This window comes from Lacerta agilis, chromosome 13 (assembly GCF_009819535.1).
Source record: "Lacerta agilis isolate rLacAgi1 chromosome 13, rLacAgi1.pri, whole genome shotgun sequence".
NCBI lineage: Eukaryota > Metazoa > Chordata > Lepidosauria > Squamata > Lacertidae > Lacerta > Lacerta agilis.
In genome coordinates this window covers 7,263,303-7,407,481 of record NC_046324.1, presented here as the reverse complement: position 1 = coordinate 7,407,481, position 144,179 = coordinate 7,263,303, and the positions used below count along the sequence as shown (strand labels likewise).

At 44.3% G+C, this 144,179-nt stretch overlaps 2 protein-coding genes across 3 annotated transcripts; one reads left to right on the top strand and one right to left on the bottom strand.

Annotated features, from left to right (window-relative positions):
• The first annotated feature begins 76,239 nt into the window (after positions 1–76,239).
• Positions 76,240–93,376, top strand: ADPGK (ADP dependent glucokinase). 2 transcript variants are annotated; one of them, XM_033166619.1, is made up of 8 exons: positions 76,240–76,374; positions 77,338–77,684; positions 78,543–78,768; positions 80,652–80,714; positions 82,399–82,519; positions 89,802–89,998; positions 90,381–90,479; positions 91,918–93,376. In XM_033166619.1, exons 2-8 carry the CDS (start codon positions 77,467–77,469, stop codon positions 92,464–92,466), a joined length of 1,473 nt encoding a protein of 490 aa, XP_033022510.1. In that variant the 5' UTR covers positions 76,240–76,374; positions 77,338–77,466; the 3' UTR covers positions 92,467–93,376. The 2 variants fall into 2 exon arrangements, with proteins under 2 accessions (XP_033022510.1, XP_033022509.1); XM_033166618.1 differs by having other exon boundaries at positions 91,915–93,376.
• A 5,604-nt stretch (positions 93,377–98,980) lies between these two features.
• Positions 98,981–137,955, bottom strand: BBS4 (Bardet-Biedl syndrome 4). Its single transcript, XM_033166865.1, has 16 exons — positions 137,834–137,955; positions 131,878–131,929; positions 122,236–122,315; positions 120,210–120,273; positions 116,781–116,892; positions 115,677–115,749; positions 113,710–113,763; positions 108,730–108,857; positions 107,443–107,497; positions 106,534–106,602; positions 105,967–106,119; positions 104,860–105,031; positions 103,775–103,844; positions 101,771–101,909; positions 100,481–100,682; positions 98,981–99,756 (listed from the first exon to the last, which is right to left on the bottom strand). The coding sequence occupies exons 1-16, from the start codon at positions 137,855–137,857 to the stop codon at positions 99,644–99,646; spliced, it is 1,560 nt and encodes a 519-aa protein (XP_033022756.1). The 5' UTR covers positions 137,858–137,955; the 3' UTR covers positions 98,981–99,643.
• Between the last annotated feature and the right edge of the window lie 6,224 nt (positions 137,956–144,179).

Sequence of the window (144,179 nt, the reverse complement as noted above, 5' to 3'; positions counted from 1 at the left end):
ACTAATTCCCAGACTGTCCGCGGGCCAGATTGAGAAGGCGATTGGGCCTTAGGTTGCCTACCCCTGCTCTAACCACTACACCACACTGACTCAGCCTAAGCCAGCCTAATTTCTGCTGCCTTCCTGTAGCTTACTTAATTTCCCTACCAATATCTACAGTTACTGATATCTGACACTATTATGGAAGACGCCGCATTCATACATCCAGATAGGGATACTGCAGTATATGAGGAAATCTGGATCTTGAGCTTGAGATCTCTGCATTGCATCACCTTCGTTGCTCTCAGGAATTAAATCTCAGGAATACCTGTTGCGCTTCATAAATTGAGCACAGCCTCAGTCTGAAACCTCAGGGGGGGGGGGGTGAAGGGCGTTCCCACTCTCCCTTGCATATGTAGCCCGACAGCTCAATAGCTTTGCATGAGGATTAATTCATTCCCCCTGTTTTATTCTGGCAATCCTGTAACCCGAGAAACAGCGAGGCCTTCCTACCTCTGGCCAAGAAGAAATCCAATTAAGCAGCCCTTCTTGATCTTTGATGAAACCAAGAACAGCACGTAGAAATTCATTCCGTCATTTGAGCTACGGATACCTCATTTTGTCTGGCTAAAGAGACCGTACTTTAAACACTTCCACTGCATCATTACATCGCTTGCCTGATCGGTCATAATGCTCATAGGAAAATAGGAAACTGTCTCATGCTGAGCCAGACCATTCATACATCTTTGGCCTCTCCAGGTGCTGTTGGGCTCCAACTCCCATCAGCCTCAGCAAACACAGCCACTGGATTATGTGGCTGCAGTCCAACAAGGTCCGATGGCCTGGAGGTTCCCCATCCCAGGTCTATGCTGACTAGCTTTCCAGGGTTTCACGCAGGAATCCTTCCAGTCCTACCTGGAGATGCCGGGGATCAAACCTAGGACTTTCTGCATCCAAAACAAATGCTCTACCACTGAGGTGCTCCTGGAGGCAGTTCCATGCACCATTTTTAATGATGATGGTTTTATGTAAGTTTTTGTAATCAGGTTGGGGGTTTTAAGCTACATTTCATACATAATCTTATTTTTTTACACTGCCTGGAGCATTTTTCTTTTGATCAAGCCATTTATCATTCATTAAAAAATCCATTCATCCATCAGCCCCATTCTGCAAGTCCAGTGGTCAAGGTGTAGTCCAGCAACATCTGGAGCTCCACAGGTTCTTCACCCCGCCCTAAACGTTGAATGGAGGCTCCATTCCTACACACACTTACCTGGGAGTAAGCTCCATTGAACTCAACTCGGCAGAGCTGACTTCTGAGTCAATACGTCTCAAAATGACCTGTTGCAAATTGCAGCTCTAAAATCTGCTTTCAGTGCCAAACTTGCATTGTCTACACTGACTGGCAGGGTTTGTTGTTGTTGTTGTTGTTGTTGTTGTTGTTGTTGTTGTTTGGCATTCCATTAAGAGGTCTCTCCTAGCCCTACCCGGAGATGCCAGGAAGCTTTTGCATGCAAAGCATGCAACCTGCCATTCAGCTTTGGCCCTTCACATCAATTCTATAGCTCCCCACACACAAGCTGGGTCTTCAGCAGGGTCAACAGCATCCAGGAGGAAAAGAACAGGTTTGGAGCATTTTCGGGTGGAGTGGGCATGGCCAGAATAGCTCATGTTTCCAGCTCATGGCTCCAGCCTTCTTATGGATCCTTGACACAACCAAATGCATCAGTTCCACCAGGACACATTCGCTGGCACAGAATTAAACGCCAACATTGTGCTAATCCCTCGGTGGCCAGGTGAGGTCATTATTCTAGTAAGAGGGTAAGGATAGCTCATGGGAAGAGCTGGAGACCGTATTTCCCCTCCTTGTGTGTGAAGCTCCGGAGCGTGGGAAACATGAGGCACGTTCGTCATCTAACAGATCAACATTCGTCACTCGGAATGGATCGCGCTCTCCTGCCAGATTGCCTGCCTGCAATTATTTAAGTTAAATATTATGTTTCACTAACTGAAATATATATAATTAATAAACATTTCCCTCTCTTTTTTCCCTTTCTCTTTAGATTAATTCTTGCTGCAAAGATCTAATTGCAGAAATAAATCTCAGCTTCACCCTATATCAACGCACAAGAGAGAAGTCAGCGGGAGCATGCATGTGTGTACAAGGCTCTGCATGCACGTTTCTATGATGGGAAGTAGAATTTTCATATAGGAATTATATTTTCCTCTAGGCTGAAGCTAGAGTCTGTAAGAACCCCTGGCTGTTAAGCATCTTGATTGGATCTGTACTTAGAAGTAGGCATGGACAAATCTGTCACTTTTAGTTTCTCCCAGTTTCTCTCTCCCTCCCCCCACCCCAAATCTTAATGCCAGCATTCTGCATTTGCACATCAGTTTGCAATTATAAATAAACAAAATTATGAAAATTCATCAGAATTTTAATGCAAATTTCTCCTAAAATTCGCACTTTGGGAACGCAGTTTTTCCTAATATACATTTTTTTTAAAAAAAAACCTGTTTCCCCTCATATAGTAAATTTCTGTGTTATTCTATATTTTTATGCACACTCTATCCAAGTACTAAGTGCGTTTTTGCAAAATTCAAAGAAGTGCAAATTTTGAAGGATGGCTGTGTTTTGGTTCTTACTGGTTCAGAAATTGCAGATTGTGCTGTTTCTGCTTTGAATGTGAACTGAATAGAATTTATCCCCCACCCCTCCTTAGAAGACCCATCGGAATCAGCTTAAGTCATGTTGATTTCAATAGGTCTACTCTAAGCATGACTACGTCTGGATCTAATCCCTTGTAACCTGGGTATAACCAGGGAAAGGTCTGTTTCCTGCTACACAATTTATGATTTTGGTGCATTTCTCTTGGAGGTCACTTTTGCAATGTCAATTGCACGGGGCTCCCAGGCTGCAGCTAGGATGGATGACTGGCTAAAGCCACATCATACATTTAAAGTACATTTAGTGCTCATGGCTTCGCCCAGAGAAGCCTGTAATGCACTCCCCTCACAACTACAATTCCCAGTTTCCATCTGTTTTTAGTCCACTGCGATTTGAACTTTTTGAAAGTCTTACTGTTGTTCATTTTTCTTGGTGATATTTTTATTCTTTGCTTTATTGTTTTTGCAAACAACTTTGAGGTGGGCGTTGTTGTTGTTTTTCTGTCAAGTGAATTAAGTTGGAGTTCTTATTGCAAAATACACTGAAATAAATGTTACTAAGAACTCTGGCCACAAGTTTCAACAACAAAGATACGTTTACTCGTGAGTAAATTCAAATATAGTATCAATCCTGTTAAGAATTACAGTCTTAAATAAAGATAATGGTTTCAGATTGAAAAGTCTCTTGAAAGTCTTTTAGAGGTTGATGCGAGTCAGATGTATGATGAGACAACTGGAGACCAGGACAGGGCCCCGTTTCGGCGTAGACGCCTTCCTCAGCTCATTTTTTTGAAAGAAGTTAAAAAATATATAATTTCTATTTCTTTGATTCTTGAGTAAATGTGGCGTCTTAGAGAAAGTTTTCCTGTGTTTTTTATGCATTTATTTCAGTGTTTCACTGTCAAGTGGCATATACATTTTATGAAATAAATAAATGCACAAAGTGTTGTCCCACACTTAACAGTCCATTTTCCCATCACCTCCCTCATCTCAAAAGACCAATCTGTGGGGGAAGTGAGTTTGCTGTGCAGGGACACACACTCACAACCAACTGCAATTGTGCGACCTAAATTTGCCAACCTGTGACTGAATCCCACCCCAAAAGAGTGACAGAGTGAGCACCTTTAATGTGGCCAGGGAAGAGAATTTCTGGGTGGCAATCTTGCCACCTTAGATTTATACACACTGGTATGTCAAGATGTTAGCAGACCGCCAGCTCTTCTGAATCTGATTCATGAGTACTTTCCATCTTCCCATTTGACTTGTGTGAGATTATTCCTGCACACAGTCATACTGAAATATGGGAAGGGGGCCATTCTCTGCACTGTGGAATAAATCTTCCATCAGGGCTGAGTTGTTGGTGATGATTATGTAGATAGCTAAGCATAGTTGCTCATCTAAACTTCTGCACTTGGCAAAGCCCATGCATACAAAAAGTTCTGTCCCTTTCAAATGCACGGAAGCAGGGCTGTGTGTGCATGGAAGTTTCTGTTCTGAGAAGTCAAAGTTTTCGTGGAGGCCTTAGAAGCATAGATCTTTAACAGTTCTTCAAAGCAAGAAGGCCGTGGATTCTTTCCAAGAAGAAAACAGTTGAATCATCCTGTCTTGTATAACTTGAGATCATTTGCATGCAGACAATCTTATAAGATCTACAACCTCTTCAACTTTATGAGTACATATAAATATACTTATGTAGAAGGTGTGTGGGCTTAATCGTGCCGGCACTTCTTCTGATCCAGCAATTTCAACGCTGGCCAGAGACCAGATCGCAAATCGAACTCCCTGGAGTATCAAGCGGAGAGGGTTCCTTTCTCCAGCTCCATCAGTAGGACTTCATATATGCCAGGGGTGGCCAACTTCCAAGAGACTGCGATCTACTCACAGAGTTAAAAACTGGCAGTGATCTACCCCCTTTGGGGGGGTTCAGGTCAAAGTTGTTGAGCTTTTTTTTAGGAAGGAAAGCCCTGTTTTGGTGGTTCAGGTCATTTTAGGGGTGCAGGGCAAAGACATTGAGGGTTTTTTTTTAGGGGAGCCAAAGTTTTTTAGCTTCTTTGGGGGGAGCCACTGATCTACCGGTGATCTACCACAGACGTCCAGTGATCTACCGGTATATCACAATCTACCTGTTGGACATGCCTGATATATGCTAAACATTTATCTTCTGTCTCTACTTACCAGGGACAGTGCCTATAACTGCATTATCTGTGACAAACCAGTCTCTATTTTGTGCTTATTTTGCTTTTAAGGACATCTTAATATTCTTAGACTTGCAGATTCCCAGATTTGCCATTCTTTGGGGTTCTGTTAAGGGGCTGAGGAAGCGATGGTGCAGTTAGCTAAGTTTAGACTCCAGATATGATGGCGTTAAACCCCACCTCTTTCAGTCGTAATGTGTGCATTCCTTCACTTACTTTGCAAGGTGGGAAGCTAGCCACACTGCTTTGGGGGTCCCTTTCCACTTATTTTGATTAGTGGGGCCATAGAATTCTGCTCCAGAGTCCTGTCCTGATGGTGCCACTGTCTTAAAAATTAAACATCTGAGTGACAAGCAGGCATCTCAGGATATCACACTGCGTGCGCATGGACACTAAGGCATTGTGTAGCATGCCCATTATTCCACCCACTATGGCTGGCGAGGCATATTTTAAACTTGGTGACAACAATTAAATGTGCAGGAGCCCTGCATCGCGCCATCCAACACTGATTTTCTAACCATTATTCATTTAAAGCATCTTTACAAGATCAACTTACAAGAATCCTGATTCCACACCCTTTGCCATTCCAATGACCTTGCTGCCCGCCCTGCCCAAGGTAGCATCTGATTGGCTGAGCTCACTGGCACTCTTGCTTTGGGTAAATGGTTTAATTCAAAATGGCAGAAGTATCTAGTTTAGTAGGTAGAGCAGGCAGAAGTCTCTCCCCGGCATCTCCAGGTAGGTTTAGGAAAAATGCCTGTCTGAAACCCTGAGAGCTACTGCCAGTTAGTGTAGACAATATTGAGTGAGATGGACCAATGGTCTGACTCTGTATAAGGCAGCTTCCTATGTACCAGCCCATCACTTCACTTCCTTGCATGCTATAGATTACCACAACCTCTCTGCCTTCATATGGGGGTCCCTAACGGGTGGCGCTGTGGTCTAAACTACTGAGCCTAGGGCTTGCTGATCGGAAGGTCAGCGGTTTGAATCCCCATGATGGGGTGAGCTCCCATTGTTTGGTCCCTGCTCCTGCCCACCTAGCAGTTCGAAAGCACGTCAAAGTGCAAGTAGATAAATAGGTACTGCTCCGGTGGGAAGGTAAACGGGGTTTCCGTGCGCTGCTCTGGTTCACCAGAAGTGGCTTTGTCATGCTGACCACATGACCCGGAAAAACTGTCTGCGGACAAACACTGGCTCCCTCAACCAGTAAAGCGAGATGAACGCTGCAACCCCATAGTCACCTCTGACTGGACTTAACTGTCAGGTGTCCCTTTACCTTTAAAGGTAAAGGGACCCCTGACCATTAGGTCCAGTTGTGTCTGACTCTGGAGTTGCGGTGCTCATCTCACATTACTGGCCGAGGGAGCCAGTGTACAGCTTCTGAGTCATGTGGCCAGCATGACTAAGCCACTTCTGGCAAACCAGAACAGCGCACAGAAATGCCATTTACCTTCCCGCCGGAGCGGTCCCTATTTATCTACTTGCACTTTGACATGCTTTCAAACTGCTAGGGGGCAGGAGCAGGGACCGAACAATGGGAGCTCACCCCATCTCGGGGATTCGAACCACCGACCTTCTGATCAGCAAGCCCTGGGCTCTGTGGTTTACCTTTACCTTTTAACAATTCTACTGGCTGAAAGCTGAAGAGCAGCATCTCACAACTGTAAAGAGGCATCCCTCCCTCCCCAGTCTCTACCGCAAAGTTGAAGCAGAGACAGTGGCTTACCTGGGATACATACCAGAAAAGCAGGGTGCACATCTCGTAAATGGAGGCAGTGAGGGGTGTCATATAGACTTGGGGGGAGTTTGCCTCCCTGCTGCCCTGCAGAGAAGCATGAGATGTAATTCACCCGGCCTGTCAGTGTGACGGCACTAAAACCACACATTAAAAAATAACAACAGCCACCACCAGGTTTATGGCCTCATGCAAATCGGCTACAAATATGCAAATCATCTCATTAGCAATTTGCATAAAACATTCTTGCAGCAGGAATGGAATATGTCTAATCTCCCCCCTCCCTACTCCCTACTTTTCTTTCCAAAGATGACAATACTACACTAAACAAGGAGCAATTTTTGACTGTGTAGGGTATAAATCATAGGGGAACAACTGGACCCATGCGCTCTCATGCTCCCTCTCTCCCTCTTTCCCACTGCTAATAACAATACATCTGTGAGCATCTGCTCACGTATTGCTTTAGACGACACTGAATACAGCAACTCATCGTCTCATTGAGGCAGATTCCAGGGTTAGCAGCAGCGTCCATGTGTCGTGGACATAAGAAGCCAAGATTCAGATCCCCAGTCAGGCTACATCTGCACCATGTATTTAAAGCACCAACATTTTAAGTGTCTTAGCTCCCTCCAGAGAGTCCTGGGAATTCTAGTTTGTTAAGGGCGTTGAGAGTTTCTGGGAGAGCCCCATTCCCTTCACAGCACTACATTTCCCAGAGTGGATTAACAACCGATCCCTGTCGCTCTGTGACAGTGAATTCCACAAGTTCATGGTGTCAGTTACAGGTGGGTAGCCGTGCTGGTCTGCCATAGTCGAAACAAAACAGAAAATTCTTTCCAGTAGCACCTTAGAGACCAACTGAGTTTGTTCTTGGTATGAGCTTTCATGTGCATGCACACTTCTTCAGATACACTGAAACAGAAGTCACCAGATCCTTAAATATAGTGAGGGAGTGGGGAGGGGTATTACTCAGAGGGTGGTGGGAATGGGTGATCAGCTGATAGGTGTGGAAAACCTGTTGATGACTCTTAACGGCTGCAATTAGTCTTGCCTTTCCCTGCACTCCCCACTCCCTCACTATATTTAAGGATCTGGTGACTTCTGTATCTGAAGAAGTGTGCATGCACACGAAAGCTCATACCAAGAACAAATTTTTGTTTCAAGTTCATGGTGTGAAGAAGTGGCTTCTTTTCTCTGTCTCAAATACAAGGTACGGCCACTCTGTCCCTCTGGGCAGGGTTTGTCCTACAGGCTCTGGCTGAGTCAGTGTGGCAGTTTCTCCTATGTGAGCTGAAACATAAAATTTCATGAATGACTGGCCTAGTTCACACAGCATCCTGTGATTAGTTATCTCCCCCATCACACACACTTATTTCATCAAGGCTTTTGCAATATAGGTCTAAAAAGATGTTTATCTGCCACTGTCTCATAGCTACTATTCCTTTTTGGTTGACACTCAGGGGCAAACCTGGGTTTGCTCTACGTGATGTGTGAAATTACGTAGAGCAAACCCAGGTTTGGCCCTGAGTTTTCCCAGTAGTAATGTATGGAAGTGAGAGCTGGACCATAAAGAAGACTGATCGCCGAAGAATTGATGCTTTTGAATTATGGTGCTGGAGGAGACTCTTGAGAGTCCCATGGACTGCAAAAAGATCAAACTTATCCATCCTTAAAGAAATCAGCCCTGAATGCTCATTGGAAGGGCAGGTCCTGAAGCTGAGGCTCCAGTACTTTGGCCACCTCATGAGAAGAGAAGACTCCCTAGAAAAAGACCCTGATGTTGGGAAAAATGGAGGACACAAGGAAAAGGGGATGACAGAGGATGAGATGGTTGGACAGTGTTCTCGAAGCATGAGTTTGGCCAAACTGTGGGAGGCAGTGGAGGACAGGGGTGCCTGGCATGCTCTGGTCCATGGGGTCACAAAGAGTCGGACATGACTGAACGACTGAACAACAACAACAATGTGTGAAATGTGCCTCAAACCACATAAGCATTGGTGCCGGAGGATGAGACGGGACTAATTTCCTAGAATGGTTAAAAATTCAGGACAGGTGTCAGGGAACTGGGCAGAGGAGGAATGGTGGAGACCGCTTCCCCAGCCTGACCCTTCCAGGTAGGAGAAAGAGGAAGACAGGATAGATTGGCAACAGGGGGTTGAGGGAGGTCACAGCTCAGAGGCAGACGAGGGGGAAAGCTGGGAAATCATGGGAGAGCCAGAGTAACACCCAGATGACACATTGTCCTTAGAAAGTATTCCAGACCCTCCACCTCCCAGAACCAGGCAAGCCTTAAAAGTAGGAGAGCAAAGAGCTCAAAGACAGAGGGCACGTAGCAGCACCTGTCGAAGAGACAAATGAGGAAGAGGGAGAGACAGGGGTGGAGATTCACTCGGGACAACGCCATTATCCAAGAGGCTGGGTTCTAGAGCCTCTCTTTGTAAAGATTGAAATTAAAAAAGGACGGTAAGAAACTTTTCCTTGTCTTTATACTTTCCTGGGCAACCAGCAGGGAGCTGCTGACAGCATCCTGACAACAGTTGAAAAGAAAGGCTTGCTCATTGTTAAAACTATGAAATTTGCTGCCCTAAGGTGTAGTGGTGCTCGCCAACTTAGCTTTGAAAGGGGATTCATGGAGGATATGGCTATTTGTCAAGAGGGTATCCCAAGTGGTGTGCATCTGAATACCAGTTGTTGGGATTCATAGTTGGGGGAAACGCTCTTGCATTCATGTCCTGATGGTGGGCTTTCCAGAGGCATCTTGTTGGCCACTGGGGGAGCAGAATACAGGACTAGATGAGCCTTTAGTCAGACGCAGAGAGGTTCTTGTGTTTTTGTGTTCCTTCTCCTAATTTCTTCTGAGTTTGTCTGAATGGTGGCTTAGCAAACTTCCCCTAGAATGAAAACAAAATAAAAAATAAAAAAATCCTCCAATAGCACCTTATCGAGACCAACTAAGTTTGTTCTTGGTATGAGCTTTCTTGTGCATGCACACTTCTTCAGATATTCTTCTCCATTTCCAAATCTTGTGGAATAAGGGCATTTGTGTCCGTGATTCTTATTTGTTTGTTTTTTAACAGACTTGTGTGAAGGTCACATGTTAAATCAGTGGCAGGAAACCCAGAATGGATTTCCTGATTTTTTGCAGGCATTGCTATAATGTAACATGAAGGCGTGTTATAAGGACCCAGCTTTTTCTGGAATTTGTTTTGCAACCCAAAAAAATTCACATTAGGCTTGCATTGGTTTCCAGCCACACCACAATATTTCTCTTACAAAATGCCTTCCAGAGGCAGGCATGAGGAAAGGTCAAAACATTGCAACATACTGTATGCACATACCTTCAGTCTCACACACAACCACTGCCAGGGAGTCAGTTGCAACTCTGAGCAATTTTAGTACCCAATTTGTGATCATTTGTGCATCCAGTTCACATTCATTCAAGACGAAAGGGCACTAATGGTACAATGTGGGCAAGCCCTTAACTTCATGGCATCTAACTCGGCCATGAAGTTGTTTCTTCTTTTGTTCAACCCAATGAAATTGCTAGCCGTCACTACACAATGCATCAAGGAGTTCCACTGATCATTTGTGTACCATGCAAGAAAAACCTACTTTGGTTTTATACTTGTTTGTTGTGAATGACATGTTAGTGTGTGTTCATGTGGTGGAACTCTGGCTGTTCTTACAGCTGATACCCTTAAGAAATAACCATAAATATTTGTTATTCCATTAAATTGTTTTACCCGGAAAAATATTCTTGGCCATTTCCAAATCTTATGGAATAAGGGCATTTGTGTGGTGATTCTTATTTGTTTGTTTTTTAACAGACTTGTGTGAAGGTCACATGTTAAATCAGTGGCAGGAAACCTCTGGCTCATGCATCTAAATAGGCCTCTCCCTCTCACACAACTGGGCCCACGAGGCTATTTTGGCCAAGCTATGCACAGGACGTCGGGTGTGGCAGAGCATGTAAAAATCAGACTGGATCAAAAGGGAGTTTGTATACACTGCAAAGCTAGATGAGTACTGCTTTGCAAGCTCTGGCAATGCTAGGTGGACTCCAGGACATATATTGATTTTTTTTTTTGCAAAAAGTATTTTTCCTAATGTTTATAATATTAATAATGCACTTTTGGATGTTATTTCCACTAATATAGGCATGCTTTTGCACAACTCACCTTAGTATATGCGGTTTTGTACACGTTACTTAGTTGGAGAAATGCACTGTGAAATTAGGAGAAGTGTGAATTTCTAAGGGTGGCCGTGTTTCGGTTTGTGGGTTGTTTCAGGAAGCGTGTATTTAGGTAGCTTCACTTTTAAATGTGAACTGAACAGGACCGGTGCTAGGGTTTCTTGCGCCCTAGGTGAACCACCTTCTGGCGCCCCGCCCCCTGCCAAAGCCTGCTTTAGCGGGAGGTGGGGGGGTGGAGAGGCAAGCAGCAGTTTCTCCACTGTAGCGGAGAGCTGCTGATCGCCTGTCCTGCCGCCCGCCCCCCGCCAAAGCCTGCTTTAGTGAGAGGTGGGGGGGTGGAGAGGCAAGCAGCAGTTTCTCCGCTGTAGCAGAGAAGCTGCTGCTCGCCCGTCCCGCCCCCCCGCCAAAGCCTGCTTTAGCGGGAGCCGGGGTGGTGGTGTAGGGGGCAAGCAGCACCTCTCCGCTACAGCGGAGAAGCTGCTGCTAGCCCGTCCCGCCCAAGCCTGGCCAGCGCCCCTCCATTTTGGCACCCTAGGCAATTGCCTAGTTCACTTAAATGGATGCGCCGGCCCTGGAACTGAATCCATTTTCTTCCCCATCCCTACAGGGGCTTTTTTCAACTGCAACTCCCCGGAACTCAGTTCCGGCACCTCTCACTGCCATTATAAGAGTACAAGCAAGGTGTTCATGTTGAGTTCCAGCACCTCTTTTTCTAGAAAAATAGCACGCCCTCTCCTTCACCCCACAGCTCTGTCTTCCTTTACCTCCTCCCCACTCCATGCTGGTCTGATCTTTTCTTGCTAAGTTAGCACCAGCAAGTCAGCTGAGCTTTTTGAAACTCTGTATTGATCTCACTTTGATGCCCTCCAATAAAACACATTGACAGAAACTATTTGTGCCGGCCGAGACCTGTATGTTACAGCAAACCTCCATGGCATGTATAAAGAGAGGTTAAGCAGTCTGCCCGTAAACTCACAAGATTAGCTCTTTCAGTTAAGCACACCGGCTTCATTCAATCCACCGCCATGATTAGGATCGGAAGCGATTTCCTGTCTCTCCCGCTTGTGGCGTTTATAGTAATAGATCAGCTTTCAAGAAAGATGGCAGAGGAAACGAGAGCAGGAAAGAGAGCAGCAGGTTCTCAGTTAGCTGCCCTCCTGTTTCGTGCTGGGCATTGTTGGTTGTGCAGTGGCAAGAGGTTCCCCAAAACTGCCACTGGCGTTTGCTGTTGGTTGTATTTCTCACTTTTACAAATTGGATCCTGAAAATGCTGTAACGATTCTTCCAGGGTTTTTTGCAAAAACTTTGCCAAATGGCCTCCAGGCCTCAGCCAAGCTCAGAGTTTTGTCCCAGGCAGACTGCGGTCCAAGGGGCTAGAGGCAGATGGTGGGATAAAATATGGGGTGATGGTCGGGTTCTGCATCAAGCAGAGAAGGAGGGTAAAGTGAGGTGGAATGCAAGTGTTTGTGCAATTTAGGGATGGGAAGATCTGCTAATTTCAATCCTCTCAGTTGCTCTTTTTTCCAGTCTCAAATTCAGTTCTCTGTCTCTGCAGCAATTTGCTAGGTGCCTGGTTGTTTTTTTAAAAAAAATCCTCATGAAAATTCATCAGCATTTTAGTGCAGACTTCTAATGAACACATAATATACATATTTCTGCAAGCAATTTTTTGTAATACGATGCTTTTTGGTAAGTTATTTTTACTAATATATTTTTTTATTCCCACATTTCCATAATATATGGATTTTTGGGTGGGAAACTGCATCACAAAGAATACCTGTGTCTCAGTTCACATTATTGTTTCGGATAAAGCGAATAGCGTAGATTCACCTTTAAATGTGAACTGAATAAAATTGCTCCCCCATCCTTAAACCCTACTCAGAAACAACTTACCGTACATCTACTCATAGGGCATCGTGAGAACTCACTTCACTCCCAACTGCAAAGTGGCAAAAAGTGGAGCGAGTCGATCAATTGCAGAATGAGTTCCACTTGTGGTGAAATCACCAACCATTTCACCACAGGAACAACTCGGCTGACTTTTGCCATACCAATGTACTTATTTATTACATTTATAAACATCTTTCCACCCAAGAACTCAAGGTGGCATACAGAATTCTCCACCTCCCCATTTTATCCTCACAACAAGCCTGTGGAGTCGGTTAGGCTGACAGACTGTGACTGCCTCAAGGTCAACCAATGAGCTTCATGGCTGACCGGGGATTTGAACCCTGTTTCCCAGGTCCTAGTTTCTTGAATAGCAGTATTAAAGCCCAAGCTACGCATTATGTGGAGACATGGAGACTTGGCAATTCACCTCTCCCTCTTTTTGGGGGGGGGGGGGAACGATGACCCGATTGGCATAGCATCATTGTGTTCGAGTTTCCTGACCTGCCAAAGGTAACAAAACAGAAAAGAGAAATTGCTACAGAGCCTAGGGCTTGCTGATCAGAAGGTCAGCGGTTCGAATCCCCACAACGGGGTGAGCTCCTGTTGCTCGGTGCCTGCTCCTGCCAACCTAGCAGTTCAAAAGCACGTCAAACTGCAAGTAGATAAATAGGTACCGCTCCGGCGGGAAGGTAAACGGCGTTTCCGTACGCTGCTCTGGTTCGCCAGAAGCAGCTTAGTTATGCTGGCCGGTGACCTGGAAGCTGTATGCCGGCTCCCTCGGCCAGTAACGTGAGATGAGTGCTACAACCCCAGAGTCAGACACGACTGGACCTAATGGTCAGGGTCCCTTTACCTTTACCTTACAGGACAGGTGTAGGTTGGTAGAACCCACAAATCACCCCTTAATCTGAAGCCTGAGCCTAATTCAGAAGACAGCTGGGCTTCCCTAACTTTGGGGTCCTTTTGCCTTTCCCCAACACAATTATTTGCTTTGCACACTTCCTAAGCTTTGTGATTCTCCAATACAGCACATATGAATGAAGCTATTCAGGAAAATGAATGAAGCTGGAGCCCCCTTGCATATCCATTTTAGCCAGCAGGAGCAAAATGAAAAGCTTGTTCCATGCAGATATTGAACCTTGTGAAACTACAGCAAAGTTGCTGCGTGTATTTGTTGACAGAGCTCGGCTTAAAAAGGTAAAGGTAAAGGGACCCCTGACAGTTAAGTCCAGTCACGAATGACTCTAGGGTTGGGGTGCTCAATGCCGACCTGAGAAAAGCTGGGTCCTGCATGTCCCAGTGGCGACATTCAGTTACCCTGTCGTGGGTCAATGCGGGTGAATTCAGCAGGGGCTTACTGTTGTGTATTGATTCAAGAAGAAGAAGAAGAAGAAGAGTTTGGATTTGATATCCCGCTTTATCACTACCCGAAGGAGTCTCAAAGCGGCTAACATTCTCCTTTCCCTTCCTCCCCCACAACAAACACTCTGTGAGGTGAGTGGGGCTGAGAGACTTCAAAGAAGTGTGACTAGCCCAAGGTCACCCAGCAGCTGCATGTGGAAGAGTGGAGGCACGAACCTGGTTCACCAGATTACGGGACTACCATTCTTAACCACTACACCACGCTGGCTTCAAGGGTTATCATATCTGTATTGTTTGTATTCACATTAGGGGAAAGTAACTGCCTTCCTGTTTCAGAAGGAACAGCTACTATTGGTTCATTGGCTGCATTTGGATCTTCAGTCTTATTGGTTCCCACCAAAAGACAGCTTTGTGATTGGTTGAGATTGTTCCCTCCAAAATGTATCCTTTCTAGCCAGTCTACTGTCCCTATAAATGTAGCTTCCCTCTCCTCAGTTCCCCAGTCTTGTTTACTTTAATAAAGAGTGTTACATGAAGAAGCTGTCTCCTGCCTGCTATGTCAGAGAGCTGAAGTCACTTGCTGAATCACTATCCCCACGCTACAACACTTACTACAATCAAGTGGTACAAAATAAAGATATAAAATAAATAAGCAGCCAAGAGGGGGAGGGGAGAGTTGGCGGGATCCCTGTGCAGAAGGAATTCCACAGCTTAGGGGCTGCCGCAGAGATTATCCTCTGTCAGACCACCACCCCCTCCAACTTCTAAGGGTACTGGAACTAGAAACATAGAATTGTAGAGTTGGAAGGGAGCTTGAGAGTCATCTAGACTAACCCCTTGCAATGCAGCAATTTCAACATGCTGTCTCCCATCCAATTTGAAACCATACCAGCCCCTGCTTAGCATTTCAAATGTCCTAGCAGTTTTGTTTTGTTTTTTATTGCTGCTCCACTAGGAGGGCTCACTCAGTTGATCTTCACCCTCAAGAAGATCTGCATGGAAGGAGGTGGCCTTTTGGGAATCTTGGAATGATTTCTATAAGGAGCACGCGGGAGAGGGCTGTCCCATAGACCCCACCCAAAAACTACTGATCCCAAGCATCATCATAAATTTGTCAGGCGACCAGGCCTGTTAGTGACGCTTATTTATTTAATTGAGCCTCCCCTGCTCCTCCCATGCTCGGGGGGTGGGGGTTGTGGTGTGGGGGGGAGAGGTTACAAGCCAATAAAGCACAATGGCAACATAACCCGTCGGAAAGGTCGCCTAGTTCAGTACGCACAAGGGCTGCGACTTCCTGTGCTCTAGAGCTGGGAGTGGCGAACCCCCTGCCGGCTGCGCCCACCCTATGTGCGTCAGTTGCAAAGCTCCCCACTGCTCATGGCCAGATGACCCCCCAGTGGAAGGAAATTTCTGGGGCTTATCGAGACAAACACAAAGGGCTTCTCGGGAAATCCAATCCAGAGCTGGCGGATGGGCATCGTACTTTGACAGGACGGTCACACTGCTGTACAACATGTGGAGGAGGAAATGCTTTTATGCTCACCCCCCCCACCTCCCATTTTCAAATTACGATGTAAGCATTCATCAAAACAGAGCTGTTTCCCTGGGGCTGGGCATCCACCGTTTCCTTCTCTTCTGTGCTTCCTTCTGTTTTTCCGGAAGGCTGTTCTGGTCAAGGATAGCACAAAACAGGTACAGGGGAAGAAAAGGGAGTGAAGGAGGCAGCTCCCTCCGCAGCCCCATGGTCCCTCTCCATCTGCCTCACCTGAATCGGCAGCAGTGTTATTGCCAGAGGGTGGTACATCTCAATGCACCCGCGGCATCTGCCCCTTCTTTGGAGCTACATAATCACTGGAAAGAAGTGTGTATGCAGGCAGAATAGTATTTGGGTCCTGCCACATCTGCAGTGCATTTCATGATGCAACAAGACCCAGCTCGCTTCTGCATCACCTGCTCGTTGAACGTTCACCCTGGTTTGTTCGCACCAAGTCTGTGGGGCGGGTAGACAACATTGCCTCAAGCAGTTGTAATCCTACCTTTTCCCATCGCATCGCCCCGTCACTTTTCTTATTGCAAGAAATCCAACCGGGGCACAAAGCAGGCTGGATGCACAAGGGTGCCAACACCACTTCAGTAGGGTGGCCTGAATTTGCCAGTATGTGAGTGAATCTCAGGGGACATGAGTGGCGCTGTGGTCTAAACCACTGAGCCTAGGGCTTTCCGATCGGAAGGTTGGCGGTTCGAATCCCCGCGACAGGGTGAACTCCCGTTGCTCAGTCCCAGTTCCTGCCAACCTAGCAGTTCGAAAGCACGTGAAAGTGCAAGTAGATAAATAGGTACCGCTCCGGCGGGCAGGTAAACAGCATTTCCATGAGCTGCTCTGGTTCGCCAGAAGCGGCTTAGTCATGCTGGCCACATGACCCAGATGCTGTCTGCGGACAAACGCCGGCTCCCTTGGCCTATACCCCAGAGCCGTCCACGACTGGACCTAACGGTCAGGGGTACCTTTACCTTTACCTGAGTGAATCTCACCCGGAAAGATAATGGTTTGTAGACCTTTGTAGGCTTCAAATGCAAGGAATTGTATTGCAAGGCAACAGGGGTGCAAACTTGATTAAAATACTTGAGGTGGGGAGCAAGTAAGCCCAGCCCCACAAAATCCATCACATGACATGGAGCACATACGCCATTGGAATGGCTATGCCCATCAACTTGGGGTGGGGGCCTCCCTCAAATATTTCACGGAGTGGCACTGAAGGAACCTCAGCTCCTAGGAGTTGGCTCCTATGCTAGGCGAGATCGTACAATCAGCTCTTGACCAGCACTCTTTCTGGCTACATTTCATGGTATCGCTCACTTGATCCACTTGAAACTACTACGCCCCAAAGTGGGACTTGATACTGAGTATCTAGGTATAGGTATGGATCCAGCTGCAAGTGTTTTTTCCTCTGGAGAAGTGCAAATGTTGGTTGGCTGTGCTTCAGTAAGTGTGAATTGGGTTAAGTCCACCTTTAAATGTGAACTTAATCAAATTTCTCCACTTTCACTTACCTGGATGACAGAGTAGGAAGGCACACAGGTAACTTGATCACACAGTCTTCCTTGGTATAGTGAGGGATGTGCTTCTATTTAAATTGCAGTCACTATTTGTAAATTTTCCCTGATGCATATAAATTAGCACATGCAAATATTATGCCAGTCTGTGCCATCTATTGCCTGATTTGGGCATGGGAAGCAATGCATATGTATCTGCCTAAGACAATGCGCTCCCTCTCTCAGTGGGCAATGTAGCAGTGAAGGAGGTTTTACTCATTTTTATTTAAACAAAATATATACCCCTTAACTACAATAATCTCAAAGTGGTTTTAAAGGTAAAGGTAAAGGGACCCCTGACCATTAGGTCCAGTCGCGGACGACTCTGGGGTTGTGGCGCTCATCTCGCTTTATTGGCCGAGGGAGCCGGCGTACAGCTTCTGGGTCATGTGGCCAGCAAAAAAGAAAGAAAACATCAGTTAATACTAAAATCAAACTTCATTTAAAATACCTGCTAGAATTTTTTTTAAAAAGTATTCAGTAGGCACTGGAAGTTCAGTAGGTAGGGGGATTGTCTGGCATCAACTGGAAAGGACTTTCATAAAATTGAGCCTGCAATACTACACACATAGCGGGTGGTTTGTGTCTAAATGGTGCTGGTTGCTTCCAACTCTACAGCTCTATGATTCTACTATTTCCATAAGCATGAAAGGGCAGGAGATTCAGAGCCCAGTGCAAAAGATCCACAGTTCAGGCCCCCTTGCCCATGCCTTAACAATGTCATTGTCAGGATGCTGTCAGTGGCTCCCGGATGGCTGCCAGAGGAAGACAAGGAAAAGTTTCTTGCCCTCCGTTTTTATTTCTGTCTTTACAGATAGAGACCATAGAACCCAGCCTCTTGGATAATGGTGTTGTCCCGAGTGAATCTCCACCTCCCTTCTCTCCCACTTCCTCATTCATCATTCTCACTGTCTCATCTACGGGTGCTGCTATGTGCCCTCTGCCTTTGAGCTCTTTGCTCTCCTTCTTTTAAGGCTTGCCAGGTTCTGGAAGGTGGAGGGTCTGGAATGCTTTCTAATGACAACGTGTCAGCTGGGTGTTGTCCCAGCTTTCCCATGATTTCCCAGCTTTCCCCATCATCTGCCTCTGAGCTGCTACCTCCCTCAAACCCCTGTTGTAAATTTATCCTGTCTTTCTCTTCCTCCTCCCTGGAAGGGTTAGGATGGGGAGGCGGTCTCCACCATTGCTCCCCTGCCCAGTCTTTGACAGTCATTGGCTATGCGGGCTGGGCCAGTTAATAACCTGTTCTGGTTTCCTAAGATGGATCATGGACTGCCCCAGCTCAGTGTGATTATCTGTAGATAATGACCTACTGGTGTGCATGTAGATATGAAAGAAAGCATCAGTTTCCATTCCAACCCATGTCCATCATCTGCAGCAGTGTTTCTGTTCCACTGCAGTTTGGCTTAGATTTTTTTTAAAAAAATGAGAGGAATTCAACATCATACTACTCTGTTTGTTTCACCAACACAAGCACTACAGTGTGGCAAATTAAACAATCACTCCTGTCTCCCCACACCACTCACATGCTGTTCTAGGGGTTCCCTATCGTCCCCCCATGAGCCAATAGGTGGGGTGGGGTGGGGTGGAGAAGGCAGGGAAGTCATGTTGTGTTAGAGGGACTCACTGTCTTGGCTCCCGCTGCACCAGCTCCCTGGACCTACCTTATTCATCTCACTGTCTACTGTGGCAGAAAATGTATGTAATTGATTATGCAATTAATTGCGTTATTTTTATGTCATTCCATGCTATTCATCGTGATGCAAATGAAACATAATGCAAATGAGGCGGGAAGCTATCCATTACATACCATTTGCAGACTGAAAGAACAACAGCAGAGAATACCGAGAGCATCTGCTGGATTGACTTCCGTTCCAGACAGGAGACAAGTAAGCACACATTGGTGATTTCCACTCCCATTTCCATTTCCGTTGGAATTCTCCAGCAGCTCTGCTTGTATACATACACACACTCTTTGTGCCCTCCAAAATGAGTGTAAGTGAGGAGGCTGAGAAATGTGAAATTTTCAGAAGCAGGGTTAAAAAACAACAACAATAACCCAACATTTCAGGACCCAGGCTGAAGAAGGATATCTAATTGAACACGGAAATAATAATAATAATAATAATAATAATAATAATAATAATAATTTATTTATACCCCACCCATCTGGCTGGGTTTCCCCAGCCACTCTGGGCAGCTTCCAACAGAATATTAAAATACAATAGTCTATTAAACATTAAAAGCTTCCCTAAACAAGAGTGACTCATAATGGGCTGCATCCTGACACACCACTTGGGGTGACACCTGTCAGTGCTTTTTACTGATCTTCCTTATCATTATTTTTTTTAAGCACTTGGCTAGTTGCCAGTCCAAACACTGGGGGGGAAACAGGCAATCGGAGACATGCCCACACCACCTCCAAAAGTGACATTTTACTGATTTTTCTCTCCCCAAATTACTATATTTTAAAAGTCTAATTCCTTGTTTGTTTGTTTGTTGTTTGTAAAAAAAAAAAAAAACAACTTTTAATATGAGGAGTGGGAACCTAGTGCTCTCTTGCTGGGCTAGAACACCCATGGGCATGTAGGGCTGGACAGCATGGGAAGGTAGCCTATCTAGGAGGAGCAAAACTCTGATCCTAAATCTCTGCTCCCTTGTGAGATGCCCTTGGGAGACGATAAGGCTGAGCAAACCCTATACAAATCTGGAGTGGAGTCCCTAAGGTGGTTGCATGGTGCCTTGTGCAACTCCTTCCAGCAAATCCTGCAGCCAAACTGGTGCCAAACATAGAATCATAGAATCATAGAGTTGGAAAGAGACCACAAGGGCCATCCAGTCCGACCCCCTGCCAAGCAGGAAACACCATCAAAGCATTCCTGACAGATGGCTGTCAAGACCTCCAAAGAAGGAGACTCCACCACACAAACGTATTGCTCTGCTTTCCTTTGGACCACATCAGGGAGTCCAAGAGTGGGGAATATTTGGCCCTCTAGATGTTCCTGAACTCCCATCATCCTTGGCCATGTGCCACGCTGGCTAGAGATGAAATCCACAACATTTGGAGAGCCAAAGTTTCCCCTTTCCCCGTCATAAAAAAGCAGCATTAGTGGGGAAATCATTGGAGCTGCAGGACCGGGAAAAGAGATGGGGGAGACATTGGATCCGTTTGCATTTAAAGGTAAACCTACCTAACTGGTACTTTCCAAAGCAACTGAAGAACCAAAATGCCATCCTCTGAATTTTGTAGTGCAGTTTTCCAGCCAAGCAGTGTATAAAATTGTATACAATATGCAAGGATACAGTGTGCATAAACAGGCATACATTAGTGTAAATAAAATGTAAAAATGAACTTTATTAGGGGAAATTGCTTTGCAAATGTGTATAGTAGGATAGGTAAAGGTAAAGGGGCCCCTGACCATTAGGTCCAGTAGTGTCCGACTCTGGGGTTGCGGCGCTCATCTCGCATTAATGGCCGAGGGAGCCGCCGTACAGCTTCCGTGTCATGTGGCCAGCATGACTAAGCCGCTTCTGGAGAACCAGAGCAGTGCACAGAAACGCCATTTACCTTCCTGCCGGAGCGGTACCTATTTATCTACTTGCACTTTGACATGCTTTCAAACTGCTAGGTGGGCAGGAGCTGGGACCAAACAACGGGAGCTCACCCCGTCATGGGGATTCGAACTGCCGACCTTCTGATCAGCAAGCCCTAGGCTCTGTGGTTTAACCCACAGCGCCACCTGCGTCCCTGTATAGTAGGATAATAGCATGCAAAAAAGAGGTGTGCATTATTGGGAGAAATTCACACTAAATGGCTGGTGTAAATGATGCTGTAAATGATGAATTTTCATGCAGATCTTTTTGTTTTTATTGCAGTGATACAGACACGTGGAATTGAAGGTTGGGAAAATGAAAAACTGAGAGAAACCAAAATTGACAGACTTGGGCTACCCCAATTCAATTCTCTGCACCTGTTTCAGCAGTTTTGCTCCTTCCTGCTACCTTCTGGGACGCCATAAATCCTTGCCTACTTTGCAATTAGGACACCAGTGCCAGCCTTGCTTGAGCTGTGCTACATCATGCAGTTTCTGCTTCTGCTGAATAATGTTTATGTCTAAATCCAAATTGGAAAGATTTGTCAGCTCAGACTTCTTGGTATCTCTGTACGCATCTGAACACGAGGATTTAGATGAGAATTTCGCCGAGCCTCTATCTTTTTATCAGACTGGAACCAAACCTCAGGGATGAATCTGGATCCTGACATCACCAAGCTCAGATGAATCTTGCTGACAGCAAGAAGCCATTTGCTCCTGCAAGAGACGCCACCCATCAGCCTTGAGATTCGTTCAAAAGTGAGAGGGAGTTGAGGATAGGAGCAGGATAGGGAGGTACATGATGGTTAGGAAACACATGGTCCATACTTTGAGGAGGGCAGGGCAAATGTGCAACAGAGGGTGTAACTTCATATTTCAACCTCTGCTTTGGAAAAAAAAAAATCAGCAATAGCCCTGCTAACTAGAGCTGCAACAACAGGTTAGATTAATTTAAACGCTCTCAATAGATGAAGAGGGTGCTCCAGTTATCAGTTGAGAGATTTTCACAAGTTTGCTAGAATGGGGTTGGTTTCTTGCAGAACAACTGCTGTGGTTATGAGTGTTACTGTCGAGTTCTTGCTAGGGGCGTCTTGTTCCTCCAAACCATGTTGTCTAATAGTCTGTATCACTGCCAGGTTTAATAAGTCTAATGAGTGCTGGCTGGATAAGCTTACTCCCTGCAGTGCAGGCTGAGACTTGCTCTCTAGCCTAAAGACTTCTGAGCCAGTTTTTCTAGCAGGAACAGGAGGAAAGAATTTACACGGCTCATGTTGAGCCTTTTTCAACTTCTCTCCCTGCCCAGTTGTTCCACGTGCTCCTCGTAAATTCAGTAAACTGATTTAAACAATGAAGCAGTCTCTAAGAAGTTCCATATATGGTATAAAATGTAGGTTCTAGCTCCCCTTTGGTACAACATTTGTTCTAGACCAGGGATGGGGAAGCTGTGTGTTCCTCCAGATGTTATTGGACTCCAACTCCCATCAGCCCTAGCCAGCACAGACAATGCTCAGGGATGATGGGAGTTTGAGTCCAGTAACATCTGGAGGTACCATATTGGTTATCCATGGATTTGAGAGCAGCTTGGTTGCAGAGGAGGAATATATTCATATATATATTTTAAAAAATCAAATAGATTACTGTTCCAGTGTGCTGATACTGCTATTTAATTTTTGTATAGTCTGTTGTATATTTATCCACCCTGAGTGTTCCACGAGTAGAAGAGTGAGCTACAAATAAGCTAATAATAACTCTAATAGTGTTAATATTAGAGCCTTCAGCCTTCAGTGAACTGAATTTAAAACAAAGTGGGGGTGTTGTGTTTTGGGAGAAAATCTTGCTCATTAAAAAAAAGTGGTATTTAAGCACTCCTAAAGTGTATGTGGTGCATCTGGAAGCTAAAAATTTAACATTAAATATAAAATTAAAGCTTTGGGGGGCGTGTCACAAAACCCAGGGATGAGTTGGCCGGGAGAGAGAAATTTTATGTAATCATGCAAGAAGTGTGCATGCACACGAAAGCTCATACCAAGAACAAACTTAGTTGGTCTCTAAGGTGCTACTGGAAAGAATTTTTTTTTTATTTTGTTTTGACTCTGCCCACGGTTAGACCTGTCTTTGCCCACCATCAGATACAGCTCCAAACTGACTGTTCCCATTGGTCACTTGCCCTTCAAAGGAAAAAAAATCTCCCCCACCTGTGCACTAAGGTCTTTGCCAGTGCTGCTGCTACACTTCCTTTAGAGGGTGATGGCGGTCGTTGAACCTTGCACCTTGGATCAAGGCAGATGGGGTTGGGGAGCTTCTGAGCTGTGTTTTAGCAGCCCTCGATCTGAACGGCGCATCTGATAATGGCCAGTGCACAGGGGACAATTAAGAGAGTGCCGAGAGGAGCAGCAACAGTGAGCTTCACAGGATCTGACATTTATATGTGCACAGGAGTGGCATCTGCGCTGACATTCAATACGATGAGAATCATAACCGGCTATCGATCCTTTCTGCTTCGGGGCCTGAGCAGCCTGCCAGCTGGGTTAAGGCAGGAAATTTCCCCTGTAGGTTAGGATTCTACAATTAGGTGCATTATTGGAACTTTTATGCCTCTGCTATTTCCTGCACTGGCTGGCTGCTGGAGACAGAATTCTGGGCTAGATGGAATGTGGGTCTGCTAAGCCCAGCTGGTTTTATGTTCTAATTCAAAATTTATAACTCTCTGCAGAAAGCTCCACACAGCAAATATCTTTTGCTGCCCTTCTGATAGAGCAAGACGAGAGCGGAGCTAACCGCTCAGCAAATGCCTAGGAAGTAGCCTAGACATGGAGAGCCTGTGGCCCTCCAGATGTTGTTGGGACTCCAACACACATCTGCATTGGGAAAAGGCTGCCACTTAGTGATAGAACATCAGCAATCCCTTCTTGAAACCCTTGAGAGTTTCTGCCAGTCAGTATCAATGGTACAGAGCTATTATTATTATTATTATTATTATTATTATTATTATTATTATTATTATCATTTAGTATTAAGAAAGAAAGAAAGAAAGAAAGAAAGAAAGAAAGAAAGAAAGAAAGAAAGAAAGAAAGGTGTTCTAAATGTTTTAGATGACTTTCCATTGCTTTAAATATGTTTTCATTTCATTTTAAATTGTATTGCATTGACATTTTTGATGTTTGCTGCCCTGGGCTCTTTTAGGTGGGAAAGAAATTTAATACAAAAAATATATACAAGTGTTCCTTTTTCAGCTCTAAGTTTTTTTTGAGGGGGGGGGCTTATGTGCTTGTGCCAGGTGCAGGCTAAAGTCTTGCAATTGTACCTATTGGCCAAGGCATTCAGGCATACCCACCATGGCAAACAGCCACTGCTAGGGCTGTCTTAAGCATATGCAGCACTGGGGTCCAAAGATCTGCCCAGTGCCCCCCCCCGGTTGCCCAGTCCCAGGGGTGCAGAAGGGTGGAGCCGGCCGGCTTCCTCAGCGTCTCGCTGGCTCGGTCGCCCCCGAACTCGCTGCGCAGAACTTCCCGCAGCCGAAGAGCCCACCGTGGCACTCCGACTGACGGGCGGGCTCTTCCCCAGATTCAACTCTTGGGCGCCCCTAAGATCCTGGCGCCTGGGTGTCCAGCACCCCTGGTGCCTATGGATAAGACGGCCCTGACCACTGCTGCCCACGCTCCTTTTTTGCTTTCTGCTCTCTTTCAAGACACTGCTCTTCTTCAGACCAAATCACAGAGAAGATATACAACCATTGCTTCGGCTGACAAGCCAATCGATGCACCTCATGCAAAATCATGCTTTCTTCCACTAATAAATATTGATCCTCGCCCCCCCTCTTTTTGCACCATGCAACTCTGCAATAAAGAGCAGGTTAAGCAGCTGCCGGACTTAACTGTCCCCATCGTCCTCTGCTTGCTTCCTGGCTGGCCTCGTTTATTTGTTTCCATCCCATTTATGAATCGCTTCCGATAAAGGGTCTCAGACCAATTTCGTAATGAACAGCATTTTGTCCCAGGATACGTGAGACTGGGCTTATTAGATGGATGGTGCTCACAGTTCAGATGATGTAGATCCAAATACTGTAGAAAAATTCAGAAAAGATGGACCCCAGCTGCACTCAACCATTAAACATGCAAACTTATACAAATCATTTGGCCCATCTAGTTGGGTATTGTCTACCCCTGTGGTTCTCAAAGGGAGCAGTGGGCCACTCTGGTGTGGCAGGAAAGGATGGCAAGTTCGGCAGCAAGAGTCAAGGACAACCAAAGAAACATTTAAACATCTCAGTGTGGTATAGTATAGTATCATATTTTTTAAAAAATTACTTGCAGAATATGGATAAATAGTAATTGGGTTCCATGTTATAAATCAAACACTGTTAGGCCTTATTTCTTTTTGTTTTAGCGTGTTCTCCTTCATGGAGAGCACGTGTTGCGGTGGGGGCTAACAAGTCACCCCTCTGCTGCTGGGCGGGTTAGTTTGGATGGCCACTACTGCAATTGGGCTCTGGCTGTCGTTGGGGAGATTCATATGTTGCAACTTGTTGATGGACAGCCCAGAGCCTATAAATGACCCTGCACTCAGCGTCGGAGCCCTCCTGGCTTCGTGCATCGGATCGCCCGCCCTCCCGCCCTGTTATTAGGCCTCTGCATTGACCTTGCTATGCCTGTCATGGGGTCGTCTGCGTTGAGCAGGGGCCTGGTAGGAATTTTTGCCACTTGGCTGATTGGCTGTTGCCATTTGGTTTTTCGCCTACTGCGTAGCAATTAGTCACAACTTGTAAGGTTGGCGGTTAGGCATTGGTTATAAATTGGTTTAGGAGGGGCAGAGTTGGCTGTGGTTGCCCCTCCTATGCTGCGAAGGGGCAGGTTGGCTGTGGTTGCCCCTTCAAAGCTGCTGCTGCGAGGGGAATTCCGTTACAGGAATCCAGGGGCTCACCATGCTTGTCCGTTTCCCCCTGGTCGGGGGACAGGGCCCACACAAGAGCCGCTGGGAGCATTTGGGGAGAACGGGCGCACATTCTCTCCCCAAAGTGTTTTCCCCTATACTGACTCCACAGGCGGGTGGATGTCAGTTCTGTCCCCAGAGGGACAGATAGTCTTAACCAATGCCTAAGCAACCACTCACTTAATTTGTATTCAATAAAGTTGTGGCCAAATTAATGCCAAAAACCTAAAACTTATATCTGGTGTGAAGTGTGTTTTACTTGAGGGGTGGTTTGGGGACCTCGACACGCAACCAATGTATTTCTTATCAATAAAAAATTTGGTGTAGTGCGAGCAAATTTTTATTCTGAAAGGTGCGGCCCAGAGAAAAAAGCTTGGTCTTCCCTCACTGGCAATGTTTCTGTAGGTTTTCAATCTGGAGGCAGTTCCAGCCCTACCTGGAGATGCAGGTGAGAGAGACACCAGCAGCAGCTACTAAGGTGGTCTGGGCATGCTGACGCCTATGGGGTTGCCACCAGTAGCTACAGTAGATTAGGGTTGCCTTAAATCCATAATGTCCTGGATATAGGCAGTATTCAGACCTCGTAAGCAGCGTCTGTGCAAAAATCACTGGAACGTCCAGTAAAATCTGGGCATATGGCAGTCCATGTCGATAGTGTAGATTTCGGAAAATTTCATTAAAAAGAGCTCAAAAACTCATTAAAAAAAACCAGATTTAGCATAGAGAGATGGAGCCCATTTTACAGTTAGGAGGTGGCCAGCCAGGCACAGGCGTGATTCAAGCTGCTCAGTTTATAGCTTCCACTTTAAAATATTGTTTATACAGTACTTAATCCTTTCCAGCAGTAAAATGGAGCTTCTTCCCAAATCAGTGGATGGCATTCAACCAAATTCTACTCAGTGGAAATTGATGAGCCTAACTTAGTTATGCCTATTGACTTGCATGGGTCTACTCTGAGCAGGACTAGCACTGAATACCGCCTGATGTGTTCTGCATCAGGGCTGCAGCAACTCCCCACTGTATTGCCATAGTCATGGCAGCGCTGTGAGTTTAAAAGTGAGTTTAAAATGCAAAACTGTGCTTGTTTAGGATCTTTCTTTATTAACCAAACTGTTTTTCGTTTGTTTGGGGGCAAGCATATCAGGAATGCAGAGGCACGTTGTAAAGTATGGGGTGGAGGGAGAAGAGAAGAGAATTGTGAAATATGTGCTTTGCAACTGAAACAGGACACATAGATGTCTAACCCCTGTCCCACCCCCACCCAAGAAGACCATTTAGTCCTGGGTCTAAGATTTCCAACTGCACCAGTGTGCAAAAACAGCTGTGATTAATTAAAAGGTGGTTTCTGTGCTGCTGAGATCACCCTTCCAAACCACCCAGCTCACTTTCTGTTTGGGCTCCAGTTGGCTTTCGTTCTGTATGGAAAGAGCTAAACCAAACCCAACAAGATTAGTTTAGATTTACACTGAATGCGTCATAGGCAGAACTCATATCTCTGCTCTTCCACGGTGGGAACAGTGCCTCTTATGGGGATGCTTAGTCATTCTCAGAAGTTGCTCTGAGTCCGTCTCGGAGGGTCATTTAGAGACAGGAAAGCCTTGGTTAACCCCAGCGACATTGTAGTGACACGATAGGTCTATGGCCATATGAGAGTCCTCGTTGTCGAGCAGGGGAAACTGGAATCCCTGCTGAAGACCACACAGAATTAATGATTTGGGGGGAGCAAAAAGCCCAAGCCAAATTGTAAGTTAGGTAGCTCCGTATACTGAGGAGTTTGGGTCGAAGCGATTTTGTCTGTTTCTTCTGGCAGCCTAGTCTGGGACAATTTATGCAGAGAAATATTCTTATGGGGCTTCTGCGGGGTGGGGGGTTGGGGGGGTTGGCTTTCAAGCTGTTTCTTGGGAAGGTTTCTGGCTCCGAGGAAAGAAAGATGAATTTCACACTAGTCTCTGATTGGCACTTGGCAACTTGTCCTTCTCAGATGCCTGGGGATTTAGAGAGTCAAAACCACACATCTAAGGACTGTTTGTGTTTCAGGGAAGTCGGGTGTCTTGGCACTGAAACCAGGTTTTTCTGCTTACATCTCTGGCTGGAGTCATTGTTCCATAGTTCAAGAAGAGATTTTAGGGATAGATAAATCTGTGAATTTTGATTTTTCTCAGCTTCTCATTTTTGCTATCCTAAATTCGGTTCTCCACATTTCTACAGCGATTTGTGATATAATCTCTATCTATCTATATCTTATATGTGAGATATCTATATATCTGTACATATCCTTGTGCAAATTCATCAGTGTTTCTGTATAAATCTCTCTCAATAAACATTTTTTGTATGTAGTGTTGACTGATATACACATGTTTACAGTTGGTTTTACCTAATATAATGCGTTATTGCATGCAATTTTCACTATGTGATTTTATGCTCACTTCCCCCTAGAATATGCATCTATGTAAACATTGTTTGGCTGGAGAAGTGTATTGCAAAATGGCACAAGTACAAATTTTGAAGGACTTGCTTTTCTGTTCACGTATTGATTTGAAAAGTGCAAATTAGGTAGTTTCTCATTAAAATGCAAACATAATCAAATTTCCCTAGGAGACATTCTTTTCTTGACAGCAAAAGAAATGCATGTTGCTATTTGACCTTTGTTGTTGTTGTTCTTTTAAATATATCTTAGTTATCAATCAAATATCCCATTGCCTTCATATCCTGTTCTTCAGCTTTCAAATAGCATCTGGTTGGCCACTGTGAGAAAAAGGATGATGGAATGAAAACTGTTCCAGACAACCTGTATATTCAGCATTCATCCTGATTAGCTCACACAAAAATTAGGTAGCGGTTAGATTTTGTCCAGTCTCTATTGAGCATTCATTCTGATTTGATTATGGGGTGTTTACATGTCTGCCAGTTAATCATTTGATCACCCCACACTTTTCAATGCATTCCAAGCTGCAAAAAAGTAACTGTCTCTATTCCTTCCTTCCTTGATCTGTTGTACTAGGATGATAGTTCTTTAATCCATTGTAAGTGTACAAGTTGAAAGTTCCAGTATGCACTTAAATCCCTCAAACAGGATACGGACAGTCTAGAGGCTTCTTGACATGCAACTTTGGCCTGATCCAGCAGAGCTCTTCATGCACCCAATCGACTCATTCTCATGACGGATACTGCCACAAGTCCCATGGAGACATCCTGAAGATGGTGGCAGAGGAATAATAGAATCATAGAATTGTAGAGTTGGAAGGGATCATGAGGGTCATCTAGTCCACCCCCTGCAGTGCAGTAGTCGCAACACACGGCCCCCCATCCGATTTCAAACAATACCAGATCCTGCTTAGCTTTGCAAATGTGCTAGCAGTTTTATTGCTGCATCACTAGGAGGCCTACAAAGAATGCAAGGCATTTGGAAACCAGGGGGAATTGATCTGGGTGAGGGCCACAGTGGATGACCATGGGCAAAGTCTTTGTGATATTGGGGAGGGGGTTTCATAGAATCATAAAATTGTAGAGTGGGAATGTGCCCCCTAGGGTCATCTACTCGAACCACCTGCGATACAGGAATCTCAACTAAAACATCCAGGAGAAATGGCCATCCAACCTCTGATTAAAAACCTGCAAGGAGAGTCCACAACTTCCTGAGAGAGTCTTTTCCGCTATTGAACAGCTCTTACTATCAGAAAGTTCCTCCTGGTGTTTAGTCGGAATCTCCTTTCTTGTAACTTGAATCCACTGGTTTGAGAACCACCCTCTGGAGCAGGAGAAAACAAGCTTGCTCCATCTTCCATGTGCCAACCCTTTCGATATGTGAAGATGGCTATCATACATCCTCTCAGTCTTCCCTTTTCCAGGCTAAACATGCCCACAGAAGGGCTGCGGTGAGTTGGCTGTGGTCCTTCCAGAGGCTTCAGTACCTGCTAGCAAGTCAGCTGGAGATCATTCTCCTGCCAAGAAGGAACCTTTCCCCACAGGAGAGGTGCCAGGGGAGAAATCTGATAGCGAGATGGCTTCAGCATCTCCACCTCTTTTGCCACGGACATGGAGATACCATTGTGAGCAGACCTTATCGGTTCAACATATTTGAAGGAGTCCCAATTTCCTTGCCCAGTCCCAAGATTTGACCTCTGGCCATGCCAACAGTCATCCCCTCCTTGCACTTCATAAGCAGGATGCAGGAAGTGCATTGCTTGTTGGGTCCATGTATTAGCAATACCTAGACATGTGCCTTCATGGATCACTGCCTTGTCGTGGCGAAGGGGCTTGAATTACTCAGGCAAGCTATGGACAGGTCAAGATGGACAGGTCATAGCGGAGAGTTTGGACCAAACGTGATCCACCTGGAGAAGGAACTGGCAAGCCGCTCCAGTATCCCTGCCAAGAAAACTCCATGGACAAAGACAACAGGCATATAAAAGATATGACGCTGGAAGATGAGCCCCTCAGGTCGGAACCTGGAATGTAAGAACCATGAACCTTGGTAAGCTGGATGTGGTAAAAAATGAGATGGCAAGAATAAACATTGACATCCTAGGCATCAGTGAACTAAAATGGACAGGAATGGGCGAATTCAGTTCGGATGACTATCATATCTACTACTGTGGGCAGGAATCCCGTAAAAGAAATGGAGTGGCCCTCATAGTCAACAAAAGAGTGGCGAAAGCTGTACTGGGATGCAACTTCAAAAATGATAGAATGATCTCGATACGAATCCAAGGCAGTCCTTTTAACATCACAGTAATCCAAGTTTATGCACCAACTACCAGTGCTGAAGAAACCGAAATTGATCAATTCTATGAAGACTTACAACACCTTATAGAAATGACACCAAAGAAGGATGTTCTTCTCATTATAGGGGATTGGAATGCTAAAGTAGGAAGTCAAGAGATAAAAGGAACAACTGGCAAGTTTGGCCTTGGAGATCAAAATGAAGCAGGGCAAAGGCTAATAGAGTTCTGTCAAGAGAACAAGCTGGTCATCACAAACACTCTTTTCCAACAACACAAGAGACGACTCTACACATGGACATCACCAGATGGGCAACATCGAAATCAGATTGATTATATTCTCTGCAGCCAAAGATGGAGAAGCTCTATACACTCAGCAAAAACAAGACCTGGAGCTGACTGCGGCTCAGATCATCAGCTTCTTATAGCAAAATTCCAGCTTAAACTGAAGAAAGTAGGAAAAACCACTGGGCCAGTAAGATTCAATCTAAATCAAATTCCTTATGAATACACAGTTGAAGTGAAGAACAGGTTCAAGGATTTAGATTTGGTGGATAGAGTACCTGAAGAACTGTGGATGGAGGCTCGTAACATTATACAGGAGACAGCAACGAAAACCATCCCAATGAAAAAGAAATGCAAGAAAGCAAAGTGGCTGACCAATGAGGCCTTACAAATAGCGGGGGAGAGAAGACAAGCAAAATGCGAAGGAGATCGTGAAAGATACAGGAAATTGAATGCAGATTTCCAAAGAATAGCAAGGAGAGACAAGAGGGCCTTTCTAAACGAGCAATGCAAAGAAATAGAGGAAAATAACAGAATGGGAAAAATCAGAGATTTATTCAAGAAAATTGGAGATATGAAAGGAACATTTCGTACAAAGATTACCACAATTAAGGACAAAAGTGGAAAGGACCTAACAGAAGCAGAAGACATCAAGAAGAGCTGGCAAGAATACACAGAGGAATTATACCAGAAAGATATGGAGGTCTCATACACCCCAGGAAATGTGGTTGCTGACCTTGAGCCAGACATCCTGGAGAGTGAAGTCAAATGGGCCTTAGAAAGCCTTGCTAACAACAAGGCCAGTGGAAGTGATGATATTCCAGCTGAACTATTTAAAATTTTAAAAGAGGATGCTGTTAAGGTGCTGCACTCAATATGCCAGCAAGTTTGGAAAACTCAGCAGTGGCCAGAGGATTGGAGAAGATCAGTCTACATCCCAATCCCAAAGAAGGGCAGTGCCAAAGAATGCTCCAACTACCGCACAATTGCACTCATTTCACACGCTAGCAAGGTTATGCTTAAAATTCTACAAGGCAGGCTTAAGCAGTATGTGGACCGAGAACTCCCAGAAGTGCAAGCTGGATTTCGAAGGGGCAGAGGAACCAGAGACCAAATTGCAAACATGCGCTGGATTATGGAGAAAGCCAGAGAGTTCCAGAAAAACATCTACTTCTGCTTCATTGATTATGCAAAAGCATTTGACTGTGTCGACCACAGCAAACTATGGCAAGTTCTTAAAGAAATGGGAGTGCCGGATCACCTCATTTGCCTCCTGAGAAATCTCTATGTGGGACAAGAAGCTACAGTTAGAACTGGATATGGAACAACTGATTGGTTCAAAATTGGGAAAGGAGTACGACAAGGCTGTATATTGTCTCCCTGCTTATTTAACTTATATGCAGAATACATCATGCGAAAGGCTGGACTGGATGAATCCCCAACCGGAATTAAGATTGCCGGAAAAAATATCAACAACCTCAGATATGCTGATGATACAACCTTGATGGCAGAAAGTGAGGAAGAATTAAAGAGCCTTTTAATGAGGGTGGAAGAGGAGAGCGCAAAATATGGTCTGAAGCTCAACATCAAAAAAACTAAGATCATGGCCACTGGTCCCATCACCTCCTGGCAAATAGAAGGGGAAGAAATGGAGGCAGTGAGAGATTTCACTTTCTTGGGTTCCATGATCACTGCAGATGGTGACAGCAGTCACGAAATCAGAAGACGCCTGCTTCTTGGGAGAAAAGCAATGACAAACCTAGACAGCATCTTAAAAAGCAAAGACATCACCTTGCCGACAAAGGTCCGTATAGTTAAAGCTATGGTTTTCCCAGTAGTAATGTACGGAAGTGAGAGCTGGACCATAAAGAAGGCTGATCGCCGTAGAATTGATGCTTTTGAATTATGGTGCTGGAGGAGACTCTTGAGAGTCCCGTGGACTGCAAGAAGATCAAACCTATCCATTCTCAAAGAAATCAGCCCTGAGTACTCACTAGAAGGACAGATCCTGAAGTTGAGGCTCCAGTACTTTGGCCACCTCATGAGAAGAGAAGACTCCCTAGAAAAGACCCTGATGTTGGGAAAGATGGAGGGCACAAGGAGAAGGGGACGACAGAGGATGAGATGGTTGGACAGTGTTCTTGAAGCTACTAACATGAGTTTGGCTAAACTGCGAGAGGCAGTGAAGGATAGGCGTGCCTGGCGTACTCTGGTCCATGGGGTCACGAAGAGTCGGACACGACTGAACGACTGAACAACAGACATGTGCCACAGAGCTGTGCTGGGCTTTAATACTTTGTAACCCTATGTTTGGGCATTGCACTGAGTTTCTAAATAAGCAATCTGGTAATGGGGATCGTTTCAGTTCCTAGTCTGATGCGGAGAACCAGGGCAGATACAACCCAGTGATTCTTCAGAAATAACATTTCCCATGGCAGTGGAAATGAAAGCAATGAGTTTGATTTCTCCCTGTTCCCTTCCCCTCGGATGCCCTAATTCAGATGAGACTTCCTGGCTTCTTAAAACTAAAATTTCTCCATGACCTCCAAACTGAGGATCTGTGGCTTACAAACCAGACTTGCAAACTAGGATCAAACCCTGGCCTGGGGACTTGGTATCTGAATTCAGGTAGTGAATAGACTGCAGAGGAGGGGATCCCAGGACTGCTTTAATCAATGGTGTGTATTAACTTATCACTTGTCAAAATACTTTTGTCATGCTTAATTCCAATAAATTCTGAAGATGATGTCAAGAGACTAAAACACTCAGGCAGAAGTGGTGGTCCGAATGTGCCAAAGATGTCAAAGCTTGCAATCTTGCAAGAACTGCAGTCACAACCATTTGGAAAGGTCCATCCAATATTAGTATTTCTACGTGATTTAGATGTCTCAGGAATCACTTGGTCATTGAAAAATCCACTAATAAAATAAAGAACGGGGCAGGCCAAGAAATGAAGTACTACACACTACCTGGTTCCTTTTTATAGATTACATATATCACTCACCGTTAGAGACTCAACATAAAATATTTTTAAATCTTCTGTAGGCCTGCAACACAAGGCCTGGTGGCAATGGAAAAACTAACATTTATTTCAGTTATGTCTGCAGTGAAACAGTCAGCCCTTGGAATCTGTGTTTGACTGCCCCATATGGTGAACCACTGAACTGCAGGTAGCAGGCCTCTTGGCGGGTAACCTTCTGGATTGACTCTGCCTATGGTTGGCTATTGGATCTTTCTGTGCAGGCAGGAATATAAAAGGGCTTTTCAGTTCCAGCTTTGCATTGCTTGTTAGCACTGCTGTGGTCTCTGTATTTGCAGTTGTTCTTCCAGCCCTGACTCACGGTTGGTTAATTCAGCCCATTTCCTGGTTTGGCTTCAGGTCCCGATTTCCTCTTTGGTCCTTGCTCCCGTCCAGCAGCTGTGCGTGTGACCTTGATGTGATCTCCTAATCCAATGACTCTCCCAGATTAGCCACTGATTTATACAGCTTCTTCCTGTCCCAAGCCCTTTACATGGAACAGGCTTAACCCAATGTGTGAGCCTCCTTCTGACTCCAGTGCTAGGCCGGGTTGCACCATGATCCAAGTAGTGGTGACAGCCTGCGCAGAGTCCCAGATGCATCTGAGTGCAACCTCTCACTCTCTCCAGCCACGCCAGCTGGAGATATATGTAAGGCAGCCTGGAGTTTCCATGGACTGGGAGGCTGTTGAGGTTGGCTGGCAGACAATGTCCTAAACAAGACATGCCATTTATAAATCCCTTGTAAATTGTTTACCTAGGTCAGAGGGGTTGATAGAACCGAAGCAGATGGGACTTTCCCCTTAGATGCCCCCCCCCCCGTTTGAATTTTTGGTCGATGGTCAAAAAGGAAACTCAAAACAGAACAGGCAGGAGCAGTGGGGCTTAGAGGTGTCACCGTCTTCACTCTGCACATCCTGCAGCCATCCTCTTCTTTATTTTTAGCAATAGTCTACAAATGCTTTTGCACTTGCAGTAGCCAACCAGATATGCATGGAAAGCCCAAAAGCAGGACGCAATGACACTCTACCCAGCTTTGATTCCTAGCAACTGGCAATCAGGGCCACACTGCCTATTGACAAAGGAAGTAGAACAGTATGGCTCCCATCGCATCTCTGACCATTGGCCATCCCAGCAAGGGTTGATGGGATCTGGACTCCCCAAACATCCTGAAAGAAGAAGAAGAAGAAGAAGAGTTTGGATTTGATATCCCGCTTTTCACTACCCGAAGGAGTCTCAAAGCGGCTAACATTCTCCTTTCCCTTCCTCCCCCACAACAAACACTCTGTGAGGTGAGTGGGGCTGAGAGACTTCAAAGAAGTGTGACTAGCCCAAGGTCACCCAGCAGCTGCATGTGGAGGAGCGGAGACGCGAACCCGGTTCCCCAGATAACGAGTCTACCGCTCTTAACCACTACACCACACTGGCTCTCACACCACACTGGCTCTCACCACACTGAAAGCACCATGTTGGCTACCCATGAAGAAGACAAAGCTAAAGATTCCAACAAGGCTTTGGGCCCTGAGATTTGTTGGACCTCATTCACACATACCAATCTGCTCAACCATTCTGGGTGTCATCAGAAGGTCCCTTCTGGGTGCCTCTGCCTTCTGAAATATGCTGGTGGCAACTGGAGACAGAGGGTTCTTAATGGTAGCACCCTTCCTCTGGAGTATCACATGCAGCTAGCCAGGCCCTTCCGGGGGGGGGCGCTTGAAGCTCTTGTTTGGTTCACCATCTCCTCTTCTCCTGTGGCCATAGGGGAGGTGACGCATCTCCAGTGTGAGGTCAGGAATGTCTGGATCCAATGGTTCTTCAGTAGTAGACATAGAGGGACCCCTCAATGGGATTTATTTCTGAGTACACATGCAGTTATTTACACTGCAAATCAGCTAAGAGCAGCCTCCCGCCAACCTGGTCTCCTCCATATTTTTGGACTACAATTTTGATGGCCAATAAGCAAGGGTGATGGGAGTTGTAGTCTAACAGCATCTGACGAGCACCAGGTTAGGGAATGCAGTTTGAGGTTGTGCTTCCTACAGAAAGATCTCAGGTTGCACCAAAGTCTGTTGAGTAAAAAAAACCAATGGTCAGCTTCTTTTTCAAAATCTAAATGCTGGCACTTATTCAGGGCTGTCTCAAGCAGCAATTGGAATGTATTCCGTACTTGTGGCTTCCTCTATGGCTGGCTAAAGCTGAAATCAGACCAAGCATCCCAAAAGGGTTGGTTGACTTGAAAGCAGAGCATTGTTCAGTGTCTAAAGTTTTCTTTTCCTTTTTTTCCATCCTGAAGGATGATCTAATCCAGAACCCTACAATGTAGCAGTGTCCTCTATAAGAGCCTTCTCCAATTGGGTGCCTTCTAGATGCTCCGGACTACAACTCTCATCAATGGTCCCAGCCAGCACAACTGTGGGGATAACCAACTTCTGGGATAACCAGTAATCCTGGAGAGCCTGCTCCCACTGGTTATGATGGGTCCGCTGGTTATGAGGTTTTACTGAAGGTCATGAGATGTTTTCTGGAGTTCTGAAGGTTGTTACGAAGGTTTCTGAAGGTTCCGAAGAGGAAAGGATAGGCAGCGAAAAGAATAGCAAAAGGTGCGGCCCAAAGTAGGAAAGCGGACAAATAAAAATAAGAAATAAAGAGACTGCAGTCAATGGTTGGGGTGCGCTCTCCCAACTACTCTCTGTGCGCGTTCTTTCCTTAGTTTCTCTTTCGTTTCTCTCTGTGCTTGTCTCGCATTACTTGTTCTCTCTCTTGTGTTTCCAAGCGCACTCGTCGTCGCTAACAGAGAGCAGGGGCCATTTATTGATAAACTGAACAGCGTCATAGTATTTGCATAAACCAATCATAACATTGCATTAATCTGTGTTTCCGGGCGGGAAACAGCTTTCGGCCGTTACTGAGAATCTTCCTGGCACGCTTTCTAGCAAGCGCGGAGGGATCCAGGCAGCAGTTACCAGCCGGATCTCATTTCTTCTGTGCATTAGCGCGGAAGGTTTTTGTGAAGCGGCAAAGTGCGGGAAGTCCCAAAAACGTATTCCCACACACAACCAGCCTTTCTGGGGCTGATGGGAGTAACAGTCCAAAGCATTGGGAGGGCACCAAGTCAGAAAAGAATGCTCTGTCCTCAAATGCCCCTAATTAATAGATTTCCGCATTTGAATATTTCACAGGCTACTTTCACACCAGCTCATCCAAGAAGTATATGCCATTTTTTTAATAAAAAAAAATATAGACTCTTTGAATAACCAATTGCAAAAACAAGGAATGTTCTGAATACCAACAGAAGATCCAGTGGTTATCAGGACTGTTGGGATCTCTCACACTGAAGAAGCAAATCCCGACCCTGGAAGAAACCACTGGTAGATTTGCCCCCGATATGGGGAAATAAGAATGTGGCAGAGAAGCTTGTTTGAGGAAATGCTGCCAAGAGGTGGAAAAAAAAGGTCTCACTGCAGAGGGATGAGGCAAATTCCACGAAGGAGATGATCCTCAAGAGGAAAGATTAATCATTATTGGCAGCTAAGAATGCATACAGCTAACAAAAGCCAATAGTACTTTTTATTACAGTCCAACTGCAGCAGAGCAAGCAACGTCAGCTAAGAATCGTTAAACCTCTTGCAAGAATAAATTCTCTCTGGGCTGGATCATAAAGTGGGGAGAGAGGGGAGCCTAAAATTCTCTTAAGCCAGGGACAATATCTAATGAAAGAAATCCCCTTCACACACACGAACATATGCCAGCAACCTCCACAGACCCAATAACATAAAATAAAATGGCTCCAATTATTAACAGGAGAGATTAGGTTTCAGCATGGAAAATATTTGCTCAGGCAAAAGCTAGCTCATTCATTATCAGCTGCAAGTCATTTTAAAGTTTTGTATTATAATTGGACAGAGTAATGGCATTTGCTGCCTATACAAATATGGATTTGAGGATCCAGTTTGCCTATGATTCCAGTACAGGAGAAGATGATGGAGATTGAGATAGAGAGAGAGAGAGAGAGAGAGAGAGAGACAGCAGAAACTCTTCATATTGCTAGCTCTAGGTAGTCTTGGTACTCCTGTATTCAGCCAGTAATAGCTGGGCATGGGGCACACATTTCCTGGCAATATAGAATCAGTGAAGGTAAAGTCACGGACTTCTTATTGAAGCAGGTCATTCAATAAACAGAAATGTCCAGCTGACAACCAGCCATTTTGTGCCACTTCTACAGTAGGAAGATTGCTATTCCCCTCCCCCCCAATGCTGAAGAGAACCATTTCTAAAATGGGTGTGGGAGATTTATATCACACAGGCTGTGTTTTTAGATGGATGGAGATGATGTGATAGACCTGCTGCTACTACATTTGCATTCTGGGCCTGGCAACAGCCAAAGGCATCTTTGAGTAGCTGCTAAGAACGAAATGCCCTGACAGAGGCCACGGCTGTGGGAACTGGTTCTGGAGTGGGTCTGTAAATATTGTTCCAGGGCACTGGGTCCTTAGCAGCTACTACCATCACTGCCGCCACCATGTGAGCCCACTTAGGAGAAAGGGCTGTGACTCAGTGGCTAGCTGTCTGTCTTGCACACAGAAGGTCCCTGGGTCAATCTCTAGCATGTCCAGGGAGGGCTGGGAATGTCAGCTGTCTGAAATTATGGAGGACCACTACCAGATGGTGTATCCAATACTTCTCACGAGCTCCATGGAGATGCTATGGAGGGGACAGTCAGATCCTAAGAAGGAGTGGGATGAGCTCAAGGAGCTGGACAACCCAAGAGAGGGGTCTAGTGGGTTGGGGAAAGTGTCTGCAAAAATTGAATAAGTGTCTGGGCCAAGGGAGGGAGACAGTAACCTGAAGACTAGAGAAGTGAACCCGGGAGAGGGACTTAACAGTTTAGCAGAGGAGCATTTCACCCCTGTGATATCGGACACCTCCTACTCAGACAACTCTTATTATGGAGCTGTCTCCAGCACCTTCTCCTGTCAGTATGGAGTCACTTATTTTGAGGGAGGTGACTGAGAGTAAATTGGAGGCTGAGTTGGCACGGACGCCACTTCCATCTCCTAGGACATGGAGATGCCAGTGTTGGCACAAATGGACCTTGCAAGCCCTACCTACTCTGAAGAGTGCCTCTTTGCTTGCCCATTCTTGGGATTCCAACTGCTTGCCATGTTAAGTGCTATGCCCAACCCCATTCTCCAAATAAAAGGGCAGGCTCCTTGTTGGGTCAATGTCTCAGCTTGCATATAGCCATGTGTCTAATCCTCTAGCACACCAGCTGTGTCTTGTAACTTGTGCCTTGCCTAAGTACTGCTCTGATTCATGCAAGTAAGCTAGCCTTGCCCTGTCTTTAAAAGCTTGGTGGGTAGGCATGCCCACACATTGGGACAACTCATTTGATTCCATACAATTCTGAACTCCTAGGCTTCTTTATTCTGGCTCACCTAACCTCTCCTCTCCTGTCCACTAGCCTGAGAGTAGCAGCTACTATGACTCATTAACTGTTGCTGAGCCTGTAGCTTTGATGTGTTGCCAAAAAAAGTCTTCCCTACTTTCAAGTAAGTGCCTCTGTTGTTGTGATCCAGGTGTGAGCCAGGACAGCAGGGGTGATTATAGAGAATCCAGAAGTGGGAGATGAATCCAGCTGTCCATACTAGACCTGATGTACAGCTGGATTCATCTCCCACTTCTGGATTCTCTATAATCACCCCTGCTGTCCTGGCTCACACCCGCATCTGAATGAATGAGCCATTCCATTCAATTCACATTTAGGGACAAACCCATGTAATCTGCACTTTCAAAAACAACGTGTTGACCGAAACACAGCCGTCCCTCAGAATTTGGACTTCTCTGAATTTTGCAATGTGGGTTTCCCAGACAGGTCATGTGTACAAAAATGCATAGATTGGGGTAAAGTGTGCGTAGAAACACACACAATGTACCCAAACATGTTATATTACGAGGAAATTGCTTATAAATATTGTGTGCGTTTTATCACTAAAACACTGATGAATTTCCATGAATGCCTTCTTTTTTTAAAAAAAAAAAAAAGCAAAAACTGATGTGGAAAGCTGCTAAAATGAGAAATGGAGAGAAACAAAAATTGACAGATTCACCGCTCCCCCCCCCCCGAGTCTTACCATTTCCCTGTTATGTCTTCCTGGCAGCTCATTCTCTTGCCGCTCTCACTGGTTGGGCATGTGCTTGAGCCACTGGAGGGATCCTCCTCTGATTTTGGCTCTGGGTACTGACTGATCTCAACCATTACAGCTCTTTGTGGATAAGGGCTATGGCAAGGGTGGAGGGAAATAACAGGCAATGGGCATGCAAACAATGAGGAAAGGGGGTAGGGCTAGGAGATACCCTGCGGAGGCCAGCGGAAGAAGGAGAGCTGGTTCTATTTTATGAAGGATTCTATTAATCGAAGCATAGCTTTGCCCTAATTCCTATTACTTTATCAGATTGTGGCATGTCGGCAGGACTTTTCCTTGGGCATCCATTATCCGCTGGCTCACTTGCTCTCTACCTCTGTGCTCGTGAGATACCCTCATATTTTCTTGTCAAATATGACAAGCAATTCGTTTGGGGCGGGATGTGCGATCTAAAGCTCCTCCAGTCTGAGGCCTCCATTTCCTCTGATTGCTGCTCTCATCTGAGGTGAAGGAGCCAGATTCAGGGTAAATCAATAAACAACCTTTAACGGGGACAGAGAGAGAGAGAAGAAACATTCAAACAAAGAGGACTCTGTTTGGCGCTTCCGAGCAGCGGGATGTTCTGATGCAGAGTTTACAAAGCCAGTTTCCTTTGGAGAAAAGGGCAGCGGAGACTTAGGTTGAAATCCTAAGGGCACACTTTCCTGGGAGAAAGCCCCGCTGAGCACAGTGGGATTTACTTTCCGAACAGACATGACTGGGATTTGGCTCTTAGGGCACTGCTATAATCCTCGGTTCCTCTAATTGTGAGTTCAGGTGTCAAGTTCCGGCAGCAATGGAGTCAAAACGGGTCGGTTTCTGACAAATGAGAGGGAGATAGCAGCATCGTTTGCAGAAGTATAAATAATCAATAAAAAACACCCTGCAAACCCAATTATTCAGGGGGGGGGGGTGAAACCCAAAGGGGATTGTGAATAATTCCAAAATAATCTCCCCAAATGGGGTGAATAATAAGTAAAATGGTGGTCCAGTATAAGAATCAAGCAGGGGTGGGGAACGTTTTTCAGCCTGTGTGCTGCTTGTCCTTCCGGGCTAAAAAGTAAAGGGATAAAAAAAAAAAAACCCCGCCAGGAAATAGCTTATTGTTGTTATACAAATCCAGGCTGTGTACAGTTCTGGTAACCGCATCAGAAAGATATTGTAGAGCTGGAAAGGGTCGGCAAAGGGCAGCTAATAAGATCAAGGGGGTGGAGAAATTCCCCTATGAGGAAAAGTTACAACATTTGGGGGGTTTGGGTTTAGAGAAAAAGATGAGTTGGGGGGGGACGTGATAGAGGCATTTAAATTATGCATGGTGGAGAAAGCAGATAGGAAGATTTCTCTCTCTCTCTCTCTCTCGTAATACAAGAACAGTAGAACATGGGATCATTCAGTGAAGCTGGATGGTAGGAGATTCAGAACAGACAAAAGGAAATTCTTCTTTACAAAATGCAGCATTCATGTATGGACCCCGCTATTTTAAACAAAATTATGGAGAGGGAAAGTTTATCAACAGTGTCGATGCCTTGTTTGAACCAATAATATTATTTCCTTATCAAGTGCCTAATATTTTTGAAGTGTTGCACAGAGCTTAAAGCAACAACAGGGTCCTTATCTGCAGGCTTACAACTGATAAATTCAGAAGAGGAAAGGGAGCAGGCAGGGAAAAGGAAAACAAGCAAATTCATGCACTAGTCCTTCATAGCTCTATAAATTATGGAACATCTTCACTTGGGGGTCTCCAGCATGGCATCCAGTACCTCCTCTGGACCCCCCAAAAGGCATCAAAAATCCACAGTGCACAATAAATGATTTGCTCTTTTTGCTCAGTTCCTCTTTGCACCGGCTGATTGTTTACACTGTTTTCCACAACAAACCCACATTTCACTGGCCTCAAGAATGAGGCACCCAGCCTCCCATTCATTCTGAAAAGAGGAGAGGAGAAAAGAGCTTCTCTCTGTAGGCAAATGCGGAGGTAACTGAGGTAAGTGCCTTTTTCCCATTGATGGGGGAGTTTATGGGGAGAGTGCAGAAGGCCCACACCATTTTGTGGACCCATCTCTTTTTTTGTTCTCTTTTAGATGTAGCAGCTGTTGTGTATTAAGTAAGATATTCTGTCAGCCGGGTAGAGTACTGTCATTGGTCAATTTAAAGAGTACAATCACAATCCACAGCCTGATTGGGTCCCGCCGGAAAGTTTGAATGTTATTGGTTCCCGCTTAAATGTATCTTTTCCCTCTGTCCCAATGTGTCTATAAATAGAGCTTTCCCTACCCCCTATTCCCCAGTCTTGTCCAATCCTTATAATAAAGAGCTGTTCACTAAGAAGTGTTACTGGACTTATTGCTAGCTACCAGAACCCACGACACAACAGCAGCCATTTTGTGCTGTGCCACAGCCCACAGCGGCCATTTTGTGGGTGGTGTCCATGGCTGACCCACTTTCTTAGTTCATGAGATTTATCTAGCCCTTTCTGACTTTTTTAAATAATAATTTTTATTACTTATCAATTACAGTCCAATAACAGCCTCATTATAACAATGCCAAATTATAATACAATTGCTAATACCAATCGTTCAAATACCAAATTATATAATTGCGCCCCCCCCCCCACATGCTAGAATTGATGGTTTGGTGGTTTTCTTTATTTCTGCGTTCCAAAATCTTATTAATTTAAATTACTTTCCGGTGAAAATAGTAATCCCTTATGCAACAATTGCAATATTAATAACTTGTATTTGTGTTGACACATTAAATTATTTATAAAACTACAAGTGAGGAACTCAAACTATATCCTTGTTCTTCTTGTGTGGCAATTATTCTGTCCGTGATGTTTCTTCCTGTCCTTGTAAAATGTTATGTCTATCTTTTCCCGGTTGTTGCTGTTCTCCATCATGCCTTGGGCAGAGCTAATATCCCATTAATGTTTCAGAAATTTCTCCATAGCCCTTTCTGACTTTTGTTGCCTGGTCAAACCTTTTGGAATTATCGCAGGCATGATTATTAAAATGCCACATACCTTTATTTTTGGATCTTTTTTATGCACCTGACTTTGTTTTACTGGTTTACATGTTTTCATTTGATTTTCCGGGGGGGGGGGTTTTTGTTGTTTTGGGGGGGTTGTTTTTGTTTTTTGTTAGCCAGCCTGACAGATGTGAATGTACTGGAAGAGCAGGACAGACACCCCCATAAACTATTATGATTGCCCATCCCAAACCAACAGTTATAGACATATTTTATGATCAGATGGAATATAGGCACATAGGAATCAACCTGGCTTACACTGAATCAGTCCATCTACCTCAGTATTGCATACACTGACTGGCAGTGACTCTCTGGAGTTTCAGGCAAGGTCCTGGAGATGCCAGGGACCCTTCCGTAATAGAATGACTGCTGAGGTTGCAATCATAAACACACTTATTAGGAAGTCACTCTACTGGAAACAGTGGGCTTACTTCCATGCAAAGATGCATAGGATTGTACTGGACAGGAGACAGAAGAGGAGCAAAATGTCAGCAGGCCTCAGCCCATATCCCTGAGTATCAGATGCTGGCAGGGGTGGGGTGGGAGAACAACAAAGTAGAGCTATTGCCTTCATCTCTTGCAAGTAGAGGGCTTCCCAGAGGCATCTCGTTGGCCACTGAACCAGATGGACCTTTGGTCCGATCCAGTATAGCTCTTCCTCTGTTCTTACAATAGCTCAACTTGGCTTATCCACAGTTGGGTTCCGAGCTCATTTTAATTCAGCTCTATACTCAGGCTGTTAATGCACACAAGCCCGATATTCAATCTGAGATGAATGCCTTCTCAAGAACCAGATGCTCTCCTGGCTTTAAAAGTCCTCCCCCCTCTGTGCCCCCAAAGAGGCTGCTTTGGTATGCTCCAAGCAGACAAAGGTCTGATAGACTCTTTCAGAGGTTTTGTGGACTGTTGGCTAAATACTTCATTAAGGAATTGTTGAAACACAGACTATTTATCCTGTGGGGCTGTTCTGCACTCAGGGATCAATGCAGCCCATTGAGTTGAAGAGCTAAAATTTCCTGTCGAAAGCTTGGCTAGTTTTTGCTCACAGAGACATTTTGGCAGCGAAACGCTTGCTGTGAATATTTGTTCTTCAGACCATCAAAGAAGCAACAGTGACTTGCAGGCTGGCATTTCAAGGCACGTTGCACCAGCAAGTGGAGCTCTTGGGGTCTGCTATGATACTACTCTGGCACTTCAGGCAGATAAGCTAACACATATGTTTATATCTGGAATACTAGGGTCAATTGACAGAAGATATGCTTCCCACACAGAGAAAGTCCACTCTATGTGTTGGCAATCTCAAGGCTAGATTACTGCGACACACTCTATGTGGGGCTTCCCTTGGGCATGGGCCGAAAGCTTCAGCTGGCACAGAATCCAATGGCCAACAACATGCGACACCATTGTTAAAACACATGCACTGGCAGTCCATCCCCTATTGAGCCAGGTTCAAGGTCCCTGAAATAATTTACAATGCCCTGAACAACTTGAGTTCAGGATATTTTAGGTACCACTGAGCCTCTTGCGCTTGCCAATCAAAAGGTCGACGGTTCAAATCCCTGCAACGGGGTGAGCTCCTGTTGCTCTGTCCCAGCTCCTGCCAACCTAGCAGTTCAAAAGCATGCCAGAGCAAGCAGATAAATAGTGTTCCGTTGTGCCAGAAGCGGTTTAGTCATTCTGGCCACATGACTCAGAAAGCTGTCTGTGGACAAATGCCAGCTCCCTCGGCCTGAAACGAGATGAACGCCGCAACCCCATAGTCCACTGGCAGAGGAAGGGGCGGTGGGGGGCGGTCCGCCCTGTGTGTCATCCCTGAGGGGGGTGACATCGCCATGCCACTCCCCTGGGATGCTCGTGATATATCCACGCCCCCCGGGTGCAAAGTATGTGCACTGCTCCAGGGGCCTGAGCTGCTAGCTCCGCCACTTCCATAGTCGCCTTTGACTAGACTTAACCATCCAAGGGTCCTTTACCTTTACCTAGGTACCAATCAAATCCTTATATCGCAGCTTGGATTGACAGCTGTGGGAATACGTTTTCGGGTGCTCCTGCACCTTGCCGCAGTACGGTAACCTTCCGCGCTATACACGGAAGGCAAGGAGATCAGGCAAAGGTTTGTTGCCTAGATCCCTCCGCGCTTGAGGCAAAGCGCGCCAAAGAAGCCTTTAGTAACGGTCGGAAAGAAGTTTCCCGCCCGGAAACTCATCCAAATACTATGTTGTGATTGGTTAATGATGATGTTATGACATTGTTCAGTTTACTAATAAATAGCCCCTGCTCTCTGTAGCGGTGTGTAGCGTGCGCGAGACAAGCCAAGAGAGAACAACCATGCGAGACAAGCTAAGAGAGGGAAAGCGAAAGAGAAACCAAGCCGCACAGAGCAGTAGTTGGGAAAGCGCAGCTCCGCCATTGACTGCATCTCTTATTTCTTTTATTTCTAAATTGGTCGCTTAGTTTTGGCCGCATCTTTTTGCTCTGCCTATCCTTTCCTCTCCAGAATCTCCGGAACCTTCAGAAACCTTCAGAAACCTTCGGAACTCCAAACAACAATCTCACGACCTTCAGTTTCATAACCAGCGGACCCATTCACGGCCAGTGGGAGGAGGCACTCCGGGAATTACTGGCTGTCCCAGATGTTGGTTATCCCCACAGACAGACTTATCCTCCATGAGTTTGTCTAACCCTCTTTTAAAGTCACCCTAGTTAGCGACTCTCTCTGTATCTTGTGGGAGTGAAATCCACAGCTGAACAAGGTGCTAGGTTTGTTGTGCTGCGAGGAACGTGCCATTGGGACGCACATTGCTTGAACATCTGTGCAACCTCTAGGAGAAGCTCTCCAAAGAGAGGACATCCATTGAAAACACAAAAAAAAAAATACTGCAGGTCAACAAAGTTCATTTACTATTTATTTATTTATTTATTTATTTATTTATTTATTTATTTATTTATTTATTTATTTACAAGTTACATACCACTTGATTGTAGAGGGGTGGAAATAACCTCAAATGTGTTTACAAGAAGATTACAACATTAAAATAATCAGTAAAAATTGTTTTTTTCAAAAACTGTTTAAAGCATTCAGAAAATATAAAAGACTTCTGGGAAAAGATTTATAATGAGATGAAAAAAGTGTTAAAAGACACTTTTATAAAGAAACCAGGAGCCTTTTAATTGGGAATAATAGGGGAAGAAATTCCCAAGAAGGACATTACTTTTCTGCATGCCACAACAGCTGCGAGGTTATTACTAGCCAAGAATTGGAAGACTCAAGATATTCCTACTATAGATGAATGGCAAATGAAGATGATGGACTTTACGGAACTTGCCGAACTGACTGGAAGACTCCACGATCGGGATGAAGAGACGGTGGAAGAAGATTGGAAGAAATTTAAATTATATTTGAATAAGTATTGTTGCATTTAATATACCTTAGGGAAGTTGTTATTTGCTTTCAGTGTAGATCTAGATCTTGGGTTAAGTTTTTTCTTTAAAATATTTAAGGATTAGAATTAAGCTAAGCTTGTATTCTTTTTTTTGCTAGAAACTGTCAAAGATGATTAGAAATGAAATTCAGATGGGGGGACCGGGGGAAGTCACCCTATGATGTTAAGAAAAAGGTATGATTGGATAAGAGATATTTGTGTTTTGTATGTTGTTTTGTATGTTTGTTTGTTTCCCTTATAAAATGAATAAAAAGATTTAAAAATAAAATAAAGCATTCAGAAAATAATTAATATCAATGATAAACTGAAACCCAGATTAAAACGCACATCTTAAAATATTGCAAAGCTCCTGTGCTCCATTTAAGGCTTGCACCCTGGACAAGGCACAGTGACCCATTGCTCTCTCTCCAAGTGACCACGATATGCAGCAGTATTTTGTAAGTATTGTCTCTCTGTCACCAGCTGCCTACAGCCAGGCTAATACATGTGATACAAAATGAGGGGCAGGGGGACAGGCGAAGGCGAACAATCAAAACTGGGCACTAGTTCTTTGTAAGTTACAGTCTGTCTGTGTTGACAAGGAAGTCCACCTTCTTTGGGGTACTGAACATCTAATTTAGCTCAGTACCTGGGTTGTCTAGTATCATAAAGTGAGTAGGCTATTTGCTTAAAGCAGATTGTGTGTGTGTGTGTGTGTGTGTGTGTGTGTACATTTTGCAGTGAGTTGTAAATTATTCTGATGATTTGGTTCTTATTAGAAGGCAGACACAAAGGGAGCTTGCCGATTGGCTCTCAGTGATGTCATACTATGAGCTACACTCTCCCCATCCCTCTCTTCCTTTTAAGTGCATGTGGATATATATTATCTTTCTTTTTTTCCGTCATCAGATAAGTGAGTGCTCCCCCAGCATTACCTTTCAGCACTCACATCTGGGACGGGATTTGCCTCCTTGCCCACCCCCAACCCCCCTGGAGTGGCTTTTTGTTCGTTTCTTTTGCGAGAACATGAGATTGGCAATATTCATTTTGCGGTGTCTTCTTCCGTGGTCCTCTGTTTTCAACAGGACAGCAATGTAGAGAGACCTATAATTTTAGGGCCATGTACAACCTAGAATAAGCTGCCACCAGACACTGATTGGAGAGGGAATTGGTTTTGATCTTTGCAAAGCTGTCTAAGTTACAGCTTGGCGTGGATGTGAGCAGTGGTACAGTTAGGTAATTTTAGACTCTAGACTTAATGGCCTTACTGAGCAGGCAGGGGGTGGGGGAGGGAGGGGACCTTCTTTAGAGAGTCAAGTGTATTTGTTGTTGTTCAGTCGTTCAAATGTGGCAAGCAAGCCTTGCTGTGTTTAGGGGTCCTCCTGCTCATTGGGGCCCTGGATTTTTGTCCTGAATTACTACCCCGATGGTACCACAAAATGAGAGATCTAATTAGGGATGGAATGATTTGTCAGTTTTGGTTTCTCCCCATTTCTCATTTTTCTAACCTCAAATTCAGTTCTCTGAAATTTTGCAGCAATTTGAGAATTACTTAGTTGTTTGTTATTAAAAACCTCATGAAAATTCACCAGCATCTTAGGGATGTGGATTTCTCCTAATGAATACGGGTTTTCTGTATGCACTTTTAAAAAATTTATTTACTGTATATTCTGGCGTATAAGACTACTTTTTAATCCAGGAAAATCTTCTCAAAAGTCGGGTGCCGTCTTATACGCCGGGTGGAGAATCTGCAGTCGAGTATATCTCAAACTCTATATTTTAACTGGAAAAGTTGGGGGTCGTCTTATATGCCCAGTCGTCTTATACACCGGAAAATACGGTAATCATTTTTTTTTATACAAACATCAACTGCAAAAGACACATACAACAAAAACCATAATAACAATAATAACACAATTTGACAATTCAGATTTGAATAAACTGGTATACCTATGACTACACCTTTTTAAACAATATTTTCCCACCTCTCTCTCCTCCCCCTACTTCCCACCACTATCTGCCTTATTGCTTAAATATTCGTTCCACATTTCGTCATATTTATCCATTCTTATTTTGCATCGACATGCAATTCGTTCGTATGTAGCTAATCTGTCCGTAATCAATCCATGTGCTCAATGGAATCTTTTTGCGGCTCTTCCAATTCATCAAAACAAGTTTGTTTGTTTTTTTGCTTCTAATATAGCACGGTACATCCATTTTTTTTGACCCCTTGAAATCTCCCACGTTTCTGGAATATAATTTAGAATTTAATTCAGTTGCCCTAAATAACATTTTCTTTTTATTGCTCTTGCTATAAATATCCTCACCTCGCACCAAAATAATCTTATCATCAGGCAGTTAATCAACATATGTACTAAGTTCGCATATTTACTCCCACATCTCCAGCAGTTGTCTGCACTTGTTATTTTCTTCTGGTATAGTTTTGCTGGAGTCCAGTTTGTATGCAGTTTTGACCAGTCTACACATTTTTGCAAGCAACTTTCCCTAATACAATGCATTCTTATATGTCTGTTTCTCAGACACTCAACATTGCAAGGTTTTGATTTAGAAATCCAGAATGGGCTAACTCAGAGGGTGAGTCTGTGTGCAGGTGAATCTCATGATCCTGAGACAGCCATTCCAGACTCCAGATGGGGGAATCCTATGCTCAAATGCTTCTCAAAAATCATGTATTCTTATATATTCATTCTTATTTGTGCATCCACAGTAGTGACCAGAGGAGAAATGACCGCTTGGAAGAGCGCAGAGAGATGAAAGGCTATGGTGCACCTGTAGCAGCAAAACCAGACACCTTCATCTGCCCCAGCTGCAGCAAAACATGTCTCTCTTGTATCAGTCTCTAAAGCCACAGCAGGCACTCTCCAAAGGCTTGACTTTAGCCCAAAGGTGCATTCCTCCATTGTCTTCCGAGAGAGACGGATGCCAACTACGAAAAACATTCTTATGCACTTTTGTTTGATTGAAGAACTGCATCACAAAATTTAGAGAAGTGCAACTTCTGAAGGATAGCCGTGTTTCAGCTGGCGCATAGTTTCGGAAAGAGAAAATTAGTAGAATCGTCTTGAAATGCAAACGGAATCAAATTTCTCCCCATCCTTCATTCGGACATATATAATTCAGATCTCTCTGTTGTGGAGACACTGAGATAGACAAGAGAGGAGTCATGAAATAATTCAGCTGAGAATTGCTATCCTGGGTTAGGTTTACACATGTCCTTTTAATCTTCTCAGAAACGGTACCTGGTAAGAGTACCATTTCGTATGTTGATAGAATTCTCCGACATCCCTAGTCTGAGCAAATCATCAGTCGGTGTATAGCATTGCCACAGATGCCTAAAGCCTTTCCTCTTTCCCTTGAACAGCTGCTTTTTGCAGCCCTGTCACTTGCCTGCCTGTAATGAGTAATGTCACCTGCCTCTGGCCCTTTAGAGTATTGGCTGTAGACTTTGGATCTTGGCCTCTTGCCTTGGTGGAACTGTGTTACTTACCTCTGACCTCTTTTGGCTGCTGCCCCCGGAACCTGAGCTGGGCCTGCTGTTGACAGTGCTAGCTGTCTCCTTTTCCCCAGACTAACAGTCTGTACCGCTGCAGAACCTTAGACCTACCTGTTTGAATGCCTGACCCCCACGGGGCCCTGAGAGAGAGGAAGCACACTGTCAGTTCCGCCTTTTTCAAAGTCCAGGTAGACACATCTGCACCATACATTTAAAGCCCACAGCTTTCCCTGAAGAATCCGGGAAATTTAGTTTACCCCTCACAGAGCTCCAATTCCCAGCACCCTTAACAAGCAACAATTCCTGTGATTCTTTGGAGGAAGCTATGTACTTTAAAAGAGGGACGCGGGTGGCGCTGTGGTCTAAACCACTGAGCCTAGGGCTTGCCGATCAGAAGGTCGGCGGTTCGAATCCCGGCGATGGGGTAAGCTCCCGTTGTTTGGTCCCAGCTCCTGCCCACCTAGCAGTTTGAAAGCACGTCAAGTGCAAGTAGATAAATAGGTACCACTCTGGCGGGAAGGTAAACGGCATTTCCATGCGCTGCTCTGGTTCGCCAGAAGTGGCTTAGTCATGCTGGCCACATGACCTGGAAGCTGTCTGCGGACAAACGCCGGCTCCCTCGGCCTATAGAGCAAGATGAGCGCCGCAACCCCAGAGTTGTCTGTGACTGGACCTAATGGTTAGGCATCCCTTTATCTTTTACCTTTATGTACTTTAAAAGTGTACAGTAGATGTGACCTACTTCCTTTTCCTACATATTTTGAAGGAATTGAGGATTTCATCCTGACACCTCCCTGCAGTTAGGTAAGGGACTGACAAAGGAATATATACATAAGAAGGAAAACAGCTTCTTTTGCTGACTTCCTAAATGGAGTCTGAGCAGCCATGCTAAGCGAGACAAGATTTCCCTGTGCCCTGCACTGTCACAGTGTCAGGACCTTCTTGGTGGTGGCTCCCTATTTGTGGAAATCCCTCTTTGGAAGAGGAATGCCCTCCGTCTCCGCCATTATGAACATTCAGGAGAAATTTATAAACATCCCTTGGTTCGCCCAAGCGTTTGATAGCTGGAAGATATGGTTTCTGGCAGTTTGTGAGGACAGGTGATAGCTTTTAAACTGTTTTTAGACCTTCTTGCCAGGTTTGTTTCGTTTGCTTCTTTATCGTTTGCCACCCTGGGCTAGTTTGGGAGGAAGGCTGGTACTGAAAGGCCGGTACTAGAAGGCTGGTACTAAAGTGTAAACACTTTAGTTCACCTTTAGCTCTCCTTGCCTTAGCTGTGCCAGGAACGCTATTCTCCTACCCTCCGTCCCTCCCTTTTCGCCCAGAGCTGTCTGGCAGTCTCTGGAGCAAGAGAATCTGGGCTTTGAGTTAACCCAGACAGCTGGGGTGTCTCTCATCAAGGACACGGCAGACTCGTTTGTCCTACGCCGGCATGAGGCAGACACAGCGATCATTAGGAAGATGGAGCAGCCTATGCACATTCCCTCGCTGGCCTGCATTAGAGAATCCAGGCATCTGGCCTGTCAGAAAAGGCAAAAGGTGGTGAGAGATCTGCCATTCTCAGTCTCCAGCTTGTGATTTCTGACAAGGGTGTATGTGTGTCTGTTTCTGGCAGCAACCTAGCAACAGGTTGGGGTGTGTGTGTGTTTGTGTGTGTGTGTGTGTGCGCGTGTGTGTGTGTGTGTGCGCGTGTGTGTGTGCATGCACCCAATTTGCTCTCCTTGATCTCCCCACAAAACAAGAATCAATCCTTTTAGCCATTGGTGCAAACGAAAGGCAGCAGGGCTCAGGAAGTCCGTGTTAAAAAGGAGCTAGCTCTAGTTCAATGAGCCTCGGCATTTTTTCCCCCAGCATTCAGAATTATATAAGCTGCTGCGCTGGTGTCTAAAATATACTTATGAATGCAAAGAGAGCATCTACACTCTCACACAGTGGAATGTGAATTGTTTAATTGATTTTCCCCAACTATTACCTAACTAGTACCGGTACCTTTGAGCTTAAGTGACTAAAGAGTGAAAAGGAAAAAAAATGCCTCATAAAAAATACACGAGCTAGTTCAAAGTTCTGCCCCAAAATTAACTTAATTCAAGTTCAGTTTATGGGAAGTACTTTCATGTGTAGTTTTGAGCTACTGATGAGGTGAACTTTGTTAAACAAAACTAGCTCATTCTAAGCACTGAAGGGGCAGGTTTCCCCCTTGTGCCCTATTCACATTATTTAGAACAGGAATGGGCAAACTTTTTTTCCTTGTTGAGGTTTGCATTCCCTCTGACACAATCTCTTGAGTGCTGAATGCCAGTTGTGGGCAAGGCGAAAGCCAAAACTGAACCGGCCACTTCCTTTCTGTTCGCTGAATTTTTCATGAAAATGCATTGAAAACGAGGAACCTCTGGCCTGGGAGCCAAACGTAACCCTCTCTATATGGCCCTGGAACTCTCCCCAGGCCACAGGGAGTGAGACACAGCTGTGAAGTCTTTGGAGGCCTCATCCAAGAAATGAGGAAGAACATCCTTGAAGGCCTCATCGAAACGAAATAGAATGCAAATGTGTTCGCAGGGTAGGGACATAAACAGTTATGCATCATTTGCAGGTTGAAAGCAACGGCCGCTCATACTGATCTTATTTACTGGATTGATTGCCATCCTGGACATGGGATGAATTTTGAATTCTCTGACATCCCTACTTGGGACAAGCAAGAAGCACTTGTTGCCCTTCCAGAAGCACAACCCACAGCATATTCCTGGATGCAAGGGTCTCGGGTTCGGGCCCTTGTGTGATTGCTTCATCCTCTGCCCAATACGCAGTGATCCATCACAAAGCTTCTGAAGGTAGTTTGTGATATATAGCACAGTTGAGTTGACAGTACTGTGGAACTGGAAACTACTGAAGAAGAAGAAGAGTTTGGATTTGATATCCCACTTTATCACTACCCTAAGGAGTCTCCAAGCGGCTAACAATCTCCTTTCCCTTCTTCCCCCACAACAAACAGTCTGTGAGGTGAGTGGGGCTGAGAGACTTCAGAGAAGTGTGACTAGCCCAAGGTCACCTAGCAGCTGCACATGGAGGAGTGGGGAAGCGAACCTGGTTCACCAGATTACGAGTCCACTGCTCTTAACCACTACACCACACTGGCTCTCACAGTGAATACTGAAACATTCATACGGCCACAGCAGTACATACCAAATGGTCCATGGATCCGATTAACAAGCATCCTCAAATGCCATTTGGGTTGTGTGAACTGGTCATGAGAGAGGAAGCTTAGATCCATTGATGCTTGAATTTCCTTCGCTTGTTTGTGGGTAAGAGTAGGTATGAAGCAAAATCTATTTGAAGCCAATTTAGCAGAAATGAGAAATGAAGATGGGGGCGGGGGGCGGGGAGCCGCCACAGCACACGGGTGATGTCTTTGGGAACAATTTGTAAAAGTCTCTTTACACCTCTTAATTCGTGGCATAACCCGCATGTTCCTTTGGCTTTGCAGATGCCAGATACAGAGCGGGACACACTAGCGACAGAATCTGGCCCTGTATCGTTATTGCTTTCTTGAGATGCAAGTTCCTCTGTCATTAGATTCTTAATTAATTTGTTTTTGATGTGTCAATCATCTTCCCCTCCTCACTTGAAGGCATTATTGGATTATAATACATAGTAGAGGCTGTTTGGAGGGTGATATGAATCAATTTCCCAGGAGCGGGATTGGGCTTAATTAATCATGGCTGTCAAATGAGCGCATTGATCCCATGTTTAGAGGGCCTGGGTTGGGTGGAGACGAGGCTTAGAGAAAGGTATTAATTTAAGGCATTGGGGCGTGTGTGTGTGTGTGTCCAAATCTGTGCTGGAGGAATATTTTGCGATTCTAGTTGACACTGCAAGTATGGAAGGATGGAAGGGAAGAAATGAAATAAAGGAAGCTAATTGGGCTCCGTGTGTGCCTGCAAGTGTGCGAGCGCATGTGTGATTGCTTTGTCTGAATAATCATTTCCCAAGCAACTGTACAACAGAGCAGCAGATGAGAAGCAAACTGCCTAAAGATCTTACCAGAAAGGCTCTTTGTGTGTGTCAAGCAAATAGGATTCTAATTCGTGGCCCTTACACCCTCGGGTTATTAGGGGAAGCAGGAGGGAGAATATGGCTCTGACCGTCAAGCAAAAACGTGGCCAAGTTTATGAAAGCGGGATATGCCAGAAGCAAAGCCAATGAGCAGTGTAGCATTGGGGACAATGAAAGGTGTCCTTGCATTAAACTCTCTCTCTTTTTCCTGGCTGCTCGCTGCTTCTCCCCTTCCCCCACCTCCTTTGCAAGTGTGGCCTGGCAGGAATCCAGCTGGAAGGGGGGGGGAGAGAAGAAAAAGAAAGGAAGGAAAAGAAAGTCTGTCATCTGAAATGGTGGGGGATGATGAGAGGGGCTTGGCAAGCTCATTCGGAGATAGCAGCGTGCCAGTCCTCGCCGCGGGGAGGCGAGAAGGTGCCTACCCCAGCCGAGAGGGCATGGAAGGGGCAGGCCTTTCGCTCGCAATCTTTCGTGCGCAAGGCGGCTTGCCCACTGCTTCCTGCCCACGGGGTGCCCTGTAATCTCTCGAGGCAGACCTGCTGTTGCACACACTCTCATCATTGGCGCAGCAGGTGCAGCGAGATGGGCGTGGGAGGCGGTGGCAGCCGTCCAGCAGGGGGTTAATAAAAGGCCCCGTGCCAAATTCACACACACACACACACATGCACACACACATGCACACAAACCTGTGACAGTCGCCATAAGCTGCACTTTCCCTCCAACTCACAGAAAGGAAATACCATACTGTATGGCATGTGTGCTCTGCATCCAGGAATGGTACAAGGCAACGAGAAGGAAGGGGGAGGAGACCGGAGGATGTTGTGGGTAGGGTGGGGAATTCACAGCAACTCAGACATTTCCACTTGACGACTTGCCGTCGGAGGCGGCGAACCACCTCCATTGAAAAGTGCTGCATCCCAGTTGGATGCTCTACCTAGCAGTTCGAAAGCACGCCAGTGCAGGTAGATAAATAGGTACCGCTGCGGCAGGAAGGTAAACAGCATTTCCGTGCGCTCTGGTTTCCATTACAGTGTCCCGTTGTGCCAGAAGCAGTTTAGTCCTGCTGGCCACATGACCCAGAAAGCTGTCTGTGGACAAACACCAGCTCCCTTGGCCTGAAAGAGAGATGAGCAACTTTGACTGGACTTAACAGCCCAGGGGTCCTTTACCTTTTTACCCCATAGTATTTGATGGGCAATGGCTTGTTCGCAAGTGGAGGCGGTTGATGTATCCTTGCAAACTGGCCTGTTTTGAATTTGCTTCCATTGAAACTCAGGACAGACAAGTGGAAGTTCTTCCTGCGACATGCATGGGGTTCGCTGTCACAAGATGGGGTGAAAGTCCGTCATGTAGATGGGTTTAATTGGGGATGGAGGGGGAGGGATTGGATAGCTTTCTCATAGGACATACACTGAGATCACGTTTAAAGCACATGCCTCTCCTCGTCAAAGAATCCCGGGAACTCTGGGAACTGTATTTTATTATGGGTGCTGGGAACTGGAGGTTTGTGAGTGGTGGAACTACACTTCCCAAGATTCTTTGTGCCAAGTCATGTGCTTTAAATGTGTGTTCATTCTGCTTTCAATGTATGGTGTGGATTTGCCTATGGACTACTAACTATTATTATGTGAAATCTCCATGTTCAGAAGCAGTGAGATTCCGAATACAAGTTTCTGGGAGGAGAGGGGGAAGGGAGAAGGCTGTTGCCTCAATTCTCCGTTGCGGGATGCTTAGAGTCATCTGTATGGCCACTCAATGCTGGACTAGACAGACCTATTGTCTGATCCTGCAGGTACATCCTACCTTACAGTCTTATTTATTATTTAATGGTCTTTAAATAGGCCCAGAAGACCTACTTTTCCACTAAGACCCTTTGATGTGAAATTTAAGCTGGGATCATAAACCTGGCTGTGCTGAGGTCTGCAGAATTTGTAGTGCTGTTATTATATTGTGTGTATTTCATGCTAGCTTATAGGGTTAGCATTTTGTAAATGTATATTTTAGATTGTTTTATGCTGTGTTGGCTTTGTATTTTTATTTATGCCATAAGGTGCTTGGGGGAGCACATACCCCCAAATAAATAAATTGTATAAATGCATTTATTATTTGCTTGTTATTTATTTAAAATACTTCTGTGCAGTCTTTCAGGAAGCTTGCAAAATGGGAATTAATGGCACACTACAATTTTTAAAATGTGAATGCAGTAATCTAAGGAGAGGAGAGGATCCCATTCTCTACCACATTAGCTATGAACGGGGAAGGAATGGTCTGTCCTTTGCAGTTCTCTCCATTTCTCATTTTTTTCCATCTTAAATTCAGTTCTCCACATTCTACAGCCATTTGCATTTTTTTAAATAAAAAAAAAAGCTCATGAAAATTCATCAGCATTTTAGTTCAAATTTCCCCTAATAAACACTTTCTATGTGCAGCTTTGACAAATGTGCTCATTTCTTGCAAGCAATTCACCCTAGTGAAATACGTCCCTGTGTGCTCTTTTCACTCGTATCTTCATTTTTACGCATGTTTTCCCCAATGTATGCATTCTTGTGAACTTTGCTTGGTTGGAGAACTGCATCACAAAATTAAGATAAGTGCACATTTCAAAGGATAGCTGTGTTTTCGTTGGCTTTGAGTGCCTGGACTGGATTTCCCCTCCATCCCTAGCTATGTGAGAAACAAATGAGTGGTATGTGAGAAACAAATGAGAGGTACAGTGGTATCTCTGGTTAAGTACTTAATTCGTTCCGGAGGTCCGTTCTTAACCTGAAACTGTTCTTAACCTGAAGCACCACTTTAGCTAATGGGACCTCCCGCTGCCGCTGCGCCGCCAGAGCACGATTTCTGTTCTTATCCTGAAGCAAAGTTCTTAACCTGAAGCGTTATTTCTGGGTTAGCGGAGTATGTAACCTGAAGCGTATGTAACCTGAGGTACCACTGTAGTATGTTGCGTGTCGAGGTCCCCAAACCACCCCTCAAATGAAACACACTTCACACAGAAATTTAAGTTTAAGGTTTTTGGCATAATTTTGGCCACAACTTTATTAAAATACAAAATATGTGAGTGGTTGCTTAGGCATTGGTTCAGACTATCTGTCCCGCTGGGGACAGAACTGACATCCACCCGCCTGTGGAAAACACTTTGGGAAGAGAATGTGCACCCGTTCTCCCCTTATGCTCCCAGGGGCTCTTGCGTGGGCCCTGGCCCCCGACCGGGGGAAACGGACAAGCATGGCGAGCCCCTGGATTCCTTTAACGGAATTCCCCGTGCAGCAGCAGCAATGAAGGGGCAACCACAGCCAACCTGCCCCTTCACAGCATAGGAGGGGCAACCACAGCCAACTCTGCCCCTCCACCAACCAATTAATAACCAATGCCTAACCGCCAACCTTACAAGTTGTGACTAATTACTACGCAGTAGGCGAAAACCAGATGGCAACAGCCAATCAGCCAAATGGAAAAATTCCTACCAGGCCCCTGCCCCAAAAGCAGATGACCCCATGACAGGCATAGCAAGGTCAATGCAGAGGCCTAATAATAGGGGGGGGGGGTGTGATCTGATGCATGCAGCAAAGAGGTATATCACATTGCGAGCCAAGCAATATATAGTCACTGGGCTGTCCATCAACAATTGCAACATAGAAATCCCCCCAACGACACCCAGAGCCCAATCACAGCAGTGGCCATCTATACAATCCCGCCCAGCAACAGAGGGGTGACTTGCTGGCCCCCACCGCAACACATGCTCTCCATGAAGGAGAACCTGCTTTGCTACAACATTGCTCTGACACCAGTGTAGCACTGCATTTGTGTCCACCATGTAAAGCCTTCATTTGACTGGGGGGCTCCCATTTATTTCTGCTAGTATTCCTTGCTACTCCCTATGCCTTGCAGAGAGATCCTGTTTTTGACCCTGCGTTGTTGTTACTTTCCCTGCCAAGCTCTGGAATCAATGGGCTTCATGGGAAATCCTTCACCCCTGTTTTCTGCCTATTACTGCCTGGTTTATGCTGCATATCGTCCCTAATCCATGAAATATGTGATATGGCAATAAATCTGGTAGCAAAACGGAGGATTTGCCATGCCACGGAAACGAGGCAGGAGTAAAACTGGAAAGGGCAGGGTGCTCTCTAGTGACTGCCCAGCATACTGCAGGCCACATGTGCTGTGGGAGCCTGGGAGAAGCCCTTTCACCCTTCCTCCATTCTTCAAGGCTTAAGTCATCGTGTTGCTCTGCTTATGCAGCCAGCACATAAATGCTTTGTTTGGTTTTAAAACGGTATTCCTGGGAATCCTGGGATTTTTCAAGAGTGTATCAGGAGAAGCGGACAAGCTGGCAGTTTGCAAACCATTGCTAGTCTTCCCCCTCACTTCTTTCAAAATGAAAACTAGGCCCAGGTGGTCTGGCCAGTACAGTGGTACCTCAGGTTACATACGCTTCAGGTTACGTATGCTTCAGGTTACATAATCCGCTAACCCAGAAATAATGCTTCAGGTTAAGAACTTTGCTTCAGGATAAGAACAGAAATCATGCTCTGGCGGCACAGTGGCAGCGGGAGGCCCCATTAGCTAAAGTGGTCTTCAGGTTAAGAACAGTTTCAGTTTAAGAACGGACCTCCAGAACAAATTAAGTTCTTAACCCGAGGTACCACTGTATCCCAAAACAGCATAGACATTCGACTGGATCTCCTACAGCACTCTACTCCAGGAGTGGGGAAGCAGATCCAGCTGGAGAAGCGGATCCTTTATCTCCCACACCTCCCGGGTGATGTGGACGCCAGGTGTCTCATTATTGCCCACAGAAGTGATCACACAGCTGATCATTGAGGCTTGCAAAGAACCGCACATGGAGCTGAGCAAGCTCTGGCTGTCACCTGAATGTAGGGGAAGGTGGGCGTGGCTTGGCTCAATGGGCGGGTCGAAAGTTCCTCAACCCTTCTCTAGCCCTATCCAAGTGTTCGAATCCCTTATCTGATTAGAATCTCGACATCATGGGCCCCATGGCTCCACCAGGGTTTGCCATGGTTTGGCAGCGCCAGATGATGATGAGGAGGATGAGGAGGATGATAGAGGAGGAGGAAGAAGCAGCAGCAGCAGGTGGGTGGCTGGAAGGCAGGCACCTGAGGAGAGAGGGGAAGAGATCCTCTCCTTGTGTTTCTAGATGTCGGAGGGAAGGAAGCAGATCTGCCTGCTCTCTCCCCTGCCCCACCTGCGGAACGCAGAGCCTCATCAGGGAGAGGGGAGGACTTTGGCCAGCCAGAGGGAAGGGGCTAAACAGGGAGAGCCGACATCAGACCTGGAGAAAGAGGGGAAGGAGACGGTCTTGCAACCAAAAAGCAGTCTCCACCTTCATAGGTGGGATCAGAGGCACCTGCCCAGATGGAGTGCGCAGCGCATGCAGAAAGACTTGTAGGGCGAAATAGTCCCTTGAGCTCACCCAGCCTCATATTTAAAAGGCTGGTGGAAGGGTTGTGTCAATGACTAGAACCCTCCATCGCTTCCATTCAGGCACAGACCACTTTCCCGGCTCGTGGACCTTGGAATCTTGACTTCTGAGCTTGTGCTTGCTCCCGGATCAGTCCTGCAATTAGTCCAAATAAAGATCCCTTCCTTCTTCCCTGTCGGAGTCATGTTCTTGGATGAGAACATGACGCTCATGAGGCAATGTGGGGATGAGCATACCTAGCTCTGGCTCCCTCCATGATTTGGAAGGAAAGGTCTGCAGTGGGGGAACCAGCATGTGAAGAAAAGCCTCTCTGCTTCAGAAGTTATCCCTCCAGTTCATGGATGGCCGTGGGGATGGTGCAGCTAATGGGCTCACAGCCCATTCTCTCACTGAGTGAAAGATCAAAAGGCCACCATGCTGTGTATGCTTATGGGTAGCAAGTATACATGTGTTGCCTCAAAAGCAGCAGGGAAAGACTTTTCTGAAGGCAGTAAGTTTTATGCATTTTTGTGCATACCTGCTGGTGAAAGAGCTGTAAGAGTAAAGAAATAGGGCGTGGGATCATTATTTTTTAATTTTAATTCCTATATTGAAAGCCACAAGGGTCAGTTCAAAGGAGACAACGGGGTTCTGCAGGTTTCATTACAATATAGATAGCTAGACATTAGCTGAATAAGATTCCTTTTGATTGTGAAGTTGGCCTGTGAGACATTTGAAGGAAACCAACCAGTGAATCACCTAACAGGTCATTTCTCAGTAAAATAGGCTACCTCACTCTTTGTTGGAAAATTCAAGGGGATGCAATTCATGGGACATTAGAGTGTCATATGTAGTCCTGATAAAGCCTCTCCGTGGTATCCAGGGTGTTGTAACCTGGAATAGATATATACCGTAATCTCACATCTCACCTTTGCTTTATTCTGTATGCTTGTGCATTAAGACTGTGCCTTGTAAGGAATGCTTCTTACAAAGAGTTTGTGAGTTATAGCTGAACCAAGCAGAAAATATCTAGCTAGGCAGATTGACCGCAGAAGAAATAAATTATGTCATGGGTCCTATGTCCCCAATTGAGTCAGGATGTTGGGAGAAACAGGATGCCTGCAGAATGTTCTGGGTGTTTGAGATACATATAGAGTTTTGATCAAGTCTGACATAATGAGATTTATATGCTTACCAAGCTGAAACAATGGCCCAACGAAAGGAATTGGGGAAGAGTTCACAGGGGCAGAAGGTCGTTGCGAGAAAGCAGAAGTGAATCTCCTTGCTTCAGCTAACTAGGGTGAAGTTCAGAGAGTCTTCTGGGGACAAGGGGGTTGGATTTCTGGGTTGCTGTCATACGCTCATTGGCTTGATGCTTAAAGCAAGATATGAATATGTAACGTTTGAAGGATCTATAAAAACCTTTGGATACCTGTGATTAATGCCCAGTCTTTTGGAGATGACTCCCTGGACCTTATTGCTCAGCAATAAAAGCTTACTTTCAATTTCTCCTAAATCCCGTGTTTGGCATTTATTTTAAGGACTAAGGTTCCCAGCACGATATAACATATAAAGTTCCATTTGCCTTATCAGCCCACATGATCCAGTGGTTAGTATTGAGCCTAGATTGAAAAGACCTGGGTGCAAATCACAGTAGAAGGAAACTACAGGTGTTCTTGTGTAAGTCTCAAAAGAGTCGTCCCCCCATGTCTCCCACACTGAATGTCTCTTCTAAGATTTACACTTGTGGCAATGGATGAATCCATCATCTAAAACAGGGGTGGGGAAACTTCCTCCACCTCCTCCCACAGCTGTTGTTGGACTACAACTCCCATCATTCATGACCCTGGCAAAGACTGATGGGAGCTGCAATCCAGCACCATCTGTAAGGCCGCAGGTTCCTTACCCCTGCTCTAAAAACAAAAGGGAATACCTTTTGCTGGTATGGTTTTTGTCCAGGCTTTCTTTAGCCATAAGATTGGATCATGTTGTCGCAAGATTTGTGGGGGTTTTTTAATCCCTGTTATTACATCACACTGTCAATGATTAGCCAACCGAGATTCATTTCATCGGCAAAAGGTGGGATTGAAATATGCTAATAAACAAATTACGGTACATTTAAAAAAAAAAAATCACAGTTGCGCTTACAACAACAGGGTTCACCTAAGGACTTCTCTGTTTGTAGTGTGTTGTTCATTTCTACACAAATTATGGCCGGGTTGGGGGTGATCCGAGACAGAGGTTCGAGAGCCATTTCAAAGCAAATGGCATTGGAACGCCTTGGAAGAGAGGCCCGCCCCAAACCTCAACCCCAGATTTCTGACTGAGTGTTAAGTTAGTTAATGAACTAATCTAAAACAAGACTGAACACTTTGTCCTGTGTGATCCTGATTTGAGTGATTGCGAGGTTGACATGTATTTTGCGGTTGTCGGAGACTTGAAAGCGTTCTATCATTAACAAGTCGCTGTATAATTAGGGAGCCCAGCAGGGAGGGAGGGAGGGGGGGGTGTTCTCTGTCGGCTGACAGTCCGTTTGTAGAAGGAGTGCTATGAAATCGTGTCAGGTGACAAGTGAAAATGAATTTTGCAGTTCAAATGAAACAACTTGGCACAGTTTTTCCATAGCTGGTATTATCTGCTCAACAGAGAGCGTGGAACAGAATACTAGGGGAGGTATAATGCATGATCTTTGTATCGCATATGGAGCAGGCGTGTGAATTTGCATATCACATGCCAAAAATCTTGCTTCCATCTTTCAGATTCATATATAATTGCATTTTTAAAAAAATACAACTATGAGACAAAATGCTTCCCAAAATAACAGTTTGCACAAATTTGAAGGGGGCATACCCTTTAAGAAAATCCAAAATCTTCTTCCGTATTTGTTTTTGACAGAAATTGCAAACCTGAATACTACAAAGTGGTGGGGGGTCTGCTGAACATCAACACTGGGCTACACCTTTTGTTTCATTTTTTTAAAAATTATATTTTTATTGATATGTCGATTCCTATACAAAAAACATAAATATTACGCAGACATAGCAAACTATAACCGTAACAAATAAAAAATAACCATTCTCTTTCATAACAGCACAGTTCAAGGTGATAAAATAAGAATTGACAGACATGGAATGAGCGGGATCCCATCAGAAGAAACAAATTCTAGAAATAATAGAAGGGGGCAGCACACCCCGAACCAGGCAACAGTCCAGAGCAGGGGTCCCCAAACTAAGGCCCGGGGGCCGGATTCAGCCCAATCGCCTTTTAAGTCCAGCCTGCGGACGGTCTGGGAATCAGCGTGTTTTTACATGAGTAGAATGTGTGCTTTTATTTAAAATGCATCTCTGGGTTATTTGTGGGACCTGCCTGGTGTTTTTACATGAGTAGAATGTGTGCTTTTATTTAAAATGCATCTCTGGGTTATTTGTGGGACCTGCCTGGTGTTTTTACATGAGTAGAATGTGTGCTTTTATTTAAAATGCATCTCTGGGTTATTTGCGGGGCATAGGAATTTGTTTATTTTTTTTTTCAAAATATAGTCTGGCCCCCCACAAGGTCTGAGGGACAGTGGACTGCCCCCTGCTGAAAAAGTTTGCTGACCCCTGGTCCAGAGAATATAAGCCAGAGCCTTACAGGTTCCACCAAATAAAGTCATAGTACCATTCAGCTCAGCTAGCAGCCTTGTACCTGGCAGTACTCAGCACTTTGCTTTTTCATTCCTTCCCACTTGGAAAACACAGGACATTCCAACAATAGAAGAATGGCAAATGAAGATGTTGGACTATATGGAACTGGCCGAAATGACTGGACGGGTCCGTGAACAGAAGGAGGAGACGGTGGAGGAAGATTGGAGTAAATTTAAAGTATACTTTAAAAAAATATTGTAATATTTGAAAATTGGAAAGATTTTGGAAGTAAATTGAGGCTAAGGTTTAAAATGAAAATAGTAAAATTGGAAATTAGGGCAATAAAAATAGATGATGTTAAAAAGAAGGTTAATTTCGAGGATTTTTAAAGCTTCATAATGAAGTTGGAAAACTGCTAAAGATGTAATATAATGAAATTCAACAAAGAGGGATTTGAGAAAGCCATGTAAACATGTGAGGAAGGTTAGGAAAGTTAAATTTTTGTCATAAATTGTGATGAGGTGTATTAACTCTGTTAATGTAAGTATGTTGTGATCCTTTTTTTTTTATTATTTGTTTAAAAAAGGAAATAGCAAAGCGCATGCTGAGCAGGTTTGCGAGCCCCGCCACTGAGCGTGGCTTTTTCCTGGCGTTCGCGGGGCTCGGCTTAGGTGTCGTGCCGGGGGGGGGGGGCGTTGCCCAGAGTGTCACCCCCTCCAGCCTGGAACCTGGGGCGCACCGCCCTCTTTGCCCCCCCTTCCTATACTACTGCCATCCAGAGAACCTAATGGTAGAAGCTGATCTACAGTATTGGAAGTGGGTATCTGGGAGAATTCATTTCTATATCTTGACTCAAGGAAACGTGAGAGAGAGAGAGAGAGAGAGAGAGAGATGTGGATCGTGCAAGAGAAATAGAGAGACAGGAACTTTGACTTGTACTTGGTGTAGTCTTCTCCTTTCATTACCAGCACATTAGAAACTAATTAAAAACCACCCTGAACTGGGATCATAGCTAATAACCTGTGTGCAGAGTTTGTAAGCAATCTGCTTGCAGTGTGGCCCTCTGATTAAGCCTTACTAATAAAGGAGTCCCTGAACTGTGACATTACTTTTGCTTGTTGCTGTCTTAGAGGCATGTCTAATTATGATGTTTAGTGACAAAGGTTGAGATCTTATTGTGCTGAGCATTGTCTACTCTTAGCAAGCTTCCCTACTGCTTACATGGCCATAACTTAAGTCTGAAAGTAACCTCCTCTATCAGGAAAGGCATAAAGCAGTAGCATATTGCATTGATCTTCAATAAGTTATGTTGCACCACCAGCAGTGCGCCAGAATAGAAAGATGGGGAGAGGTGAGAGAATAGCGGTTGGTTGTTTGCAGTGCTGCATCCAAGCCACTTAGCTGTACGCCTGTCCTTCTGGCAAAATGTGAAGCATTTAATGTTGTGTATTAAGTAAGATATTCTGTCAGCCGGGTAGAGTAATGTCATTGGTCAATTTAAAGAGTACAATCACAATCCACAGCCTGATTGGGTCCCGCCGGAAAGTTTGAATGTTATTGGTTCCCGCTTAAATGTATCTTTTCCCGCTGTCCCAATGTGTCTATAAATAGAGCTTTCCCTACCCCCAATTCCCCAGTCTTGTCCTATCCTTACAATAAAGAGCTGTTCACTAAGAAGTGTTGCTGGACTTATTGCTACCAGAACCCACGACATAACATTTAACTTGTGTGCATTCAGCTTTACGTGCTTGGCAAATTAAAATTAAAAATAAATTCGGGGGTGGAAAGCAGGAGAGCACCTGGGAAACAAGACTTTGGCAATCCCACCCGCCGTTGAACCCAATGTGTTTTTAACGACAGACGATTTTAGCTGTGATCCCCAGAATGTAACCCTAACATAAGTTGAGGGCTTCCTCTACTACAAATTTAAACCACTTCTATACTGGTTCAGCTGTCATGGCTTCTGCCAGAACATCTTGGGCACTGTAACTTGGTGAGGATAATAAGAATTCTGTGTTAGTTGAAGGAAATGCACATTTGCTGGGGGTAGGAGAGGCGAAAGCCTGATTGGATGGACAGGCTCCGGCTGTTTTTGTGTAATCTGTGTAATCTGTCGAAGCGGTTAAGCAGAGAACTTAACCTGCAGCAGCTGTTTGCGCAGCACAGATTTCTTCTTCAGGGACTGCGCTCCACAACTCAGGCACTTCAATGAAATTTACTGCAGCTTATACTAAAAAAGATTGTGAGCTTTATTAAGAGTTTCTCAAGGGCAATTTTCCTTCCCTGGAGTTATATCTCTTTGATTTTCAGTCGCAGCAAAGGGAGGAGGTGAATTCTCATGGAAAAAACGAACAGCTTATTAAAAAAAAAAGGAAAGGGGGGGGGAGAAACACCTAAGGATTTTTAACAGAGCTCTTCTTCATTTTTCTTTACAACTTTGAAGAACAAATACTAGAATTCAAGCGCTTTGAAAAAAGGATAAGCTGGGCTAGAAAGGAAAGTTTTAAAACCAAAATGGAGGCCAAATCTTTTCAACAGAGCCAGTGATATCTTTTCAAGTATATTTCTACAAGAATGAGGGTTAGCAATGGGGTTTAAAAAAATCTGTGGTTTCCTTTCCCCCCAGGGAATAATGCAGTTTTTGGATTTAAAGAACCCTCTGTAATTACACATGAAGTTGCCATGTACTGAGTCAGACCACGGGCCCATCAAGGTCAGTATTAGCTACTCTGACTGGCAGCAGCATTCCAGGGTTTAAGATCCTTTTGATTGGAGAAAGGGATGGGGGAGAAATCCAGTTCACATTTAAACGCAAAGCTAACAAATTTGCAGGGACGCGGGTGGCGCTGTGGGTTAAACCACAGAGCCTAGGGCTTGCTAATCAGAAGGTTGGTGGTTCGAATCCCCATGATGGGGTGAGCTCCCGTTGCTCAGTCCCTGCTCCTGCCCACCTAGCAGTTCGAAAGCACATCAAAGTGCAAGTAGATAAGCAGGTATCGCTCTGGCGGGAAGGTAAACGGTACCTCACCCATCTCTGCCAGTGCCTCTTCAGTCAGGGTATCTTTCATATTTCTCCTCTGCAGCCATGAAACTAGGAGTCATTGGTCTGCTTGCTGACAACAGCTTTCAGATCCCACAATGCAGATTAAATAACCCCCCCCACACACACACAACTAATTCTACACTTGAATCCCTTAACCAGCATTGCAGACCTCTAATGGGTGGTTTGTGGATGTTTTCCGTGTGAGATTCCAACTGCTCCTGTGTGCACTTCCATATTTAAATTAATAGGTCCTAATATTTCTTTATTTGCATATGCATCATTTGATAAGAGTTGCACTGCTTTACTGCTTGAGTAATATATGACAGGCCACAAAGTCAGTCGTCGCTTTGGTTGGCAATGTACCTCAATAGTCCTGCTATGCACGCAGCTAAGAGACCCTCAAGGTCTCTCCTGTTTCCCAGGATGTTCTCAGGTATGGAGGGCTAATGACCACTTCTCCTTCCTGTTTCTGCTCTACTTGGCTCAGTGTGTCATAACCAAAGGCCAGAGCCATTCCCACATCTTATTCCCTTCTAATAGGAAGCTGCTGTACCTTATACCAAATCAGATCATTGGGCCGTCTAGCTCACTAATGTCTATTGTGACTGGCAGTGGCTCTCCTGGGCTTTAGGCAGTGGGCATTCCCAGCCCTAATTGCCAATTCCAGGGGTTGAACCTGGGACCTTCTGCCTGCAGATGTTCTACTACTGAGCTATTGGCAAACATAATAGGAAATGCAGACCATTTGTCCAAGAGACACCTTGATACCAGAGTAGTGATGGGGAACCTGTAGCCCTCCAGATGTTGTTGGATGCCAGCTCCCATCAGCACTGCGGGCATGGCCAATAGGTGATGCTGGATGTCGTAGTCCAGCATCACCTAGAGAGCCACACGTCCCCGTCCAACTGCTGCTCTTGAGAGATATCTGAGCCTTGTTGGAAGTCATGCCACATCTGCCTTGATGGCTCAGACATAGCAGATGTTCAAACAGGAAACTTGGTTGCCCTTGATCACCCCCGATACCTTGGTAAACCTTCCTCCTTGCCTTGTTTGAAGTGACAATTCAGTTGCATGTGTAGAATGTAGTTGAGAACCTCTGCAGAAGATCCAGCACAGGCTTGGGGAACCTTTGGTCCTCTGTATGTTGCTGAACTACCGCTCTCATCAACCCCAGCAAGCATGCTCAAACGCTAGGGGTTATGGGAGTTGTAGTTCAGTAACATCTGTAGAGCCAAAGCGCCCCCGCCCCCGCATTTGATCTAGCAGAAGCTGCAGTGCTTAAGGAGAAGAAATCCAAAGAAGCAAGCAAAGGCATGGCTGTCCTGCTCTCCCATTCCAACGCTTTAGCCACACCCACTGCAGTGGTGCACAAAGTCTTAACGTACTGCACAAAATGGGGAGAGCCAACCTGGTGGCCTCCAGCTATTGTGGACTCTTAACTCCCATCAGCCTCAGGCAGCCTGGCCACTGGCCACAGAATGGGGGAGTTGTAGCCCAAAACACCGGGATGGCACCAGGTTGGCTAACCCTGGTTTAGAGTAACCCAAGTCCAGTTGACCCAGGCTGACCAACTATCAGAGGCATAGGAAGGGGGACAGGGGGCGCACCACCCCAGGTGTAATGAGGGGGGTGATATTTGGTGCGCCATCTGCCCACAACGCCCAAGCCTACCCTGAGCTGTCGATTGGGGGGGGGGGGGTGACAAAAAAATTCCACACTGGGTACCACCTGACCTTGCTACACCGCTGCCAACTATACATAATTGCATCAGGGATGGTACCTTATAAACCACGAGTGGAAAAACTGGCCTTCTAAATGTTTGAACTACATATTCCATTTCCCCTGACCATTGGCTCTGCTGGCTAGGGGTGATGGGAGTTGGAATTCAATAATGTCAGAATGGCCACAGGCTACTCATGCTGGGTATAAACCAGCCTTCCCCAACCTGGTGCCCTCTGTGTGTTTTGGACTACATTTTGGGGAAGGCTAGAACAAACAAAAACGCTCCAATTGAGTATCAAAACAACAGGAGAAGCACTGGTACAAATATTTCCAAGGTGCAAACCTCATGATGCTCCACCCAGACACATTGACATACAACACAAATGGCTTTTACAATTTTATTAACAAGTCAGTTTACTACACAGAAACACAAAATGTAACATCAACGAGCTCCGAAAGGGCCTTTCCTAGGATGCACTCACTGCTTTTGAAGTGCCACATGGAGGTTGCTGCTAAAGGAGAGCTGTGCCCAAGACTGAGATGCTTAGGGATCAGTCAAGGTGCAAAGGGGGTTCACTTCTACATCCTGTGTGAGACTTGAGAGCTACTTCTGACATTCAGCTTGGTGGGTTTTGTCTCCCACCAAGGCAGAGAGCAAAACAGCAACGCCTGCTTTATATACGTTGGTTCAGGCACATTTTACAATAATTTTTTGTTGCTCAGGCGAGGGTCTGCACAAGGGGTGGGGAATCTTTGGCCCTCCAGATGCTGCTGAACTACAGATCTCCCACTGAACCCAGCCAGCAAGTATTCTGAGTCTTGTCCATTCACCTAACAGCACTAGCTTAACAGAACCCTTCCTTGCAGCCTGCCTCCTCTTCTGGACTCCATTGTCCCCTGCCTGTAACGTCTCCATGCTCATCCCTTGGTTGGTGGCCATGGAGATGGATCCATCAGGGCAAAAGGGGCGCTACTTCAACTGCAGGCTGCTCTCGGCTGGGTCCCCCTGCCCATCCACCTCAAGGAGCAGCCACCGGCTCCCGGCCTCAGGGTTGTCTTTGGGACTCAGCAGGGAAGCAGCTGGCTTTGCCGAACATTCGCTTTGGCTCTACTGCAGACTTCCCTGCTTCCCACCCTACCAGCCTCCACTGGTTGGAGGCATTACTTCCCCCAAACAAAACAAGCAAAGTGCTTTCCGATCATTCTCCAGACTTAATAAAAACAAGGCTGCTGAACTGCAGCTGCCGTAGGCTGTGGGCAGCAAGAGAAGCCCAGCTTCCAGCTGCCCCTTTTCAGGATCAGTGCATAGGATAGAGTCATTCTTCTCTACTGGCTACGCCAGGGCAAATCACAATCAATGTCCCTGTTGGAAAAACAGGTCCAGAAGGTCCCACCACAAGCTTCGCTCTAGCTGTCCATGATGGTCAGCCTCAAATTGGGTGGCGAAGGAGCTGGCTTCGTTCGAGCATAGTGGGGGTTAATGTACACTTCTCCCAGCATCCCCTCTTCCTCCTCTTCCTCCTCACACAGGTCAAAGAAGGCTTTTAGGAGGTCGGGGAAGGTATAGTGAAGCGTTATCACCACGGCTCCGATCAGGAAGCAGAGCAGCCCTGGAAAACACAGAGACAGTCAGTCAGTTAGTGAACCAAAGACAGACTTAGTTGCTGGCGAGGAAGGAAGCCGGAATGGCAGATTTGATGCATCTATGCTTGTTTTCATGCTAAGTTTAATAAAGTTGTAGAGCTGCAGGTGGGGAACCTCAGGCTCAAATGAAGTTCCTCCAGGCCTTCCTACAACATCTCCCCCTAGCCACAGCCCTCAAGGGCATCACTCTGCACCCTTCTCAAGCACTTTTGCCTGGGACTCTGATCATGACTATTTTGCTTGCCTGGATATCAAATGGTGGACGAGTGGGTCAACCGGATCCAGCACAAAAGGAAAAAATGCATTCATTTCTCCTCACTGGCCTGGTGGGCTTCATCCCTGCATTCTTGTTGTAGAGGAAATAGCCAGCTCAACTGGCCTGCACACCATTGTGTGACAGTTACACAGCAAGACGCCACTGTCACCATGCAACATATAATGCACTCTTTGTCTATTGCTTTCCACACCTTTTCTCAAGGTGATGCATAGAATGCAATAAAAAACAGCTCAAAATGAAACAGCAGCAGATTATTATTATTTTAATACCAAGTAGACACCAATGACAGAGACTGATTCATTCAGCTGGGAGGGCCTGTCAGAACAGAAACATCTCCAGTCTCTAAGAGGGTGTTCTCCCCACTCCATGCAACTTTCCCCTTCCTCTTACCTAATCTATTTGCGTGGGAGTCTTGGCAGCAGCCACAGCGGTGCACAAGCAGCGCATGAACAATCGAGATGATCCTGCAAGAAAGAAGGAATCTTTGTCACACAACAAACGCCAGGGACAGTGCTTCAGAAAAGCTGTTGCAGGAAGTCCCAGGTGGGCAAAGGGCCCTTGGCCTGATCCTGCAGGCCCTCCTTGTGTGTTTCCTAAGGCCCCCCTCCTTCCCCCTGTCCCATTACCTTATAGGCGAGAGGCCAGTGTCTCGGCTCCATTCCCTCCCGGGGCTTGGCGGCTCCCAGCCTGTTCCTTCCCCTTGCTGCAAAACAAACAAATGGAGACATCAGCAGGCACCTGGCTCCCAGCCACAATAGCCCCAGTCTGGGCCAGGAGGGTGGGGGACCTGGGAAGGGGGCATTTCCTCCTACCTGATCTTATAAACTTCCACATGTCCTCCTCCAACTCCGTACGGGCATCTCGGCTGTGTCCCGGCCCGCTTGCCACAGAAGCACGGGAAGGAGCCATGCCCGTACGGAGTTGGGGGAGTGGGTCAGGGGCCGGGAGCCGCCGGGATGGTTTCTTGCTCTTCCTCCCGGGAGCTGGAGATGGAGCCTCATCCCTGGAGGCGTGGCTCTGTGGAGGAAGAAGGACATGTTATGAGAAGCGGCTGGGACAGGCCCAAAACTATTGCCCCATTTTGGATAGATTTTTGGGCCCAGCCCAGGGGAATCAGGGGAGAAATGCCAGTACCTGATGTTCGCCACGTCGCTCCAGGGATTCAGCCAGAATGAAATAGATGTTTGGGAAAGGCTCCCTCTCTGCAAAGAAAAACAGAGGAATCAGCAAGCGCCTGGCTCCCAGCCACGCTAGCACCAGTCTGGCGCATGAGGGAGGGGGAACATGGGATGGAAGCATTCCTAAAATATAGGACACTCAATTGGCATTTCCACTTAGCTGAAGTGGGAGCCTTTCCCCTCTCATTCTGGCCGGCCTCTCGCCTAAGGAAGAAACAAGCTCAGTTAGTCTGATTGGTTGGAGGAGCCGATTTTGCGCCCCACCCCTTGCCTGCGCCCCTGGCAGAGGCCCACCTCACCACTCCCTAGCTACGGTCCTGCCTGTAAAGGGACCCCTGACCATTAGATCCAGTCGCGGACGACTCTGGGGTTGCGGCGCTCATCTCGCTTTACTGGCTGAGGGAACCAGCGTACAGCTTCCGGGTCATGTGGCCAGCATGACTAAGCTGCTTCCGGCGAAACCAGAGCAGCACATGGAAACGCCGTTTGCCTTCCCGCCGGAGTGGTACCTGTGGCGGAATAATGCCTGGTTCATCATGGGTTAACCTATCACTCCCATGTTAGGTAGGTGTTCCCTGGGAGGCGGAGCTAGTTGGCATTCTAAAAGGAGGGGGAACAACCTGAAAAGGCAGTTGGGGGTTTGGCAGTTGGGTGTGGAGGTTTAGAAAGAGAAACTGCGAGGTTAGGCTTTGGGGAATGGGAGGAAAGGTCATTACCATTGCTAACGGGATGCAGGAAAGATTATAACTGAGCTGAATTATATAAGAAGAATTTGTACCAGTAATAACTCAAGACATCCATGTTTTCAAGTTACCTAATAAAGTTAAAAGTGCTTAAACGTTCGCTGACTGTGGCAGTACCTTAAGAGGTTTGACTAAGAGGAGAAAACAAAGCTTTCCTGTGGAAGAGGAAACCGTTTGCTTATTCTCCTGTCATACAGAGGGCTGGACAGTGAAGCCAAGTGTGCCACGTAGTTGCCTAAAGTGAAGGCAAACTGCAGTAGGTGGGAACCCTGGTAGGGAGATCCCATAGGTGGCAAGAGGTTTTCAAACGGAAAGCACTGAGGTACCCCAGAGACAACTCCCATTTAACCACTGAAGGATTCATCCTAGTTGTCAGTGAAATTTAGGGAGAGTCACGGTTGGGGGAAGAATCGAAAGGGGAGGGAATAGGATCCCTCACAGTACCTATTTATCTACTTGCACTTTGACATGCTTTTGAACTGCTAGATTTGTCAGGAGCTGGGACCGAGCAACGGGAGCTCACTCCGTTGCGGGGATTCAAACTGCCGACCTTCTGATTGGCAAGCCCTAGGCTCTGTGTCCTGGCCAAGTGGACCACAGAGAAACCCTCTCCATAGCAAGATCCCTGGGAAACACTGGGAAACATGACCCGGACGTTGGCCACATGACCTGGACGCTCCCTCGGCCAGTAACGCGAGATGAGTGCCACAACCCCAGAGTCGGACACGACTGGACCTAATGGTCAGGGATACCTTTACCTTTACCTAACTAATTTGCACTTTTCAAAACAGGGAACCGAAACACAAGACATTCCTTGAAAAACACACATCTTCAAATTTTGCAACACAGTTAGTTCTCCAATCAAGCAACATGGTACAAAAATGTGTACAGTGGTACCTCGGGTTACAAACGCTTCAGGTTACAAACACTTTGGGTTACAAACTCGGCTAAGCCGGAAGTAGTACCTCAGGTTGCGAACTTTGCCCCAGGATGAGAACGGAAATCGCACGCCACTGGCGTGGCAGCAGAGGGAGGCCCCATTAGCGAAAGCGCGCCTCAGGTTAAGAACGTTTTCAGGTTAAGAACAGAGCTCCGGAACGAATTAAGTTCGTAGCCCGAGGTACCACTGTATTATAAAGTGTGCAAAAAATGCATATATTAGTGAAAATGGCATGCAAAACTTCTTGATGCTAGGGTAGATTGCTTTGCAAAAATATTAGGCATTGCAATAAAAAATATTGCAAAAGTATATTAGGCAAAAGTGCCTTAAAAAAGGAATCTATATCAGGAGAAATTCACCGATGAAGACTATTAGAAAAATTCATGAGCAAAGCATGTGTGCTATGAATGAGTCCCTCTCGCCACCCCAATATATGTCTTTTGAGGGAATCTTGTACAACAGAAGCAGCTGCTTGATACCAGGTCAGACCATCAAGATGAGTACTGTTTACATTGGGGTGGACACCATGCACTCCTCAGATGAATTTTGTGTGATTTCAAAAGCCCTCTGCAAAAAGGGGGGGGGGGGTTCACAACTTTGAACTTTGGCAGGAGCCATCCATCCATCCCATGGCAGCCTGATGGGTGAAGGCTTAGTAGGGAGTGAAGTAGATATCAGAAAGAGAAGGAGAAAAAGGAAGTCAGAAAGAGAGAGAAAATATCCATGGGTACTCAGAAGTAATTTCACAGGGAGTTCAATAGGACTTTCTCCCAGGTAAGGGTGAATAGAGTTGCAGCAACGATTATATGACTGGCTAAATTATCTTTGATAAAGCAGAATCAGACCAGCACTGGAAAAGCGAGGCTTCCCTTCATTATTGGCGGATACAAGGAGAGGCCAACGTGCTTTGGAGTCTGATTTTATGTGCACTCCATAAGATCTTGGAAGAGACGTAGCCTGGATTATTATTATTTTTTAAAGGGTTTTGTTGACTTTGGCTAACGGGTGAGTTCCCAAGGATAAAGAGGCATTGCTGTTTTACATGATTCTGGAAGGCAGAAGTATAGCAGGTTCTAAAACTGAAGGAATGGTATGGAAATCTGCAGGCCCTGGCAGAAGAAGTGTTTCAGTTTAAAGCGTTGTAAATTTAAACAGGGAAAACAAGTAGAGGAAAAACAGGACTCCACATCGCCATCTGGTGGTACAATGTTATATTGCATATACAACGCATATAAATCGCTTTTTCTTTAACAGTCTACTGTAGCTGTGTCCTTGGTCTATTAGGGTCAAGTCAGGAATCGTGCTCTGTAAATAAGTTGGAAGAGGAATGCACAGAGTTTCAACATTTCTGGAACGATAAACAGAATGTGGTTTGTTGGTATTCCTTTCCCTTCACTGCGAACTTTCTTAGAAGCATGTTTCTGTGGGTTGTTTTTTGTTTAGTTTTATTTAATGCCATAAAACTAGGGAGGGAACCCTTTGTTATTTTTGTAATTGCCTCAGCCATGTAAGCTGAAGTAACCACCCAGTGGGATGCCTGCAGTGACTCAGGCTTAGGAAATGACATCTTTGTTTGGGGAGATTCAGCACTTTGGGATTTAAATTACAAGCCCTTAATCAAAGAATAGGGGGACGCGGGTGGCGCTGTGGTCTAAACAGAGCCTAGGGCTTGCCGATCAGAAGGTCGGTGGTTCGAATCCCTGTGACAGGATGAGCTCCCGTTGTTCGGTCCCTGCTCCTGCCCACCTAGCAGTTCGAAAGCACGTCAAAGTGCAAGTAGATAAATAGGTACCACTCCGGCGGGAAGGTAAACGGCATTTGCGTGTGCTGCTCTGGTTTGCCAGAAGCGGCTTAGTCATGCTGGCCACATGACCCAGAAGGTGTACGCCGGCTCCCTCGGTCAGTTTAGCGAGATGAGCGCCACAACCCCAGAGTTGTCTGCGACTGGACCTAATGGTCAGGGGCCCCTTTACCTTTACCAAATCAAAGAAAACTAAGGAAAGAAAGGAACTTTATTAGCAAACCACTTCCGTTCTTAGGTATTTGTCTTTCATTAAATCTCATCCTTTTCCAGACTCGCCTGACAGTGAAAGGTCTGGCTCAGTGGTAGGGCATCTGCTTTGCTTGCAGAAGGTCCCAGGTTCTCAGCATCTCCATGTCCGAGTCCTGACCAAACTCCTGCCAGGCAGGTGTAGACAATACTGAGCTGGAAATGTGGCCAGCCAATGTAGGCAGTACTGACTGGCTTGCTGTTGTATAAGGCAGCTTTTTATGTTCCTATGATATTTGTCTCCCAGAAATCCACCCATCACCATCACTGAGTGGAATGAAACAGATAGACATGCTCTGCCATTAACTTCAGATAAAAATGTAAGAGGGGTGGTGGAGGAAATGTTCTTGAATATGTACAAGGTGTCAGTTACAGGTAGGTAGCCGTGTTGGTCTGCCACAGTCAAAAAAAAATAAAAAAAAAATAAAAAATTCCTTCCAGTAGCACCTTAGAGACCAACTATGTTTGTTCTTGGTATGAGCTTTCGTATCTGAAGAAGTGTGCATGCACATGAAAGCACATACCAAGAACAAACTTAGTTGGTCTCTAAGGTGCTACTGGAAGGATTTTTTTTTTTTTAAAAAAATATTTTATGTACAAGGTGTGTTTCTATAACCGTTGTGACTACAGTTATGCTAATCCAAGGGGAACTGGGCCCTCCCCATACCCCAACCCCACAACAGGATGATTTCCTAGAATTGTAGAGTTGGAAGGGACCCTGAGGATCATCCAGTCCAACCCCCTGCAATGCAGGAATATGTAGTTGGATCACCTACCTTCAACCTTGGCATTATCAGCACCACACTCTAGCCAACTGAGCTATCCAGGTTTACAACATAGTAACAACATGATGTACATAACATCCATTAAATGAAACAAGAAAATAAGGTGATTATTTAAATACAATACATAATACATAACCAGCAATGCCAGCAATTGAACCTGGATTTTTTTAAAAAAAAATTCTGCTTTTGTCATGCAACATGTGTCCTCTACCATTATTGCTGTCAATCAGGCTGGCAACAGCTCCCCAGGATTTCAAACTCGGGGTTACCTGGGGATTAAACCTGGGATCCTTCTGCATACAGCACCGGGTGCTCTGACACACTCTGTTACGGTCATTCCCCTTTTCTGCCTCTTCTATTCACTCCCTTTCCCCTCCTACCCATCCTGAGTCAAGGGCTCTCCTTCCTTGGAGGCTTTGAAGCAGAGGCTGCCATGTATGACCTAGCTAAGATTTCTGCATTGTAAGGGGTTGGACTAGATGACCCCCAATGATCCCTTCTAACTCTACAATTCTACGATTCTACAAAGGGCATCATTATCACCAAACTGGTCCAAGCAACTAAGAAGACCGTCTATGCGTACACCCCCGCCTTGCAACGCCTGATGGTACATTCCTCTCCCTCCCTTTTTTTCCTCCTTTCCTCTTTCCATATCTAGTCGCCCACCCCTTTCTCCCGACGATTGGTTACGTTCCCTTTTGATTGGCAGCCAAGCTTCGCCCGGCCGGCTTCCGAGTTGCGGTGCCCGACAATTCTGTAAAGCTCGCCGCGCCGACGGGAAGCCGCCCGCCGCGCGAGAAGTTAGGCAGAGCCGCGCAAGCTGCGCAAACTCCGCAAAGAGGCAGCGGGGGCCCCCCGTCCTGCCGAACGGGTTGAGTAACGCCGCCGGCGGGATACGGAGATGGCGTAAGGGAGCTGGCCGCTTCTGAGGCGGCCTTTCGAGAGCCTCGGTAGGCGGAGAGGCTCTCCAGGGCCCGCGGTTCTCCTCGGGGACGGGAAGGGCCGCGTTTCCTGAGGGGAGCAGCCCGCGGCCTGGGCTCCGGGGAGGGGCGGGAAGGTGCCGGGCCCCTGCTGCCCCCTCAGCTGTGAGGTAAACACGCGACCAGCCCGCGCTTTTCCCTCCGCCGGAAGCCAGCGAGGGGTTTCCCTCAGGGAAAGGGAGGGAGGGACTCGGATGGGCTTCTCTCCCCCTCGGGTCGTGTTGGTGGGTGACTGTCCCCTAAGCGCGCCGAAAGGGAGGGTAGTTCGCCTGCAAGTCCCGCCTTCGCCTTCCTTCGTCCCGCTGGCCGCCTTCCCCTCGCCGGTAGCTCCCGTCGGAGTAGCCCCGGGGTCGGGGCCTGGGGGAGGAGCTGCAGTCCAGCGACGCCGGGAGGGACCCGGGTCCGACCCCCCCCCCCGACCCCGGCTTCTCCATCTCCATCTCCTGTCCCCGTTTCCTCCTAATCGAGGCAAAAGAGGGGAAAGCGGTGGGGTGGGGGAGAGAGAGAGTATATATCTATATATTTTATATATCACGAGGGACGGGCTTTGGTAATAGGGCGCACTCAGCCAGGACAAAGTTTGGTGACCCCCCCCCCCAAATATCTATTATTTTCACAATAATTGAGTAAGTACCCGTATAAATAGAGGTGGTGGTGTTATTTTGAATCCTTTTGGCTGTGGGGAGGGGGGGAGCCGTTTACACAGCTCTAAATCCGATTCTGGTTGCACGCATATATGTGTGTGTTTGTGTATGTGTAGGTACACACACACATGCCTATCTCTCTCAGTACCCCCCCTCTCTCTGGGTCAGACCTTTTCATAACTGAGAGGCAGGTGCAATTTCCCCCACAACTAACTCAGTAGGTCTTCTCTCCACCCCCACCCCGTACCTTATTGTACAGTATGAGGAAATTAATAAATATAACAGGGAAGTATAATTATAATAAACCTAGAGGCAGGGGGTGGATGGAGAAGGAACAAGCAAAAATAAGAACCTAGCAAACTAGAAGGATATGATCATGAGTTGGGGTTTGCTATACAAAGTCTAATGCTCATATTTAAATATTTATAGGTTGTGAACAATTATAAACGTGAAGGTGGCAGTTGTGGAGAAAAACAATTCTCAGGCCAGACTTATGAGAGCTGCCATATAAACTTCATTCACACTCTTCACCTTGAGCTTTCACTTCAGGACATCAGCATGTGGAACAAGTCGGTATGTGTGGCCTTGTTGGCTCTGGCTACAGGCTATGTCTTCCTACTGGACTCTGACCTGCCAGATTCAGTGCTGAAGTATCTCTCAAGCTCCTTCCTGTATCAGCTGCAGGGGGATCTTAAGTCCCCAGAGAGCAGCATGGCAGCTGCCTGGGATGTGCTTATCACCCAGCCGGCCAAACAGTGGAACAGAGTTGCTGTTGGGTGAGTGATGTCTTAAATTATTGTGTATAGATCTCCCTAAGTGTTCTTTGAAACACTAGCTAATAAACGATTGTTCCTGCTATAGAGCAGTGGTTCTTATATTTTCTGCTGTGGAGGAAACTGCTTCCATGTATTTTTGACTACGGAGGATCCCCTGCATGTTTGCCAGGCAGAATGTTCTAGGACGCATATTAGGGTGCATACTTCAATGTAGGACACTAGCCAGTCCTACTGAGCCTTGATGTTACTTTGTATAAACTAAGTGTAAACTAAGAGCATGCATTAGAACACACTTCTATGTGGTTGTGCATTTCAAGGGAAGGTCAGATAATGGTGGGAAAGCTTGTGCAAGTTAAATGCAAGCAAGGAAGTTATTTTTGCACTGGGTTCTCCCAGCATGAAAAGAGCCTTTAAGCTCTTTGCCTTGCTTGGAGGCAAGGCTCTCTTGGTGCACCAGTTATGGGATGCTTTCGCAAGTCCATCCAAGTTCCCCTGAGATCTCATGTGAGCACCCCTGAACTTCCATAGCCAGTACACTGCGGGGGCCTTGCCTGGCAAACAAGACAGAAAGCTTAAACACTCAGAGGTCCATTTCTCAAATACAGAATTTATGAAAATTCTAACTTTCAGCTGCAATTTCATACTCTCATGAACTCAGTGGACTTACTTCTGAATAGACATGCATATATTTCCATTGTAAGTAAATAGTAGCACTATGATTCCTCAGTGTTGTTTGTTAAACTCTACATAATACTTATGCCAATAAACTGCAAAATAAGCTTGAATGTATATATCCTTGTGGATATGTTCCTTAAAAATTAGCCTAGATTATAGCTTTTCATCTTCTGTTATTGGTAGGGTCAATGCCTGTGTAGATGTTGTCCTTTCTGGTGTGAAGTTGCTGCAAGCCCTTGGTCTAGATTCTGGTGTTGGGCAAGACCACTCAATCTTACATTCCACAAAAGATTTGAAGGAAGCCTTCATCCACTTCATGGGGAAGGGAGCTGCTGCAGAACGCTTCTTCAGTGATGCAGAGTCCTTCCACCACATCGCAGAGACTGCTTCAGCATATCCTGGGGCACAGGTACATTCTCTAGCTTGGAGCAAACTCTTTATCCCTCTGTGACACATAATACACTGCATACTGTATATCCAATACCTTCCTTGCCTACTGCTGTCCCCTCACAGCAGGGTAAAGTGAATGATTGAGTGATAGTTGTTATTCTTATTTTGGAATATTTAAACCATATAATTTAGCCTTCCTTTAAAGGATTGTGTGTTCACCTAACCATTTTACCTATAATTTTATCATTCTTTTTTCCTGTAGTTTGGCAGGGGTGGAGTGGAATGTGTGTCTTGTTCGGACCCAAAGCATTTTATTTGTTATGAGTTACTTTGCTTCATCAGATATATAAAGTGCAATCTAATAAGCTTTACAAAGCTTATGCTACACAAACTACTATATATCAAGAGCCCTGCAGTTTTTTCATCTTTTGTATACGCTTAGTGATGAGCCCTTCTCAAAATGACACTTGTATGCACTATTGTATCTTAATAAAACTATTAAGACTACTGCCCAGTATAGTAGAGATGAAATTCTGTCTGATAAGATTGGCCTTGCAAAATATATAAAAAGGTAAAGGGACCCCTGACCATTATGTCCAGTCATGTCTGACTCTGGGGTTGTGGTGCTCATCTCGTGTTACTGGCCAAGGGAGCCGGCATGCAGCTTCTGGGTCATGTGGCCAGCATGACAAAGCCACTTCTGGCGAACCAGAGCAGCGCATGGAAACACTTTTTACCTTCCCGCCGGAGCAGTACCTATTTATCTACTTGCATTTTGACATGCTTTCGAACTGCTAGGTGGGCAGGAGCTGAGACCGAGCAATGGGAGCTCACCCCATCGCGGGGAATATATATTAATTATTTAAAGTTGCAGGCAGCAACATGCAAAAAAGCTTAAGAAACTTAAAGCCACTGCTTCTGGAAAAACCTGTTTCTAAAGTTAGTGTTTCTAGAATAACTTGTTTTTACTGCTGAGACTGGCAGCAGGCTTTTGACAAAGTCCTCCATGATATTCTTGTGAGGTGTGGGTTGACCAAGGGAGCTGTTAGGTGGATTTGTAGCTGGTTGACTGACCGAACCCTAAGGGTACTCATTAATGTTTCCTCGTCATCCTGGAACAAAAGTGATAAGTGGGCTGCCACAGAGAGCCAGTTTGGTGTAGTGGTTAAGAGCGGCAGACTCGTAATCTGGGGAACCGGGTTCGTGTCTGCACTCCTCCACATGCAGCTGCTGGGTGACCTTGGGCTAGTCACACTTCTCTGAAGTCCCTCAGCCCCACTCACCTCACAGAGTGTTTGTTGTGGGGGAGGAAGGGAAAGGAGAATGTTAGCCGCTTTGAGACTCCTTCAGGTAGTAAAAAGCGGGATATCAAATCCAAACTCTTCTTCTTCCCCGCTTTTGTTCAACGTCTTTATAAACTACTTGGATGAAGGAATTGAGGGGATGCTCATCAAATTTGCAGATGACACCAAAATGGGAGGGGTAGCTAATGCCACAAAACACAGAACAGAATTCAAAATTACTTTAGCAGAGTGGAGACCTGGGCCCAAGCTAACAAAAATAATTTCAGTAGGGACAAATGTACGGTCATGCACATAGATAAGAAGAACCAGGTGTACAAATATATGATGGGGGACACCTGGTTTACTAGCAGTACATGTAAAAAAGATCTAGGGGTCTTAACTGTTTGTGAGAGCCAAGCAGCCAGTGGCTAAAGTGAGTAGAGCAGCCTTGCTGCAGCTTTGGCATACTAGTAGTTAGATAAGTGAACGTGTTTATTCCAGTGATAACTATCGTTATATTCTTGATAGTACACATCCAAAACTATGCAAAGGACTGTGATCATATAAAGATATGTAGAAATTGCAGATTAAATGTCTGCACAAACTTGTGTCTTAACAGTTGTATGTGGGAGGCAATGCTGCTCTCATTGGCCAGAAAATTTCAGCAAATCCAGACCTAAAGGTAAGAATATCAAATGCCAACCCTCACTGATTGCCTATAACTGTATAACTCCTCTCATTGGTTTTCCTGTTTAAAATCCTGAACGTAGCATCTAATCATTTTCCCCATTTTATCCAGTAAATATGCAGGCATGATGCAGAAGAATTTTCAGTGGAAAAGTTCATTTTCCTGTTGATGACACAAACTTCTTCTAGTGGTGCACATACTTTTAGCTATTGCTTGAGGCACTCCGGTGCCATGACTGGCTTTTTTATTATGCTTTTGCAAGGCAATGAGTAGCACATGGGCAAAGTACTGGGTAATAATCTATGAAATAAGTAAAAGCAGCACAAGCAAAGGCAGTTGTGCAAGTTACTTCACTGAAGTGTAACTACCATTGCTTCCTGGCATCTGTAGCTGAGAGGTACACGTGTGAAGTATGTCACTCTAATAAAAAATAAAACCAGGCCTCTTGACTATGGGAAGCAGTATATGGCGGAGAAAACAGAAATTGCAGCTTGGTAGCAGAATGTGTGAAGCTGCTGAGTGAACAAATGTGATTAGACATACCAGGAAATTAAAAGAAATTGGAGGAACGTTCTAAACTATTTCACTTAACTCTTTGGAAGAAGGGGTTATTACTTCTTTCTTACCTCTAGTATTGTGTATAGAGATGTACTTGGAATGTCAAAAGGAATCAATCCATAGTGGACACTTTTTCCAAGTGTCCATATACATTTGTATATGTAACTTAGTGGCCCACGTTATTGGGATGTGTCTGCTTATTTCAGCCATTATATGTAATAGTAGCTATTCATATTATGACATCAGTATACGTGGTCTTTTAGAACAGGGGTAGCCCTCCAGATGTTCCTGAAATACAAATCCCATAAACCCCAGCCAGTGTGGCCAATGGCCAGGGATGACCAACATCTGCCAACCTTGCTTTAGCGAAATAAAAGTAGTGACTTGTGCTATGAGATTTTGATATGCAAAATTGTTTGTGTGTCTCCTCCCTCCTGCCCATGTCCCACATATTCCTAGTTCAAGAAGCTCTGCACGGCTTCATTTATTTATTTTTAATAGGAAGAACTCATTGTTAGAGAAGAAGCCAGACAGTCTGTTCAAATTTGCATGCTCATTAGTCCCAGGGATAGGAGAAAAGTTGCATTCTTAGTTCTTCCATTTCCAGACGACACAGAACTCTTATTGTTGGTGATAAAGATGTAGCACTAAATGTCTTTTAAGCTAATTTGGATATACAGAGAAGCAAAAGACATGTCCCTTTTCATAGGAAAGTTGAATTAACATCTCAACTGTTGACGTCATTCATATCATTGTATCATTGTAATTGGCCTTCTAGTGTGGAAATGTCATATTAGGATGCTTAATGGTGTCTTGGTAGTTAAGTGAGTTGACTTCTCCCCACTCCCACCCCCCACACTTGATGCTCAACTGTTTCTTCAGAATGGGCTTTGGAATCTCTGAGAGGTTGTTACACATAGTTATTTTATTTTGAAATATTCTGACAATAGAACTGTATGACCTGTCTACACACATAGCTCATCTATTTGGAACAGGACAGAAAAGTGAATGCATTGGAATCCAGTTTATAGTGTCTCTATTAGAGTGAGAACCATCTCACTGAAGATTGCACTAAACAGAGATGATAACAGTTAACTGATATCAATTGGTTGATTTGTAGGTTCTGCTGTGTGGCCCAATTGGTCCTAAGCTTCATGAGCTGCTTGATGAAAATGTAATCGTCCCTCCAGAATCAATGCAAGAATTTGATGAATTTCACCTCATTTTGGAGTATCAAGCAGGTATGCTTTATTGAAAGATGCAAAAGGCCCAAAGCTGTACAGTGGTACCTTTGTTTACAAACTTAATCTGTTCCGGAAGTCTGTTCTTAAACCAAAGTGTACTTAAACCAAGGCGTGCTTTCCCATAGAAAGTAATGGAAAATGGATTAATCCATTCCAGGCGATGAAAAGCAACTCCTAAAACAGCAATTTCACATGAATTTTACTATCTAACAAGCCCATTCATCCATAAAATGAAAGCAATAATCAATTTACTGTACTATAAAATAAATAAGACAGTATGGTAGATGATAAAAATGAAATTTTTTTTTTTTGCACTGATGATAGTCATTGTTTGGATGGGGGGCTTTTATCCATTTCCACAGTCACACAATCAATCAATCAATCAATCAATCAATTCCACACAGATTCCCCCCCCCCCCACGCTGCTATGGGAAATGCTCCCTACAGCGCATGGGGGGAGTTCCCTCTGCCCAGCTGGGCTGTGGAAGGAAGGCGCTCTGTTGCACGGTTTCCCCAGACGAGAGCCAGCTGGTTTGTGGGCTTGCAACTCCCCCCCCCCCATGCCACTGCTGGAGGAGAGCGTTTCCCGCAGCTGCACAAAGGCAGTGCGTGAGCTCCAGCCAACCCGCCCGCCTCCCTTCCCCGGCCGTGTTTACCCGGAAGAAAGTGCCATTAAGTTGCATGGCGCTTACTCCCAGGTACGCAGAACGGCGGCTGGCTGGACTCACCTCCTCCTTGCCCTCCAACTTACTGGGGTGGGTGGCCAAGGCAGCTGTGCGCACGCCTCCATGTAGTTCTCAGGGAGCAGCTGCCACCATTGTGCGAGCAGAGCGCCTTCCTCCCGCAGCCGGGCGGAGGGAACATTTTCTTGCTGCCGAGCCGCTTGGGAGACGGAGGTGCATGGAAAGGCTGTGCAGTTTCCCCAGACAAGAGCCAGCTGGTTTGTGGGTGCGCAGCTTCTCTCCCTTGCTGCGGGAAACACCGTGACCACCCCCTTCTCTGCTGGACAATGGAAGTGTGGCACTCAAAATGGAAGTGCACCTCCGAATGGAGTATGTTCGAATTTAAAAAAAAAAAAAAAAAAAAAAAACCACAACCCGGAACACTCACTTCCGGGTTTGAAGTGGTCGTAATCCAAAAAGTTCGTGGGCTAGGCTGTTCGTAACCCAGGGTACCACTGTATTTGTATATATATCAGCATTAATATGTTGTGTTGTTGGTGTAGCACAGTACTTAGGAAGTGAGCTAGCTATCAGCTGGTAAGTCTGCTTCAGTTTTCAGCTGTGAACCTACTGGGTAAACAGGATCTCTCGGCCTCATCTTCCCATTTGTAATTTGAGTTTTATAATAGTGGCCTACCTTTTTATCGTGACCATAAGAAGAAGAAGAGTTTGGATTTGATATCCCGTTTTATCACTACCCAAAGGAGTCTCAAAGCGGCTAACATTCTCCTTTCCCTTCCTCCCCCACAACAAACACTCTGTGAGGTGAGTGAGGCTGAGAGACTTCAAAGAATTCTGACTAGCCCAAGGTCACCCAGCAGCTGCATGTGAAGGAGCGGAGACGCGAAGCCGGTTCACCAGATTACGAGACTACTGCCCTTAACCACTACACCACACTGACTCTCATAAAGATTACAGGTGTTAATGCATGTACATTGAGCACTGAAAAAAACTGCTGTATTGCATAATCAGCATCAGTTTGAAAATTGGTGCTAAATTAAAGAAGGCAATTGCTTAATGGTCTTCATGCAGTGTATGCTTATAGCTTTACATTTTGCTGTGTTGAAGAATTGCTTGGAAAGCTGTTTTCAAGTGTTGTGTGTTTGCTGTGAGCTGCTTTCCATATCAAAATCATAATTAGCTTCGTAACATCTAGGAAATGTAATTCCTACTTCTCTTTTTAAATGTGCTTAGAAAAATGTGACAACCAAACCTGCTGTGGAAACTAGAAATATAATTTGTATATTCCCAGTTGTAGTGTTCTTAGGAAGTGAGAGTATCTAATATAGAAACCCTGATTACATTTTTTGAAGATGCTGCAAGTGCAGCATTGAGGTACTTTTGTTCCATTGATGAAGAATCCCTTGTTCTTCACAAAATACTGCTGCTTGTTCGTTGTAGCTCAATATAGAATGTGGTTCAGTTATTCCGAGGCTTGGGTTGATTCATCTGAAATTGATCCAGGGTCTCTGCTGTCAGATTAAGCTTTTAGCAGCTTAAATTAAAATTGGACATTGAGATTGCATTGTGAAGTAGGTGCACGAGTGAAGAGAGTTCTTGATAGAGTGATTCACACTTTGAACTCTGGTGGAGAAAGTATGTGGCTACTGAGAAATTTGGTTCAACTGCCATGCTGTGGAGTGTGTGTGGGGGGGGAGAAAGAGGTTTGGCTTTGTTTTGAGCAGTGAAGGTATCCATGTGACAGATAGGCAGTTCCCTACTGTGTGGGTCAGTGATGATCCTAGCACATGCTGGTGCCAAGCAGGAGGTTACACCATGCCCCACATAATTCCAGAGTCCAATGCCATATCGAAAAACAACCATGCAGCAAGAATGAGAACTTGTTTCTAATACATTGGATTAATTAGATCAATAGTATTTCTTTCTCAGTTTCCTGAGAATTTACAAACACCATATCTTTTCTGCAAACAGTGGACTGAGTAAATGGAAAAGCCCCTGTGACATTTAACTAACTCTTGGTGTTCCAGGAACACTCCACCCATGTTTACTTGTTATAAAATGTCGCTCAGGTCTAAGATCAGACTCTGTGCAATAAGCCCTTTCAAATTCAGGATAAAGCAGTATGATGTGTTTTTCCTAAATGTGGGTACACAAAATATCCCCATTTTGGTCGAGCCTTCTTTCCAGGAGGTTAGGCCTTCTTCCCAGGAAGTTGGTTTGCACCACTTTGGATCAGTCTCATTAATAGTTTCTTTCCCATTTGTGTTGTCTCAAATTATGAGCCTGAGGCTATGGATTTTCTGCTCATTTGGTATTTGTAAGCCTTCCTTAGAGACTTTTTTGGCTGAAGGGCTGCATAAAAATGCCAACAACACTACATATTCACATAAATGTGGGTACTGGCACACTAGTGAACAACACATATCTAAAAATGGCAAAATACAATGTGAATATGACACATGCTTCTGAATGGCTGTTGACTTGCTGTTTACACAGAAGAAGCATTTTGGAAAGGATCCATGCTTATTAAAGGGGAGAGTATGGGACCATTTAAACTTGAATTGTATCTGAGTTGAAATGTGAATTTCTAGAGAGCTGAAAAAGTCTACTGAAGGAAGAAAAAACTGGCAGTGGCACCAATGCACCACACCCATTGTAACACAGCACCAAGCAATCTGATGCAACCAGGATCTTTATTTCCTATAGTGAGTGTTGTGGAGAGGTCTGCTTTTATAAATTGGTGGTTCTATTACAGGTTACTCAGTATGAAAGTAGAAAACAATAACTTCATTTTCTTTCAGTGTTTGGAAATTGGCAAGGTGGTTTCTGATTTCATTTGGTTGATTTAATTGAATTGAAAGAGTTTGAGGAGAAGCCCAACATGGAAGTCGTGATGACTTTTGGCAGTGAACGTTGTGCTCCAGAAAAAGAATTCAGAGCATTATGCAGTTGCATATTGTTATTTTTTTTTACTTTAAATACAATGTGAAAATGTCCCATTTCTGCAACAAGTTTTTGCAGAACTTCTTGTAAGAAGACAGTCTAGATTAGATTGATATATGATGATATTTTGTCTGATAACTCTCTTCTGCTTTAAATCACAAAAATGCTGATTATCAGATAGGGTAGCATGTAGGTGATGAGTCATTTTGCTGTTTCTAAACTTTGTAAGTGGGTGGAGGAGTAACCTAAAACTTTTGTGTTCTTGCTGCAAGTGTTCCGAGTGGAGCCTTGACTTCTTAGAAGTGACTTTTGTTTTAAGTGGTGTAGTTCCACATGGTACTTCCCCTCTGAGTACTTTATTATCTTGGGAACAGTTCATTGAGTGCGCTGATTATTCCTAGATGCTGTCAGGGTTAGAGAGTGAGGAAATCCTTTTCTTTGAAGTGTTTAGGTTAACTTACTGGGAAAGATGCATTTGTTTGGCGGAGTTCAATGATTTCAGATTTTTGTAAACTTGAGGGGGTTTTAAAAGTTGCTTAGATGCCACAATGGTACTGGTTATAACCCTAGTTTATTTTTGACTTTATTATTTGCATCTCAAGTAAATTTCTTAGCAGTCAAGAATAATCTAAATTAGTATTAGAGCTGCCAGTGTTGGAGTCTGGTGCTCCTGCTGGATTCATGCAGCTTCCTAGGTTGCTGGGTGAAGAAGCAGCATAAGCTGCAGCAAGCTGCTTTTTCCATTTGAACTAGAGCCCCATAAACACTCTTCTTCCTCTGTTTTCTATAGCATTGCTATACTCTTTAGTGTGCCTGCATGTTTCAAAGTGAAAAATCTAAATGAACTTTCTTAAAGTGGAGTTGAAATGAAACCCATAACCCAGAATTCACTTGATCTTCTTATAAATTCCTGACTTAGTTGGTAGTAATCAATAACAATTCTTAGTTTCTTCCTATGGCATTGTGGATGAGTGATAACTGGCTTCTTCTCAGAACAAATTGAATATATGCTTTGTGAGAATGAAATGCTGGGCATGATTGTGTCTCCAGTGCACATTTTATTTATTTTATTTCAAGTCATTATTTCTATCATGCTTTTCTTTCTAAAATATAATTTTGAAAGCATTCTTGTGCTCCCAATTTTGCTTGATACACGGGGAATAGGAGCACGACTGGTTCCCCCGTATTAAAAAATAAATTGACTCTGTTGAATTCCTAACTGCTAAAAATGTTAAGAGGAGCCTGCTGGATCAGGCTGGTGGTCCATACACTACTGCATCCTGTTCTGAACAATGGCCAGACAGATGCCTGTGGAAACCCACAAGCAGAACCGGAGCACAAGAGCACTTTCCCAATCCTATTAGCAGTGCACATTTATGCAAGTTGAGTAGGAGCAGAGCTCTCATAGGTTTGGCACTTGGAATTTACAGGGGGAGCAGAGAGAGTTACAGAGATGAGCTACTGATTTTATAAAGCTATGGGTGGGGTATGATTTTGCTGTAACTTGTGGAATTCAGTAAGGGGCATCACCTCTTTCCCCAAAATTCTAGCGCTGCACTGGTCTGAAATGCCTGTAGATTGTGGGTTTCTTCTAGTGTGTAGACAACCATCTTAGTAGGCAGTCCCTGAAATTATGGCAACAACCAGATGATCGCATTTCTTCCCTCTTGGCTAAAAACATTCATTGCAAGTGGATCAAAAGGGATATGTGTCCAGGGTTGCAGCTGCTACAAAAACACATTTGCAAATCTGGGCTTTGAAAGAATCAAAGCTGCCAATGTTTGGATTACTGTATCTGAGAGGGAGAACGGAGAGAGATTTCACTTCTTTAAAAGGGTCTCTAGAAAGAAAGAAAAAATGTAGCCAATATTGCTGTGTAATTATTAGGATAAACCCAGCTCCCAAACCCAGGATATTATTCATTGGTCCACATTAATTTGTCTCACATTTTGTTGTTCAGCATAGAATTTTCCCTCATGCCCACTGAAGGCTGCAGCTGACTGTAGGATTCAAATCCTCTCAAGATTGTGATGAATTCATGAGCTGTGGCTAAAGGGATGGCACTCTGCTTTTATGTTAAATTACTAATGCATGGCAGTTCAGCAGGGCATGGCTTGCTTGCATATTCTTAAACAGCATCTCTTGGAAATGCCTTAGGCTTCAAACAATCTGGCTTCATTCAGCAAGTATAGATACTTAAGAATCAAATTGTTGAACTATTGAGACTTAATGGGAGTCTCATGAAGGGGACAGAGCAACTCCCATATGAAGAAAGGTAGCAGCGTTTGGGACTTCTTAGTTTAGAGAAAAGGCAAGTGAGAGGTGACATGATAGAAGTTTATATATGATGCATGGCATGGAGAAAGTGTTGAGATTCCATTCCACCTTAAGTTGCAGGCATGGAGCTTTTGCGTGTCACGTGTCTGTTTACACGCCAGCACAGAGATTGCTGGAAACTTCTGTTGTGTATAGCTTTTGCTTTTGACTCTCTCTCTGAAGAGACAAAGGAGAGGAGACATGTTTTTCTTTGTCTTGATTTATGCCAAATAAATCTGCTTGTAAATATGCTTACACAAATCTCTCAGTGCCACTTTTGTTGTGCAGTGCAATCTGCTGAAACAGTGAGCTCAGGCTTCTGAAGTCTGAGCTGCTATCTATGTTGCTTCAGAGATTGGTGAATTGGCCAGCATGTCGGCTGGAAGGGCCTGACCCAACTGGGGGCTAGCCAGCTGCCCTCTCGACTCCCTCTGGATGCCAACAGAAAGTGGATAGCGAAAGGCCCCCCCTCCCCAATCTCATAAGACTAGAACTTGTGGACATCCAAAGAAGCTGGATGTTGGATAATTCAGGACATATAAAAGAAAGTACTTCTCCATGCAGTGCATAGTTAAACACTAGAACTCACTCCCACACAAGGCAGTAATGTTCTAACCTAGATGGCTTTAAAAGAGGATTAGACAAATTCCTGGAAAACTAGGCTATTTACAGCTACTAGCCATGATGGCTATGCTCTGCCTCCATAGTTGGAGACAACAATGCTTCTGAATACCGGTTGCTGGAAACCACAAGAAGGGAGAACTCAAATCCTGCTTGTGGGTTTCTCAAAGGCATGTGGTTGGCCACTGTGAGAACAGAATGCTGGACTAGATAGTCCATTGGCCAGATCCATTAGGCTCTTCTTACGTTTAAATGCTTCAATTTGTAATACAGCGGAACCCCAGGTTACGCACACCCCGGGTTGTGGACGTTCAAGTTAAGAACACCCGCAACCCGGAAGCGTTTCCGGAGCGTGCACAACCTGCGTGCGACCCCCGGTAGCGCTCAAATTGCACTACTTTTGTTTTTTCGTTTTTTTTGTGCATTCGGGATACACACACCTGCGTTATGCATGGCGACCCGGAATGGATCGCGTGCGTAACCCGGGGTTCCACTGTAGTGCATTGAGTAATGTGGTGTGGATATTTGTATCCTGCAGGAGGACGCAGGATAACACTGAAGCAGATGGGGAGAAATAAAACCCACGCTACTTGTTACTCTGACGAAAGGTCAGAGTTCACTGCTAAAGAAAAGAAGCCACTAAAACTGTAATTCAGAGGCCTATCTACCGTATATGGATCCCATATAATTGTGTTTCTTTGGGGGGTATTTCTTAGGTGAAGAGTGGGGGCAGCTGAGAGCCCCGAATGCCAACCGCTTTATCTTCTCTCATGACCTATCTAATGGGGCCATGAACATGTTGGAGGTATTTGTGTCCAGTCTGGAGGAGTTCCAGCCGGACTTGGTGGTTCTTTCTGGTCTGCATATGATGGAGGGACAGACAAAGGAGATGCGTCAGAAGAGACTCCTAGAGGTAAGAGAACTTCGTTCCCCCAGACCCTAAGGCATTCCAAGGTGCACTCCATTGGTCCTTCTGCCACTGTGCAGGGCATTAGGTACAGTCATCAGCTGATTGCCCTACAAAGGACTTGTTTTTAATTTTTTAGCACTCTAGGATATGTGTGGGCCTCTGTCCACTAGCTCGTTTACTGGGCAATCCTATACATGTCCACTCAGAAGTAAGCCCTCAGGGTTCAATTAGGCTGTTGAATTCCATTAGACTACTTGTATAGGATCACAGCCTTAGAAATCTGACGATATCTGCAGCATATATAATACTGTACTTTTTATCAAGGTCATTCTCTCTCCACCCCCTTTTTTCCTACTGTTAAGTTTTTTCATTTTTTTTTCTGCAGGCTGTAGCTTCCATCTCTGACATTCCCATGGGTGTACCTATACACCTGGAACTGGCCAGTATGACTGACCCAGAACTTATGAGCGCAATCATTCATCAGGTAACCTAATTGGCAGGGTATGACCTGTACCTCAGACTTCTAGTCAACAAACTCTTTGTTCCCTCCCCCAAAAGTCTTGCCTCACTAAGTTATTTGAGAGTGTCAACAAGCAGGCAGATAGAGGTGATCAATTGGAAACTTATGTATTTAGACTTTCAAAAAGCTTTTGACAAACTTCCTTACTATTAAGCTTAGCAGTCAAAATACATGGTCCTTTGTGGATCAGCAGCTGGTTAAGAAACAGGAAATAGAGAGTAGGAATAAATGAGCAGTTCTCCCAATGGAGGGGTATAGCAAATGGAGTATCCCAAGAATCCATATTGGGACCTATGCTTTTTAACTTTTGCATAAGTGCTCTAGAGCTAGGGGTGAGAAAAGAGGTAGCAAAGTTTGTTGCTGATAACAAATTGTTGGATTGTGGAGAACTACAAAAAACACCTCCAAACTGAGTGAATGGGTGGTAAAATGCCAAATGCATTTCAAAATAAGCATGTGTAAAGTGATGTCCATTGCAGCAAAATTATATATATAAATTTCATATATGCGTTCTTGGAATCTGAACTGGTCCTGACTGACGAGGAATGAGATCTTAGATTTGTAGTGGATAGTTTGATGAAGATTTCAGAACAGTGTGCCGCACCTGTGAAAAAGGTGAATGCTGTATTAGGGATCATTAGCAAAGCAGTTGAAGATAAAACTGCCTGTATTATAATGCTGTTACAGAAATATATGGTGTGGCCACATTTGGAATTCTATGTAAAGTTCTGTTTGCCTCACCTCAAAAATGACATTGTAGAGCTAGAAAAGCTTCAGAGAAAGGCAACCAAAATGATCAAGGTGATGGAACAACTCCGCTATGAGGGAAGGTTACACTTGTAGCTTTTTATTAAGAGATAAGGCAGTAAGAGGGGACGTGGTAGAGGTATATAAAATTATGCATGGTGTGGAAAATGGATATTAAAAAAGTTTTTCTCATGATAAATTAACATGGCCCAGTCAATGAAGTTGAATGTTGGAAGATCCAGGACAAAAGTACAGCTCATAATTAATTTATGCAATTTGCTGTATAAGAGGTAGCGATGGCCACCTACATGGATGGCTTTAAAAGATAATTAGACAAATTCATAGAAGATAAGGTTATGCTCTGCCTCTCCTGCCAGAGGCACTATGCCCCTGAATACCAGCTGTTGGGAATTGCAGATGGGGAGAGTACAGTAGCACACCAGTTCTACTCTTGGGTTTCCCATGGGCATCTGGTTGGTCACTGTGGGAACAGGATGCTGGATAGATGTGCATTTGGTCTGATGCAGCAAGGTTCTTCCTACGTTCTTACGTTATGCTAGCTTTGCATGCACTGGTTCCTATATGTTTGTCAAAGCCTAATCTAAAAATTGGACTCCCCTGAAGCCAATCTGTCACTTGCTTTGTTTGTTAGCAGGTCTTCCCTCTTGTGAACTCAGTTGGTTTGAATGAACAGGAGCTACTGTTCCTCACTCAAGCAGCCTCTGGACCACATGCCTCACTGGCCTCCTGGAATGGTGTCCCAGATGTGGGTGTTGTCAGTGACATTGTCTTCTGGATCTTGAAGGAACATGGAAGGACTCCTGGGAAGGCATCAGATCTTACTCGTATCCACTTTCACACTTTGGCCTATCACCTCCTAGTTACTGTGGATGGATATTGGGCCAACCAGGTGGCAGCTGTTGCTGCTGGTGCAAGAGTAGCAGGGACACAAGCTTGTGCCACCCAAACAATTGATGCCAGCAGAGTTTTCCTTAAAGCGCCACTGGAGTTTGCTACTTCTAAGATGGAGGAGGCCCCTACAGTCTCCTTAAATCCCCATGAGCCTGTGTCAAAATGGCACAGGGATGGGGTAACATTCCATTACACTCCTGTTCTGGTGTGCAAAGATCCTCTGCGGACCGTTGGCCTTGGTGATGCCATTTCTGCTGAAGGACTTCTTTATTCAGAAATCTACCCTCATTAACCTATGGAATTAAGATACACTCCACAAAAAAATTGAACCATGCAGGCATGGACTGGAAGTTAACATTTAGTAGAAAGCCAAAGAATAAAAGTTAGGCACAGCTCAGCTGCTGCGTGTTGCTACAGGGATGTCTACAATTAAATAGTGAGGTATGACTTGTTAAATATATGGCCTGCCTTTTGCCCAGAATGACAACTTAAACCAAAACAACTTCTGCTTTAAGTAAGTCAGTCTTATTTGCAGTAACTTAAAAAGCTGGGAATTGAAAGAAGTTTGATGTGACTTGATATCACAGGAAGGCTACTTTGGTCTTTTACACCGTCATATTTCTGGGAAGGCAAAGGTAAAAGATAATTGTGTTACCTCTTCATCACATTCTGAACATGGCAAGAGCCATTGTTTTGTTTTGTAGTGGTGGAATGAAAAAGTATAGCACTTGGGCTGCAGCATGCCAAAGGAACACTGTCCCAAGTGAATAGTACAAAAGCTTGTTCTGTAAGCTCTACAAATGGGAGATAGGCAAGATGAAAGCATCATAAATTATTCTGTGGCAAGGAAAAGGTGCTGACCTTTTTTTTGACCTTATGAAGTGGACATCAAAATGTTGGGAGTATGGCATTTTGTCACATGTGCTTCCTCAGCTAGTGTATGCTAATTTTGATCCTCTGTTTTGTTTTATTGCTGGCAGATTAATCTACTTTTAAGACAGTTGCATTCCAAATGCTCATGCACACAATTATTTTACCTCTCAACAGCCTCTTAAGCAGTGACTTAGAGATCATTACTATGAGTGAGAGTTTACAGTACAATTGCTGGTCTGCTTAGCAAGTGACAGTTAGTCTGGGTCAAATTCCAAAGAAATGTAATGTACAAAACCTGAAATGACTCCTAATAAATGGCATAAACATAATTTTCAGTGGAGAAGAGGCTAGGGACCTGGCACATTCTACTATTCCACAGTTACTGTATTCTGTAAGGTTATGTGGAGCTGTGATTATTGCTCATAGCACAGGAAATTCCCTTGAGCAGGGTGTGTGTGTGTGTAAAATCTACATTCCTTTCTGTGTACTTACGCATAGCAATAGAACAATATAGAATCTGAGATACGAAATTTGACTTCAGGATGAGGGCAAAATGTGGCAATGATGTACTAGGTTAGCAGAGTGTTGAGTTTGGATGGGAGAATCCATGTTGAAATCTGTACCCAGATATGGCTCTCGCTAGGCTTTATCTTTGCCTAACCTACCTCATGGGGTTGTTGTGATGTTGAGAACTGTACTAAGCCTCAGAGTAAGGGTGGGCTACAGTAGTAACAGATGATGAAACTGAAAATTCCCAGAATGCCAGTAGATATGATTAAAACAGGTCAGGGTATGATTAATGCTGGTAGATCTGAACAGGGCTTAAGGTAGCTACCAATGCCTTTACAATTAAGGAACATAACAGGATCTGCAGGACTCCATCTGATTAGCCCAGATTTTCATTAGTTTTTTTACAATGTGGTGCTAGCTGAGGTGAGCAGAAATTTTGCACTGTATAATATATTCCAGATTTCGTTGTCTCTTAAGGTCAAACTAGATGTTACTGTGCTAGGGATTCTGTGTGCCTCTTCTACCAAAAGCAGTGGAGGGGCCTCTAGAGTGAGAATCAGGGAGGATGACTTCAATTCTTCCCATGCTCTGAGTGCCAGAGTCTTGCTGAAAATTGCCCTTTGCTGCAGATAGTGGTCTGGAGACTGGGTGGGGGTGGTGGGGCGTTCTGTAGAAAAAAACATCAAAAAGACTTTGACTTCAGAATTAGAATTGAACCTGATCAAGGATGTGTTCTCACACTAAAAGTTTCAAAACAGTGGCTTAGGGCATGCTGACATGTTTTACATCAAGGTATAATGCTTGTTGCTCAAATTGCTTTTTCTGTCATCCGTTTTCTTTCTCATCATTCTGATGCAGTGATTGTTTCGCCACTGATCCTGAATGTGATGTTGCATGGTGTTAACATTGAAAAAACCTGTGCTTGAGATGTGGGAGAAAAACACAAGCGGTGACTCCAAACTACCTCTATAGGTCTTCATTTGGCAGTAATGTAGAGGCATAGATGATTTTGTCTGCTTGGGCTCCACCATAACCAGCAAACTTTCCATTGATGTTGAGCTGGTAAGGCAGCTGCAGCAATAGCTCGCCTCTCCAAAAGGGTATGAGAGAATGTCATGCCAACGACTGATACCAAGATGAAGGTCTACCAGGCTTGTGTGTTGAGCACACTGCTTTATGAAAGTGCGTCATGACCAGGAGTGATGCCTCAATGCCTTCCATTTGTGCTGTGTCAGGAAGATTTGGGGCATCACTTGGCAGGACAGAGTCTCAAACAAAGATGTGCTCTTCCAAGCCCCAATGAAGATGTGCTCTTCCAAGCCCACAGCCCCAGCATGTTCATACTTCTGTACACAGAATGAAAGATGGCAGGATCCCCTACGATGTGCTTTACGGGGGAGCTGGCTTCAGGCACCAGACCTGTTGGCAGACCAGATCTGTGTTATAAAGCTATCTATAAATGTGACATGAAGGCTGGCAATATTAACACTGCCATATGGGAATCCCTTGCAGACAATCGCAGTGCCTAGAGACAGATGGTCAAGCTGTGTATCCACAGCAGTGACCAGAGGAGAAAAGACCCCTGGGAGAAGTGTAGAGAGAAGAAACGTCATGGTGCATCTGTAACAGCGAAATCAGACGCTTTTATCTGCCCCAGTTACAATAAAATATGTCTCTCCCAGATTGGTCTCTACAGCTATAGTAGGCACAGTAACTCTTCAAAAGTTCTACTTTACCCCTGATGGTACACTCTTCCATTGTCTCTCAAGGCAGACGGATACCAACTAACTAGAGGGGACTTCCTCCAGGTGGATTATATAGCCTCAAAAGTTGTTTGGATTTAAAGTTATTTGTGTAATGCTTCAGAGCTATTTATGTAGATACTGTTTGAACTTTCTGAAAGTCTCATTGCTGGATTTCTGGAATTACAGAGTTCTTGTTTCACCTTGAATGGTTGGGCCTGGGGTGGAGAACTGAAGGGTGGCCTCTTCTTTGCTACTTCAGTGCTGCATTTAAAGGCAATAGCAATGGATGATCCATGCAGTTGGCTGCTGAATAGCTGTAAAACAGGTGGGGTAGCGACTTCAGGTGGAGAAGTAGCAGTGCAGGAACCATTCCTCTGCTTTCTGTTCTCTTCACTGCTTACTCCTGGCTATTTTCCTCTTAGCCAGGTTTATATCCAAATATTGAGCCTTTATAAGAAAAGAAGAGGCAGTGATGGAAAGTTGTGGGCAAAGGAAAAGTTCAGAATCTTTGCTCCGTGGTGGAGCACTCACTTCACATGCAGAAGGTCAGGCCACTGGCATATTCAGATGAAAGGATTTAGTAGTAGATGATGGGAAAGACTTATGTGTCTGAGACCCTGGAGAGCTACTGCAAGCCAGCACAGACAATACTGGACCAGAGGGACCAAATATTCAGACCTGGTTCAAGACAGCTTCCTATGTTCCACTTTCTTGTTCATCTGGAACTGACACCTCTGCCCCTATTTATACCAGTATGGTAGAGAACTTTGATAATACAGATGTGCTACCATCTCAGCTAGTTTTGTCCTTAGTCAATGGGCTTCTCTTGGCTCTTTGCAGCAGAGTAGACCTCATTTAAGTGAGCCCCACCTGCAGGCATTTTGTTACCCAGCTGCAGCCACTAAGATGCTAGCTGTGTCTATTTATAGTCATATGCTTGCTGGCATAAACCCAAGTACAGAACGTGAGTATATTACTCTTACCAAAACATCAACTTGTAAAAATGTTGCTTCTGTGTGCATGAATAGTATTACCAAAAAGGACTCAAAAGGGTTTCAGTAGACCACTGGCTCATGGTTGTGCTTTGCTTGGATGATGGTTGTGCTTTGCTTGGATGAACAGGGAGGTTTAAGAACTGTACTACATAATCATGTTCTTGGTTCTGTGGGAAGGGCTTCTGATTTTAGACATGTTGAAACAGGTCACTAGGAAAGCATAATATGTGAGAAATCCTGAGCTGTAAAACTGAAGTATTCTCTTGGCGTTTGCTGCTTTTGTGAGACAAATCATAGTGGTTAAATATGCAGCTTTATTTTCCTGTTCTGAGTTTAGGGTGTACTGTACAAAGCACTATTGTAGAACTTGTTTTCATTCCATAAACAAAGTAAATGAATGGCAGCTATACAGCAGTGGTGCTTGTTGGATTTTTCTTAGTTCCTTTGCTCTTCACAAAACTGTATCCTAGTTAGATCCACGTCGTTTTTTATTATCACACATATTCCAGTGGTGACAGCCTCCATTTGTACATGTGTTTCTCTACTTGATATGTGAGGCCTTGGTAACCTTATCCCCGCCACCGCTTTTGTTAACACAGATTTATTTGAGTTCTGTAACTCCTACCTGAACCAGGAGTGGCCCTGGGTAGAGGTGAGCCTACTTCTGTGCACTCTTGTATTTTACTCACCCTTTTCATTAGAAAGACAGAAGGAACATGAACCCCAAAGTCCTCTCCTACCAGCTAGAAGCCGAAGCCTCAAGTTATTTGTGTCTTAAGAGTACCTGTAAAAAAAGATATTTGAATGCATTGGTTTTAGTACTTCTCCTGAACACCTGGACACTGTCTACCCCTTTCCCCTGCCTTTGGTGCTTTCCTGTATACAGAATCATAGAATTGTAGAGTTGGAAGGGAATCTGAGGGTCATCAGTTGCTATACTAATACATTGTTTTGTTCTGCCTACGGCATGAGCCTATCCACTTGGCCACAATCCAACCCAGCTTTAACTGCAATAACAATGTGAGTGCCCAGTGCCAGGGCCTCTTACCAATGGATAATGTGACACAAAGTCTTCCTTACAACTCTCCTTGCACTAGGAAAATATTATGTGAAGCAGAATACTGAAGCAGGTTCATCCTCTCTGTATCTGAAACCCTATGGATAGAAAGTAAAGCTTTTGCTAAGAGTTCTAGCCTGTGCTTTATACCCAGTTGTTTCTTTAATGTGACAGCTAGAGTGAGCTTTTTGCTCTTCTGAATGGTATAGTTTCTTGCCCACATTGTTAAATTGGAACAGCTCTCTGTCCCACCAGAATTCTCAGGGAGTTGCTGACCCCAGAATCTAACATGGGATCAGAGGCTTCAGAAACCAAGCATCTGTCATCTTGGTGTCTGGCACTTGCTAACACAAAGGGTGGTGAAAGTCACCTGTGCTGTGCAAGCTACACTTCCTGTTTTCTTCTTTTGTAAATAGCAGTGATAAGAGTAGGTGTCATTTGCAAGAGCTAAAAAGCATCCTTGAAAGCAAGTTCTCAATAACTTCTGTTGCCAAATTGTTCTACCTGTACAATTCCTATGAAAAAAGTATTTCTGGACATTGTGTTATGTTTCACTGTATATGATTATTAAAACCTTAAGATTCTGGTGTTAGCATAAAACATTCTTTTTGCATTTAGAATGTACTGTGTTCTCTTTTTTTGCAATTACTTGGTTTAAAGTTCCATGGTTTTGAGTGTGTGACTAATCTAGAAACATCAGAAGGCGCCTTCTACGAAGATCATTAGTCCATAGAACTCAGTATGTATGGCCTGCAATACTAGAATGCCTCTCCAGGGCTTTGTACAGGTAACTTTCCCATTGTGACTCAGTTGTCAGAGATTTAACCTGTAGCTTTTGCATTCAAGGTATGTTCTCTACCACTGACCTATGGCCCTTTCAGCTTTTTTATCGGGGGAAATCTGCTGCATAGTAAATCAGGGATTGTTATCCTTTCTACTGACACCATGTCAAAGGTACCATACAGCCTTGGCTTCAGGGCAGTGATGCAGTGTCTCTAATTAATGCCTGAATGCTGCTTTCCAGAGTCCTATTCAGATGTGGCTCAGTGACAAAGCACTCTCTCAAACAAAACAGGAGACAATTCAAAATTGTCCACTGGCCACTACTAATCAGAAAACCACAATCAATATACAATTTGAACAAAAGCTCTTTGAGAGAGTGGCATTCACAATAGGCTGTGAGTCCTTGAATGGTGTGGTCTGGCTTGGCTAAGAATGAAGAAAAGTTGGTAGGATGGAACTGTTGGCTAGTGAAGAGGCTATGATTGTTCTAGACTTCCTACAAGAACAGTTTAACAGCCGGGTCCCCTTTACTGAGTTTTGCTTCTAGATGCTCCGCTAGTACTAGGGGCCAGGATTGCATGTCAAACTGAAACTGAGAAGCTGGCTGAGCCCTTCCTTCATGATGTGCCCCTGCCCAGCTCTGATAACTTCATTTCTCAGGTATCTAATCTGGAACCTTAGGTAACATTGCTCTTTTATTTCATTGGCAACTGAGACTTGTCTTGTGTGTATATATATATATATGTCAGGTAAAAAGATAGCAAACATAATCTTACTTCAAAGTTAATTGAGTATTGCTCAGAAATTCACAATATAAAGGAATCAAGTAACACATGGGACAAGTTAAATAGAAGCGTTTCAATCCTTTTATTAAATATTTCTATTTACATCTTTTAAAAACCTCCCCCTATATATAAAGTAATTCAGCCAAATTGGCTGTAGTGATAAATACCATCATTCAGTGATAGGAGAAGGAAGATATTTGCTGGTCATTGGTCTGCTTGATCCTTCTGGGATCCTAAAGCAATAGCTTAATCCATTCAAAATTTGACAACCTCGGAGAACTTAGTTTGAGAGAGTACAGTAGCAGATGCTTCAGGCCGCCCTTAAGTAGTTAACCACTGGCTACTATCGGTACAGATATGTTAGGAGAGGGCAAGACAAAAGCACAAGGAATGCTGCAGTCTCCATTTTTACGGCATCTCTTCACAATTGTGTGTTTTTCTGTCAGTAACTTGTAAAACCCAACTTCTCTTGCTGCTAAGAGCTAACTTTTTCCAGGACTACTCCCAAATTTCATTTGCTGTTGAGGGCATCTTTCATAATCCTTTTAATTTGGAATACTGAAGAAAGTAGATTTTAAACAGTTCCCAAGCATCCTGCTGGCTCAAGGATGGAGGGAGAACCCCTTGCTGGAGCAAGGCTTGGGTGATACTAACTTTACACATCTTGCTCCTCACTAGCAGGGCAAGTTCTGCAGCTCTACAAGCTGTCCTAGTAGTCCCTTCAGGTTTCCTTTTCTTGTTCCATAGGTGGCTCCTGCCCTTCAGCAGATGCAGATTTCTCTGGATCAGAGGCAGTCTTAGGCTCCAATGGCTTTGCCAGCTGAGTTCCAGTACCTGAAAATGAAAGTGAGCACAAATCAGCAATTTGCTTTTCTCTTCTAAAGAAGAGAGAGCTTTTGGTGGATGGTGAAATTCCTAGTGTTTCTATATTGCTTACCGTGCAGGTTAGCCCAATTCCATGAGCAGCCTTTGCTCCTGAGCATCCTTATGGCTCAGTTGGGCCAAATCACATTGCAAATAACATGGATTATTTTTTTTTTGTCCACCTGAAATAACAAGCATTTCTCTTTGGCCTTGACTGAGGAAGGAGACTTCATCTCCCACTTCAATAACTTCTAGAACCATCGAGTGAATAAACTGTTGCACATTGTTTTTTGGGGTGGGGTGGGGGCAGTGTGGGAAAATGGGTCAGCCTGAACAGCGAGCACACGTGCCCACAGTGAACACTTAAAATGCTACTGTGTAGCTCCCGGTTGAGAAGAGAAGAGTCCCTAGAAAAGACCCTGATGTTGGGAAAGATGGAGGGCACAAGGAGAAGGGGACGACAGAGGATGAGATGGTTGGACAGTGTTCTCGAAGCTACTAACATGAGTTTGGCCAAACTGCGAGAGGCAGTGAAGGATAGGCATGCCTGGCGTGCTCTGGTCCATGGGGTCACGAAGAGTCGGACACGACTGAACGACTGAACAACAACAAGCTCCCGGTTGTCTATAGCATTCAGACAAGGGGGGGGGATTGATTCTGCCTATGCAAATAGACATGGTGCAGACAGGCATACCTGGAATCATGGTCTTGGCATATCCAGCTGCAGAAGACATAGCCTGTCCCAGGGCTTGGTTAGAGCCCAAAGGCTGTGCGCTAGAGGATTTGCTAGATGCAGTTGCTCGCTGCTTTGATTTGGAATCTTTAGCAGGTTTAGCCCAGACTGCAACCTCTCCCAGTTGCAAGGCAGCACCTAGTCTCTGAGCTACATCCACCATCTGTCCAAGTGTGAAGAGGGAAGCAATTGAAAATCTGGTCAGCAAATACCATAGCCATCGAATCTCATTCCAGTTCTGCTTCCATATAAAGCAGGGGCACTAACCTATGGTTACCAGATGTCTCTGTTTCCCGGGGACAGTCCCTGGATTTACAAATCTGTCCCCAGATTTATATTTTAAGTGTTTTATATTTATTAGTAGGGAATGAATGTTGCGTGATTGGTTCAACGGCACAAGACACATCATATGGGGACTTCCGGTGAGGCAAAATGGCAGGCGCCATGGCAGCGAGCAGCTAGTATTTAGCAACCTGCCTTTCACAAAAATCAGATCATTGGTCCATCAAGCTCAGATTACACTGCCTGCCAGCAGCTTTCTGGGGCTTCCAACAGTCTTATATGGACGGGCTGGGGATTAAACCTAGGATGTTTTGCATGGAGACCATGTGCTACCCCCCCTTTTTAAGGGCAAAATGTGAGGGGGAAGGGGTGCTCACCTTGCACCTCTTGCCCCTTTTCTGTGTGCCTGCCTCCCTGTCCCCAGAGGTGCCCAAACTCCCCACCCCCAAATGGCAGGGCAATGCTATCTAGGTCCACTGACTTGGCTACGGAGGCATCCCAACCATGTTACTACAGTAGTACCTCAGTTTTTGAACATCTCTGTTGACAAACATTTCAGTTTACGAATGCCGTAAACCTGGAAATAAATGCTTGTTTTTGAACACGCCTCGGAAGTTGAACATGCCACACGGTTTCCGTATTGAGTTTTCTGTTTTTAGGCTTCCATATTGAGTTCGGTTTTTGAATGTTTTGGAACTTCAACGGTCTTCCAGAATGGATTATGTTCGAAAACCGAGGTACCACTGTATTAGTTGTTTCTGATTTTTTTAAAAAATGGATTCTGTTACATTTTCATTTTTAAGGGTGCTATTTGTGATGCATCTATACTCTCTTCTCTCCCACCCCTACGCCGTAGTTGTCTCAGTAACCACACAAACTGTTTGAAGTTCCGCTAACAAAACGACCCCTTTTCTCTGACAGCTAAGCTGCATAGCTGTTTGGGAGCAGCAAGCAGTGGTTTAAACTAACCTCAGGGTCAAACTCCAGTGTGCTATCCACTAATGCATGAACCTTTCTTTTCATCTCATGGTACTGGAGAACAGCCCCCTTCTTATCCCCCTGATTGTAGAGCAGGCTTGCATAGTTCAGATTTATCAGCGGGCTGAACCTGAAACCCAGGAGAGACGACATGGTAGTATAAATGGTACTGGTGCTAAAGGGAGGTAAATTGCACTGTTGTCAGCAAATATTACAGGTACAGCCAGGACCAAGACCCATCTGTGAGATCTCTTAGGCAGTGGCCTTTTGCTTGCTGAAATTATTAATTGGATGAATTAGATTTCTTGCCCACCCTTTAGCATAAGGTCCCAGGGAGGGTTACAACAATAAAATACACACACACACACACACACACACACACACACACACATATATATATATATATATATATATATATATATATATATATATATATATATATATAAATAAAATTACAACCACAACACAAGGAAAGTGTCAAAACAGTTAAAAATAAGTTCATCTAGGAAAGCAAGTCCACATATAAAAACAAACAGTTGCAGTACAGATAAAATTAAGAGTTCTGTAACCTAGTAGGTCAAATTGTACTTTTTTCAGAAATGAGTAGAATAGATCATAAAAATGATGTAAGCACCCAAAGGTAATTTTCATCTTACACATTAGATCTGATTAGCTGAACAAAAAATAAGAGAGTAATGGGAAACTGAGAGCCTGTACATGGACAAGGACCTGAGCAAGGAGCTGTACGAAAGTGTAGCCTCAGGCAAAGAGACCCTGGGGGCCTTTAACACATCCTACGTACCCCCTTTCAAGTGTTATCTCCAAACTTATATGAATGAAGAAAAAAAAAGTGTTTTTTTAATGGAAATGAAGGTTCTTAAGAGCATGTCTAATGATTGTGCTGGAAGCCAGATTTTGAAGTTTTTTAAGTGCCTGGGAACATGTACTGAACTTGTATCTTTGGAGACATGGGCGTAGCCAGGATTTATTTTAGGGGGCAGCCGTGGGGGGGGGGGCAGAACCAAGTTATCTGCAATGCAACTGGTCAGTTAGTTAAGTATTTTTATTTACTTGATTCCTCACTGCTACCCCCTGCCCCCGCTATGCATATGCTTGGAGTTCAGCAGCTTTTAAGTCTGAGGGTTGGGCAGGATTTGGTGCAATGTGACCAAAATTAGCTCCATAGTTCTGAGGCAAGATAATAGTTGGTGCATAAACAATCCCAGATGCCACAGTTGTAATCCCCGAACTGCAAGAGATTTCCAACTGGCTTTGAAACTCGTCTCACAACTATATGGTGAGGCACCTATCCCCAAAATACTTTGCAGTTGTAGGGCAAAGCACCTTATCATAGTCCTGCAACTTGCAAGCTGGCAACTGTTTATTGATCCTGTTCCAACAACATGCAGATGGAGGTTAAATACTCTAATCCCAAGGGAAATAGGTGGTTTCTTACAAATGGTGAGCTGCAAGCACTAGAACTAATGTAGTCTTTGGCTCTGCTAAGGACCTGGGAAGTGATGCTGTGTGCTGCTCACTCTTGCAGATTGTCTAAGTTTTTAGGTCAGCAGTGATGCAATTGCACTTGAAAGAAGCAAGTGAAGCTCAGCAAACACTGGAGGCCCAAGATTGTCTCCTTTACAGAGTACATTTCCAGATTAATCTGTGCAGGACAACACTTGCACACACCTATTGACTAGTGGAACTAGGTTCATATGGCAAGTTCCAGAGGGAGATTTAATGTGGAAAACACTTTTCATGGCCTAGAGCCAACTTACAGAAACATGCATGCACAACCTCTTGATCCCCCCACCACCTCCCATTAAAACAAAAGTTGAGAAAGTGTGGTCCTTAGAAACAAGAAAGCTCACAGGTAGTGCCAGCCTTAAGGTACAGCTAGTGAGGAAATGGGAGAGGATATGTGCTCTATGGAGCCACTTTTGGGTAGGTGCAGAGAGAACAAGTAAACTGCCCCAAGTAAACTAAGAAACATACGTGTCCAGCGCTGAAGCTTTCTGATAGGCGAGTTTGGCATTCTCTAAATCTTCAAGATTTGTCAAAGCAACTGTATCAAGAAAGGGGAAATGGGATAACTCTTGCTGGAAAGTGAAGAAATTCTAAATTAATTCTGCACCTTTGGCCAGTGTCTTTATTCTCATATTGCAGCTGGGAAGGGGACTGAGAGAATGACTTGCCTTCCAGGAAGCTGATGGTGGAGTAGGGTTTGAATTTGATTCTCCCTCCCCCCAAGCAATGCTCTTAAGGAAGGGTCACAACCCATTAGGCTTGCTGAGAGAAGACACAAGCCTCTTAAAGAGAAGCATTCTGGTTTGAGGCAGGGAACAACAGTCTTCTCAGGAGAACTGTAGGTAGAAAGGCTTCCAGGTTCACTCCCTGCCAAATCCAGTTAAAGCAGAAATGGGGAACCTGTGGCCCTCTGGATGTTGTTGAACTGTGACTTCCATATGCCCTACCCAGAATGGCCAAGGGCTGAGGGATAAGGGGAGTTGTAGTCCAACAATGTCTTGGTGGGCCAGAGGTTCTTCATCCCCAGCTAAAGATCTCAAGTATTGGGTGATGGGAAAGACCCATTGGCTGAGACACTGGAAAGCTACTACCAACCAGAAAAGGCAATACCAATGGTCTAAGTATAAGCCTGCTTCATGCGTTCAGGATCAATGCTAACCAAGGATAAGTATCCCTTACCCATTGATCTGGTACTTCTGTACCTGCATCACAGCTGATTTTACTTCAAGCCAGAGTTTAGTTCACTGAACAGAAAGTTGGATGTGAACCTGGGAGATCTGGATTCGAACTGCCCATTTAGTCATGACTATAAGAGGCAGCCTTAGGCAAGTCATTCTCTTGAATTAAGTTCCCAGTCTGTATAATGGGAATAATGTCTACTGGGATTATTAAGGGAAGAAATGATATCATCAATATTGAATAAACCACATGCTTAAAACACTACATAAATTTATACTAGTGATTTCAACCAGGGTGGCATCCCCTAACGTCAATAACAAGCAGAATTTCCATTGTAGTAACCAGGCAAAGGTGGCAGGTGTGTGTGGTGCTACCTGCTAGCAACATGTAGAGTTCTGCCAACTTTGGCTGGAGATGGATGGCAGCACTGATGAAGTGGAACGCAGAGGCATACTGCTGCATTGTCAGATGGACGAGGCCAAGGTTGTACAGAATCTTCCAGTCAAAGGGAGCAAGGTAGTTTGCTCGTTTCAGGCAGCTGATGGCCTGCAGGGGGAAATGGCTCCGTTCAGTAAAAGAGAAGGCAAAGGCATTATGAAATGGCTTCTTTAGGAGTAGAGGCCAAGGGTGCCATTTTCTTGATCCTTCCAAATAATAACGCCTCTCAAAAAGAAATTCATTTATTTTATTTATTAAATTTGTATGCTGCCCTATACCCGTAGTTCTCAAAAGAGGTTCAAAACACAAAAATATAAAATAAAATATACAAAGCACAGAATAGATAACAAAAACAAAAATAAAGCCAATCCGATAATCCCCTCTCCCGCAACACATTTAAAAGGGCATTAGATGCCAATCAGCCAAAGGCCTGATTAAAGAAGGTTTTCACCGGGTGCCTAAAGGTGTACAATGAAGGCACCAGGCGATCTTCCCTGGGGAGAGCATTCCACAGATGGGGAGCCACTGCAGAAAGGGGCCATTCTTGTGTTGCCACCCTCCATACTTCTTGTGGAGACACACGAAGAAGGGCCTCGGAAGATGATCTCAGGATCTGGGTAGGTTCATATGGAGAGAGGCAGTCCTTGAGGTATTGGGGTCCTGAGCGGTTCAAGGCTTTATAGGTCAAAACTAGCACTGATGTTGCTCTCCAGTTCCCAACGCTAGCTAAGATGGAATTAACAAAACCCTGACAGCTTTTATCTTTTCCAAACATCAGTGCAAATAAGATAAAACCCTGCCTCTCTTTGTGCCAGAGGGCTCAAGGGGTAGGTGGGCATTTCTCTCCTTTATGCTGGGATATGGAGAAGCCAAGAAATAGCCAGAGGAACACCAATGCTATTGAAAGAAATGCCTGCCTCCCCACTTCCAATTCTGCATGCCAGAGGATTGGGGAGAGGGGAAGGAGGGGGTAAAAGACAATCACAAATGGATGCAAATTCAGGAAGGTAATAGGGTAGGCAGATGACACAAAACACACCTACCGCCACATATTTCTTTTTGCCGAAGAAGCACATTCCAATGTTGTTCCAGAGCGGGGGGCTTTCAGGAACAGCACAAGCGACCACTCGGTACTTGGTGAGGGCTACGTCAAAGTCTCCATGTGTCTGCATCATGCTGCCAGCTGCCAAGATGGCCTTTGGAACGGAATAAAGCAAAAACCAAATCGTAGGGGGCTAACAAACTGGCTTTTCACCACTGTCGGTGAGTAAAGAACGCGAAGGCATTATCAAAGCAATGACTGGAGAAAAGTTTTGCACGTCAGGAATACACCCAAAGCCACACATACCTGGAAACTTGTGGGATAGGCAGGACTAAGGACTAGGAAAGATCACCCTTCCCCAACATGGTGCCCAGCAGATGTTTTGGACTACAACTAGGGCTGACGAGAGTTGCGGTCCAAAACGTGGAGTGTGCCAAGAAGGAAAGGGTGCTTTAGTGACTCTGACCAGCTCATCCAGCTGTTTACTTAGGTTACCATTTTGTGACAGTCATATTCATTTTCTTCTGTTTCTGCCAACAATTCAATATATTCCCATCCCCTGAGTTACCTTATAGTTGCTGGGGTCATACGTGAGTGCATTCCCAAGATACTCAAAGGCTTTCTGATGAACCTCGAGCTAAGTAAAGGGGGGGAAATATCAGTAGAATATTTAAGCAATTTAAGCAACGATACATTTTTCACTGCTTTCTACTCCTCGGACGTAGTTACTTCCTACTCCACATGCAGGTTCTCTAGGAACTGTAACAACCCTCTGAGGTTCATCAAACACAACCAGGAAGCCACTGCGCACTCTCCAGAGGACTGCTGTGCATCTTTGGCTGACATGCTCCAAATCTGGCTCTCCCCTGAGAAAGGACTCAAAAGTCAACCAGCCCCAAATATCACACCCCAGAATTCAAAGCCCTATCATTTCCTCCTGGGAAATCTACACTGGAAACCTAATCATCTTGGGCCATTACTGAGGCTGCTAGGAAATGAAGAAAGCATTTAGATGAGGAAATCCTGCCCAGAGACAAAATGGAGGCCCAAGTTGCATAAACAAGAACCATTTTGGGAGTGAGCTAGGGATTTGGCAGAATTATGGTACACAGAAAACTTGACTCATGAAACTGTGTGACATTGCTTATCCCCAGGAAACTTTAAAGCGATTTCTGAATTTCTCTGAGGTGCCTTTGTATCCAATATGTGGTCCTTTCCTATATAGAAAACTCACAAAGCTACTTCATATACTTGGACTAGCAGGTTATAGAAGCAGAGTCTATCTGCATTCTGCTTTGGCTCAGCTGCGTAAGGTAAGTTCCTTCCTGTGAGGATCTAAAGCACCTATTTAGAAGAGATAGCCTGGTGTAACTTTTTGAGAAAAGTCTCAAAGTGGCAATGGGGATGCCTCTACACGAATGCAATTAACAGCTGCTAGACCAAACTGAACAACTAACCAATTAGCAACTTCCCATACCTCCAGGTAGAGCAAGCCCAGAGTTGTAAGGAGCTCTGTGTTTTCCGGAGAGAACCTGAAACAAAAAAAAGAGACCCTCGTGTTTTATGACATCTGGTGCCCTCATTAATACAGAGTGGCAACCATTGTTATGCAAGGGCATAAATGTGTTTCACGCAGATATGGCCCATGACATTTCTGCACCAGAAGCAGAAATTGCAAATGTTCCCCACTATGGTGATAAAAATAAACTACAGTAAATATCGCACAAGTTTCTACCCTTCGATGGTGGCCCAAAATTTGCCACTTCAAGTGATCTGCTCCCTGCGTAATGGGAGGACTAGCCCCAATCTTGCATGTGAAGGAAACATTTTATCAGCCTTAAAGAAGGACTACCAAGCCCCCATCTGCAACTGTGTGGCCTGAGCAGAAGACTGGCAAATGATGTGCCGGGCAGAAATATTTACTTGCCGAAAGCAAGGGGCTCACAGAAAGGCTTAAATACATTTGCCTCGAATATTCCAGCGCTAACAGACCCATCCAGCTGCCACATTGCTGCGTATTTTAATTGGCTGGGGCAGCAAATGCAAAGGAGCTTCCCCCACTCTACCAGCGGTATTGTTTGTATTTTTTGTTTTTCAATTCACATACAAAGCTCTCTGATCGATTTACATTAAAGGCCATACAGCTGTTCTTACCGTTCCTGTCGGCTTTGCAGTGCATGGCTCTTTTATGTGCTTTTATGTAATTTGTACTCTGCCCTAGGATCTTTTGCAATGAAAGGCAGGTTCTAAATGCACTTATTAAATAATAAATAAATACAAGCCGGGGAAGGAATAAAAGACAAACGATCCCTTTAAAAAAAGACACCAAAAAAATGAACAAACCTAACTCTGTTAGAGGCTATTTGAACAGAACCCCTTTTGTTGGAAATGGGGCTGACATATGCTCCTTGGCTCATACTGTGAGAACAGCAGCAGCAGATTCTGTTTCCCCTCATGAGTGCTATGAAAATGCTCGTGTTAGCATCAGAACAGCCTTCAGAAATAGTTTGAAGAAGCTGATTTGCAGGCTGTCACACTGGCTTATAGCCTCGGGGGTTGAAGACCTGTGTGAATTCATGCGCTTGAAAGGGACCTGAAAGGTTGGAGCAGCAATCCAAAACTGTGCCTAAGATGGCTGCCTGGGCCACGAGAGAGGACTTTTCTCTGCGCTTTCTAGTTCTGTACAATGAGGTTAATTCCTGGTCACAAGACATCCTTCCTAACCTCCACCCCCAACAGAACAAGAGAAGAAAGGCGCTCTTACTCCACTGCTTTCTTATAGACTTCAATGGCTTTGTCCGTCTGCCCCTCCAACAGGTGGATCTTCCCCAGCATCATGTACGTCAGGTCATGTCGGTTGAGCTCCAGGGCATTATTTAGCTGATCTTTTGCCTGAGCAGAGCACAGAGTGTATTATTCTTTTTCAGATATTTATATGCCACTATTCAGGTGAACTTCATGAAGTGGTTCACACTGAAATGGTAAACCTATATAATAAAACACCAAAGATGAGCGACAAAAAAACTTTTGTAAAGCTAGTTCTCTCCTTAATGAAACTGGCAAAGAGCCAGCCTGAGCACTGGTTCATTTACACTAGGACAGCAAGAGAGAAAAGAGACAGTGGGCTTTAAAATACTTGTAGTCTTTGTGGCTGCAAAAGTCTGAAAGCAGAAGGGAAGCGTTTGGTGGTCATGGTGGTGGTGACTCAATGACCCAGAAAAATAATGAGCAAATAAGTTTGAGCTTATGCAACTGCATTGTACAAAGCCTGACCATCCATTGATCTAACTCAACGGCAGTGGCTCTCCAGGGTTTCAGACAGGAGTTTCTACCACCCTTACCTGGAGATGCTGGAAACTGAAGCTGGGACATTCTACCACTGGGCTGCTGCCCTTCTCAGGCTGAGAAACTCCAGCTATCTGTGTCCCTTTGAACTGGGAGATGTCAGGGATTGAACCTGGGACCTTTGGAATGCAAACCAACCAGGTATCTGGTCCCACCAATGGCTAGTTACTCCCTTGTCGCATATTTGATGCAGCTACACCGATAGGAGAAAGAGAAAAGCAACCAAGCTAACACACTCACCAATTATTTCCCCTTTGGACAACTGTGGATGCCTCACAATTTTTAAAAACTCCCCTTGCTTGTTAATTCCTCACTCCCTTTTGCTGGTCCAACTTGAGCTCCTCTGGTGATTCTTTCTTTCTTTCTTTCTTTCTTTCTTTCTTTCTTTCTTTCTTTCTCTCTCTCTCTCTCTCTCTCGACGGAATATAATTTCTTGCATGAAGTTCTTGGAATAGGCCCTTTTTTTCTAACTCTCTCCCTCCACTGCCAAAACAGGTCCTATAGCAGGCAAGCTAGGAGCAGAGTTCATTTCCTCCTTCTTTCCCCCTTGAATGCTCCAGCCAAGTGGGCAGTGGGCTCAGCCTCAAAGGTGGGGCTGCATTTGCTTTGCCCCTTCCCCTCCTGTCTTCATGGGTGCTTTCCAGAGTTAAATAGGCCTAGAAGCACTAGGAAGCCAGAATCTGTGGACTGGCAGGATTGGATGTTACCGAGGCTTTTACAGCTCATCATTCCACAAAATGCTTATCCCAGCACTGAGCCAGGAGGGCTGCTGAACTGCACAAAGGAGCAGAACTGCTCCTCCTGGGCACATTGTTAATCCCCTCCAATGAGAGGCATCGATTGCAATGGCCTCTTTTCCTCCCCTGGGCCCAGCCGGTGGGACTGGAATGAAAGGTTGCAGGTTTTCTTCTCTCTTTTTTTTTCCAGGCACATTAAAGGAGAGAGATGCTGACAAAGTAAAAAAAGAATTATGCAGCCACAGGATATTCATTGCTAAAAAGCTAAAATGCCAGCACATTCTATAGGCTTCATTATATTTTATAGGCCCATGTGACTCGATGCAAGGAAGCAGCATGGTGTATGGTCGGGGCGCAGCAAAGGGGAAATCTGAGCAGGAGGAAATTTCTCATACTAATGGCCCATTAACACCTCAGTGCAAATGTTTGTGTGCCCAAAACTGGAGAGAACGGGGCCATTTTCATGGTTTGCAAGAATCCAACTGGTACATCTTCCTAATTGGTGACAGTAAAGCAAGCTCTGACCTGAGGGCTACAGTATTCTCAGTAAAGACAGCATCGCTATCTTGGATACTTTCTGCAGCTGGGTTCATCACTCAAAAACCTCCCACCATCCCTTACCATTGTCCATGTGGACAAGGGCTGATGCAAACATCTGGAGGGCTACAGATGCTAAAGATACGGTGGGAACCAATCAAACAACACATGGAGCCCAGGCATTTTCATGCGATTGTCCAAAAGTCTCCAGGCTACAGCTCAGGAAACAGGTGGTGTGCTCGCCAAGTCCGACGCTCCCTTTCGTGGTACTTCTTACTTCGCCATAGACAGCCATGTAAAATATATAATGGCGAGGATTCTTCTCAAATCACTTTCTTGGCATCAACAAATGGAATATGGTCTTGCAGGTCATAGATATTGTCATGGGCTGACTGGATGCAGAGGAATGGTGGGAGGAGGAAGAGTTTGGATTTGATATCCCGCTTTATCACTACCCTAAGGAGTCTCAAAGCAGCTAACATTCTCCTTTCCCTTCCTCCCCCACAACAAACACTCTGTGAGGTGAGTGGGGCTGAGAGACTTCAGAGAAGTGTGACTAGCCCAAGGTCACCCAGCAGCTGCATGTGGAGGAGCGGAGACATGAACCTGGTTCCCCAGATTACGAGTCTGCTGCTATTAACCACTACACCACACTGGGAAAGCCCTAAGGGGAAAAGGCTCAGAGCCAGGGGACTTGTGGCGGGACGATAATGAGTGGTCAGAGGGAGAAGACTGGGGGGAGAAAGTGTCAGAAGCTGAAGAGGTAACAGGGCTCAATGAGTGGGGGTAGTTTGTGGCAGAGAGAAGTCCAGAATCAGAGACAGAGGCTGAAGCAGGAAGAGGGAGGCCAAGAGAGACAGATGACTGAGGTTGCTTCATGGGGGCAAGACCTGCCGGAGATGAGTTGCTGTACTCATTAGGCCTGACGCTCCTGTGCAGATTCTGTTTTTGCTTATAAAGGGTCAACTCCAACTAGCTTGGTGTGATTTGCTGCTGGCTTTCTCCTGTCAGGTATCAGGATTTTGGAGAATTTCCAGCTAGATTCTTCTACTGTACAACTTCATGAGAAGCAGGTATCTCTGCTCTTCCAGCTTTCCACTCAAAACTCTGACAGCCAAAACATGGTGGGGATTTGGTTTAACATGCAGAGGATTCCGCAACTAGGGTCCCGTTCAAACAGCAAGTTAATAGGTCTCACGTTTTGCAGAGACTGAGGAGGTCTGGGCTGTTTCTGTCAAACACTCACTAACTATAGGAACATGGGCTAGGGACTCTAGGGGCCAAACACGCACATGCTGCTCAGGCACATATAATTTCCTGTCCATTAACAGCAGTTCTGCTCACTTCAGTCCTACACCCAAGCCTTCTCCAGCCTAATGCCCTCCAGATGTTTTCGACTATAGTTCCCATCAGCCTCAAACAGAATGGTCAATGGTAAGGAATGATGGAAGTTGTAGTGCAAAGCATCTTGTGGGCACTAGTCTGGGCAAGGCCATTATACCCCCATAGCTTCCCCCCAACCACTCCTCCATGTGTCAGTCCTTGATGCCCCTCCCACCAAAAAGGCTGATTTCTGCAATTCCAACCCAAATCCTACCAGGTTGTACACAAAGTTGTACACAATGTAATATGATGGGCAAATTTCAGTTGTGCATAACTTATTTGATGATGATGATGATGATGATGATGATGATGATGATGATAATAATAATAATAAAAATTATTATTATTTATACCCCACCCATCTGGCTGGGTTTTCCCAGCCACTCTGGGCAGCTCCCAACAGAATATTAAAAGCACAATAAAACAACAAACATTAAAAACTTCCCTAAACAGGGTTGCCTTCAACCCTTGTTATGACCGTAGCAGCTGTTTTTTTTAGGAAAAAATCAATATTGTGGTTCTAACATGAAAATGAGAAGCATACTAGGGACCTGTCAGTCATGAAAAGAATCCTTTCCAATGCTTACAAGAACAACCCCAAGTCCTTTTATCAAGTTGCCCTTTCTGCAACATATCTGCCACATGCAAGATGCCAATTAGGACTGGAATATATTTTCTGCAATTGGTATTGTTGGGGCACCACATACTGAACAAGAGGAAGAGCTGTTGAACTCAACCAATGGCTCTTTTTCTAGAGCTCTACTGCATAGACTTCCTTCATCTCAATTCCATACAGCCATTGAGGGTTCCTTAGGATACAACCCAACCACTTGGACCGTTATTTGTTTGTTTTATTAAATGTATATCCCACCCTTCATCTGAGAATCACAGGATGGTTTACAGTATAAAACAGAGTGGATTTGATTTAAATCACTAGTCAGTAAGACTTGATTTAAATAATTTTTTTTTTTTTACAGAAGGACATTCCTGCTGGTATAATCTTAATATTTACAACCAGATGAAGGTTTCATTTTTGGAATAATAAATTTTCAGAGTAGTTTTTACAGTTATATCAAAAATTACTGATTTGGTTATACCATTAGAAATACATAGATAATTATGAAATTATTGGGAGCTTTAATAAGTTAACTTTATATTTGGAAGGAGAAAAATAATCATTTCCTTAATAACAATTTCCTTAAAAACCAACTTAGACTGAGTTTCAGCACACATGAAAAACTTAAAACAAATCCTTATTTCCTGATGAACAGCCTTTGGACTATAATGTAACTTTAAAAGAAAACAGAAAACTATCTTTAGAAAGATTTTTTTCCTCCAAAAGCATTTTATTTAAAAAATCCAATTTAAATCAAAAAAATCCGATTTAAATATAAAAAAATCAGTTTGTTTTTTAATATCCTTTTTAAAAAACAAAAACAAAACGGTTTTTATCCACCCTGGTATAAAAATTCAAAAATACATAACATAATAACCAACAAAACAATACCCCCACACACAAACACACAGTTTAAAAGACCATAGATTTTTTAATGAGCTAAAGGCCTGGGAGAAGAGGAATGTTTTCACCTGGTGCTTAAAGTTATGTAATGAAGGCACCAGGCAAGCCTCTCTGGGGAAAGCATTCCACAAACAGAGACACTGCAAAAAAAAAAAAAAAATGCTTGTTCTCAGGCTGCCACCCTCTGGACCTTTCATGCTTCCCAGACAACTGCCCACTTTACCTTGTTGAAATGCTTCAGGTGCATGTAGCAGACACCCAAGTTGTGGCAGATCTCCTAGATGTGAGGGGAAGGGGGACATGTGTAAATCCACATGTGAAAAATGAGGGGATAGAACCTCTTTGTCATTATTGGTCTCAAGCTCACAAGTTGCAAAACCACAGGTTCAATGTGCTCAAAAAAACAGGAGTGGCACACCACCAAATGGCCATCTCATGTTCTCAGATTGGTAACAAATCATTTCCATTCAGTATAATATTAACAGTACTAAATGCCCCAGATATGAGCTTGACAAATCTCTTCATTTACAAATAGCCAAATTTTGGCCTCATTCACACATCACAGTAAACCATAGTTAATAGTTTGCCATGGACATGCTGATCTGAGCGGCTTCATTCATCCCCACTAGTTCATGGGAAGAACAAACCACAATCCCTACTATGCCATTATGTCTGAACTGGGGATTGTGACTGTTTTACTTCAAACAAAGCATGATTTTTTGCTTCCTGACTGACTGACTGGGTGGAACAAAACTACTATGATTTCCAATTTGCATATAATGTTAAGCCAAGAAACAAGGTTTGTTGCTGTGGTGTGTTAATGGGCAGCAGCAGAGTGCATGTTCATTGTTCACAATAACCATAAACTATGGTTTATCATGATGTGTGAACTGGGCCACTGTAACTTACTTGGTCTTCCAGAATCAAAAAGAAAAGTTCAATGGATCTGAGTTGTTAACTTCAGCCCATTATGACCAAAGATGCTACAGAAATACAATTAAACTGAAAACCCAGCAAAGATTTAGCCAGACACATCTGTTAATCTTTCTTTTAACAACTATCATTGGAATTCTGCATATAAACCTGATGGATGAGCTTATGCAAGCAGAAAATAAATACCGGGCCCAATATATATTTACATCATGTAATAAGGAAGATAAATTTAGTTATAAGGCTTGTCAGTGTGCCATTTCAACAACAGAGATGCTGCCAGGGTTCCCCAGAAGCCTAAGCCGTCTTGAGCACTATTTGGGTACAAAGGCACGATAATGCATTTAACAAATAAATGAACACTAGATTTGCCTGGGCAGAGTTCAATGTCTTTTGTGTGCCTGGCAAGGGTACTTTTGTTTGCTCAAGCACTTTTCGAGTGTTTAGAGACCTCTGATTTAACATGTCTGGCACTGATATATTCTGGCCGCTTTATCCATGTTAATTGTACTTAGGCTTTTTGCTGCTTTTAAATCTTTGTTAGCTACTCTGAGAGCTCTTGGCTGAAGAGCAGGGTAAGAAATGTGACAAATAAATGAATGGATATGCCTTGGCAGTGATAATTTTGGTGTCCATTGTGGTAATCCAGCTTGTTACACAATGTTTTGCCTATGCTGGTGCTCTGCTGCGGTGGACTCACCACCCAAGATGTGGCATTCGGTCCAAGAGCGAGTATCAAGCCATGTTTTGTTTTCCTGCTGAATATTAAAGCAGGGAGCCATCTGTGTGCACATCTGGCAGAGACACTAACCAGTGCTTCCTCTGTTTTGATCAACTATGTGGGAAGGTTGTATATTCCTTCCTGTATCATGGAATTTATGAAACAGGCTTAAGTCTTCAATGCAACTAGGCTCCTTAAGAGCTGATCCACACAGTCACTTTCCCCCATAAAGGAGCAGCCATAGCTGTCCTTGGTCATGTGACTGCACATGATCACAATGGGAAACACATCAAACTGAGCTGTTGCAGGAGCACCGTCCCCACTTGCCACGGGAATCATTAAGCCTGTGTCTGTGTAGACCCAGATTCATATTGACACCTCTCATAAGCTGCATTCTGAGGACAGGCTGGTGCTGGAGCTGCTGTCCCTGCACAGAAGAAAGTGCTGTGCAAAACTGACCCATAGGTCAGCCATCGATCTGCAAGTCTCAAATTCTACTCCATTCTGTTTACAAGTAGCAAAGAAAACCTTGGGCATACCCAGTCCTTCTCGTTGAATTGGGCCGCATCGTTGTACACTTCAATGGCTGCTTTGTGTTTTCCCAAAAGAAACCTGCAAAAAATGTCAGATCTTATTTTTCTTACCCTTTCCTCCCAAAGGTATCACTGGACCATCAATTGTGTGTCAGTCAGAGGATCAAAGAGAGCTCTGGGGAAGCCTACTGTGCTGTAAAGTCAAACAGAAGAATCCAATACCTGTCCACTATACAACTTTGCTTCAGGATGAGAACAGAAATCGCACCGCAGCAGCGTGGTGGCAGTGGGAAGCCCCATTAGCTAAAGTGGTACCTCAGGTTAAGACCAGTTTCAGGTTAAGAACAGACCTCCAGAACAAATTAAGTTCTTAACCTGAGGTACCACTGTACTGGGGATTCATAGCATGTCACAACACCTGTTAAAAGGACTTTATGAGAAGGCTGGATATTCCCTATTTCTTGCTTTCCTAATACATGGACAGATAATGTAATGTCACATGATCTGGATGGTATCTGCCCAATTGGTGCTAGCATCTGAGTTCCACAGCTGTTGTTTTTTTACAACTCTTTTTAATAACTTTTAAAATGTTAACCACCCTAAGGCTTGGGGGACTGGAGAGGTTTTTTTTAAAAAAAAAATAGTGACTCCTCTTTCTTTTAAGTGTGTGCTGTGCTAATAGTGCCGGATCTGATAGATGTAATTTTTCCTCCGGTGGTGATGGCCACTAGGTTAGACAGCTTTAGCAGACAAATTCATGGGGGTTAATTAATTGACAGCTAATAGTAGGAATGGTGGCTGCATGGAAAGTTCAAAGGCAGTACGTCACTGAATACCAGTTTCCGGGAGACAAATAATGGAGGCAGGCTGTTGCTTTCATGTCCTAGAGGTGTCTAGTTGGCCACTGTTTGAAATAAGATGCTGAATTAGATGGTCTGAATTGGTCTGGTCCAGCTGGGTTTTTATATTTTGAAGTGTGTGGACAAGGGAGGGTGTATGATTAAGTAGTTCGCCTTTGCAAATATGAAGGTTAATGGGAGTAAAATGGCCTTTGGTAACCCCACTCCCTTTATTCAACACCCAAAATCTGAAGAATAAAATGGCACCTACAGCGATCGCGCCACCTGCTTGAGGTTGTCTGCACTCCGGGGCGTAAGAATAGCACAAGTCTGGAAAAGCTCAAGTGATTCATGAATCTTCCCTTCCAAGCGAAATATCAAAGCTGAAAAACAACAGTGCACAGCGTGTTAATCGGGAGTCCTTTCGAGGAAGTAAGCTGCACCCTGGGTAATGCTGAAATGTATAGAAGTGCAGGAAAAGAACCTACCCCCCCCCACCAGCTTCCCAGCTGAAGCACACAGCAGGCTTTTGAAGAAGGTAGGTATAGGTGGAGCAGAGCTAGCAGCTGGTGGGGTCTGTATCAGCAAACCATGGTGCTATTGGCACCACTGTTCCTTTGTGGTAAGCGTAGCCCATAGGGTAGTTTAGCATTTCTCTGGCCCGCTTGTCCTGAAAGAGCCATAGGATCGCTTTTGTCTGTTATCATGGCACAAACTATACACACCAACAGTGGCATAATGTGTGCAGCTACAGCAGACAAAGACACTTTTGCAGTGGCAGCAAGGACCACAGTCGATGAAGAGTTCAAAGCTCCAATCCCCGATTCAACTTTCTGCCATGGATTTTGGCATCTGACACAGCAACTAGGAAAATTGTAGAAGCCGTCACAACTTTATCCTATTACGGTGTGTTCTGCCTTACTATGTCCCCCACACTGACGGCTAAAATGTAAAAACAGCAAATGATGCATTTCTACTAGCTCCAGTAGGTATGACCCCATATAGCCTGTACAGTAGAACTGGACATAAGCTGCTCTAAGCTCCTCAGGGGAGAAGAATGGCCTAAGGGTAAGATAATAATAAATTTATAATAAGAGTGCAATGTGTTGAATGTTTGTATTGCTGATTTATTGTAATTTTTGTATCGTATGCCGCGTGCCATTTGGTAGAAAATGTAGCTAATGAACGACTAAAATAAATACCACCAATTCTCAGAATCCTACAGTAATCTTCAGCTAAATGTGTACTGAACATCAACTTTCTTGGTAGTTTGTAAGCACCTTAAATATTTTAGGGCACACTTTAGAGAGAGAGAGAGATGTACAACTGTCCTCTTTTTCAGACTTCTAGTAATCATGTCACAGTAAACTGTAGTTAGCAGTTTGCCATGAACGTATCTATCTATGCTATTGTTCCCCTCCCTCTTTGCACTGGGAGGTAACAAAGCATGGTTCCTGGCCTAATATTACATCTGAACCAGAGATTGTGGTTTGTTTTACTCCAACAATCCACAATCGGTAAGTAAATAAGAAACCTTGGCTGCAGATTGTGGCTTGCTGGAAGTGAAAAGCTAAGTCAAGGATCATGGTTTGTCTCCTCCCAGTATAAGCAGATGAGCAAGGAAAAATGAAATAGGAGAGATTTGCTTGTGCATGGTAAGCCACGCTTTTATGTTAATGTGACCTGTGTGTTTTGAGCTGTGTTTATCAGATTTATCTCTCTTGCTGGTGTGGAAATATTATAGTATCATTCTGGGCTACATTTCATGTTCCCTCCCATCCCCTTAAGAGTGAGAGATTATGCAAATGTCCCATTTTTATGGTTTTCTGGTAACGAGGATTATGTGGACAATTGAAGCATCCTCGTATTTTTGGAACTCATTGAGGGAGTCAGTGAAAGAATTTTCTTTTCTTTTCTTTTTTTTTTAAACAGAATTTATTAGCATTTTCTTAATATAACACAAACCCAACCCCACACCTACAAATACAAAAACAAATACAAATACACATAATGTCAGGATTCTTCTTCTTATCTATATACCTTGCAAAAAAAAAAAAAAATTCTAGTTCTGAATCTTGACTTTTGACTTCCCCCGCCTATACACCTTCGGTTTTAAATCAATATACTATTTCCTTAACAACTTTTCTCTGTAAAAAATTTAACTTTACTTAAAAAAAAAAAAACACAATTGTCTTAATCTTTGCATTATAACCTAGATCTTAACCAAGTATTCTTATAGCTAAACTTATTTCTTCTATCCTTTATCATGCTGCTTTTAACTTAAGATTCAATATCTCCTTACTTATTTAAAATAAACTTGTAATTAACAGACTTCACACTCCGATTTCGGATACCATGGCAGACCATTTGGATTATACATTTAATATTTCAACCCACTCCCCCTCTGTCCATTGTCTTTTTCTGTCTTTCACCAGAACCAAATCTCCAATTGTCTTCCTCTAAGTGTCCACAGGTCCAGGCTGCATCCACAACAAACCCCGCATCGAGCCTCAGGGTGTTCCTCCCCTCCATTCTGGGTTTCTCCGTTTCTTCTTCTTCTTCTTCTTCTTCTTCTTCTTCTTGTAAAAATCTTAATTCCTTGTCCCTTGCCCCCGAGCTGCCACCTCGGAGTCTGGATATTGTAAATTTTCCCGTTCCAGGGCTGCCACCCCCAGAAACCGGCCCCCCTTCCTTTCGGAGTTGCCCAGCCATCTCAAACCATCCTTCAAGCGCCTCTCCCAGCTCTTTGCCAAAGTTTGTTTCCATTGTGTAGAACTTTTGAAAAGCCTCTTCTGTGGAAAGTAAGTTCTTTTCATTTATAATTCCACTCAAAATTTGTAGTTTTCGATTAAGCAGTTCCAGTTGAAAGACAGTAAGCATTTCCTCATCCTCCAAACCAGAGCTCGATACCAGTGCAAGCGCAAAGTCCAGCATTTTAGGAGGGAGGGTGAGTATCAAGTTTCAGTTCCTGTCTCTTCCTTTCTTTGTTTCAGTTTTTTCCCACGAAAGTCCAAGTCGTCGCCATTTCTCCGATACCGGAGTATAAAGACCAAAACTTCAAATGTAGATATTTTTTCCCCAATTAACCCCCGAAGGGAAATCTCAACAGTCTCAGTTTTCAAATTCCAGATACTTTCTATCGATTGTTGTAGCAGCAGTCACTTAAAGAGTTAATTCCTTTCATCTCCCGAAGGGAGGGAGGCGGGCTGCCTTTCTTCTTTCCCCCAGATCGTTCCAGGAATACAAAGAGTCAATCAATTACTCACCGCCTCTGGGTTCTTAACAGCTCATTAAGGACAGGTAGAACTTAGACGCTCATCACAGGCTTTGTCGCCGCATTTACATCCCGGTTGGGGCATGTCCCCTATAGCCCGGCTCCGTCGTCCCTTCACCCCCACTCCCCCTTTACAGGGGGAGCGGGGGAAGGGTTCGGAGCCACAACGGGCACAGCCGGGGAGCCCAGGGTGCGGGACGCTCTTCCCGCACCCCAACCGGAGCCCCGCTTTGCGGTAGCAGGGCTCCTAACCCCCGGGATGGACTGGGTGCTTCGCAGCCGAAGCAGCCCACGACCACCCGCAATGGCGTCAGCCGCCGGAAGCCCGAAAGAATTTTATTTTCAGCCCTAAAGAGAGCTTGCTCTTGGAAAATGTGTCAGACAAGTTAGAAGCATGTCAGCCATGGGAGGGTGCTTTTAGCTTACCTTGAACATAGACTGCATATTCACATATCCCACGGGTCTCTTGGAGCTGCTCTTTTATAAGAATCTGAACCACAAAGTAAAGAAGTTATGTTCCAATAAAAAGATTTTCTTTTCTTTTTTTTTTGATAAGGGGCAGAATGTTGTCAACTCTACCCTTTAATAAGTTAGCCTCAACATTAAGCCAGTATTTGTTAATGAAAGGTACCTAAAAGTTCAGGGGTGAGGAACCTGTAGCCAGCCAACGTTGTCAAGGGTCAAGGAATATGAAATTTGTAGCCTAGCAGTGTCTGGAGGGCCACAAATTCCCAGACTCTGTGCTAGAGAGGGAAAAATGCCTAGAATTTTCTCCTTTTTTCCGAGCAGGGAAATGCCTGCTGAAACCACTACCTCTCGTGCTGGTAATTTGTCCTTCCTGGAAAAGAGCCTCCTGAAGTCAAATTATCCAAGAGCAGGAGCTTTTTGATGGCTTTGACATTGGCAAGGCTTTCAATTTCATTTAATGGCACTATAAAAAAACCCTTTTGCATTAAAAAATGTTAACATTAAGGCAACGACCTCTGAATAGGTAACATTAGGGCAAGTGAAACTCCTGCCACCCAAGTACTTGTGGAATAGATTGCTGTTATCCAGCTATTGGAAAATTAAGTGCCTGCCTTGATGGTCCTTAGAAGTGCACACTCTCTTTGCACAGCACCAAGAGTAAATTATTTTTTAAAAATAGCCAAAGGTTCCCAAAGATTCCTGTATTCACTACAAAGAGAAAACTGCACCTCTAGGAGCCAGTGTGACATAATGGTTAGAGCAGGGCGGTCCAAATTTTCATACCAAGTGGGCCACAAGCAGTGAAGGGCAAGAGGGGCACAGATTTCTGAGAGCCCCCACAACAGGCTCCCTCATCAGGCTGAGCTCCTTCCGCCTTCCAGAGCCTTAAAAAGGCAAGCCGTGTCCAAACCGGGCCTCCTTCTCCTTGTGGCTAGCGAAGGGACACCCATGGGTGCCCCACCCCTGGGCTGGCTGAGAGGCCAAGGCACCCAGCAAGAAGAGGAGTTGCAGCAGTAGGCCGCCACCACAGCCACAATGGGGGGGGGGGTGGCCAGCGGACAACAGTGGGTCATGCAAGGGCAGCCCTGAAGTCTCCCAGTGCAGGTGCCAGTAAGTGTAGCCCCCACACCACTCAGCCTGGCCAGGAGGGGGGGGCACCAAGCCAGAAAGACACGTGGCCACCAGCAGCAGCAGCGACACCAGCCATGTGCCTCCCAGGCTCCATTCTCAGGGTCCTGCTGCAGCGGATGGGGCTCCCACTGCTCCGAACTCCAGAGTAAGCATGCATAGGATCACCAGCAGGGACCCAATGACAGTGAGGAAGGACCGAGTGGGGAGATTTAGGAGGATGTGATTTATTCAAAAGGAGAAAATGGCTAGCTGCATTCATGACTGACAAGTTTTGGCAACGGGATAGCAGTTCCTAAGGATGGCACATATTAACATGCTGCCATGCTCTTATTAGATTTTGAAGCAACCAACCAACAAAATGCAAAACAAAAATTCAGTTAATTCAGTTAACAGGAGGCTTTTTGGAAGAGAAAGAATATTAACCCTCACTAGGATTGTTCCAAACGTGGGGTATGCAAACACACTTCAAATCATGGTTTGGAGGCTATCTTGATTAGTGCTAACCGTAGTTACCTCTGATTCAGGTTTAATAAGAAACTCTGGCCATAACAAACCAGAGAAGGGTGTAGGAACCTATACAAGGAGCCCTTGGTATATTCTCTATCTTTAAATCTTGTTTTGGAAGCGTTCCAAGAAGAACCAAAGTCCTTCTCCAAAACAAAGGCCTCTGAAGTTATCCTTAAAAGGCACTGATGGCAAAGCTATAGCTCTAGAGATGCTGGTTTGCAATTGTGATAATATCTGGTCATTGGCTGGGGCTGGTGGAAAATGGAGCTCAGCAACATCTAGACACCCACAGGTTCCCCACCGTTGATTTAAAGTGCAAAAAAGTCAGGGTATATCACACTCCTACCTTACACGAATCATAGTCTTTGCGAATGTAGTACAAGTGGATCAGCCAATTCCTGCTCTCCAGACTGCGCAGTTCTGGCACTGTGCAAAAAGGCGGCAGAACAAACATTTAGAGATCTAGTAGATGGTGCCTTTTGAGACCCAGTTTTTGTACTTCACCCAGAGAGAAGCTGAACCTTGGACCAAACCTGCTACATGAGGTTTTTGGCTGTTCATGCTCCAATGAAGCAGAAAACAGCAGGAGGTAGCGACAAAGAAGTAAGCAGGGAAGGAAACATCATACTAAGCATTATTACTCATTCACTAAATATTTATATCCTATGTTTCCATCTCATTTTCTAGTGGTACAAGGCAGCTGACTATCACCTTGTGTTAAAAATAAAGGCAAGACCAGCAGGCAAGATCACCCCTAAATAAGCCACGAAACAACACTAAAAAACCCTAACAGGCCACCGGAAGAAATATGTTTTCATTTGGAGCTGGAAGAGAGCCTCGTGGATCTTCCAGGACAGGGATTTATGCAACCTAGATGCTGCCACAAAGCAGCAACTGCACCTCTGACAGTAGGTGATGGAACAAGATTTATCTGGTTGATCTGAGTGGATAAGCAAGATCATGTGGAATTGTACTTTAAATATACAATTCTGAAGCCAGAGCTTTAGAGGCAATAACCCATTGGAACCCAGAACGTGTTCTACTTGTGAGTAGACCTGGGGCAACTGCTTGGCTATTGCAAGACTGACTTTGGGACAGAGCCAGTGTTGCAACTCTTACCCTCTCATTGCATAGTTACTGCAGAGAAATCAGTGTTTAAGCTCTAAAGAAGTACCGAGTCACAATGCAATCAATGCCAAGCATGGACACTGCTTTTCCTGATACTATTTAAAGTTTTCAGAACAAGCTGCTGTTCACATCAAATGGGCACGAGTTGCAGTTCATAAAATTCATTTCTGCATCTGAAATTATGGCAACCCAAAGGTAACCATAGCAACCAATAGGAAAATCCAATGTCTGCAAGCCAGTATCACGATGGAGAAGCCTAGCAGGAAACAAAGACAAAAGACTGCCAGAGCAAGAGCGCCGAGTTGGTGGTGAAGTAGGGAGTGAGAATTTGAGAGAAAGCACCTCAGAAGGGGAATACCCCCCCCTTCTAATAAGAGCAAACCCCCCTTTAAGTTTGCCCAGCTCAGACTGAGGCTTGTATCCTGTCTCTATCATGCCCTCTCTTCAAGGTTTGGGGAGATGGGAAGCTTCATGGAAGAATGAATCAAGTTTTCTTTTTAGTGTTCCAAACGAATCGAAAAACACACCTTTCATCAAGTGTTTGATTGAAACACATAAATAGCTCACTTTATTTTTAAAGCAGATAGGAGAGGCAAGTGCCCTACTTTGGGTGAAGCGCTACAGGCAGCCTATGGAACATAGCATACTTACAGTCAGCCAGGTATGTGGGCAGTTACTGTGACATAAGCTACCTGAAGGGGAGTAAGTGCCAAAGCATCATCTCTCTGGACCCAAACTTGTTACCAGCCCCCCCCCCCACCCACCCATGATCCCTCTCCAGTTTTGAAATCCTGGAAGATAGACAGGCGTCCTTTAGATTATTCAAGTTCCTTTTGCTTAAATCCATAGCATTTCTGGCTGTCTGATTTGGATTTATAGCCAGGCATACCAGTGTGACATGTATGTACATTCGTTATATGAGTGCACTGGCTTTTTAGACACTGTTCCCTATCCCTGAGACTCAATGCCTGATCTTCTTTGCCCACTGGAAACTACAGGCCTCACTCATTTGCTCACACCTGATCTAGGGCCTGTAAATCACATCAGCAGAGCTGGCTCCTGCTGTCCCGGAGATCTCATTGTTCCTGGTTATGCTGGTGCTTGTCCCGTCCTCCTGTTGCCACATCCTGTTAGCTCTTCCTGCTTGTGCATGGAAAATGCCTGCAGGAGCTCCAGGACTTCTAATGATTGAGAGAGGATGTTGCACAGGCAGGTACACTTCTTTCCAGTTCACAAATTACAAGTCCTACACTTTCCCATACAATAACACATTCTCTCTCTGAGAGTGCTAGCCAATAGCTCATTGGTCAGAATTTTGCTTTTTCTGTTCTAACACTGTTTCTGGTTGGCTCCAGTAAACAGCACAGGATCTGGGCACACTGTATATAGTTCCTAGGAAATAAGTCAAACAGCCTCAAGAATGACAAAATAATTCCACCCCCTATCATAATAGGCTTGCATCTCTGCTGCCTCACACCCTGAACGTCAGTGACACATACCTGTTTCTGTCTTCCCCTTCCTCCCAATTCTTGGGCCGTGAGAAAATTCAAATTAATGCATGCATTAGATTATGTCAGGGGTTGTTCTAAGCACAAAGTATTAACAATTAGCAGGGAGTGCCTGGCACTGCCCAAGAATTAAAAGAAACCAAAACATACTATGGTTTTTAAATGTGTAGTGTAATTTTTGAGTTTCGACTTGCCATGCCAAGAATAAGTGAGGTCATGCCAAAGTCATGTTTTGGTCCACCACTTTGATTCAAAATAATGTCTGGTGTCCAAACAATGGCAAAGACTGCCAGTCTGCCACCCCCATCTCGGGAACCTTTGTGCCGAGTTTGGCAGCAATATCTCAGGAGGTGGCCAAACCTATACCAAAGAAGCAGGCAGGGTCATGCCAAAGTCACATTTTGGTGGCTGGTGTCTCAGCATCAAGGAGAACTGCTGCTCCCACCTTGGCCACCCTCCTGCTGAATTTGGCAAAGATATCTCAAGAAGCATCCAAACCTATAGAGAACAGATAAAACCTATAGAGAACAGACAAACTACTCTCCAAAACAAATAGTAGGTAACACTCAAAAACTCCAATTTTTAATAACTGTAATGTTTGCTTTCCCATTTCTGCTACTAGGGAAGGCAGTTCCAGATGTGGGGTTTGGTATTTGTGGGGCTCTATTTGTTTTGCCTCGTTTACTGCCAACCTGTGGGGAATAAATCTGTGACTGTTTCCATTTTTTGCAGCTTTAGAATTATCCAGGCCAGGGGATTTATAATTCCTCTTTAAAAGAAGCAAGGGAAACAGCGGTAACAAGGGCCGAAACGAACAATGGCAACAGAAGAGCAAGGAGTAAGGATTCTGGCACAAAATGAAAGGCACTATGCTAGCATGAATAAGTCTTACATCCAGTCGGCTGCCATCGCTTCCCTTTAGCAAGGATCAGAGAGGAGGATTAAAACGTATGCATGAGCCCTAGGAGACCTTCTAACATTTCTCTTTACAGGCCAATGGTTTAAAATCCCTTTGCCAGGAGGTGTAAGATGTATTTTACAAGAGATTCTGTTTTCACCTAGGATTCCAGAGATGTGATCACACCCACAACACAAGAAGGGTTTGCTTAAAGATGTTAAACAAAAGAATAGTGGCCAGCGTCTACAAATATCCATGATCCCAAGGGCTGAGAATAATCACAGGTGAAGCATGACAAACTCATCTAACCACAAAGGTGTCTTACTACACTGCACACACAAGACTCAAAAGCACATGCAGGTGATAAGCCCATCTCCTGGCACGCACACACAACAGAAAGCTTTGAAATCTCTCTACTCCCCAAGACACAGCTGTTGTCTCATTGCTTAGTGCTTCTTTTCCCTTTGCTCACTTTTGCAAACAGCCACTGGAACCAACTTTAAATCAAACAATAAACCTGTATGGCTCACAGTTATTTACAGTCAACTGGGTTTAATAAAACCCATCATATACAATTCTGATGCTTGCAACAAAGCTATAATTCATCTCACTATTCTATATTAATAGTCCCCATACGCACAAAAGGAAAAAATTGGATTGAAATTGAAAAAATAAGAACTGCGGTTTAAATATAGAACAGCCATTCCTGGCTCCAGATCTCCCCCTAGTGGAAAATTGACTATTTGACAAGTTTTTCCCTCCCTTGTTTCTAGATTCCTTTAAAATAACTAAAAGGAAAAATGGGAAGCAAGATGCTGTTATAATTAGCATGCCTAAAAACGTGTTTGTTTGATGGTTGATCACAACAGTGCAGGTTAACTGAGACTGAGCAAGTCACAAGTCCTCACTGATGCCCAGTCTTTGCACACTGGTCTGTAAAAATGGGTCAGGGTATTTGCTGGCAATATCAGGAAGCTTTACAGAGTTAGAGGTATCCTGTTTCCTTCAGAGAACCAGACAATGATCCCTGTTTTAAAAAAAAAGGCAGGCAAAACAGGCAGTTTCTCTCATAGTGGCTTGTGAAAACCATGGAACACTATACAAAACAACAACAACCTGGATCTAGGAGACTGGGGCCAAGTGCTGGTCTTACCAGGTTTTCTGCTCCCTCATCTATTTCTATGGGGAGATTGGGAGCGGGGCATCCTCCCATGCAGACAGAAGATTATCAGCACTGCAAGGGCTAAAACTAACAGTATTTAATGTGTAAGGAGAAGGTTGGAGGGGGGAGCAGACTTGATATGGAGATGAAGAGGCCAAGGCCTAAACAGTGAAATTAATCTGTCTACTATTCTTTAACATTCACGAGCTGTTTCTTTTCAGTACAGTTGCAATCTTTTTAAACTTATTTTTTAAAATTTAATATTGAACAACCAGCATGCCCCATCACTTCAAAAATATTTCCATGTTGCCTGCTAGCAGGGGCAGTTCCTCTGTTTTCTGGTATTTGTCTCTGGCAAACCAGTATCCCTGTTATGTCTTTGGGGAATGCTGTGTTAAAAAAACTGTTATGTACTGAGTTGAAAAGGATCCAAACTGCAGCAGTCTGATTGGTCCTAGAACAATAGGATTGAGATTGCAGCAGTCTGTCTGGTCCCAGAACAATAGGATTGAGATTGCAGCAGTCTGATTGGTCCGCAGGAGCCACCCAATCCAGCTCCAGGTGGAAGTGAATCCGCACTCCGATTGGCATACAGGAGTATCCCGGAATTAGCCAATCACGTGGGGCCCATTGTGTAAATAGTGTATATAAAGCAAACATTTTGGGGAAACTGCATTCCTAACTACTATGAGCTGAATAAAGAGCATGAAATTCACACTTGACTCTGAGTATATTTCAAAAACAAAACAAAACTGTAAGAGCCAGTTGCCCGTTGTCAGGATTCAGTTCACTCCCCAGGGTTGCAAAAAGTTACGTTTCTGTGTGGATAAAGTATGGATCCAGCGTGCATAAACGCATGAGGGTGGCCAGTTCACATACACCACAGCTGCCAAGGTATATTTCCAATGGCTGATAACTGACCATAGGGCAAGCATGCTTTTCTAGGCTCTCTTTAACCAAAGAACAGTCACGCTCCAGCCTTCTAAATCCATGGGAGGCTATTTTGGACTTAATTGACAAAACATTCAACAGGTGGAATAGAATCATTGGCCATGTATAATTGCTTTAAAGCCCTAAATGGCCTCAGTCCAATATACCTGAAGGAGCATCTCCACCCCCATGTAATATCTGCACCCCCCTTTTTGGAAAGGAAAAATCAGCACAAAAAATGTCACCATTATGTGGTGAAATGCGGCATTTATACTGCTGCATGATGCCCTAATTATTTTATGTGACTGTGATACACACACATATTTCATGTTATAGAAAGATGTTGGCTGTGGGAGCCACTGCTAAAAGCAACACTAGAAATGTTATCTGTGCTCACAGCAAACAAAGTATTCCTCATGAACAACATCTATCTGTTTTGTGCTCATCCAGCAGTAAATTCAATCTTTTCTCGGCCTTAGTCCTTTCCCCAATATTTTGTGTCTATTTCACCACAAGAAAATCCAAATGACTTAATTCCATTTAGCGTTCTGCTCTCCAAAGTAAAATGCCTGTAATGAATCTGGCCAAAAACCTGGACTGAGCACCAGAACAAATAATTCAGGAGATGTTTCTTCTATAAACTTAACAAACAGGGCTTAATCAGAGGCTTACCATTTACAAAGAGCATTTCCTTACAAAGAAAGGAAGAAAGAAAATAAATTGGAGTCATGCACCACACAACCAGCAGTATACAAAGAGGGAAATGACTTCCCCAGGATGATACTATCACTAACTACAAGATGATTTGATTGGAATGCTCAGGGAGAGGAAATGGGGATGACTGGAGCTAGGCATTTTTAATTCAAAACCAGAAAAGCATTTTAGAAAATATCCAATTCATTTACAATGAAGTAGTAAGATTAATATCTTGACACAGCACGATTATTATTAACCCCATGCTGCTTCAAGAAGCAGAGCTCCTTTTTATTCAAACACTGTTTGATTCTGGGTGGGGAGAAACTATTTGGAGTGTATTCTAGATTTTGAGGCTCTAACAAAGGAAACTGGTTTTTCAGAGAAGATCTACCCAGGAGGTAAAGTAAGTGTGTGTGTGTGTGTGTGTGCGCGCACACAGAGATGAAGGTTTCCCCTGTGAATGTCTTAGTCCCTGAATAATGCCTGGCATGCAGCAAAACTCTGAAGGGTTCACTTCCTTCAAGGACTTTCATTCAGAAAGGATTTCAAGGTTCAAGATAATTTGTACAACATAAAATTATCATTTGTCAAGTGTTTTCTAGCTACACCATTAAGAGTATGTATGTTGAAGAATCATGTTGGAAATTAAATGGGAGCAGCAATTGCCCTAATCCGAATGTTCGTCTGAGATCCAGAATATGGGCAGTATTTGCTGTCGCCCCTTTTAGTCCACAAATGTGGACATAAATAATTTTACGATTTTCTGCATTGTTTCTGATTGTTCCCTTCCACTGAAATTAATTACATATTTACGCAGATAGTGAGATGAATAGCATAGTTTTTACCAGAAGCCAAACTGTAGCGGATGGGATGGAACTATCTCCTTCTCATGACAAGCCTTATTCTCTCCATTCCATTACCTTTTCCTCTTCTGCCTTTGGTGCCTCTGGTTATTATGTTTTTAATAGAAAGTAGTATTTCACTGTTGTGTTCATCTACCATAGATACATTGTTAACTTCTTGGATGTCCAGGATTGCTTCCACACCAGAGTCCCTTAAGCACTATGGAGGTATTACTTTTTCATATTTAGCTGGAAATGGAATTAAAACAAGAGGCGCCATACTTCTTTTACATGCAAAGCAAGAGTTTTTCCACCTAGCTACGTCCTTTTCCAGAAGTGCCATAGGGAATTTAATATACAGTAGTGCTATATTACCCAGCAGTGCCCTTCCCCAAGGCACAGATCATTATGTAATGTTTAGTCACAAAGGTTCTTTGCAACATTAATTAAAAGTTTCCTGTTTGCAGTTCTTCCTGTTATATCCTTCTTGTTGATTCCAGCTGTAATGATGAATTGCCTTTTGAACAGTCCCAGTCCCAGTCCCAGTCCCAGTTTCTGTTGCTGCTGGCTAGTACATTTTTGTGACTTTATTTTCAAGGCTGCTGAACTGCATCAGTCACACCATTTTCTGTTTCTGCAGCTATGCTGTACAGTTCTGCAAAAGCAGGGTCAGCCTTTCCACCCCATCTGGTTTGAATTATTTAAAAGTGAGGAAGTTTATTCTTAACTCTGACTTGCCTTTGCCTTTCCCTCAGAGGAAATTCCAGAAAGAGGGCTTAGCTTTGCTCCTCTTTGCCTGCTTAGGAATGAAAGAGAACAGTACACAAGTGAAATGCTACGCTTCAGAATAATGCTAAGGAAAAGGATGCAAGAACTTTAGTGGATATGGGGTGTGTGGTTGGGTCAAAATGCACTCCAAACTGGAGTAGTAATATAAAGCTGATCCCAAGGACAAACATAAGGTACAAAATGCAGGATTCATATTCATGAGATAACTAGTTGGATAGGACATTGCTTAGAAAATCAGACATTACAGTGGGTAACAAAAGAATTCTCCACTCCTCTACTCAGCTGATATGCTAAGTAACATGCAGAACTCCACTGACACATATCTGTAGTAATACTCAGAGAGCCAATGCATAAAGAAACTGGACACATGGTAGTTACTTGAAAAATGTGGTTATGTGTCAGCTTCCAGTGCACGGAGAACTATTAGCTTAAGGAGAGTCTTCACCCCCATCGTTCTGCCCGGACACTGAGGTTCAGCGCTGAGGGCCTTCTGGCAGCTCCCTAACTGTGAGAAGCCAAGTTACAGGGAACCAGGCAGAGGGCCTTCTTGGTAGTGGCACCCGCCCTGTGGGACGCCCTCCCACCAGATGTCAAAGAGAAAAACAACTACCAGACTTTTAGAAGACATCTGAAGTCAGCCCTGTTTAGGGAAGATTTTAATGTTTGACGGACTATTGTATTTTAATATTTTGTTGGAAGCCACCCAGAGTGGCTGGGAAAACCCAGCCAGATGGGCGGGGTATAAATAAATTATTGTTGTTGTTGTTGTTGTTGTTGTTATTTGCAGTTTGATATACAAAACTATTGACCTCATTCAGATGCACATGTAGGGGCAAGGAGCAAACAATGGGACTGCACATTCTTTTCTTGACTCTTTCTTTTCTCAGTGCTAACATCTCAACCCTAAGCTGTGGTTAATCATAATTATGGTTAGACAAAGCCAGCCAGCCTGATAACCCATACTTTGAAATTGGCATGGTTCCCATTGTATTCATGCACTTCAGCCGAAAACATCATGTGGATACGTTCGAGGTATGATTAAAGAACAGGACTGGCTAAGGGGTATTAAAGGTCAGGGAGAGAAAGAAATTCCCTATGCAGTCCATCTTGAAACCACAAAGGAGATTTCATCCTGGTTACAGTAATGGAGCCTTCAGTCAGGAGAGATGTCAAACAACCAACTCTTGCCTCGCAAATTGTATTGTGGAAAGGTGACATATAAACATTTTAAACGGTATTATTATTATTATTATTACCATCATTTATTGATGTAGCACCATCAATAAAACAGTAAAATAAAGCAGTAAAATAAATAATAATAACTGATCTCCCATTCTGAAACCTTTTTTACTGCATAGTTACCAACTAAGAAGGAAATAACTTTTAGCTATGAAAATCTCCTGGGTAACTTTCCATTAATGCTTAGGAACATGGCTAGCAGTTCGTTTTACATATACTTGTGCTTCCCCTGACCCCAAATTGATTCTTCCTAGATGTTTTCCAACCTATGTGGGGCTATTTGTACTTATGGGTGTCCCAATGAGGGACAAATGGATGGAGGGAAATGATGCAGGGGCGAGAATGTTCACCTCCTCCCCGCCCAGTTTTGCCTGCTTTAACCCCCCCCCCTCCCCCTGCCATATAGAGAGTGGGAGTGGCTGGGGAAAACCAGCCAGATGTGCGGGGTAAAAATAAATAAATATTATTATTAATGAGAAAGCAGGCTGATTATGACACAAATCCGATGCTAGCATGATAGTTTGGCCCACAGGTACCCACTGGGCCTAAACTATTTGTCACTGCTAAGTGGTACCAATATCAAATGAAAGACTGATAGATCATTTTCAAGATCTAAGTGATATATGGAAATGTCTCTCCACACCAACCTGTAAATGACAGGGGTGTGTTTGTGAGTGTGTGTATAGAATGGATCTGAATTCACTAGGTTGGGTCAAAGCAATTCAGTAACTGCAAAAGGATAGCACCGTTATTTTACAAAGTGTTTTACTCATGAAATAGATAAGCTAGAACAAACCTCTTGCTGAGCGAGCTCTTGGAGGTTCTTTGGATGCTGGGAAGGATGCAGGCTGAAATAATACAAAAAAGGCATTAAAACTGTGCCAAAATAAATAACATAGGACTACCCAGAGAAGAAATACAGTCTAGACTTGTTCAGATGCTAATAATTGTGGACTATGACAGGGATGGCCCTCCAGATCTTGTTGGACTCTAACTTCCATCAGCCCCAGTCCTCATGGCCACTAGTACAGGTAAGATGCACATACATTAATACAGTGGTACCTCGGGTTAAGTACTTAATTCGTTCTGAAGGTCCGTTCTTAACCTGAAACTGTTCTTAACCTGAAGCACCACTTTAGCTAATGGGGCCTCCCAGAGCATGATTTCTGTTCTTATCCTGAAGCAAAGTTCTTAACCTGAAGCGTTATTTCTGGGTTAGCGGAGTTTGTAACCTGAAGCGTATGTAACATGAAGCGTATGTAACCCGAGGTACCACTGTAAAGCAAATAGCACATTATCCAAGATCTTGTTCATACGGAGGTGATAAACTTGCAATGTACAACTTCAGAATATACACATCACAACAAAAAAGCAAACCCTGACACGGTTTCTACAGGCAGGGGTTTTAATTTTTATTTTGCATTGGAGGAACTTTCACTCATGTGAGCCCCCACTGCTCACAGCCTAGATACAGCTTCACCACCACAGTCAGAACAAGGCCCAAATCTATAAAGCATTACTTCTACATTTCTTAGAACTGAGAAGCAAAATCTCCTCTCTAGAAAAGCCTAAATGCCGGGCTGACTGAAAAATTCAACCATGTGATCAATAAAACAAGTTTTCTAGGGACAGAAGCAAAGGGAAGGTTTCTTTGGGCTGTGGAAGTTAATGGGGAACTTTATTTAATAGAAGCTTTCAGATCTTTTTTTTTTAAAACCTGTAATATCATATCATAGTATCTTTTTAAAGAAGCATTTGCTTAATGTAACTTTTCAAGAAGCTCATGTTTTGAAGAAATTTCTGCAGGGGTTGAACATCTTGTATATCAGGGTATTGCCTTGTTTATGCTAGGTGTGTAGTAAAAGCTATAAAAATAATTTAGCCACTGGAAAAGGCCCCACTTATCTTTTGCCACAGAAAATTAAGAGAAAATGCCGAACATTTGAGACACAGCTATCCATTATTGGTCCCCCAGCCACACCCCACACGATCTCCTTCCAAATCCTGTAATTTGCAATGGGAAAATACTAGGAGAGGGGTAAAAAAAAAATATAAGCCCCCAGCGGCATAGTGGGTCAATGGGTCTGGTTGTTCAAGCCCACCCAGGGATGGTTGTGGGCAGGATTCCTGCACTGCAGGGGGTTGGACTAGATGACCCACAGGGTCCCTTCCAACTTTACAATTCTATGATTTTGCTCCAGTATTTCTGTAACACTCCATTTCTCATTTCCCCAATTTTATGTATCCTGCTTTTGGTACAATATTATTTAGTTCCAATAATAACCAAAATGGAAAAGAGCATGGGAGTGTTCTGGTGGGTCCATCCACTCCAGCATCCTATTTCCTACAGTGACCACACAGATGCTTCTGAGGATCCATCCATCCATCCATCTGTCTATCTATCTATCTATCTATCTATCTATCTATCTATCTATCTATCTATCTATTTATTTACAAAATAAATACAGACCAAAAAGACCCTGCCCTCTGGCTTACAATCTAAAAAGACACAAAGCACAAAAAGAAAATAGATTGGAAGGAAGTAAGAAATGAGGAAACACGAGTACTTAGTTCCAGGGCTAGCTCAAGACATTTCGGCACCTGAGGCAAAAAACAAAATGATGCCCCCTCCCTCTGCCAGGGAATAAGGGGTGAGTGCGGATCTATATCAGGAACAAGGGAGAGGGGGAATAAATATATATTTTCCCTAGCATCTAGTATTCTGATGTATACTGCCTCTGAACATAAAGGTTCCATTTACCATCACAGTTAATAGCAGGTGAATTTGTCTAGTTCCCTTTTAAGCTATCTAAGCTGGCCCCCCCTCACTCCCATCTAATCTTGAAGCAGCAAGTTCCATAGTTATTATGCTCTGTATGCAATACTACCCCCTTATGACTGTTCTGGATTGATCCCCGAAAACAGGAGGGGCCTTCTCTCTATTCACATTAAGCACATTTACTTTTATCAATCTCTGACATGCCACCACTTTTTTTAAAAAACCTTTTTTATAAAGCCCCAAATGGTTCAGTTTTTTTCTTACAGACCTAACAGATGCAGCTTATGCTCTGTTATCAACAAAGGAGACAGAAAGCCACCACAAAGCTGCTGACTGCATTATATCTATTATTAGTAACAGAATTAGATTAATTCCACTTACACCTGCCATCCTGCTGCTGCTGTTATTGATTATATGGATTCTGATAATGTGCAGAACTTTTAAAGTGTACAAGAGTTGCCACCTGTCCTGAGTGCTGAAATTTTGGCATGAAGCTGGACTTGCACACAGAAAAAACTGGATTTTTTAAAAAACTATTGTCAAGAGCAGTGGTCATGCATGTTTGTGAGTATATATTTGAATCTTGTTACCACAACATGGTGATCCACTCCCTGCTTTGACAATTGTATCTGCTGCCTTGATTGGGTTTACTTTACACTAAAACTAAAGAGGGGTAGTAAAGGTACAGGTAAAGGAACCCTTGACCGTAAGGTCCAGTTGCGGACGACTCTGGGGTTGCGCACTCATCTCGCGCTATAGGCCGAGGGAGCCGGCGTTTGTCCGCAGACAGCTTCTGGGTCATGTGGCGGATCAGAGCAGCACACGGAAATGCCGTTTACCTTCCCACCGGAGCAGTACCTATTTATCTACTTGACGTGCTTTCCAACTGCTTGGTGGGCAGAAGCTGGGACCAAACAACAGGAGCTCACCCCGTCACAGGGATTTGAACTGCCAACCTTCTGATCGGCAAGCCCTAGGCTCTGTTGTTTAGACCACAGTGCCACCCGCATCCCACAAAGAGGGGTAGTAGAGGAAACTAACTATGGACTTATTTACATTTAGCTTTAAAACTAATCAGTTCCAGTTCCACTAGCTGTATGTGGCGTTAGTACATGGTTACGCTACAGCTGGCATTTCAACTGCTATGCCTCTGCCAACTGAGGTTGGGGGAATTGAGTCATAGGAAAATGTAACTTCCTAGAAATTGAACCATTGCTCATTTAATACAAATGATCCATACATTTTCCTTCAGGGAAACAACTATACATTTGCTGTGCCATAAGCTACCCTTGGTTTGCACTAAAAACTACAAAAAGAACAAGCTGTAACCTGAGAACATTGTCTCATGATTTTGGAGAACAAAGCTGGGGCTGGGGGACATTGTCAGAACAATCAGGTTCATAGGCTGGAATTCCTACTAGATCTATCTGTTCTTTTATATGGACATCCAAGTGGCTGGAGCAGCACAAACCATCTTACACTTGGTAATGTTGATGCATGGCCTCTCCTAGACAAAGACAGACGGCCACAATTTTTTAATGTTGTGGCAATGTCCCAGCTGCATTAAAGTTTTATGCTGGGCTGCCTACATACAGTTTGGAAAAAATACAGCAGCTGTATCTTGTACTAACTGAGACAGATGTTGCTAGTCTTAAAACAGTTTAACAGAGTAAACATCTGGGTTCTATTCAAGATGCTAGCTGAACCTTTAAAACCATACATTGGTTAAGGCCAGTATACCTTAAGGCAGGTTTCCTCAACCTCGGCCCTCCAGATGTTTTTGGCCTACAACTCCTATGATCCCTAGCTAGCAGAACCAGTGGTCAGGGATGATGGGATTTGTAGTCTCAAAACATCTGGAGGGCCGAGGTTGAGGACACATACATCTGCCCGATTTCTGGGATCTTCTTTGGACACCCTCCTTTGGGTCCCTCTGCTAGAGACCTGAGGCAAGTGGTGAGGGTATTTTGAGCTGTGGCCTTCAAGCCCCTGGAATGCTCTGTCCAGGAAGACTCAGCTGGTGCCAATAATGATGTCTTTTTCGTGCCCAATGAAGAAATATATTATTGTTTCTCCATGCTTTTTAAGCTTTAATATAGCCATCTGCTTTTAATTCCTCTGCTAATGTTTTATGACATTTTATATTGTTATGTACTTAAGTGTATTTTCTTAGCCACCATGTGGTTTTTACCTGAAGAGTAGCACAAAAATTCATTCAATAAATTAATGTTGTAAGCTTTCAGGCAAACTGCTGAGACACAGAGTACAGCTATGAAGACAAAGGAGGTTATTAATCATGATCCATGTGCGTCTGCCCAAGAGGAAAGCTTTATGTCACATTATTTTATTCTTAGAATTGCTGCTTTTAAACACTACTGCCTGCAACAGTTAATGGAAAAACAAAAGTATTTACTTTAAATTAATAGCAACCTGGGGCAATGATGTAGCAGTGCTGGATAATGAAGGTACTCTGGTAAAAAAAATCCAATGTAAAAATCATTCTGCAACCAAGACATCAAAATTTTCTCACTGTACTACCAAATATAGTCAAATAGAGTTAGACAACCCTGCAGATCAAAATCCTTCTGTCAAATGTGAAATGCTGAGCTGAAACCACCATTAAAAGAGCAACTAAAATTCCTGGAATGCACCATAAAGAATCTTGGTTCTAACTATATTCTCCAGCTGTGACTACCAAAAAATTAACATCCATGAATCATGCCCTTTGAAGTGATGTACTGGAGGATATTTTAACAAATCTAATGTTAGAGCACACTGCCATTAAAAGATACCTTTAAAATCATCATTCTGTATTGTTTTTAAGAGTATTTTTTCTCTTTTATAAATCTCCTTGTACCTTAGGATTTTGTTATGAGGTGCATACTATACATACTTTTAATAAATAAATTGCAGCTACTGCTGAGATTCCTCACCCCCTCAATTATTCTCTATACCAGCGTTCCCCAACCTTGGGCCTCCAGCTGTTTTGGCCTACAACTCCCATCATCCCTGACCACTGGCCTTGCTAGCTAGGGATGATGGGAGCTGTAGTCCAAAAACAGCTGGAGGCCCAAGGTTGGGGAACACTGCTCTATACAAGGGGAAGGTAGCCTGGTGCATTCCAGATGTTCTGGACTACAACTCCCATAACCCCTGGCCATTGGCCATGCAGGCTGAAGCTGATGGGAACTGTATGTGATGAAAACCAGGATTGATGTAAGGATTAGAACATTGAGCATAAGCATGGGAGACTTGGTTGTTCAAATCCCTGAAAAGCCAGAGGATTACCTTGGGCCACTCACTCTCTTTTTCTCTCTATCAGTCCTGCCGCCACCACTGACAATATGGAGATGATGCTGAGTTTAAAGGGCTATTTATTGTAAAGATGTGTTAGAACCAGGCCAGATAATAACTAAATAATAATTGTAGGTTTTATTTTGTTTTTTATCTTATATTTTGGAAATGTACATCCATTTTTTTCCTTTTAATTTTTTGGGGGCCCCCAAGACAGTGGGGCCCTAAGCTGTAGCTTGTTTAGCTTATAGGTGAATCCGGCACTGATTCTTGACGCTCGGAGCAAATCGCGGAAGCTTGCAGTCTTCCCTTATTATCCCTGCGCCAAAGCATCCTAGAGCCGGAAGGGAACCCCCAAGGGTCATCTAGTCCAACCCCGTGCCATGCAGGAATGCCATGTTGTGAAGGAATCTGGGGGTGCGAAGGCCGGGTAGGCAAGCAAGCAGGGAGCCCCCTCGGAGGACGTTGCTAAAGATTCCCCCCCCCACCAACCCCAATATCTACACGTGATGGGATGTAAGAGGAGCAACGGCGCCTGCTCAGCCTGCCTGTTTCCAAGCCAGGCTTTCTGGTAGCAAACAGGCCGCGCGGGCTCTGAGGGAAGGACCCCGACCGCTTCCCAAGGGGTGAGTGAAGGCAAACGTGGCAAGAGACGAGAATACAGGACCCCCTCGCTCACCGGTCGTACGGCCACCTCCGCCATGGCTCCTCAGTTTCTCAACCAGGCCCGGCAAGCCGCTCGTTGCTATGGTTACCAGAAAACGCGGAAGGTTTCCCCGCGCCGCTCGAGGAACCCGGATGCTGTTGCCACGGTAACCATGGCTCTCCTCGATCCCGCCCCCGACAAACGGGATTTTACGTGAGCGGAAGAAGGGAAGTGAGGTTGCGGCCGCCGCGAGGCCTGTCGGGATAATGGAGTGGGGAGGGGAGGTGCGGCCGCGACTTAATAAGCTCCTCCTCCTTGTTATCCAGTTCTCCCTTCCTTACTCCCCTCCTAGTTTTCGCAAATGGACCTTTCCCAGCGAAGCCTTGTAGAACGCGCAGCCCTGGAATGGACTGTACCACTTCGGAGTGGATGGGTGGGGGAATCATATTTTGCATTAAAAAATAATAATAAATTCCCCACCACATCCCTGCAGCTAGAAAACTAGTGCACGAGGGGAAAGCGCTGGTAATTTTCTATTTACAGTGCTAAACTTTCCGGGGGGAATCATATTTTTAATTCCCGTCTTGCATTTTTTTTAACAATACCCCACCACATCCCTGCAGCTAGAAAACTAGTGCACATGGGGAAAGCGCTGGTAATTTTCTGTTTACAGTGCTAACTATCGGGGTTTTGAGGACTATTTTAAAAAAAAACCCCAACAATGCGATATTTTAAAAAGGAAACAGTACACAGCCTGTTTCAACTCATAAGAGGAAAAGGCAATGTCTTTACTGGCGCAACCATAATTTCACTATAGTGAGCTAGCTTTCGAGGTTCCCATCAGGCTGGATGGTAAACAGAGCAGGCGAGGAAGCGTGTGTAAAAGGCTCGGTTAGCATTAAAACCATTAAAAAGTATGCATTGATAACCAGTCTTGACAGGGAGTCGTAGGAAAGATATTCCTTGCCTAAGCTATTCTGCCATCTTATTCTGCTTTATTTTTGGGAGCTTCACTTTGCTCTCCTAACCACCGACTGCGCCTCATCACAGGCATCCGTCAATGTGATTCCTAGCCTACAACAGCATATGCCGTGAACCATATCATAGTCTTTGAGGCGTTTCTTACACTTTCTCAGCTACAGAGAACAAGGACAGAGCAAAACAAAATAAAATAAAAAATTCCTTCCAGTAGCACCTTAGAGACCAACTAAGTTAGTTCTTGGTATGAGCTTTCGTGTGCATGCACATGAAAAGCTGAAGAAGTGTGCATGCACATGAAAGCTCATACCAAGAACTAACTTAGTTGGTCTCTAAGGTGCTACTGGAAGGAATTTTTTATTTTATTTTGTTTTGACTATGGCAGACCAACACGGCTACCTACCTGTAACAAGGACAGAGCAGTCAGGTTGCTGGTTCCCTGAAATAAAGTGTAGCTGCCAGCTTGCAGGTTTACGTGTGACGTTTTAATTGTGCATGCGGGGGGGGGGGGATTGAAATGCTACATTTGTCCCATGAAAAACATGTGCATGCACACAGGCAAAGGATGGCCATCCATGCATAATAATGCACACAATATATTTATGGTAGATTTAAGCAGTGCTTTTTTCTGGGGGGATGGAGGGGTAGGCATACCCCTAAGCATTTTGTGAATCTAAGTTTGGCCTCATTGAGGGGCAGAGTGTACCCCTAAACATTTTTGGGGGGGGAAGCACTGGATTTAAGTATCTGGGTAAGATTTTTAACACAGAGAAATACATGTTTCATTTAAGTCAGTATTGTTTGAGAGCAAGGAAGAGCCACATGCATCCCTTCAAATGTTAAGACCCCCAGCTCCTATCACCCCAAAGCCACCATAGCTAAAAGTGAGAGATAATGGGAGCTTTAGCTCAACATCTCACAGCTTCCCCACCCTTTGGGTGCCGAGTTGTACTGAGATCTACTGGTACTGCTAAATTGAATTATTGATGCTTGTCGGTATTTGTAACCGATTATATAGTTTTGAATGGAGCAAATGAACAGTTTGAAACACCTACCTTATGACATAACCTAATAGAAAAGGAGCACACACTTTTTATGAACAGGGGGGGGGAATTGCAAATATAAAATGGAAGAATCAGCAATGAAGTAAAATTTTATTCCGTTTGGCTACACCCACTTTGTACTGCAGCAACTGTGTGGGCTGGATCATGCCCATGTTGACACTCACAGAACTGGAGGACTGGTAATACTTGTGTTCATACATTAATGCAAGCTAGGAACTTTAAAAATGTGATTGATACCTAGTTTTGCACATCTGCAATTCTTCAGTTTTATTCTTCAGACCTAAAGGGGTTAAGTAATGATTTTAAATCTATATAAAATACCGCCTTTTAAAAACACTAAATTCCATAAATTATTGAGCACATCTGGGATTCCACTAAGACTTAAAGCCTTTTGTGAAAATTGCTTTTAATGAAATACTTTTCAGTGGTTGCATTGCAAATACTCTTAAACCACTCTAATAAAAGCTACACTGTGCTTTCGTTTAACAAAATTGGCAAGAGGCAGAATGCAACACCTTTGCACCTAAAGTCAGTTTCAGAACTGCAGGTGCAACAAGTGACTAAAAGCTCATGAAAAAAAGGTGGATAAAAAAACAGCTATGCTTCTACCTTTATGAGCAGCAAGATGGATTGCAGAAGGGTTGTGTTTCTATGGAAACAGTCCCCAACTGTGTTGAGCACACTGTCATAGTTAAATTGCTAGTTGCCTAGAAAAAGGCGGGCACAGATGTCATTCTTCTAAGGCTTCAGAGTTAGTATACAGCTTCTCCTCAAAATGCATTACAAATCATAATGCCAAGCATCTTTTCATTTGAGCAGTTTCTGTAATCGGTGGGACAGGTTTCAGAGCTGTGGTGGGGGCTCCAGAGAAAGTTTTCAGAGGGAAGCTACTATGAAAACTTATTTATGTATGCCTGTTGCACAGACTTCACATTTCTGCCACAAAACAGAACATCCTCCTTCCCATTCCTAGTGTCCCCTTACCCACTTCCCTCCTCCTCCTCCCTCTCAATTTGAGAGTCCCTCATGATCCTAGTGCTTTACTGTTATTGTCAAAGTACATGCATGTGATTTAAATAACTGCATATTCTTCCCTTCCTCACCCATCTTGTCCTTCCTCGTTTGTTTCCCTGTATCTACTGCGTCTCTTTGGTAAGGACCTGGTATACCACTTGTATGTCATGTAGCTGGATATTGCTATATAAAATAGAAATAGAGAGGGGCAAAGGTACTACATTATAATATCTGAACACTCAAATGTGCCTCACTGCCCAATGTTGGTTCTACATCTGTTTGGCCATTTTACAACAGCTTCTGCTTGCAAGTTCATTGGACAACCCTGAGCAAGACACTGTCAGGGACGATGGAAGTTGTAGTCCAGCAACATCTAGAAGGCAACAGGTTTTCCACCACTGAGCTACAGGGAAGAGATCAAGTGTGTCATCTGAGCTCTTTGGAAGAAGGGCTAGATAAAAATCAGGTGGGTCAAGCAGTACAGTCATGCACAGAGACAAGGAAGTGGTGCTGCAGACATGTGGAGTATTGGTACATCCATGTATGTGAGGGGATATGTTATGTTGAGATTTGCATATGGGCGATAAACCCACATCAACAGTGACTTCATCCAACCAGCTGGAACAGAAACAAATCCAAACTACCGTCTGGCTCATTCTCTAGCTGTTCACCAAAACATACTCCAAGCTGGGACATTTTCCTAACTTGTTATCACACACTTGTGTCTGCCCCACCCCCCTTAAAATGGTCCGTGGATGTCTCACTGTGGAGTCAGACAAATGTGTTTAAGCGTATAGAGGAGCTGGGAGCACTGGTTCCGCTCCTTCCTCCTGGGCAGTGTCCAGAAAGTGGTGGTGGGGGATGAGTGTTCAGACCCCTGGGCCCTCGCTTGTGGGGTGACTCAGGGTTCCATCCTCTCCCCCATGCTTTTTAACATCTACATGAAGCCATTGGGAGAGATCATCATGGGGTTTGGGCTGGGTGTTCATCAATATGCGGATGATACCCAGCTCTACCTCTCTTTTAAATCAGAACAAGTGAAGGCAGTGAAGGTCCTGTGTGAGTGCCTGGAGGCGGTTGGAGGATAGATGGCGGCTAATGTATTGAGGTTGAATCCTGACAAGACAGAAGTACTGTTCTTGGGGGACAGGAGGAGGGCAGGTGTGGAGGATTCCCTGGTCCTGAATGGGGTAACTGTGCCTCTGAAGGACCAGGTGCGCAGCCTGGGAGTCATTTTGGACTCACAGCTGTCCATGGAGGCGCTGGATAATTCTGTATCCAGGGCAGCTGTCTACTAGCTCTATCTGGTATGCAGGATAAGACCCAACCTGCCCGCTGTCTCGCCAGGGTGGTGCATGCTCTAGTTATCTCTCGCATGGACTACTGCAATGCGCTCTACGTGGGGCTACCTTTGAAGGTGACCCGGAAACTACAACTAATCCAGAATGCGGCAGCTATTTAGAAGACATCTGGAGGCAGCCCTGTTTAGGGAAGTTTTTAATGTGTGACATTTTAATGTATTTTTAATCTTTGTTGGAAGCTGCCCAGAGTGGCTGGGGAAACCCAGCCAGATGGGCGGGGTACAAATTATATTATTATTATTATTATTATTATTATTATTATTATTATTATTATTATTATTATTATTAGAGTTGTCAGCATTTCTGACTTCAAGAGATGGAGCATCAAACCCAGCAAGCTCTTTTCAAAAAAGAAAGAAAGAAAGAAAGAAAGAAAGAAAGAAAGAAAGAAAGAAAGAAAGAAAGAAAGAAACCAGACAATGACAAGAAATGCCTGCTCCAATTTAGAAGCAGAGGACAAAATTACTGCAAGCAAACACAAAAAAACTAATGAAATAACAAAATAAAAGTTTATTAGAATTAGGAACACTTTCTCTCCCTCTGTTTAGCCTTAACACGGAACAGTCCAGCAGTTACAATGAAGTCTAATAACAGTTATTTCCACAGCATGAGGTGCTCTCTAGATGGAAAAATTCGAAGATTACAAGTCTTCAGTCCGTCACAGCCCAGTCCGATTGTCATACCACCCCCAAGTGCTGAATAACAAAATCCTCCTGTCCATGGAAAGGTTCTCCAAAGAGCACTGCTCTTGTCTCACGCAATAACTGATTTTTAACACAGCAGTTGTACTAAAACATTTCAGGGTTAAATGGTTTTGAAAATTAAGACTGTCTGATACATACACTACCAAAAAAAAAAAAAATCCCAAACAGCTGCAGTGAATTAGGTGGAACAGAAAGAGGGTGGGTGCTTAACACAGACCATGCTCTGCTCTCCTGTTGTGTGTGGCTAGAGGCCCTCATTCAATTAGCCCATGATAAAGTCAACACAAACCATTATTTAAGCATATTGCACCAACCAAAGCTTGAGTAGCATCTTCATTGCCAAGTATTTGCTTTTTAAGGAAAGAGGAGACTGCTTAAAGGAGAGGAGGAGGAAAACTGTCTAGGATTGATGAGCAAGCCTTTACAAGAGCTTCTGTTCAAGTGATCTCACTCCAAAGCCCACAGAGTTTTAGAAAGTTCTCCAAAATTAAGTGTACGATCCTCAGGAGCAGAAGATACAGCAGATTTATATACAGTTTTGGATTTTTTTTATTTAAAAAAATGGACGGGGGGAGGGTATGGCAAGAGCAAGGTGTTTAGAAATGAGAAAAATCTGGGGGAAATGCTGAAAGTATGGAACACATTCATCCAATTTACACACCCACACAGCAGGGCCACCTGTTCCAATCAGCCCAGTTCTAGGCAAAGATGCTAAAAGAGCATGGAAAAGAAATCTTAACTGGACTGGAAAGTTCAGTCTGAGCAGCAGTGTGCAAAAGCATAGTAAAGGACACGACAGAAAGCCTTAGGAGGAGAGGTATCCAAGCAACAGTTGCACCACACTCAGTTTAATGGCGTGGAATTATTTGAATAAATATTCACACCCCACTGAAGGCGAGAACTCATCTTCCATTGCAATGTTACCAAGTCAAAGCTGAAGTTCCTCTTCCCTCTATAGCATCTGCCTGATTTGGCTTTTGAGACATTGCAGATGAGCAACAAGCAACTAAATAAGCCCTGCCAGATAAGTTACGTGTGAACAGATGCAAAGCTCGGCCACTCAATAAACAAGCTAGGCAGCATTAGATTAACCCAAGAGCTCAGCAAAATCTTATTACTCTTTTCAAGAGCAGGCGCTCAGAAATATTTCACATGCTTGCTGCAGTTCCTTTTCTTTTCAGAAGCCTTTGCCAGCTGACATAGGAGGCTGCTGTTCTGGAAACACATGCCAAAGCATCACTGGGGACTCACGGAACTA

Bases quoted from the DNA above. Each gene is read 5' to 3' on its own strand.
- BBS4 (XM_033166865.1), bottom strand. From the start codon at position 137,857: ATGGCGGAGGTGGCCGTACGACCG. The intron at 106,120-106,533 runs GTAACTCAGGGG...TCCGTTCCAAAG, and splicing joins ATGACCCCAGCAACTATAAG to GCCATCTTGGCAGCTGGCAG. The intron at 103,845-104,859 runs GTAGCACCACAC...TTCTTGATACAG, and splicing joins ACTCTACATGTTGCTAGCAG to TTGCTTTGACAAATCTTGAA.
- ADPGK (XM_033166618.1), top strand. From the start codon at position 77,467: ATGTGGAACAAGTCGGTATGTGTGGCCTTGTTGGCTCTGGCTACAGGC. The intron at 80,715-82,398 runs GTAAGAATATCA...GTTGATTTGTAG, and splicing joins CAGCAAATCCAGACCTAAAG to GTTCTGCTGTGTGGCCCAAT. The intron at 90,480-91,914 runs GTAACCTAATTG...TTTGTTTGTTAG, and splicing joins TGAGCGCAATCATTCATCAG to CAGGTCTTCCCTCTTGTGAA.